General features: G+C 37.8%; 12 protein-coding genes across 17 annotated transcripts in view; 5 read left to right on the forward strand and 7 right to left on the reverse strand.

Moving 5' to 3' along the window:
• Window positions 1-11,797: 11,797 nt before the first annotated feature.
• Window positions 11,798-36,927, forward strand: LOC146163613 (uncharacterized). 3 transcript variants are annotated; one of them, XM_083381652.1, is made up of 21 exons: window positions 11,798-11,963; window positions 21,489-21,719; window positions 22,031-22,348; window positions 22,529-22,627; window positions 22,800-22,911; window positions 23,165-23,366; window positions 23,707-23,774; window positions 23,942-24,016; window positions 24,427-25,610; window positions 27,140-28,450; window positions 28,718-28,886; window positions 28,961-29,129; window positions 29,622-29,780; window positions 30,034-30,135; window positions 30,625-30,858; window positions 31,414-31,506; window positions 31,884-31,982; window positions 32,295-32,391; window positions 32,589-32,722; window positions 33,996-34,141; window positions 35,036-36,926. In XM_083381652.1, exons 2-21 carry the CDS (start codon window positions 21,522-21,524, stop codon window positions 35,116-35,118), a joined length of 5,052 nt encoding a protein of 1,683 aa, XP_083237778.1. In that variant the 5' UTR covers window positions 11,798-11,963; window positions 21,489-21,521; the 3' UTR covers window positions 35,119-36,926. The 3 variants fall into 3 exon arrangements, with proteins under 3 accessions (XP_083237778.1, XP_083237777.1, XP_083237776.1); XM_083381651.1 differs by lacking the exon at window positions 11,798-11,963 and adding an exon at window positions 18,577-20,860 and having other exon boundaries at window positions 28,718-28,890; window positions 28,974-29,129; window positions 35,036-36,927; XM_083381650.1 differs by lacking the exon at window positions 11,798-11,963 and adding an exon at window positions 18,577-20,860.
• Window positions 36,928-38,898: 1,971 nt separating this feature from the next.
• On the forward strand, window positions 38,899-46,016 carry LOC146163614 (sperm microtubule associated protein 2-like). Its single transcript, XM_083382527.1, has 9 exons — window positions 38,899-39,023; window positions 39,307-39,349; window positions 39,855-39,956; window positions 40,375-40,504; window positions 40,992-41,137; window positions 43,034-43,175; window positions 44,298-44,429; window positions 44,898-45,073; window positions 45,784-46,016. The coding sequence occupies exons 1-9, from the start codon at window positions 39,005-39,007 to the stop codon at window positions 45,896-45,898; spliced, it is 1,005 nt and encodes a 334-aa protein (XP_083238653.1). The 5' UTR covers window positions 38,899-39,004; the 3' UTR covers window positions 45,899-46,016.
• Window positions 46,017-46,998: 982 nt separating this feature from the next.
• Window positions 46,999-53,774, reverse strand: LOC146163615 (uncharacterized). Its single transcript, XM_083380551.1, has 8 exons — window positions 53,653-53,774; window positions 53,089-53,232; window positions 52,447-52,605; window positions 51,734-51,936; window positions 51,187-51,294; window positions 50,669-50,788; window positions 50,211-50,333; window positions 46,999-49,414 (listed from the first exon to the last, which is right to left on the reverse strand). Exons 1-8 carry the CDS (start codon window positions 53,681-53,683, stop codon window positions 47,270-47,272), a joined length of 3,033 nt encoding a protein of 1,010 aa, XP_083236677.1. The 5' UTR covers window positions 53,684-53,774; the 3' UTR covers window positions 46,999-47,269.
• A 955-nt stretch (window positions 53,775-54,729) lies between these two features.
• Window positions 54,730-61,613, forward strand: LOC146163616 (carbohydrate sulfotransferase 1-like). Of its 2 annotated transcripts, none has more exons than XM_083382215.1 (9): window positions 54,730-55,216; window positions 55,347-55,506; window positions 55,751-55,924; window positions 56,661-56,787; window positions 57,744-57,900; window positions 58,670-58,834; window positions 60,061-60,203; window positions 60,667-60,740; window positions 61,378-61,613. In XM_083382215.1, the coding sequence occupies exons 1-9, from the start codon at window positions 54,884-54,886 to the stop codon at window positions 61,557-61,559; spliced, it is 1,515 nt and encodes a 504-aa protein (XP_083238341.1). In that variant the 5' UTR covers window positions 54,730-54,883; the 3' UTR covers window positions 61,560-61,613. The 2 variants fall into 2 exon arrangements, with proteins under 2 accessions (XP_083238341.1, XP_083238342.1); XM_083382216.1 differs by having other exon boundaries at window positions 60,061-60,200.
• A 3,536-nt stretch (window positions 61,614-65,149) lies between these two features.
• LOC146163617 (B-cell receptor-associated protein 31-like) lies at window positions 65,150-70,271 on the reverse strand. Its single transcript, XM_083381550.1, has 6 exons — window positions 70,112-70,271; window positions 69,759-69,859; window positions 69,133-69,283; window positions 68,428-68,530; window positions 67,562-67,667; window positions 65,150-66,596 (listed from the first exon to the last, which is right to left on the reverse strand). The coding sequence occupies exons 1-6, from the start codon at window positions 70,201-70,203 to the stop codon at window positions 66,454-66,456; spliced, it is 696 nt and encodes a 231-aa protein (XP_083237676.1). The 5' UTR covers window positions 70,204-70,271; the 3' UTR covers window positions 65,150-66,453.
• A 2,369-nt stretch (window positions 70,272-72,640) lies between these two features.
• Window positions 72,641-78,590, reverse strand: LOC146163618 (uncharacterized). 3 transcript variants are annotated; one of them, XM_083381589.1, is made up of 4 exons: window positions 78,451-78,590; window positions 77,930-78,024; window positions 75,744-76,049; window positions 72,641-74,145 (listed from the first exon to the last, which is right to left on the reverse strand). In XM_083381589.1, exons 1-4 carry the CDS (start codon window positions 78,521-78,523, stop codon window positions 73,516-73,518), a joined length of 1,104 nt encoding a protein of 367 aa, XP_083237715.1. In that variant the 5' UTR covers window positions 78,524-78,590; the 3' UTR covers window positions 72,641-73,515. The 3 variants fall into 3 exon arrangements, with proteins under 3 accessions (XP_083237715.1, XP_083237713.1, XP_083237714.1); XM_083381587.1 differs by having other exon boundaries at window positions 75,060-76,049; XM_083381588.1 differs by lacking the exons at window positions 77,930-78,024; window positions 78,451-78,590 and adding an exon at window positions 76,899-77,083 and having other exon boundaries at window positions 75,060-76,049.
• Window positions 78,591-78,776: 186 nt separating this feature from the next.
• Window positions 78,777-82,568, reverse strand: LOC146163619 (helicase POLQ-like). The gene has a single exon (XM_083381631.1). The coding sequence runs from the start codon at window positions 81,835-81,837 to the stop codon at window positions 78,844-78,846; it is 2,994 nt and encodes a 997-aa protein (XP_083237757.1). The 5' UTR covers window positions 81,838-82,568; the 3' UTR covers window positions 78,777-78,843.
• A 2,192-nt stretch (window positions 82,569-84,760) lies between these two features.
• Window positions 84,761-86,809, forward strand: LOC146163620 (uncharacterized). The gene is made up of 5 exons (XM_083381188.1): window positions 84,761-85,013; window positions 85,290-85,390; window positions 85,528-85,750; window positions 85,889-86,062; window positions 86,253-86,809. Exons 1-5 carry the CDS (start codon window positions 84,893-84,895, stop codon window positions 86,651-86,653), a joined length of 1,020 nt encoding a protein of 339 aa, XP_083237314.1. The 5' UTR covers window positions 84,761-84,892; the 3' UTR covers window positions 86,654-86,809.
• Window positions 86,259-92,679, reverse strand: LOC146163621 (RNA-splicing ligase RTCB). The gene is made up of 11 exons (XM_083381187.1): window positions 92,269-92,679; window positions 92,051-92,194; window positions 91,804-91,912; window positions 91,229-91,376; window positions 90,647-90,803; window positions 89,942-90,101; window positions 89,332-89,507; window positions 88,656-88,844; window positions 87,934-88,044; window positions 87,742-87,861; window positions 86,259-87,400 (listed from the first exon to the last, which is right to left on the reverse strand). The coding sequence occupies exons 1-11, from the start codon at window positions 92,359-92,361 to the stop codon at window positions 87,293-87,295; spliced, it is 1,515 nt and encodes a 504-aa protein (XP_083237313.1). The 5' UTR covers window positions 92,362-92,679; the 3' UTR covers window positions 86,259-87,292.
• Window positions 92,680-96,322: 3,643 nt separating this feature from the next.
• LOC146163622 (aminomethyltransferase, mitochondrial-like) lies at window positions 96,323-101,789 on the reverse strand. Its single transcript, XM_083381851.1, has 8 exons — window positions 101,664-101,789; window positions 100,915-101,091; window positions 99,591-99,797; window positions 99,392-99,470; window positions 99,089-99,234; window positions 98,530-98,710; window positions 98,043-98,159; window positions 96,323-97,271 (listed from the first exon to the last, which is right to left on the reverse strand). Exons 1-8 carry the CDS (start codon window positions 101,739-101,741, stop codon window positions 97,054-97,056), a joined length of 1,203 nt encoding a protein of 400 aa, XP_083237977.1. The 5' UTR covers window positions 101,742-101,789; the 3' UTR covers window positions 96,323-97,053.
• A 1,319-nt stretch (window positions 101,790-103,108) lies between these two features.
• Window positions 103,109-119,873, reverse strand: LOC146163623 (metal transporter CNNM4-like). The gene is made up of 12 exons (XM_083383113.1): window positions 119,750-119,873; window positions 119,125-119,492; window positions 118,336-118,609; window positions 117,604-117,809; window positions 116,152-116,298; window positions 115,714-115,930; window positions 115,215-115,358; window positions 113,859-114,163; window positions 111,204-111,345; window positions 109,088-109,215; window positions 108,193-108,311; window positions 103,109-105,124 (listed from the first exon to the last, which is right to left on the reverse strand). The coding sequence occupies exons 1-12, from the start codon at window positions 119,868-119,870 to the stop codon at window positions 104,716-104,718; spliced, it is 2,580 nt and encodes an 859-aa protein (XP_083239239.1). The 5' UTR covers window positions 119,871-119,873; the 3' UTR covers window positions 103,109-104,715.
• Window positions 119,874-124,581: 4,708 nt separating this feature from the next.
• LOC146163624 (inactive tyrosine-protein kinase transmembrane receptor ROR1-like) overlaps window positions 124,582-141,545 on the forward strand; it is a 25,691-nt gene continuing 8,727 nt past the window's right edge. The window contains 6 exon segments of the mRNA XM_083381218.1: window positions 124,582-124,873; window positions 133,256-133,355; window positions 133,577-133,614; window positions 136,657-136,777; window positions 137,983-138,158; window positions 140,571-140,607. Of these exon segments, the coding sequence (XP_083237344.1) occupies window positions 124,786-124,873; window positions 133,256-133,355; window positions 133,577-133,614; window positions 136,657-136,777; window positions 137,983-138,158; window positions 140,571-140,607 (560 nt within the window). The 5' untranslated portion in view covers window positions 124,582-124,785.

A 141,545-nucleotide genomic window follows, 5' to 3' on the forward strand; every position in this document is an offset into this window, starting at 1 on the left:
TTTATAACTACAGACTCGCTGTTTTCTGATAATCCTCTTATCACGTTGGTGTTACTCATGCAAGATACAAACTAACGTTGACCTAATAGAATCAGTCAATCAGCTAACGAGACAAACCAAACTTACGTTACTACTTTCTAAACACGAGTCCGTTGAGGGCTGACTCCCCTCTCAGCCACTCCCAGCCCTTTTCAGCCAAGCAGTCTACCAGGGTCATGTCGAACTTGGCCAGCTCATGGCAGCCGGCGAACGCGTGCCGGTCCTTGTGGAAGGTGATGGCAGCACCGTTGCCCGTAGAGTCGTATCCCCACAGGCTTACCACGCGCGGAAACTGCTGCGCCACTTCTTCGACTGCTTGCTTCAGTTCTTCTCGCGCGTTCGGCGCACCTTTGGTACAGTCGCTGGCCGCGAATCGCAGCTTTATCGCCTCCCTGTTGCGGAAGCCGGCGTCCAGCGCCGACATTCGGAGGTCGCCTAAGGCCACCTCGTTCGCGCCCATTTGGACGGCCAGGAAAACCTTCATGTGCATGTCGCCCCTTTTACGCCGAGAATTGAATTAGAGGGAAGCCTGTGGTAAACGCGACAGACAGTATTTTTGCAAACTGTTGAAGCGTCCTATATTTATCCAATGAAAACTGTCATAGAATTTGATATTAATCTACCTGTCGAAAATAATAGAATTAACACTCATTAAAGATTGTGCATAACTGGTGCTTATCACTTCTCTCAGTGCTCAGCCTTGTTACTATAGTATTTACAAAACGGGCTCTTTAAAAGCAGAAGTAACAACGTTTCGACTTGCTAAGTCAGCGGTATTTGAGCCAGAGATCATTTTAAACTTTCTATGCTTTTAATATAGGCCAGTGGTTCTCAAACTGTGCGTCGCGACGCCCTGGTGCGTCGTTTCAATTTCCCAAGGGCGTCGCAGAATAGTTCCGTTTCGTGGCTGAACTCAGTTTATTTTATAAAATGAGGTTAAGTGTAGTTTTATAACTGTTTCGAAAATCAGTTGGACTAAAATTGTTCTTTTAGTGCTGTTTAATAGATTTGAATTAACTGTTTAAAAGTTTTAATTCCTTGCATGTTTATTAATGCATTGTTACGCGACAATAGCCTTTTATACAGCAGTAACATTGTGTAATTTCAAGTTAACTTATAACAAAGCAAACCTGTCTGGATGCTCTCAATACTCGTTTAAAAAGAGAAAGTCCAATTTGCTTAAAAAGAAAAGTATGACGCTGCCTTTAAATTTGCAAAGCATATTTGGGCAACATTTGTCCAAGCTCGAGTCGAAATTTTCAAAATACTTCCCCGAAATTTTTTCGAACTACGAATGGATTCGTGACCCTTTTGTCCAACCTACTACCTTCTTTTACTGCACAAGAAAAAGAAGCCTACATTGACGTTTAATACAGGAAATCGGTCAACTTTTGGATTTCAATGAATGCCGATTATCCAGCTTTGGTGCACTATGAATTATTATCCCATTCGCCACGTTGCATTTATGTGAAGACGGATTTTCTGCTTTGGCGGTGATAAAAGCAAATATCAATCACGAATTAACACAGAAAGAGAAATGCGTGTGGCAATTTCAAAAATTCTCCCAAGATTCAATGAACTTTGTAAAAAACAAACAAGCCCACACGTCACATTAAATAATATGCCTTGCCTTTTGTTGTTGTATCAATAAAACAACTTAAATAATAAGTTTTCTCATTAACTTTTATTTTCGGGTGCGTCGCAAGTCCACAAAACTTTTCCAGAGGCGTCGCAACATAAAAAGTTTGAAAACCACTGATATAGGCTATAAAAAATTATAATGCACTACACGCGATTCAATAAACACAGGCTAAACAGTACTTCATAGATTAAACGTAAAAGATAAATTTGGCGTTGTTTAAAAAGTTAAATCCATCTGAGAATTAAAAACACGGACGCGTTGTTGAAGTAATACTAGGTACATAAAAAATGCAATTGGCGTATTTTTTATGGTGTTGTGGCTATACACGAAAATCGTTAAAATCCCAATAAAAGTAATAAGTTCGCGTCGCCTCAAAATTGTCTCGCGTTACTGGGAGTAGGCTTACGCAGTTTTGAGGTCGCCAGATTAAAAAAAAAAGTTTTATAATGTTAAAATAGTCCACATTTTGTTCATTAACTCGGCATAAAAATTCTCAGGATATAGGCTACTCAACTTTTTTTTTCACTTTATTTCCCAATACTTTTGCCATGTTTCTATACAGTTTTATTTGGAATAAATCATTCCATGCCTTAACACAAAAGCCTAAGCAGCTTATATAGACCACTTAAAGATGTGTTTGTTCGGGACTATAACTGTGACACAATACGGCCTATAAGCTATAGACAAAAAGCTATCCTGGTTACATGTAAATATATCGGCTCTTTTCACTCCCTTTTTGTTATACGTCTCCTCTAACTTATTTTTTACACAATAAATTATTGGTTTATCGTTATTCTACTCACATTTGAAAAGTTGATATGTATACTATCAACAACTATTTTACAGGTAGCTTATCATTAAGTGTCCCTCACCGCACATAAAATAGGTCTAAACACAGAAGCAGATGAAAGTCAAAGATCGGTCAGGCGGTTACAGCCTTTACTTACGTTGCGATATAACTGAACGTGCGCCTTGCCACGTAAGTGCCTTGTAATACACCAGAGTGCAATAGTGCACGTTATCAATGCATTAGTTGCAAAATTAATAGCCGGCAAACGTATTGGAGAGGATGTGGGTTATAGCTTCCTGGTTTCTGACAGCCTTGGTTTCGATCGGTGTCAAGCCTAAGCAGCCTATACGTCGTATACACCCACCTAACACATTGGAAGAGTACAAATCACAACGTTATCTTAAAGTAACTAAATGGTAAAATTTACCCTTTATTTAGTTAAATATTAACTACAAATTATTTTGTAAACCGACAAATACTTCTAAACACAATTCTTGCTTAACTTTGTGGGAAAAGTAAAGCGAGTGTGTGCAACGTGCTATTTCGGATTTATATGAAGCAAAAAAGTTGAAAACGTAGAATGCTAGGTTACAAGCGGAGAACCTGCAACTCTCCGTTAAGAATGTTTTTCTTATACATTTAATTTAACATAAATAAGCTAAAGCAATATTGTTTTTCAGAAAAAACGTAGGCTACATGAAAACTAAGCTGTCTGGCTTACCCACAATGCAATTTATTATAACCGTACGCAAAATTGTTTTTACTATCTGTCGTCTATTATTCCAGGATTAAAACCACCACATCCTGTGCACCATAATCATTCTTAACCCTCTCAGTTCCCCAGGTTTGCCACATATGGTTTCCTTCAGTTTAGATTTACAGTTCCCTTTTTTGCATGGTTAAACAGAGTGGGTTAGCTATAACAGTTTATTAGTTTATTACCTGTAAAACTGGATGTGTTTCTATTTTAACAAAGGCATTTAATTAGTATTGATCGTCCACTTCTTCACGTTGTCTTGTAGGTCGCAGCTATCTAAAAATCTTGTAAATCTTTGGGTTAAAAAATACATTGTGGTCTAGCTTGATTCACTTTTAATAAACCAACTTTCTAAACTATGTTGTTTTTTATTCGTAATTGAACAAACACAAGCCCTAAATGACGAATAATGCCTTCTGTTGCTTGAATCTAGAACTGGTGTATTTGTGTCAACTGTTGGCTTTAGCTTAGTTAAGTCTCGGTGAATATAATCTAAAGTGACTAAAATTGAATACAAAAAAACACTTGTAGCCTAAATAACATTTTGTTAATCAAAAAAATATTTCCTAATTTTTCTTTTGCTGTACTTTGAGTTGATAAGCAGATCTTGATTTTTGTTTTATAATGTCTCCGAGGCGGTTAATTCACATCCCAGGCAAGAACGGGTCGGTTCTGCTAGCTTTAGTTTTTTAAATAAATGCCAACAGTGATTGTCCTTCGGCTATTTCCTCATTAAAGACGTTACAAGAACGCAGCAATTAATTATCATGTACCGTCATTACTATAGCCTACGACAGGGGTTCTTAACCTTTTTTGTATGTTTTACCCCTTTAACAACGATGAATATCAGATTTACCCCCCATTATATAAAATAGTTCTCATCTATTAGAAAAAGGAAAGTAACAAATTACATCAGGTATAATCAATGCGACGGGTTCCCTTGCTTTTGGCAACGAGTTGTTGTCAAAACATTCCAGTTTGGTCTATTTTTTTTCATTTCAGACTTAATAGTTTTGACTAAAAAACGCCAGTTTTTGCTCATCATAATTGGATGAGAATTTGCTAGGTGCCTTTTTAAAGGAGCCTGTTTCATGGTACTGTTTAAAAATGTTTCCAAGCACTGGACACACTGAGGAACTTAAAGACCATTCTCAATAAAATATGTAAATCTAAAATTAAAATAATTTTTCTGGTACTTTCTCTTCTTTTCGGACATGCCATTTTTAAGATTACATTTTTTGTTACTTTTACAGACTATAATAATCAGTCAATGAGTTGTTTAAAGCCTTAATCATTGGACTAAAAAGATCAACAATAAACTAACTTGGCCTGTTAAGCCGTACCCAGTGACAAAATTAGGCAATCACATGTATAACCAGCACTGAAATTTCAAAAAGTGTATCGGAACTTTCAAAACTGCCCGCAGACACGTTACCTTAATCCAGTGGTCTCCAATCAATAAATAAGATGTAATCAGAATTTACATTGCGACCCCATTTTGGAGACAATTATAGGCAATGTTAAAACAAGTGCTAGAATGCAGCAGAACGGGCACTCGGGCACCTACTTCGCCGGGGAATGTATTCATAATGACAAGTAAAAACTGTTTTAGCGTTAAGCCTCTTCGCCTGTGGTCGCGACCCACAGGTTGGAGACCACTGCCTTAATCTATGCCGTGACTGCCGAAGAACCTGATTTATTCAAGCAGTAAATGACGTATTAATGAAGTAACTGAGAGATAAGGATATTGCCAAGAAACTAAAAAAATGATCAATTCGCGAAGCATAACGTTATATAAACAAGGCGATAAAAAATCAATAGGGTACTAGGCTAGGTTCAAAAAAGCTTTTCTAGGAAACTACGCTACCAATACCTACAGCTGGCACTATTTTTCTATTTCGTCAGCTAATGTGGATATTTTGATTGATAGCTAATTTACCCCCTAAAGTGATGAAATTGACCCCCAGGGGTAAATTTACCCCAGGTTAAAAAAGGCTGGCCTACGACCAAAGCATAATGCGTCAGCAACTTTTTTTTAATGTCTTACCGAATTACATTTTTTTAAATTATAAACACTTTATTGTACTGCGCAAACTTTGCAAAAAACAAATATTAGCTGAAATGGCCATTTGTTTGAAGGTAAATTCAATTGTGCTTGCTGGCTTTGATTTGGAATTGTGGCAAACACAAGCAATTTTTACGGTTATTATTGACCAAATACTTAAAATTGACGTCCATGTGAGGACGTCGTCTGAATGAACGACAACAGGTTTGTAAAGGATTAAAGACCCAATCGTTATTCCAGCTAATGCACAAAAAAATTGTTTCAAAAATCATCAAAGGTCAGAATCGCACAAAATAGGACCCTTCAACCAAAATGACGAAAGGCTTTGCTCTCGTAAAGGCACCACGTGGCGAAAAAAACGCGATATAACGATAAAAACGTAAAGCTTCTGCATATAAACAAAGTCGCAAAGCAAAGAAGCGAATACAAGCAGCTTTAAATGACCAGTCGTTGCTGTTATATGAAGCCGCGAGTATGTCAAGTCGTCGTTAACTTAAATGTGATGCCGTCCTCGTCAAAGAAGCTCTTTCCCAAGAAGTGTCGCCAGCCGAGGCCGCCCAAGCCTTCCAGTAGAGCGACGTGGAAGCGCGACTTGCCGAGGCCATCCCAGCGGAAGTTCGAGTTGAAGCTAATCCGTCGCTCGCTTGCGCTCTGGTGCGAGTAAGAGTCGAGTGGCGTCACTTTGTCGTCCACGGAGCGACAGGCCGCGTGTAGGCACAGGAACACCTCGTGGGGAATTCCCGCTTTCGTTACGACGGACAGGAAGTGACGTCGCGAGTGCGCCGAGATTTCCACGGCGCCGGTGCTGACGTGCAGGTACGTCATACTTTTTTCCTATGTTTCTGCCTTTGACCCTGCTCAGAAAAACAGAACGCGTATAAGTAAAAACATATATGTCTTTAAAACGAGTCGTAGGATCGTCGCGGTGTAAAGTAATTAAATGTTTGTTGCAACTACCTTTATTTTTCCGAGTAGGCTCGGATGTTTAACGCTTACTCTGTATAAATCAGGGGTTCTTAAACTTTTTTTTACCGCGGACCCCTAATTTTTTTTTTTTGCTTTGCGTGGACCACAGAAGGCAAGAAATTTTAAAAAATTACGTCATGATATGATGTCACAATACAAATAGACTTTAGAAATCTGCTGATTTCGGTCCAAAAATGTAAAAGTGTAATCAAGTCTACATTCAGTGCGAAACCAATTAATTTTTTAGTTATTTAAAAAATTGATTACTTCCTAAATAGCACTACTATTTCAATTAGGCCTTGGACCCCCTAAACTAGTTCACAGACCCCAAAGGGGTCCATGGATCCCAGTTTAAGAACCCCTGGATAAATAGATGCATGTTTATTATGGATTATTTAATAGTTGGTAGTTGGGTGAGTTGAATATTCAAACGCTTCCACGACCTTTATTGGGAAAATAGTTGAACCATCACCTGTCAAATGGTAACCAAGATCTTGCTTTAGCGTGAGCTACATTAAGGTTTCTTAAATTTAACAAATTCTATAAAGACCAACAAAGGCATTACACGTGATAAAACAGTTGTCTCTGTCTCTGTCGCACTGTATACTCAGTCTTTATATATCTCCGTGTGTTCGTTTAAAGTTAAACCAGGGTTGGCTAACCTACGGCCCGCGGACCAACGGAAATTATCCCGCCCGCGACCTATTTTACAAACTGGGTACAAGACCATTCCTTATTTTTTGGATATTTCAGCTACATTAAAGTAAAATTTTGTTGCGCTTTAACCAAATCTTGTTCTTGCATCGAGTGTTTCATGTAGTTAAAGCCTTTTTAATTGCAAAATAACCCAATTTAATCCTTGATTAACAGTCGTTGCGGTTGTCATAGTAAGACGTGTAAAGTCTCTACACAGTTAAAATTTACCGGCACGCAGACACAATCTGAGTTTGGTTTTGGCCCGCGACTAGAAAAAGTTTGCCCACCCCTTGTTTAAACCAAGAGTCACCAAGCGTTTTTTGACAAAGGGACAGATAACTGCAGGGCCTTACGATCGCGAGGCGGATATAATTTTTTTCTTAATTTTTGATAAACGAAGAAAAATATAAAACAATTTAACAAAACCAGTAGTGAGATTTGCAATTTCTCGTTCAGTTTAAGTTTTCGTTAAAATTTAGTGTTGAATTGCAACCGACAACATTTCAACTGTATTTCATCTTAGTGGCGGCAACATGACAAAGGGCCGACAAACTTAACCCGCATTTGTCAGTTTGGTGACCTCGGGTTTAAAATGCAAACAAACCATTTTTTAGCAGAAAAATCACAATGAATCCCGGAAAAAAATCACAACGCCACCAGCACTGCAAAACTGAAAAAAGTAACATGCCAAGTTTTACCTAATACTATTAATTATAAAAACTGATGATTAAGCTGTTTAGCCTGGCGTGCTAAACTATTTACAACCAAACTATACGCCAACATTTAAACTGTACATTTCGATTTTCTGTTACCAAGTGTGCGCTAACGTTGCTCTTACAGCTTGAAAGTAGCCTCTTAGACCATGCATATTGGTCTTCTTATTAGGGATGGCATCAAATGGTGTCATAAGTCAGGCCATTTGTGCTTTATGCGTATAACGATGTTTCATCCAACGAGATATTTTGCATACGTTTTGTCCGCATCCGACCGCAGAGAACGATTATATTAGCCTCGTCGAAATTTTAGATCACGTCGCTTGCATTTGTTGCTTATTGTATATAGAAACTGAAATGTCATTTTTCTTGTAATCTGCCCGACGTTTAACCTTTCTAAAGCGCAATGAGCCGAAACGTAATCCCATCATATCTGGAAGATCTTATCACTACTCAGTGTCTGCGTTGTGGATTTTTGTCGCAGAGGTTTTGTGGGGGCAACTTATGTATAGATGTCTCGGTGATCTCCGTCTTTAGAGTTTTAATCATAGCTAAGCCCCATAATAAACAAACCAAAGTGCCTTGACTAATTGAATTAAAATTAGAAACAAACCCAGGTTAACTATACCCCAAAACAAAATGCAAAACATCATTAGCTGCGTTATATTAAGGTAAAGCGCCCGGCGTGCTATTGTTTATCATTACCGACTAACAATTGTTACACTTAAAACAATTGGGTGTTTGCAATGGCAGGGCGGTAATTGGCCTTTTGACAAACGACCAAACCGTGCCCCTATGTAGTCATATACGTATAAGCCTCACGCTGGCTTACAGCCCCAATCTAAAATCGACGGCCTGCAAAAAGCTTATGGGACCTTTATTTATCCTCGTTTTATAGATTGCTGTAGCAAAAGGTAGCGCTTATTCGATCAATAGAGTGCGATTGTACTGTTTGGCTTTTACACACATTTCGACTTGACCTGAAATTTACAACGGTTACGAAACACCGACGTTATCTAACGCTAAAAAAACAAACAAACAACGGTATAATCGGTATATAAATATATCTATCTCGCGTGGTTTAACTGCTGAGACACCTTCGACTGTCAAACGTAAAATAAAAACGCAATAAATCGCATCCTTTCCGCGTGAATTGGTAAACAATTGTAGCTGCCAATTTTACGGGTGTTTCCACTGAAGGCCTGGTAACTGTCTGTCTATCTGTACTCTGCCATGAACAGAAAACCATATCTGCTTGAGTGGTTTTTCCCTTTCAGAATTACAAAACCGACGTTTAGAAAAATGTTATAGTTAAACGTTTGGTGTGCTTAAACATTGAAACATAAGGGAGTTACAAAAATCATAAAAGTTTTCAAACAACAAAAAATATCGGATAAACATACCTTAGGTACAACCTAAATAAATAATATTTGTATACTAGCGGGCTAAGTTATGTTTGTTCTACGTGTTTAAATCTTAAATCATACACCTCTAGCCTGGTGCTAGCTAAAAAGCAAACTAACATCGTGACAAATTGACAAATTGATTTTCGTGACAAATTGACTTAACACTCGGCGCCCTGCTTATTTACGCTTATTGGCTGCGCGCAAAGAAGACAATAGTAATCGGATATGTAGCTTCTTATTTAAATTGCAGCGTACCGACGCACTGAAGCAGGCATTGTAGTTATTTCCTTTACAGATGACTATTACAAAAACGACCTGATAACTATTGATAACATTTTGAATGAAATCGTTATAACTTTTCTGAATGTTTAACTGTTTACAACTAGTTAAGCGCTTTGGCTAAATGGAACATTTTGATTTTGCTTGAGTCATGTGTGTGTTTTCGGAGTTTCCCCCGACCTAGCAAAAAGCCTGCTGGAGAAAATGCAGAGCCGTCAACCTTGATCGTTCAACCGTTGAAAGAATTTGTTCCTCGGTAGACGGTCGCCTGACGCCATTCATGTGTGTATGCGGCTGTAGTACATTGTGCATACCAGAAAAAAAAGCTATCAGCATACCTCTAAGCAGGAACGGATCTAGTTTTTTTTGTTTATGGGGGATCGTGAAAATTTTTCAGATATACCGTCACAAAGATACTTCATAGCGTTACATCACAAAGTTGCGTCATAACGTGACGTCATAAAGCAGTACGGTAATCTTAAGAACACTACGCAGTTCGTTATTTTTTTTAATTTTACATTTTAGACAAAAATATACATTACAAAGATGTTATCAAATCACACAAAGCGAAAAAACGTGTTTACAATCAATAATGGTCAAAATGGCGTATATTTTTGCCTTAACGCTTTTACCAAACTAAGCCTTTTAACCTAACAAGTAGTATTGGGGCAGTCGGATATACATTTTAAAACCAATACCCTAAAATTTCAAAGAAAGTGACGTGCCGATACCAAACGACGTTATTAATAAACTCACACAAACAAGGTTCATGCAGGGATGAACCAAAACATTTTTTTTCATTTTACAAAATACAGTTTGCGGAAACTAGGACCTGCGTAAAAATATGTTTCCCACAGAAATCACGTAAAACATTAGCGCGAATACGAAAAGCGCATTTATATAAATTGGTGAACAAAACCGTTTTGTTTTATAAATTATTTGACGCACGTTCTCTTTGGATAAAAGGTGACGCACCTCACTTTTTAGCAGATTGTTTTCAAAAAACACTGAAAATTTCGGGGGGCAAACTGTAAATTATACAGGTGGAATAGCTTGGGTGGAATATTTTTCGACCACTTATATTTGTGAATCTCCTATCAGGCTGTAGAGTCGGAAGCGGACTCAGGAATCGACGGATTCGTCAAGTTTGTCCAGGGTCAAACTCGGACTGATTTTAATAAACGTTAAACCAATCAGTTATCCAGTGTACTTCATCCTTGCAACTTGTCGTTTTGCAGACCTTCTGTGCGGATGACGTCATACTCGTCGCCATCAGGGAGCAGTGTGGCTTTTACCTACAAAAACTGTAAAGTAAACTAATATTGGCCTACAGAAAACTAAATTGCGCTCGAGAAAGAAAATCAGAAATTTTTTGCTACGTTTTAAAGTTTGCAAAAAATACTGTTGTGAACTTGGCCCTGTGAAAACATATACATATCATTTTTTCAACAATAGGGTGTATCTTTATAGAATCGAAAACCATCGGCGGCAGGTTTTAGCCAGTCGACCACTGCTCCGCTGACGCGTATATTAACAAGTAAAACTCATAGTTAAAAACATGAGTAAAAACAGGATCAGACGTTTTGTTTAAAGGAAAATATATTTCGCCAAAGTGGCATCATCAGTTCCTGTAAGAGTACAAATAAATAAAATCAGAGCGCAGCCATCAACAAACCAATAAAAGTAAACAATAAAATATTAAAACATTATAATAGACTAAAAACGCAATGAAAAGCACTACAGCCTCGCAGGCAACACGACTGGGATAAATGATTATTCCTTATCCCAGTCGAGAATAAAATCTCTTTGGGCTGATTGATTTGGTATATTACTATATAATGTGTGCCGTTAACGTTGTACGACTTCAGAAGGGCTTTATCATCACTTTTTATACACATTGTGTATATGAATGCTTCTGCAGAATTTAGGCCTATGTGCAATCAAGGTTTTATGCACAATTGAAGAATCTTACCACAACCAAACTTTTGGAAATTTTGGTGGGCAATTATTGAGTGGGCACACCTATAGCTTTAAGAAAATCTCTCCACCGGTTCCACCCATTTCCCTTCCACTAGTAAATGCTTTTTGATCTATTATTTATAAGCGTTCTTTTGCAATACCCCAACTCTAATTGCTACAAGTTTAGTTAAATATCGTTGTTCTATCGCCTAAGAAGTCTACAAACACCCTTGAAACTGATAAGATTCGATTTACAAGTTGTGTATTTGCTTTATAATTCGTCGACGCTCCTGTGCGAGAATCTATTTGAATAAAAAGTGCTAATCAAATGCAAAACTATGTCGTCATGGAAATCAAAACACAACGTGTCGTCGGTCTCGTGCGGTCATGGTCTGTTGCACCCCAGAGATTTTGCAGCAACCACATGCTTATCGAACTTCGTCGAATGTCTGATAATAACAAAGTAATAATAACATATCGTTTGTGATAAAACACTGACACAAAGTTTATTTTTCAGCTTTAGTATCTGTTTGTTTACATTTTGCCGGTCCAAAGAATCTCTCGAAGCGAACGAGTTTTACCTTTTTTGGGCAATTTTTACAACAATTCAGCATTCCTTTGTTGCATATATATTAGCTGATTAGGCGAAAGGTAATTGATTTTGCAACCTTATTTTTCAATTTTACGTTTTTCCATTTTTACATAAGTTATTCGCTTGACAACCTTGTCTTGATTTAATCTTTTTTATTTCAAACAATATGTAAATTTTGAATTGCACAGTCTGTGTTTATATAAAACCTTTTTTTAAATTCTGAAAATAAATTTATATTAATTATTTCAAAAAAACAGTTCTTACATTGTTATGCTACTTAGAAAATAGACTTTATGACTGATTTCAAAGGGATTATTCTGGTTTACAGCCTAAAAATAGTTGTGACGGTGTCACTAAAGTTTAAAAATGCACCCTACTGGTGTAATGTATGAAAAAAATTGGGGTGCAGGTTTGGTCTGTAAAACAAACGTGGGTACTCATACTTTCAACAGTTGCTTAGATATTTTTAAGTAATTTAAGCATTCAATATGTTTGACGGGTAATAATTATTTCTCTTGGTTTAACATTAATCAGTTATATACTTACTTAGTGTTCAAGATGTAAAGTGGAGTCAGTGTTATTGTAAGGTTTTATAAATTAATATAACTGTACATATTGATAATTATGTATCATAATTGCCCCACATATTTTCTTTACCTTTAGGAAATTTGTGTTAATCATAATAAAGATTTCATTGGTGCCAAATGGCAACACTCCATGTTAGATTTTTATGCATTATTGCTGTATATTATTAGTATAAAATAAACTCAATGCAAGTATTTTGTGTCGGTTAATTACAACCTTGTGTTCATATTCAAGCTTGTCAAGGCCATTCCCCATAGTTTTATTAATTGTTACTGTAATCCAACAATCTGATTTTTGTTGCCAGCAATGTTTGAAGCATATATATATATTGAAAAAAACTACTGTATCCTATACATTAAACTTTATTGCTCAAAAGTTTATTGGTGTAAACTTTAGATTACAAGAACTTTTAAATATTTTTCCAATAGCTTATCAGTGCGTTATAGTTCTGTTGTGCTATTGTTGAATATTTTGTATAACAAAAATAAATTGTTGCTTTTTCACATTTACAACTTTTCGTATATCAACAATATGCGTTCATTTAAAACAACAGGACATTTAAAAGAAGAAATCTTGCTATGTTTGGCTGTTTTATGTCCATTCCTTGTGCTAGAAAGATGTTGGTAAAAAATGTTTGCCCGCACAATCCAATGTGAGTCATCATAAATAGCCTGTCATAAGAAAAGCATTTTTTTCTATAAAATTTGTTTTCATCTGAAGTAAGTAGAAAACTAGTGCAGTTCCTTTCGAGAAAGAGGCCCTATGGTCTTCTGTCTGTTGAAAGACACTTATCCAATTCAAGAAGATGGTCTGTTTCACTTTGTTCCATTAGGATTGACTAGCCTTATTGCATGTGATTTTATGGTATTTGCGCCCAACTTGAAACAGGATATTTGCTTTTATAAAATACCACTTATTTCCTTCAAATGTCAAATTAACGCTGTCATGTTTAACACCTTTGAGGTAAAGCTATTTGTCAATGAAAACTAGCCATTAAGGCTTTGCAACAAACTTATGAATGTGCATTAGTATATACTGATTTACCAGTGCATGTTTTAATGTTGCCTATATTGATATACAACAGCCTTGTTTAATACCTCATTGAGTGTGGTTGAAAATAGAGCCGCCTGTAGCTTCCCCATGTTGGATGCAAACACTATGTCAGACTGGCGGTCGGACATAAATGGAAATTGCAGCGAATCGTTCCAAAGGTCGTGCATCCATTCGATCCATTAGTTTAAGCAAGATCGTAACTGTGTTTATAACCCTTCAACGCAGGACATCTGTTACGTAACGTGTATGTTGTTAAAAGGTAGCGCACGTCGCTATACCGTGATCACTTGCATGCGTATAGCATTTTCGGCGGTAGATAACGTCCGTAAATTTATGCTATTTTCACACTCTAATCCGGGTAACGTCTTAGATCGGCTATGAAAGCTACAAGGTTAAAACTCAACGGCCTATGTCATCTAATTGTTCATGTACAGCGGACAAACCTTTACTTTGTTGGCTCCATACTGATTCTATTTTGCATAGGAGCCGATTTTGCACCCCGTGTTATAGATCGCGTTTATTTTTTATATCAGAAGCGTATTAAAATATGAAGCGTCTGACAGTCCTTCTCGGTAGCGATTGAAATCAAAGTAGTTGGTGTTTCGTTCTGGGAAAAGGGTAAACCGGTTCACACCGGTATCGTATTTAAACAAAGCCTGGATCAATTCGACAAGCCATTGGTGTCCGAACGCTTTGTGCCCAGTGACTTACCAGCGTCCTTTTGCTAAACCTAGTCTGCGCCCTGCGACCGTTTGTTGTATTGTGCGCTTATTGTGCCCACGCGATTACCTGCTGTTTGGTAGCCACTGGTGATTTGTTTATTGTCTAGTTATGGTGGATGTTGATTCGACTCGGGCTCAGTTCGATTTCAGTGTTTCGCGTAGTTTTGAGCAAAAGAAAATTTAGCGTTTTGCAGTATCCCACGAATGCGTGACAGTTTCGTAAAGTACATCAGATTTTAAAAGTTAGCTGCGAATTACGCCCACAACTTACATGAATATGCGCTAAACGTAACTGGTGTTGTTCTGTAGGGCTCTAGTGATTGATTCCTCCATGCGAAGCTCATTCGTAAACAACATCAGCCTGACTTTACCGGCGTTATAAAAAGAAAGGCCGAGCATTGAAATCGGCAAAGCGCAAAGCTACGCAACAGCTTTGAAAGTACTCAATTAAAAATACGATGTTAATCTCGCTATATACATACACACGATGCCTTTATTGCTTTTACTGAAAGGTTTAAATCACTTGCGTATAATAATGACTTAAACATGGCAATGACATCTTTAGACAGTAGCCTAAAGCGAATCAGGCTTGACTGCATTTTTCGTTTATTTCTGTATTCTTGTTGTTCTACTAATACTTCGATGGTGGTCAGTTAATGTTAGCTTCAGGAAAGTCGTATATTGAAAACTCATTTGTGAGATTGTAACCTAGACCAGACTGCGGTGTGAAGCAATGTCATTGCCCAAAGAAGAATCGATTGCCTTGTCGTTGTTTGCCAATAACAGCACTGATTCATGCGCAGCTACTTTCACGACATCGTTGTAGAGTTTTCACAGGAGAGCAAATTAGCTCAAGCCCTTATTTCAAATGTCAGTGTTTGATGTTTTGACAGTTTGCTAAACTAGACAACGATTGATTTGAGCAAAAAATACATTGTACAGGTTGTATTAACAACTTTAATGTGAGATGTTAAAGCTTGGCACACGTCTGTATGTATTTATATTGTTATCTTTGGTAACCTTTGTATTTATATTGTTATCTTTGGTAACCTTTGTATTTATATTGTTATCTTTGGTAACCTTTGTATTTATATTGTTATCTTTAGTAATCTACGTGGAATGGACAAAAAATGCAATAAAATTCCTCGTTCAAACCCCTAAGAATTTATCTCTAAACTGCCAACGCCAACCTTGACATTTAAATCATCTTTTTACAAAACGCATGCACATAAATTTAGCTGTAATAAACAGATTTGCCGATTTTATTGATTCGCTGCTTTGTTAAAGGCAACAGGGCCAAATCTATTAGTTTTTGTTATGAAAACGAAAAGAAAGACGATTGCAGCGAAATTTTTGTAGCGTTAAAGAAATTCGTGCTTTTCCTGTCCGTTATACCAGTCGTTCAGATTTTTCCAAAAGATACATTTCCTGTGTTTCTATTTTTTTATTAGTCTAAACACGGCGTACTAGAAAAGGCTGAAACTATACAGCCTTGTTTTTGTTGATAGCATAGGTCCTTGGTTATTGATAAAAAATAATCTATTACCGCAATTGTTTAAACTGGCAAAGGTTACGTGTTGAAACTTGTATACTTCTGGCTCTCTGAGGTTAATAAACAGGAAAACAGCTAAAAATAAAGTCCATGGTCCGTTTTAAATTCCCAAACCAACGTATTGCATCGTAATGGCGATTCACCTGTTGAAAGGCATATTACACATTATAACTGCGAAGTCTCAGCATTCCAGCGTGTTATGTATTATGGAGGACGCAGGCCTGTGTTCAATGCGGCTTGTTGACAACAGCGTTCAGTGGCGATGGATTATCAAGGTTACGGTAGACATGCCTGAAGGTTATCCGGTACGATCAAGGTGAAGGTGTACTAAATGTATCTTCCTTCCATTTGTTTGGCGGAGATTAGTATCCAAATTAGAAATGATTTTTCGTTTTTTCGACGATGATATGCCATAAAGCTGATTCCTCCGTGCCAACGTTGTACTTATTCCACAGTATAGGAAAACGCTTTTTAAGCTGTGCGCCATGAAAGCCTGCCAGGTGCGCCGCAGGCAAATAGAAAAATTTAAATATATATTTTTATTATTTTTTGGTTCTAATTCGAATTGGTTCTTTAATATACAGTCCATTGAAGATAATGTTACTATGAAGCCTATGTAATAAATATCTCGCCAAATTTTGTTTATAAACTTCCCACTCTCATCAAATCACAAACAAATGTATCTCATTTGTCATATTTATTTTGGCAATTTATTTTTTCTTACATTTCGTTTTACGTTATAGTTGCGGCCTGCGGGATTGGTTTGAAATGAAACCAATATATGCATTACGCATGGACCATACGGTATTTTGATAGAAATAGCGATCAAACCGAAAATGAGATTTATCAAGTCACTCCAGCACGCAATATAAATGTCGTCAATCGACGTCGTTTTTTGCCAACTTTCCAAATTTCCGCACCCGGTCAAATCACGATTGCCGTTATTGTTTCCAACATCAGTATTATTCAACTTCGGTCTTAACTTTTAGATTTATGACTAACTTGTTTTCTGGTCATTTTTTCCAGTGGGGCTTTTGTGACCACTCATACAGTTTGAGGGACCGCAATTATTTTTTAACTCTTAGATGTAAGTACTAACTGTTAATTTATGGTGTAGTTGCAGATGTAGCCTATATTTTAAGCGACCGTTTGAGAAATTTAAAGTACCGTTTTGGTTTTGATCCCTTATGACAGGGTTTCTTAATCAGGGGTGCGAGAACTGTTCCTAGGGGGTGCAGGGATGCTAAATTTGACACAGAAATTGTTTAACTGTAATTTATATGTTTGCTCAGTTAAATGTAAAACTAACTTGCATTTTGGTATTGTTTTAGTTTGTTATTAATTAATTAATATCTAAAAACAAAATTACAATTTTTTTGTTATTTAAGAAATTCTTTAAGGAGGTGCGAGAATTGAACGGTGATTTGAAAGGAGTGCAGCAAGGAAAAAGCTTAAGAACCACAGCGGCTTAAGACCCCTAAACACACTGTTCATGTATGCCACAAGTACCCTTGCGTCCCCTTCCCAGTATATCCATTGCCCCTATGTTGTTGCGACAAGTGCATGCGGCCTATTGGCGGAAGTGTGCCGAACGTCAATTCGTCATATGCCGGTGGAAATCTGGCGGCGCTGTGTACTGTTCACGACCGAAAACAACGCCAGTAATATGCGACGGTTTTATCAAATGTGCGAACTGCCGCATTCACCTGCCCCGCTATTCATTGGTTGCGAAACCGGTCACGAGCAACGTGACTCAGCTGATTTTTTACTGTGTACACACTTTCGCTATTCGACACGAAACGGGATGAAGGTTTTATACGTCTTGGCATCTTGTGAAACCTAAAAATAAAATAATAGCAAAAAACGGAGAAAAAAAATCCAAATTCAATTCATCGCATATTATATTAAGTGCGTCCAGGAGTTAGTCAATTCCTGTTGAAACGTTCTAATTAAGGCTTTGGGATATCGCCACTTTCTTCTTGCTACATGTATACGTATAATTTAAAAAAGATTTACTTAACATATTCAAACAGTATTATACTCCTAGTCAGTCGTCGCACTATTATTTTAGCAATTTTATGATTAACACAATGCCTGGCAGCAACTCATTAATTGTTAACCTTTAAACTAGGAAACAACGATGAGTTTTGTTTTAGTCCAACTTTACTAAAAGATAACGAACGTTGTCCTGTAAAAAAGTCAGCTCTGCCAAATACCAGCGTAACATTGTAAAGTAGGTAACTGTCAAAAATGGTTTGACACAACTTTGATGAACCTACAGGATATTTGTTTTAGTCTTAAGACTAGGCAGGTTTAAAAAGAAAGACCATGGTTATTTAGCTAATCTTTGAGGAAAATTGCGATTAACGTGGCAAGCCGAGTGGAAAAATACAGCAAAGAGCGGCTGCGGCGTTTTTTAATCGCTTAGCGACTCGCCACAAAGCCAATAAAGCACCGCTTGACCGAAACCCGCGAGACTCCAGAACTAGCTTGTGTTTGTTTGTTTGACTCACGCGCCAGAGTCAGGCCACTGCTTTCCGCTGGCCGACAAGCTCGAGTTGAACTTTGCATCATTGCGCAACGCTCGCCAACCGACAGCGCGACGTGTCGTCTTTCCCATGCCCTTTCTGACGTCACGGCGCTTATGATGTAACGGGACTCGTGACGTAGGCGACTTGTAAGTCGATACCAACAAGGTTGGACGCCGCCCTGTGGTGTAGTGTGGGCGCGCCAGCCTACATTCCTCTATGCCGGTGAACAAGTCGGGAAGGTAACATGTACAGGTTGTACAAAGGTTGTTGAAGCGCCGTGTCAGCAGTATGGGCGCTGTGATGTTGAATGCAAACCTGTTTCACGGTCGGTAACAAGTTGCACTTGGCCAGAAGGAATTTAATCCTCCTCGTTTTGATTAACCAAGTCGCGACTTCCATTTTGAGGATTGAAGTTTAGATTTAAGTGATTCGGTTGTTTCTGAACTATCGTGCCAGACAAAGTTTGAGGATGAGATATTTATATTACATTGATAGTTTGAACTTTAAATAGTTCTCTTCAAATTAGTTTGTATTTAAGAGGCTGATTCAGTTACAAAATTTATGGAAAATATGGCAAGGTGAACCGATTTTGTTAAAATTTGTATTCTAACCAATATAAAACATGAAATACAGCAGGAAATTGTTTTTTTAGAAATTTCTATTTAGAAAGGTTATGTGAGCTTCACAAAATGATAGTTTGGATTTGCAAAAATGCGAATAGCCTTTTTCCTGGAACAAACATTGTGTGAGTTTTGTGTCTACGATGTTTAATGGCTCAAACTTGCAAATAGGCCTAAAAAAATTTCTTTTTGCTACAACGCACAAGTACGCAAGTATATGCAGGCAAAAACAGACTTCAGCGTACGCATTTTGAAGAAATAAAAAGCCTCGTAGAAATTTTAACATTGACATTCCTGTTTAAATATTTACCCATTTTATTCAAAGGGCTTGTCAATTTATGTGAGTGTTTCCTCGATTTATTGACCTACGTCCATTATTTCAGAATAACTGAATTACTCGTGGCAATCTTTATTCAGAAATAAAGACATCGTCTTACGTTACTTCGTTTGCAGCTGGAAAATCTAGTTGCATGGAGGCATTTTGCTCTTTAAGAATTATGTTATTCTAATAAATTTTGTCGGTCATTTTTGTTAATTCAAGCATTTGTTTACTGTGTTCTACTTTAAAATAAGATAAGGTGTTGTAGTGTGTCGTTATTGCCTTAATCGGTAACCACTGTTTTCTAATCTATAGTTTTCTTTGCGGCGCACCTACAAACTTCTGTTAAATTTTTTGTGATACCGCTATTTATCTTGAATTGCCGACAACGTTTTGTCAAATAGGCCACATAGTTGCAATAATTATTTTTAAAGTACTTTCTGCTTAACAAGATAAACCGTAACAAAAGTAAAATACATTATAAAACAATGTCGGCCCACCTGTTAACCTTTTATGGTGTACCGTTTAGGAAACGCTGGCCTAACCGTTAGGAAAGGCGCTTTGATTTCGCAGGACTGTTAACATATTTTGTAGTTTAAAGTCGCAAGCCATTATCCAAAAACGCTGATTTGGTGATTTTTTGTGAAATCATTGCATAGTTTTGTTGGTTGATTTGTGATGATTTCAGGAATAATGCTGCCCTTTATTACTAGTACCGCGCAACTGAAAAAAACTAAAAACCTATAATTTATTCAAAAAAACATCGTCATGTGTTCCTTTAGCTTAAAAGGCTGGGGAACTTTTTAAAATCTCTTCCAAGTAGCAGCATAACAAAGTTGACCCATTTAGCTCCAGCATAGAAAATCCACTTCAGAAAGGAAGCAATAATCGAGGTCTTCCGTATGATTTTGTAAGCCGAAGGGCCCAGGCAGGTCCCGTAGTAGGCTCCCAGCTGATGAAAGCACAGACGGTTATTCGCGCGCGCACTCTCTCTTTCTCTCTTTATATTTTTCCCTCCTATGTGCTCCGGCGTAGTGCACACGTGGTCGCAACAGCAAACTACAACACGTGAACGCCTGTCACCACGCGTTGCTAGTTCAGTTGAGCACAACCCACGCCGTGAGCTGAAGCTTTTTTACTGAAAATGTTGCAGAAATTTACCGAACTACGCACCGCGGTCAAATAATGCCTCTTAAGTTTGTTTGAGCTTATACGATATCAGTTTGAACCTTGGTCTGTCACTTTAAGATAAGTTAACCACTAGTTTAGCCTGCAAACATGTCTTGAATCGTTTTTTGTTCTTTGGATAACTAACGTCGTAGATGACATGTGGTCGTTTTATGTGTAATTTTATTACAGTGTCATGTGCAGCAATTTTAACACAGCAAAGAGCATTTAGATAAGCAAGCCATATATTTCATTCACTCTTGATTCTTTGTTTACCTGTGTTAGATAAAAAAATCGTATTACAAAGTACAAAATAATTAGGAAAGTTACTGATAGAAACGAAACCTTTTTGAACTATGGACTTCAGTCAACTCTTGCCACCTGAGACTTTGTTTTGTGACTCATGGGTATGTTAGTTTGGTTTTCAAGTGATCTGCTTTTTATAACAAGAATTGTAACAATTCTGAGGGTTTTAAGTTGCTTTTGTTTTCACTGATGTGCTTTGTTTGCTCACAATTATGAATTTTGTTATTTGTAAGTGCTATTGTACACATTGATGTTTTTATCTGCAGACACTATGTCCAAAAGGTTGTTTTTATATTGTTATGTGGTTTTCAGTTTTGTAGCAATTAATAGAATAACTTGTATAGATTAAATTCATTTTGCCTTATTTCAATCCTTTCTGTACACTTTTTACTAAGAGTTTATTGTTTACCAAATCATAACTTCCGGACAATAATTTTACAACTTATTGAAAAACCTAAAAAAAATTGTATTTGTTAAATTGTATTTGTTCATCTAAAAATACCAGTAGTTTCAAGAGATAAAACTTTATATGAGTTGCATTATGATTGGTTGTAAAGCGTTGTAGTGTTTACTACAGCAGGCAATAAAATCAACATCATTTTTAGCTTTCAATTTTTTTAAATATCACTCAAAGCCTTTTAAGTTTGTCTGGATACTCAAAATGCTATGCAAACCTATGTAGTGTGTTTCACAATGTAACAGTGTTATAACCATGAACGTGTGTTTCAGAATCTGGGTGTTGAGTCAAATGCCTTTGACGCCATGAGTGGCCTTGGAGTGGCCCAGGATTATCCAGATCTGGATGAACTGTTGGACATTGGAGATGCTAGTGACATAGTGGCCCAGTGTGGCCCAAACCAGATTGGGTCATTTGGTCATGATGACACCCTGGAAGTACTGGATTGGTACAACCAGTCGGATATCTCACAAAGTCATTATGAATCACAAATTGAATATGAGGTTTGTTATATTATTATAATGTAGTTCTATTTTTTGTAATATTGACATATTTTGCAAGCGATTTTCCACAAAACTTACTGTGTAGAGTGCTAAGTAGTTAATATTTTATTTTATTCTAGCAACACTAATTTTTAGTTTGGTAATGCCGTACTATATTTGCAACGAGTAATTTCTGATGAAAAACATTTCACATAACATATCGACTTGGTTTTTAACTTATTTTTAGTATATTTTTAACATAAAAATTATTTTTTGTTTATCTCACTGCTTTGCTGATATAAAACTTCAAATTATAATTCTCTGTTTTTTAGAAAGAGAAAAAAGAAAATGAGGCAGGGCTCCTTGAAGCTCTACAGAAGTCCATGGATCTTGAATGTGGAAATGTATCGGACCTTGTGTCTCTTTCCTCTTCACTTGTTCAACCTCCCCTCACTTTGTCATCTGGACTCCAGACAGACTCCTCCTTTCCGACAACATCCCTGACATCCACATTTCCACCATTATCCTTCCCACCGGAGACTGGCCTGGCTCAGTCACCCTCTAATGCAGACAGTATGTCCGTTTCATCTGCATTTAGCAGTGGCACTGAAGTTTCATTTGAAGAGCCAGCAGAAAGTGATGAATCCATGGTAAATAATTACAGTCTTTGATTTAACAAATTTCCTTATTTTAGTAATTGACACATAAGGAGTTGGTTGTATCCTGCATAAAAACGTTTGGTTTTTAACATTTTTATACTTAATTCATTTTTATCCAAGTTGGTAGTTTATTATGTGACGCCAGACAAATAGTAAATTTATTTCTTTCAGCTGAAGACGCTACTTTTAAGTCAAACAAATATTCATTATCCACGCGAGGTTGACTCGAACAACAATTTATTTGAGCAAAGTTTAATGTCAACGAGTAAGGTAATGATGGTATGATTTTTTAGTTGCCATTAGGATTATGTAAATTATTTGTAATCCCTCACTTATATCAAAATTGTGTTTTTCTAAAGATGTTTTTATGTTTTTTAAAATATAAGGATTATATTGCCTGTTGTTTTTGTATGTAACAGTTTTAAAACCGTTTTATTTTCAGAGTGCCACTCAGTTGCGAAAGAAGAAAAGAAAAACATTAAAAAAGCAGACTGTGGCTAAAAAGCCATTCACAGAATTGCTAAAGCACTTTGAATCAACTTCATCTACCTCAAGTAAGGAGAAAAACAAGTTTACAAATTCTTAACCGTTAATAAGATGTTAAGAATGCATTGATAATGACAAAACTGGCATCAGGAAATTTAGTCCCACAAAATAATGCCTAAAATGAAGGTAACATTATGAATATATTTTCAATACAATAGTTCAATTAGGTTTAATTGTAAGCCTTATTTTACTATGTTAGTAATTTGGTAAAATTCCTAAAAATATTTATAATATTCAGCTGTTCCTTTTTTTTCTTTGTAGAAGCCTCAAAGAAACCAGATTGTACAAGGGTAGTCAACGCTAGTCGTTACCTGAAACAGTTTGGATCAGCACCAGTAAGTCGGATTCCATCGCCACAAGAAGATGATGCAGTTAATGCTCCTGCACGATCCACAGTTACCGTGGTGACTAGGCCTTCCACCACAGTTGGCAGCAAAGGTCTTGGACGGAAACAGAGCGTAGAGTGAGATCCTGTTGTTGTATTTATAAAGTAAAAATAAACAGTTAATATATATCTATATTTGTAAATAAGGATTAAATCCATGAAAATATTTCAAAAAGCAAAGCTACTAAATGGAAGAAGGAAATCAATGGGATAATTATTTACAAAGTACTCCTTGTTGTTTTAACTGTACAATGATCAATTTTTCACAAGCATTAAAACTATTAAATAAATTGTAGGTTTTATTGTAATAGATGCACTACACAATAGTACAAGAATGTGTGCATTGACATCCATAAAGTTATTTTTTTACTTAAGTTAACTTTTTGTAAATTAACATTATTTTGTTCCTGTTTTGCAGAGTTTTGATGCCCACACGAGCTAACCAAATACCAACATCAAAGAACAGTAAAACCCCACAAAACAAATGTTAGTTGCTGTAACTTTTTTACAAGAAATAAACTGATTTCATACTTGCCAAATAAAAGTATACAATTTTCTTTTTATGTTGTTTAACAAGTTAGTTATGTTCTGTTAATTAAATCCCTGCTTTTATAACGATTAAATTTCTTGACAACCTCATTGTTATACTTTAGTGTTTGTTGCACCTGATGCCAACAGCCTGCTTGATATTTTGGAAAACAGATCATCTGCAGATTGGAAACCACAAAGTAAGCATATCATTTCTACTTCAGCAAAGTTCAGCTTTGTAGTATATTGCACAAGATGCCTTTGCAAAGGCCTACTGATGGGTGTCGTTATTCCAGTATGACTCTAAGGGCTTTATCACAGAATACGCATTGTGTATTATGTACAATTGTACATTTTAGTTCTATTATATTGTTTTTGTTTGCACATCCATAAGTAATTAAAGCGTTGTTTTTTTATGGAGAACTGTTTTATTTGTTTTCCTGGTTCATTTTCAAGTATATTAATCTATATGTTAAGTTGAAACACAGAATTGCAAAAAACGAAAGTTGAAATAAAATAAAAACACTGTTTTATTTTTTTTTACTAGTTGTTTTGCTAACCATTTTCCTTGCAAACTGTTACCCTTAACTGTTCTTTATTCCACAAACAGGTGGTATCGACTGCACTTCGGTCAAGAGTCGAATGTTGATCGACAAACGTCGTTCCACCGTGCTCATAGATCCGTTGCCCAACAAAAGGCAGAGAATAAACCAGGACAGTAAGACAGACAACGCGGAAACTTCCATTGAAGAATTCACTGAATTGCCGTCAGAAGAACATGACTATTGTCACAAGCAAGCCAACAAGGAGTCCGGCCAAAATGGGGACATTCTCAATGCTGCGTTACAAGCAAGTGGATTGTCTGGTCAGGAAGGTCAAAAACAAACGGAAGAGGAGCTTGCAAAGTCTAGCAAGATTCTAAAGTGGCAAGACTACTTGCAGAGGGTCCGGCTTGGAATCAGAAGTGCGCCTAATAGCCCCACCTCATCACCCAAAGTTAGAAGGGGCTCTGCTCGACCAGTTAACAACTTTATGGTCTTAGGTCCACCTGGAGTTGCAAAGTCGGCTGCTAAGCCTGTTGTGCGTTTGGTCGAGCCCATTGTGGCTGCCAAAGCACCAAAACAAAAAACAAATTTAAAATTGCAGGAATTTGAGGAGTATCTCGCCAAAATACAAAACAAACCTGTAGAGTTGGCGACAGGCAGTAATATTACCATGCCACCTGCACATACGGCTACCTATCAGGTAGACTCAAACGCCAAAGCAGATACAACGGAAGAGTGGACAGTTCCATTAAAAATGAAGCGCCCGGCCAAACCTCGATCTCGGCAAGTTTCTGTCCCTGTGGTCTCATCTAAGTCGTTTGTAAAAATAAGCAGTGGCGGGGTTGTGCATACGGCTGCAGTCGCTTCGGCACAGACAGCCAATCGCAACACTGCTCCTCTGGTGATGATTCAAATTCCGAAGCTAGTTACTTCTGGTAGCAGCAAGTCGCAGCCAAGCGAAGCAAAGGACATGCTTCTCGACCCAAGAAAGAATTTAAAGCCGAGAAGCGTTAAACTTTTAAAGCCAATTTCGAAAGTGAAATGGAATCCTGATAAATCAGTAGCAAGTGCCACAACGATACAGACGCCCACGCAGCAATCACAAACGGCCACTTCCACCTCTACAGCCGGTCCAACTTTCAAGCTGGTTACATCAAACAAAGGGGGTGTCGAAACAAAGTCATTAATTTTGAGTGGGGTTTCTGGAAAACTAAAGGAGATACTGACGCTACTGGCTCATCAACAGCAGGTACCTCACAATTGCCATTATTTAAATAATCTTACCAGTATAGGCAGTTGAATCAATTAATGCTTTATTTTTAATTGATCAACCACCATTTTGATATCAGAGCAAATGCAAAAAAACAAAACACAGTTGAGCGTAAACCACTATGATAAATTTATGGCCACTGAGTCAGAAAGCTTTGTTGTCATTATCCCGCTGTTTAGTCTGACGTGAAGAACGTTTTGAATCACCAGGAAATAATGATAGACATCACATGTTTCCCTTTTCCTTTTTCAAATAATTTTAGATAAATGCTTTTTGTACTGCTTGTTTGCTAAAAATCGTACAGCTATGTACAAAGGGTTTGCTTGTTTGCAGAGTAAGTCATGCAGCAGTTTTATTAACCTTTAATGCACAAAATTAAGTTTTTATTATTAGGAGATGTGTATGGTAGCCTATTTTATAAAAAAATCTCCTTAGTGTTTTTTAAAGCACTGCGGGACATGTGGTCTAATATCTTTCATACGGTTGTAAGGTAGAATGTTCGGAGTAGAATACAAAGGTATTCTAGAATAGTGGGTTACCAATTTACCAATTCAAAATATAGAATCTGCTAATGTTTTTATTTACTTTTTGATTACTGTTTTTGAAAGGTTACATAGTTTAGTTGTACTTTGTTATTTAAACAGCAAACTAGGTAACTACTATCTTTCTCTACATTTGCACTTTGTGTTACTGTAAATTGGCCTTAATAAAGGTGTACTGTAGCATAGTTTGTTAGAGGACAGAACCTTCTTAGATGGAATGTTACTTTTGTAACCTAAACGCGTCTTAAAGGAAATTTATTTTGCAATATTATAATATTGTGTAATAATGGCACTAAGTGTAACTGCATGAACACATTTAGATAAAGTACTGCAAAAGTTTTAACAGTGATATGCAATTTTCCTAACTGGCTGCCCACATAATTAGTAAGTGCAAAGAAAGGCAAAAGATGGTTTTAATTATTTGATATAACTTCCTTTCAAGCAAGATTTGTTAGCCTTATCTTGATTACCTCACAATCCTATTTAGACCAACTAAATTAAGGCATAGCCTTTGTCTTAGAAAGGCAGGTAGTGTTGAATTGTACATATATTTTTGGGCATTAAGATTCATGACATCAGTGGTTCAAAGCCTGTGCTAGATTACTTGTTGTACAAAAAGGCTTCAGGTGTTTATCACTTTAAAACTAGAAAGATAAAGCAACTATAATATTGTTCCAGCTTCTTCAGTTTAGTTTTATCTTTGCCAAATTAATTTTTCCTATAATCCAAAATTTTTAGGTGTAGCTTCGCTTTTTTAAACACAAGTAAAAGAGAAAGGTTGTTAACCATATTCCTAAAAAAAAAAAAATTCATTGTTAAAGGACAACAAAATTATAAACTATAATTTGTATTGTATAAGTTTGTCAAATATTTTTTACAATTACCTACCTAATGTGTTTCTATTTCTATTATGTTTGTTTTATCAGCATGTAACAATATTCTGTAAATATTTTTGTTGTTTTGCAGCAACAGGGCGCTACACCAACATCTATTGAAAGTAGCCAGCAGCAGAAAACTTTGCAACAATTGCTCTCAGCAGTTTCCAATTTGAAAACTAGCAAAACCAAACCAACGGTTGTCTCTTCCTCAGACAGTGTTGCACATGCCCCGACACCATCAGTTCAACAATCAAAACCGACAGAGCCCCGAAAGACTGTTGTTCCATCTCCGTTATCGCTGATCCACGAAATCAAGCAGAACTTGAACAAAAATCCAGAACCTGTTCCGAAAGTATCACCAAAGACTGTCAAAGTGGCCCGTCGTCCGCATTATGTTTACACCGTGCCGGCAACTTCTACAGTGACCCTCATTCAAGTGCCAGGCAAGACAAGACTGACCTCTGGTGGTGGTGTACTGACTATGAACGGAAAAGAACATTCCGAGCAGGAATCCCAAGTTCAAGCAACATTACCATCCCATGACCACAACTCAACCACGGTCGGAACAGATGAAAACAGAATTACGGTTTTTGTTGATCGGCCGGACAAAGTACAGAGTGCCAAGTTAGAAACTAAACAGGAAAGCTTAGACTCTGTGTTTTTAGACAGCTGCCAGGATATTGATCCATTTGCCATTGATGGCAACTTTTCTGCCCCATCCAGCAGCCAACCCTTGTTCCAGGACAACCAGCTGTCAGAAATGGATCTTCTTGCTGGAAAAGATCTTCCATTTGTCCCAGTGCCAATGCAGCCTTCATCAGCAGTCGATTTCCCATCGTTAAGCGACACACCTTTAACATTTAAATTTCCAAATGCAGTTGCAAAAACACAACCTGATGCCTCCAAGGAAACCAGCATTAAGAGTGATGCACCAGTCGACAAAACTAAAGAAAACTTATCTGGAGAAAGTATGCTGGACGAATTACTGGCCGAAGTCACCGGTCAATCCTCTCAAATTACTGGTCAAGCCTCTCAAAATACCACAAAGCTGGACATACTAGAATCAGAGTCAAATGTGTGCCCAACCCAAAAAGAGATACAGAATCCTGCAACAGTGATATTGCATAGTGAGCAACAGATTGTCATACCAGACCAATCCAAGAGCAATTTTGAACTGCAAAAAAGTCAGGTAGTGAGTCAACCCAGCACAACAAGCTTGTCAACTGTGGAAGAATGTCAAGAAAAACTACAGCAGCCACTGCTGCAAAATAAGCCCAGCTTATCTGTGCAACTTGAAAGAACTCTAAGTGAAGTAAAGAAGAGCATCCCTCTTTGTAGGAGCATGGCCGCATCCGAAATATTGGAGGAAACTGGAGATAATGAAGTGATGCACCATCAGGTATATGATTTTTGAAAAAAAGTTTGTTTAAATGTGGTGGTATTAAAAAATGTCACAGTAGTTCAAGTGTGTTTGTTAAGCTAATTTAAATGTAAGCAGTAGCTTGATATATAATGGGAACAACCAAATTCTTCTGCATTTGTTTTAGTGAATTGATATGTAGTTTATCTTTTACATGATTATAATGGACAGCTTTTAAATTCCAGCTTTCGTTTTTGTGTTTACTAAATAATAGATGTATTTCCTAACTAAATTATGTTTTTCAAGGTGGTGGTAGACAGCAGTTTTCCTGATATGGATGGTTCTCAGCCAGGCAGTGTTGTTGCAAGCCAAGAAACTGTTGATTGTTTGGACGACCCAGATATAACCAATCCTGATGGCATGCTCTTTAACAAACTCCCAGCCTATCTCTATTCTGGCAAAGTGTTAAAATCTGGTAAGTACAAAATGCCTGTATGACCATGCTCTCTTCCTCTCCAAATATTAATAAAACAATATTGAAATTGGCAGAGTCGACAAGCAGGAGAACTAGTTCAGAACACCTTGACTCGAGTTTTAAGGGCCTGAAGGAACTGAGCAACGACCCGCTTATTGGAACCGAAGAAGCAAACAGTGACCTTGAGCAAGGTCAATACAACAAGCTTCCTCACTACCTCAGAGGCGGAAAAGTGTGCCCAAGGTACAACTACAGAAACGTTATTTCAGCAACCACTTTCCTAAAAGTTTGAACAACTTTATTTTAATTTTGAAAACTGTTTTGCTTGAGTTAGACTGAGTAAGACAACGTAAAACTACACGAGTCCCGAGTTCGATATGCGCATGCGCAGTACTAAATTTTACAACTGATATGGCCGTCAATTGGAAATTGTAAACGTGGAATATTTTCCAAATTTCCAACCATGTATTGTGAGTGAATAAATTGTATGACACCCCTATAAGTGGATTGCTGGATATCTACGTTATTTTAGCTACACATAAGTTGGCGGGATATAGGCTGTAGAGTCAGGGCCGGACTCAACGAAATTGCACATTTTGGGTTATTTTTAACCGACCCCGCAGCCCTGCTTCAAACAAACCATAACTAGGGTCATTTTTTTTAATCGTAGGAGTTTATGGTGATATACTTTGTACAATCGTGAAAGTTTAATGCGATAATAATTTGTCCTTTTAGAATGAGGAAAAGTTCTCTTGCTCATGGTTCAAGTGGCTCGTTGCACTCAGCTGGTGTACATAACAGACTGGAAAGCTATCCAGTGCTTAAACGAACACCAGAGGGAGCTCTAGTCAACACCAAAGAGCTATTTTACTCCAGACTGCCATCATATTTAAGGTTTGATAGCGCTTTCATTTCTTTAAAAATTATGCAAAATCATATAGTAATAGGGTTGAATTTAAATAATAACATATGCAGGATATAAAACCAGAAAAAAATGTAACGAAAAACTAGGTTTTGAATGCAAATCAAATGTGACAGTTATTTTAGTATTTCTTTGCTAAAATTATTTTGGTTAACGACTTCCTCATTTCGTTTTTTGTCAACAAAAATAACAATAGTCAGTTGTAATATGCTTGTTTTAATACAGTGCTGGTCGCTATCATCTGGTGGAAACAGTTACTGAGCCTCCACCCCCAGAAGATGAAACCGTTACCCCTGAAACAATATGGAAACACGACCAGGAAGAAAAGTAAGACTTTTTGGTACTTTTTTTAAAGATATTATTTTTATTTATTGATATGGTGCAATACTTGGAAAAATAGTCTGCAACAAAAAATATTAGGCTACCAGAGTTCGTACACTAAAAAATGGTGTTGTGATATACATAAACATTTGTATGCTTGGTCTGTCATTCCTAAACAGTTTAACTTGAAGCTAACGACCAACTTGTTTATTTCTACAAAACTTATCCTGTTAAATTGAGATTTTTTATAAATAAGTTTTATAAATGCGAAACATGTTAATCTTTTGAAGGCTAATACAGATAACTTTTAAGTACAAATAATCGTTTAACTCTCTTTAAAATAAGTTCAAAACACCAAAGCTGCTGCATCTTTTTTTCCAATGGCTTTGATGCCTATACAAGACCCCACATAACCCTCACTCAGCATTTTCTATCTCTGGTTGTCAGGATATCTCATAAAAACCAACCAGTTTATTACATATTTAATAACTATAGGCGAAAGAAGCGCGAAAAGAAAAAGAAACGCAAGAAGAAGAGAAAGAAGCAGAAAAAGCACAAGGAGAAACAGCTGGAGAAAGATCGGATTCTCTACTCGAAGCTGCCTCATTACTTCCTCGCTGGTAGACGATCCCTGGTTCCGGACCGAAGAGCATCCGAGCAATCCTACTCTTCCTCACTATCAGATACATCCGCCTCCGAGGATCAGGACATGTCTAGTTATCATGACAGGTGAGAGCTAGGGATGTCCTATAATTGACAGCTTATTCTGTTACCCATACCCGATATTTTGAGCAAAACGTATCGCAATCTGACCTTACCATATGTCGTTGTTACTATGCTCATTGCTCAAACAAGCAAAGTAGAATTTAAATCGTTTATTAGAGGTATTTTTTTGCAGATCGTTTGGTCATATTTTGCTATGTCGTTGAGAAGTTTAGTTACCTCCTCTTGTCACGTTAGAATCTCCCGTCGTGATCGTAAACCTTCACTGAAATGCTCAAATAAATTTGGTATTGCATCCCCACAAATACCATCCTGGTTAGATGTACTTTCAGCAAATGTGCCCTTAGTACTCTCTTGAATTATTTGAATAACTGCCAACTGCAAAGTGTGTTGTCTTAACAAGAACTATTTAATTTCTGAAGCATTTCACAGTAAATTTACTATTGTAAAGCAAATGAGGAGATCTGTTTCACTTAACGAAAACCGTATGATTCTACGTTTGGTCTTTTTTGATCAACTTTCGGGCATCTTCATATCTGATCGTTGTGTCTTATCACCCAGGCCGCATTCTTACAGAAGATCCTACTCTCCTGGTCGCGAGCGTTCCGCTTCGTTGAGCAGCTGGAGTTCGGCCTCGCCTTCAAGAAGTCCAAAGTAAGCGGCAAGCTAAACACACAAACTCCTAAGGGGCAAATAGTAGACAAATTTGCCGGAAACAATCGTTTATGACTTTTAGTTGTGATGTGGCTTACTATACCTAGACCAGAAAAAACTGTTAAATTTATGCACTCCATAACCCTTAGCGGAATATTAAAACTACCTTGTGATTGTGATAAGACTTACAACAACATCCACTAGATAAAGCTGTAAAAATTTCGTCATAACCTATCAATAACCCTGAGAACAAACTCAACGTTGTTATACGACTTACACAACAACATATAACAGAAAAGGCTATACATTTTTCGCCATTATTCTGTCTTGTCCAACGCGAAATAACATGTTAATAACCCTGAGCGTATTATTTGCAGTCGCTCGTGGAAGAATCAACGTCGCCGTTCTAGTGTTAGGTCTCCGAGGAGACGCACAGTCAGCTACAGCTCATCCGATCCCGAATACTCGACATCCAGGTAATTATAGATAGAAAAACACTTAACAGTTAAGCTTCCAAAAATAAATAGTAATACATAATAGTAGGTACACTATGCACGGATCTGTTATATAGCTCGATACCTATAGTCAATCGTTGACGATAATTGATGATGATTTACAAGCAGGTATCGAAACGTCTTTATCAAGATGGTGTCGCTTACTCGACCTTTTTGGTTTTGAGATTTCTTTTGCCAATATATTACACATGTAAAAAGAACCATGACTTCTCTGGCCGTTTGATCGAAAGAAACGTTGACCGTTTTCTATCTTCTATTTTTGCACCTTGTTAGATCACGCACACGAAAGAGAAGAAGATCGTACTCCAGTGATTCGGATTACGAGGGAAAACGCAGAAAGAAAGTAGACGACCAAAACCAACAAATCAAGGTAAAAAAAACAAAGTCTTACGTATTTGTACATTTTTGAAAACAAAACAATCTATTTCGATACAAGAACCATTTTTGTTGAAAATTACCCCACAAAAAATGTTGTAAATTTTTAAATTTGGAGTTAGAAACTTTATCTGTTACTGTTTGTTGTTGTCCGATGCATTTTGTGTTAAGTGTCGGATTTTATCTCGACAGAAAAAGGCGATCCAGGAACGACGCGTCATGTACGTGGGCGGCATAGACGATGACGTCACGAAGAGCGACTTGCGTCGAAGGTTCGAGAAGTTCGGGACGATCGAGGAGGTGTGCCTGCACTTTAGGAAGGACAGGTTGGTTGTTTTTTATTTTATTTATTTTTTTTGACTTTTTTTATTTTTATTCACGAAATTGGACCTAACCCATTGTTTCTCGGACCCTTTTTTTGCATCGACCCCAATGTTAAGTGTAACAGTAAAGCTTTTTCGGTGACTCAATTTTTCCGCAGTTTGTAAACGAACAAACTCACGACATTATGATTAATAAGTTCAAATTTAAGAGCCAATCTTAATCAACATACCGTATAAAATAGTCAGCGACCAAATCAAACAGCGACACATCACAAAAAACATTTTTAGATCAAACTGCTTGTAAGCGGTGCTGGGAGCCACAGTAAAACAGCATTGGCTCCGGCTCCAGTTCTGGCATCACCAAACACATATCCAATGACTTAGGCTCTTCTTCCAGCGAAAATGCTTTGCTCTAGTTTCGGCTCCCCAACCCTTCTTTATAAGCAATTTCACCTTAAAATGGATTTTTTAGTAAATGTATGTGATTTGCTCTGTTAAACTAGTGTTTCTCAACTTATGATTTGGTCTTAAAAATAGAGTTAGCTCCACCAGGCAACATATCAATAGATATAAATCGCTCTTCTGGTGTAAACTAAGTATAAACCGACGTTTTGGCAGCAGATACCAGCTGACCTCATCGGGGTTAATAATTAAAACGAGAGTGCGTTAGCCATCTTATATACTGAGAAGTGAAAAATTGAAAAAACGTAGATTTTTTTAATCTTAATTTCAATCTACGTTTTTTCATTTTTTCACTTCTCAGTATATAAGATGGCTAACGCACTCTCGTTTTAATTATTAACCCTTATAAGGTCAGCTGGTATCTGCTGCCAAAACGTCGGTTTATACTTCGTTTACACCAGAAGAGTTATTTCTATCTATTATTATGATTTAGTCGCTGACTATTTTATACTGGTAGGTAATGTAGCTTGATTAAGATGGGTTCCGAGCAAATTTCTGTATTACTTGAGAAAATGGCAAAAGCAACATGAAGATGACGTACGATAATAATTGAATTTTAACTTATTTAAGATGCTGTCTCTGTTTTGTTCGTTTACAAACAGTTCAGTGAGAAAAATTGGGTCACCGAAGACTGTTATACACTTAGTATTTGGGTCGATGAGAAAAAAGGTTGAGAAACACTGAGTAAGGCTCACGTGGACAAATTATTATAATATCCCATTTTGAGTTTTCCAACTAGCTTTTACTAAAAATAGTACCGATTTTTGTTGAAAGAAACAAGTTATATTTAATAGAAACAAACTTTCTTTTTTAGGGACAGCTACGCGTTCGTGACGTTCCGCTACACTTGCGACACTTTCAGCGCTATAGAGCAGGGAAACAATGACGTCACACAAACCAAGTACACCCTCTGCTTTGGTGGGCGAAGAGAGTTTTGCCAAGTCGAGTACGCCGATCTCGGTAAGTGGGCAAGGCTAACTAAACTATTTTATAAAGATAGATATTTTTAGGTACCCGGCTTACCAAAAACGACCGTTGTGGTTGTGGCGTTTGTCTGTGCGATCTAGTTGTGATATTTTTTATTTATATAAAGTGCAACGCCCCTGAGCAGTAGAGCGTATCGTAAAAAATAACTTTCGCAAGACACGCATTACACCACTTAAACAACGTAACCAAAACGTTGAAAAAAAAAATATTTTTTTTAAATATGATGAAATAGTCCATTTGCGGCATTTCCATGTGCTCAATCACATTGAAGACGAACAGTTGAGCCTGGGCTGAGTTTGACTTAAAGTTCAAAGCCCTTCAAAAATGGACAGAAACCCGCTCGACGCTCATCCATGTTTAATGTTTATAAGAGGGAGTTTCCACCATTAAATCGGAAAACTACAATCGTCTAAAAATTTATATTTTTCTCTGCGTTGTGCCCGGTGTATTTTTATCAATACAATCCGAGGTAAAAGAACTAGGGATGTCCGATAGGATCGGATCGGAACCGTTACCCGATATCAAGTGGTAGTATCGGTTCTCGTCCGATACTAGGGCGGTACCGGTGCCGATTTTTTATCACTTTAATTTGCGCATAACAGCCTTATTTTGCGACCCAACGTAGCTTTCTACCATTAAAGGCAAATTCCCAAGGAAACATTACATTAAAAATAGAACATATATAGCGCAAAAAGAAATTTAGCAGACTACCTTAAAAATCGTTACCATCACACTTTTCGAAAAAAATATCGGGTATCGGAATCGCAATGAAATATTAAGAATATTATATCAGGAAATATAAAAGGGTTACTTAGATAATGTTCCTCTACTTAAGCAGCCCTAAACACAACTGTTATTTTTATTTAGACGAGGCCGAGGGCGGAAGGCAGAAAAAGCAAGCAGCCGACGACGATTTTGACACTTTGCTTAAACAGGCGATGAAAAGATGATGCGACTTCTTGCATTAGTGCCATCCATGCCTTTCAAGCACGTACTGCTTAGCGTTTCATTTTCTTTACGACGGTGCTATACGTAATACGTAGAGCGCAAAACATATATTGCATAACGCAAGTGGCAAATGTATTGTATTAAACCGAACTTAACGCTAACCCCCTTGGTGAATAGAAGTATTCAAGTTTCCTAAGCTTTGTATTGTATCTACAAAAAAAAGTCTTGATTTAATTTAACTGGACTAATAAATGTTCTTTTTTTTGGAAAAACAAAGCAAACAATGTGACCCTTTATATTTGGACACATTTACGCCTTGCAATGCGCGCAAATTTTATGTCCCAAATGTATTGCTTGTTAAATATGTGATTGGCTGTCTGCTGGTGAACGCAGATATCTGTTACAACGATATAGTACTTTTGTTCAGATTTTTTTTTTCATACATACGGCGTGATTTTTGTAACACTGGCAATTGGTTGCGGTGTTTTCAAATGTACTATTTGTTGTCGTCAGTTTTTGGTTTTGCGGATTTGAAATCTCGTCTTTTAAGTTCCATGTGATGCATGACAATACTTTGTTTTAATTGCATTCTGTTTTGCGTCTTGGACGCACACGTTTTGTCTTAATATGTTAGACACGGTTTATTCTTTCAGAAACAAAACAGATCTTTATAAAAACGAGTTAGATTTCATGTAAATTCAAGTTATACAGTTTGGGTTAAAAACAATTCGTTGTGTGTTTTTTCTCGTGACAAAATTCGGTGTCACTCAATCCTTTACACCCCATATAATTATAACTTTACAAACGTTGCATTTTTGTCGGCATTTTAGCTACTCCAAACAAACCATTAGAACGTCGTTCGCCTATTTCTTTCGCTAAAGTATAACAATCTCATATGTTCCATGCGAACACTTTATCCACTGCCGGTGTGTTTTCTCTTGTGCCAGCTACTAAACTTTTATCGTATATGTATATTGCGTGCATTTCTCTGCAACAAAAACATACGTTTGTTTGTTTGTTTTTTGTTTAAACTCGTTCCGCAGCAGCAGCAACGGCCTATCTGGCGGCACATTATGTGCCTCGCGGTACGTTTAATTTCGTATCATACACACTTCGTAATTGCACACGACCATATAAACTCGCACCTGTGTACATTTGGTAACTGGAATCAGTCATTTCACAGCGCTCGGCCCACACTCTCGGCTTCAGTTCGAGAGCAAATATTCTAGCTTCTTTGACTTAAGGAATTGATTTCTAGCAAGGTTATTTTCACCGCATCCCCACTAAACAGCGGTATGGTTTTTTTAGCCCTTTAAAAGTAGTGAAAACCTTTTAGTATGGGATTTGATTACAGTCTAATCGAAAAGTAGCCAAAATGTGTTGGCCTGCAAGGTTTGCTTTACAAGTTAGACTGGTTTTGGTCAGTTTTAACGAAGCTTTGCGGTGTGCCCTACTTGTACATATAAAACTTGTACGCACATTTTGTCATACGTATAGCTATATGTTTCGAGTGTCGATATTTTACTCTCAAAACTTAACCTTAACCTTGCGAAAATCCAACAAAAAATCGAGACTAGAATAGTGCGTAAAATCTTTAGATCAGACGTAAAGTTAACGTACCGTCGCCAAACCTTCGTTGCTCGCGGAACGCGTTTTTCTTTCTTTTTTTTTTGCTTGTGCACTTCATCATCGTTCGTTTCGTTCGAGTTTTACTTTTAACTTTTTTTTCTTTTCGGGGTACCTTCTCTCGACTTGCGATTTTCGTGCCTCTTTTCGCGCGTTTTCGTGTCGCGAGCAAACCCGAACAATAAAACGTTTTAACGCGCCGTTCGTGTGTGATTTCATTGCTTTTTATGGTTTTTGGAAGAAGAGCGGTCCAGCAGTTTAGTTCAAATTGCGACGACGACAACAAGCATGTTAGCTAAAATCAATTTTGTTTTTTTAAATCAATTTGTATTTTTTTAAGTTATTAAATCCTGATGGGTAATTGTCATTAACGTTGTTTTGTCGCAATCTTATAATGTGGAATCAAGTTCTTCCTGCCAATATTGTTTGTTAAATCCCAGTTGGGTAAACCTTAAAATGTAAATACGTCTACTACTACTATGGCTGCCACCACCAATCCCTGTTGGCATTATGCAGTTGCAAGGGTGTGTAGCGAGTATTTTTCGGATTTTTAGGTGGGCCTTAAGTTAGGAGGGCGCGCATCAAAATTTTAGCGTAACACAAATAATACTACGTCAAACAAGCTACGTTTGTTGTATACAAAACACTTGTTTGCCAATGCTAGTATAAAGTGTACAGTTCAAACTTGAATACGGGGGTAGCCAACCAAAATTTCAATTTAAACTAAATTAGTTGCGAAAACCTAATTTCATATCAAAAAGACGAAAATAAAACTCGCCTGAAGAAAAAAAATGCCTTTGCAGAGTCGGTCAAATGTAAGGTGTGATGAGGTGAGGCGCCCGGTGATATCGGTTGTATTTCGAAAATATTTCACCGTCTTCGTCGGAGGTATATTATCGGGAAGTTGGTGCGATGAACGCCAAAGTTTTGCACGCCACAGATCGAGCGTTGGTACATGCATGGTCCACGCGCAAGCGAGAAATATTATCTCTCTCTGTAAATTGAAATAGTTGTATTTCGGGAATATTTCACCATCTTCGTAGATAGTATATTACCGGAAAGTTGGTGACGAAGAACGCCAAAGTTTTGCACGCCACAGATCGAGCGTTAGTACATGCGTGATCTCCGCCTACCTTTGCGCAAGCGAGAAATATTATCTCTCTCTAATCTGGTTACATCCAATACGGGAGTACAGTTGGCTGTACCGCTTGGAGCAAGCGCCTTTGTTTTAGGCCTGGCAGGAACGACTGGTTACCAAGCAAGTATCCGGTTGCCGGGCGTGTTTTGATAGCCCCAGCTTGCGGGATTTAATCAGCTTGGCTTCACCTTGTTTCACAAGTTTATCAAACAGTCGCAGGTTTGGACTCGACATTCCCATTCCGTCGAGGTTTTTAGCTTTACTAAACAACAAGGTGCAGAAATTGGAATGGGTGCAAAGTTGCGTGTAGCCTGCAGAACTTGGGAAACCAAATACAGTACTATTTTGTTAATCCTTTGTCAATTTGTAGTTACTGAATACAATTTACAAAAGGTAGTATAATTATTACAAACATTTAAATCATAGCGACTTTTGATCGTTTTAAGGGGGCTTTCTGTGTTTTTAAATTTAAAGACTACAGTGACACGAAGAATGTTTATAAACCAAAGTTTATTTTTTGTTTTATTAGATCAGGATTTATTGCTTTAGTTAACACCTTAAAATTATCAAGCTTTATTTCCATAACTTTGTTTTATGACGTGTCACTAAATTGGTGTAATTAGCCTAATTGATCCGCCCCTGGTAACGGTTTACAGTTTTAGTAAACCACAGATGTAAAACAGTTCGTTTCTAGGTTTCAATAAAGTTAACTTTAGGTTGCAGTTGTCATAAGCCTTTAGGGTTTCGTTTTAAAACTTTGTTCAGGATAGAAAACATTAAGCGTCAACCATCGCAAAGTTTTTCCTATTGGTTCTCCATGAATAACTTAGTTTAACAAGTAAAGAGAAATCGTTTGCGGCAAGTTGCGCAAACCACAAATTCCAATAAGGACTTGTCGCAAATGCCGTCGAGGGGGCCACTTAAAAATAAAGCTTACATGAAATTCGTCTGCCAACAGAAATTGGATTGCCTTATGTGCAACGTTTTAGTGTTATGCCTTAAATGTCCCTTTTTGTACAGGAGTCAGTGGCTTATAATTAGTGACGTAGGACTCTTATCTGACGACGTTTAAGGATTAATTATTCACGCCATATTGTGCAATAAATAAACAACAAAAGCAAATAATGGTCAGCATTCAGGGAGGTAAGTTCAGAAATCATCTGTTTTAATTATTTTACGTAACGGAATGTTGCGTCACAGTTGCCTATTGTATGTCGAAAAATCGGTTTAGGCATAGCATGGCATTACGTCTTGCATCAGCAAAAAGTTTTCTGCGAATTATCGTTTATTAATGTGTAATCGTTAGTGAACCGTAAAAGCATGGCAGTAGGTGAAAGACGTCCTACAGGTAAATCTTCTCGATTTTGCTGTCTTTTTTACCTGTCTTTTTGATTTTAATGTTTTTAATCCCTTTTTATCATTATAGGTCCTGTCCAATATCAAACAAATATTTTGCCAACTAACTCAAGGTAAGTAAAACTGATTATAAAGATAGTTAATGAAAAGCATATTTAATAACCAGCTTGCTGTAACCTTTTTTTAATAGGCTACATTTTGAAAATTTATTCTCTAAAATCTAAATATTGTAATTTAATCATTACATTGCCCTTAAACAGTGCTTCTAAATCGAAATTGTTTTGATACTAACAAACGTTGCTGCAGTGCATAACCTTTTGCAGATCTTTTTCTTTATATTATTTACTATTTAGTTCGTTATGGGCAACTTGTGGTTATGTATTTTTATAATGCTTCGTCAACCTTCAAACAGGTAAAATTCATCAGACATTGGTAGGTCTAGAGGTCTGGTTTAATAAGAGTTTACAAAGTTTTACAAAACTTATAAAACTGGATATATTTTTTAGCTGGTTTGTTTGGTTATGTGTAATGTTACGTTAGAAGATCTATCATAGATTCTATGATATGTGCAATGTACACAATACCAGAGTCAGGTTGCAAAATGACATGTGTTTTTAGTGGTAGAATCGAACGGCCACTGTCTCGCGGTTATTCAAAGCAACGAATTCTCACACTTTCAAGGCCAAAAGAAACAAAGCAAATATGGATGACCAGTTTTGGGTGAGTTCTGCTAAGAAGTTTTAAATAATTACTTCAATATATCTTTCAATGTAATTTTAAATAGTATTTTCGTAAGTCAAATATTTCGTAACAAAGCTGAGAAAGATTGCAGAAAATTCCGATCCTGTTTTGCGAAAATAAATAGGCTACTTCTTCAAAACCTTGCGCACTGTTTCGTTCAATTCAACTTTATTAGAAAAACATATAAATTGGACAATGGCGTTGCTCAATTAAAAAGCTTCTTGTAAACTAATTTTGCTTGTAAAACAGAAGTAACATTTTGACCTTAAATGTAACTTTACCGAGTCATTTATCAAAGGATTTAGTAATTTACACCCCTGATATGACAATAATAAAGTTGGAAAACGTTAAAGCGGTTTTATTTTTAAATGGGCAAAAATGTTAAACCTGCTTGCAGTCCCAAGCTGTACTGGGGCGACCAGGACATGATGTGGCCCGTGACAGAAGAAACAATGCGAGCAAGGCCAACAAAACGACTGGTACAACTGGCTGCTGCAAAAAAGAACTTTCAGCTTGGCACTAAGCAGGTGTGGAAAGATCATGACTATTCCTTACTTGCTAGAGCGTATAATCAACATTTGGGAAATTACAGCAGTTGGGGAAATCAAATCAGTAAGCTGAACTACTTAGCCACTTTTCACTATAAACTGTTGTTCATTTCGTGCTGCGCGAGGCAAATCATTTTAAGAGTTGTTTGTTGATTTAATAAGGCTTTTGTAAAGATTAACCTGTTGCGCAAATTCATTGTTAGCTCGTTACCTTAGTTTTATTTGCTTTGTTTTTGTTTGCCCAATTCATTTCGCCTTATACCGTCCTTATGCCTCTCCACTATGGCGTTTTCACATCTAATCACTAATTGTTTCTTTTGTTTTAGACAAAAAAAATACTTCGGTCGCTATTAAGATATTAGCGTCGGCATTAACGCCTTATGTTTTTTGTTTGTTTAATATATGTAAGCATGTTATTTGCGACACTGGGCCAGCGACAGGCTTTTTAAATATGTATTTCGCGCAGGTGAATCGACCCGAGTTCGTGTACAGCTGCGGGCGCAACTCGCAGATCTGGAAGGTGGGCGGTGGCGCCATGAAGGCCGAAGCGAGCGAACACCTCAACAAGTTGGCTCAGCCCAAGCAACCGCCGCCCGAGTACCAAGACCACAGGTAGAGGTCTAGTCTCCTTTCAAGAGGGCTTGTTAGGCGGCGGTGTGTGTTTATAGTTATCTTAAAAACAATGTCCCGAGTCCATGTGCAACTTTTGTTTCAATCTAGAACATGTAAAGCGTTAAAGGTATAAATACGCCTGAATGCCTGTAAATTATTTTCTGCCATGCCCGAAAAATTTTCTTAGATTGTAAAATGTAATTTAAATGTAGCGCGTTATTGTCGTTATAGCAGTTTTTGTCCTGACAGACATCCGTATAGATACCACCACGAAACATGAAATGTCATATGTTTGTGTGCGGTCAATCGGTCATGTTTGTTTATGTATATACTGGCTGTATTTAAGAACGCCGATGTTGACCAATTAACGTACACATTTTCTTTTTACTTTCTCAAAAAAACATCACCACTGAGACCGAAGAGTTTTAAAAAAGTCCCCACAAATCAGTTGATCAAAATAATTGACTTTTAACTTGGTTTGTACGAAAATGGAAACAAATGAAGGGAGATTCGCAACTTTTTAAGATGCTATCCTGTTTACATGGAGCTTATTTATAGTAGCATCTTCAGTTAATCGAGTGTCTAATGACACTAATCACGATCTAAATCCGGAGCATCAGAAGCACTCGACATGGCGTCGAGTGACCTCTTCAATAGACAGCTGACTGAAAAGTTCAAACTCAACTGCGCCTGCTCAAACTATTAGGCCGTTTTGAAAAAACAAAGTATAAAGAGTCACGTTTTTCAAATCGCTGTTTAACAACACATGATAAACGATACCATTTTTTAACCTTGGTCTCTCGGTGTTTGAGTTAAACATTTTAAAGTTGGTCTTGGCTAAATATTTATCCCATTGAGATGACACTTTTTTGTGAATTTTAGGAGCTTTTTGTTATGTAATATCATTTGGTAACAGTGATTAAATTATCCTTATGTAAGAAAACTGCGTCTCTCACATGAACGTTACACAACTCGATTTTTTCCTTCCGCATGGGATATATATTATTTATTTATAAATATTCACGTAAAAAAAATTTTCGCAAGGTTGATTTGGCCTTGGCGTTTCTTCCTTAATTTTGTCCAATTCTGCCCTACATTTTAGCATACATAACTGATAAACAATCAACAGCGCTAGCGTGTATACTGTATATGTCTTTCAACACGAGAGCTTAAATGTCAGTTATCCTTCTGCTGAATGGCATAACGAGTGTGACCCAGCTATCCGATTTCTTGTCCGCTCGCGTTCCAAACTGACAATAAGCACCGGGTCGGGTCAAATGTCAGTGATTCCTGAACAATCCTAAACGCTAGCCAACTTCTGGACCCCCTAAGCACAGTTGATGGTCGCTTGCATAGAGACACCGTAAGCGATTGTGTGTATGTAGGGCGGGGTGAAAGTACACAACCCCTCTTTGTCCTGTATCGAGTCTTACACATTTCGCCGGAGTGACACAGTTGTCTTAAGAAACGAAACTTTGTCGCTGTCAACTGCTGGTCCACCATGGATACCACCGTGGACATGATTTTTTTTGCGTCATGTACCCAGCCTATGTGCCCATACTTGGTTGAGATTTATAAATGATAGTGTCGGTATTATGCGCGCAGTGTATTGGGATTCCTGATTTGACGTTTAAAGCTTAATACAAAATATTAATACAATAAATATGACCTTTAAGCTGATTTTGGAATAGGAAATGTGTGTCGAATACTTTGCAAAACAAATATAAATATTAATTGATATAATTTAAGTATATTTAAAACAAGCGTTTAGAAACAAGCATTTAGAAAATAAAGAACTATATATACGTCAAGATTTGTGATTAGTTCTTTTATAAATTTCAGGTATACAAAGTCATGCTCTCTTAATTCCAGTTAAAAATTTTTTTTTTGTCACAGACACAACCACCAGTACAGCTGCGGTCGCGTCTCGCCCATTTGGGAGGTCTCGCCGGGCGCCCTCAAATGTTCCAGTCGGCCCCGCACCGCCGAACTTGCTATAGCGAAACGGCCGCACCCGGATTACGTGCCAAACAGCGAAGTACGTGAAGGCGAGATTTCAATCGCCATATTAAAAGACTTTTCTTGATAATCAGTTTTATTACCTTAGGACAGGGACTCTTAAACTGGGGTCCATGGACCCCTTGGGGGTACGTGAACTGTTTTAGGGGGTCCATGAAGGCCAGATTAAAGTATTAGTGTATATTTAAGAAGTAAACATTTTTTCAAAAAAAAGAGTTTAATTACTAATAAAACGATTTACCACTGAATGTATTTATACTCCGTTTTACTTAAATCATCAGCTTATTTCTGAAAGTATATTTGTATTATGATAAAAATTTATGAAATATCAGCATATTTCTGAAGTCTATTTGATTGTGACGTCAATTCATGACGTCATTTTTGAAAATTCATTGCCTACCGGGGTCCACGCGAAGCAAAACAAATTTTAGGGGTCCGCGGTAAAAATAGTTTAAGAACCCCTGCCTTAGGACATAAGGAGGCCTATATTTTAACTACTTACAAGCAAACATTATTCGTGTTTCGCGCGAATCTGAATTACGTTTTCTTACTCATTTTAATAAACCGGTTATAGCCCAAAATGCGTCGTGCATTCCGTCGCATGCTCGAAAATGAGAGTTTGGGCAACTTGCACAATATAAAGGCGATTTTTGCTCGGCGCGAATCGAAAAGAGCTTTGTAATGTAGCTTTTACAATAAAAGTAACACCAACGTACTTACGAACTGTGTGGTGTTCTTAGGATTACTTTTTATGTCGCGTTAATATGGAAATTTGTAATGTCACGTTATGACGTAACTTAGTAACGTCATCTCTAAAAAAGCCATCCCCAAAACAAAAATTATATATCCGCGTCTGGTTCAAGTTTAATTAAACCTAAATATTTCAAAGGATTAGGTTTGTACTTCGAAAACCGTGAGTTACTTGCAAACAATGTATGTGCCTGCAGTGTTTTGTAAATCTAACAATACATGTTTAATATAAAATGAATCGCAAAACGATAAAAAACAGTGAATAATATGTATTCTGTTATGTTACTTTCAAAGATTCTTTTTTTTAGTGGTAATTATTCAGCAGCAACGAAGCTCGTAAACCAAACCACTTGTCAGTACAAACTAAAGCTTACTCGAACACTTTTTTCAGGTCGAGACCATCGTACAACCGATCATGCTGAACGCTGCCTGCTCGAATCGCGTGGATGAGCTCTCGCGCCCGAAGACGCGGGGTCCCGGGCCCTTCATCGATTCGCGGTTTCCCGAGGATTCGATTTGGAGGGTGAGTTGTCAACCTTCTGAAAATCTTTACTTCTAATTATTTATATGCGTTTGTATTTTAAATTACCCCCATGTATTTTTAAATTATCCCCATATAGTATTGGCGATCGAATGCATGCTCGATAAATAGGGTTTGTAAGTGCTGCCCAATTTTTATTTTATTTTATAATATTTGTTTAGTTTTGCAATTTGCCGCAAAATCATTCTCAGGTATTGTTAGCTTTATTTATCTTACCCAAAATCTATTCCACCCAAGGCAATAACTATTTTCTCAGATAACAGTGAATTGCTATTGTCAGTTAACGCCGCTTCTTAACGCAAAAGAAAATTTCAACCGAAATTGCCTATTTTATAACATTAACGGCGTTGTTTGGTATCGGATTGAACGGAGGTACTTTTATTAAAACAGTTCTTGTGTCGCTATCGGAATAATGCAAGTAACCGACATACATCCCTGTTTCTAACCAAGGTGAGCAAAGGTGCCCGGGCCGCCACAGCCTCGCCGCGCATGATGGAGCTCTCCAAGTTCAAGAACTGCGCCGAGGGGTACGTGTCCAACCGCTCAGTCCAGTGGCCCGTGTCCAGGGGAGCCAGGCGCGCCATTTCGACGCCGAGGACATCCGAGCTTGCGGCGCCCATAATAAGGTAGTGTTTAACTAACCAGTAAAAGCAAGCCTGCCTTTATGCTAATGCATTCGGTAGGTCTTTTTGAAATACTCGCCGGCCTTTGTTGTTTTTGTTCTCAGTTATTTTATGGTAACCATTCATGACATGATAGTTTCCATTGTCCGTTGTTTTTGGTGGATATTGAACGCCAAATGCAGTTCCATTTGACTATCAATGGCATTCTTGCAAAAAAATGAATCATATCGATTCTCCAGTTAAGTCGTTTGATGTAATAAAAAGCGTATTCATGACTGAACGGCAGTTACGTGACAGTCTTTTTTACAGACAAATTGCAAAAGTGTTTAACGAATGATTTTTACCAAGATCCCCTTATTGCCAACAGTAGGTAACATAAGGCACATTTAAATATTGTTTTTTTTACGATATACACATCTCGATGTTTACCTATAAGCAAGGTTAAGGAACAGCAAATATATCATTTATTTGGTCCATACTTAAATTTTAACCAGTAATACCTTTAAATATAAGGGGCGGATTCAAAAGGTAATCTTCGTAAGTATAGTCAAAAATTACCATCCAACCTTGCACGGACACTATAGATTTTAGTGCGACAAATATTACGAGTTTTTTCCAAGTTTTAGCCAACAGTGCCGCTCCTATATTGTAAAACACAGGTTATAAACCAAAATTTCAGCTTTTTCCCTTGCCTATCGTTTTTTTGTTCTCAGGGCGTCGATGGACCACGTCCAGTTTAACCCGAACGCCTTCCTGGTGAGCCCTCTAGCGATGAAGGCGAGGTGCACTCCCAGGCTCGAGGAACTGGCCCGTCCCACACAGCGATGATGGTCGGCGGCGTTTGTTATAGCCTATACTTTCATGCGGTTTAACCTCGTCTTCGCTTCCTTACTTCAACGCGCAAATTTGTGCCGCCGCGTAGAACAAGAACATCGCTGCCTCGCCTGCTGTACGCCTTTTGTTGACTGATTTTTTTTATTCGGTTTTAGTGAGAAGAAGCCTCTTAAAAAACTAGGCATCTGGTGAACTAGGGCAGTTGTGGTAAATAAGTTTTCTTCTAATTGACACACGCCCCAGCCGAGTCATTTGCGAAACAACTTAAGTCAAGTGTTTTTTAACGAATAGGAAGTACCAAGTCATTAGTTACCCAAGTCAACTCTCAGTCCAAGTATAGTCACGTAATTGGTATAAACATCAATTAAACTTACAAAATATTTTATCATTTAATATATTTGACGTAAGTAACCCGATTTTACTAAAATGAATTGATTTAAAGCACTTCAAGTCAAGTCAAGACAAGTCAATTTGCCCTAAACACTTAAGTCAAACAAAGTCATTTCAAGTGACTCCAAATTGGACTTTAAGCCACTAAAACACTGAAATATGTGCAGTAGCCTGCAATAAATTTTTCCTAAGCCACTCAAGTTTGCTATAATGACAAACAAAAAATATTAGTACACCGAAAGCTATTGCAGACTTACCGAATCTTTCGATGGATAATGATGCAAGCAGGGCAGGCTAGAAAAAAATTATCCTGCAGTAAGGATCGAAATCACGACCTCCGTTCATGCCGGGACCGTCGCTTTTTCAACTGAGCTATACAGACTCAAATAAGAGGGGGTCGAGAAACAACCATACACCAATGCTTGCTCAATCTCTTAGTACAAGCAACTTCATATTGAAAAGATATATTTTGACACAATTCAGCACCGAATGCTTGAGACACAGTGAAATGTCAACTAATTTCGAAAAGGGAAGGCAAGCATAAATCAGTTAATAACGAAATTGCATGGTGCGATAATAATAAAAGTAAAACAATCAAAATACGCTTAACCGCATTGAACTTCACAAAAGTGCATTGGAACCACTGTTTATTATGATCAAATTATAAGTGTGAGTTTTAACTTCCTGTAAGCTATGATATGGGATTTTAACCTTTTTGGAAACAATGTCAAAATATAGTATTGTTTTCATAATAAAAAGTGGCTGATGTTAAATTTCAAACTTTGCATTTCGTTATTTAAATTTTTAACGATTCGCCATGGAAAATGCAACACAGAGCATATATATCAAAGCAACGCAATTCTTTGTGAGTTTGTATTCCCGATTCTGCGTTCCAGCCTTTTGCACCTTGCATCTATGATACAGTAACCAACAAAATAAATAGCATAAAAAGCACCACGCAAGCGAGGACTGATTCTAGTAGCAGCCACGCATGCTCAACCAATCAGAAGGCTGGCCCAAGCTGTGTCTCCCCCGCCACCGTGGGTCGCTATTGAGCTCAGCTGCTTTCCTGGCAAGAAACTCGAAAAAGGCGTCCATTCCCTCCGGGGTGCTGGTCGAGCTACAGGTGCTGGTCAACTGTCGCATACGGGCCAGCGAGAACGCAGCCACGTCGAAAGTGACGCCATCGTACGTGACGTAATAGCTGTCGTCGGTGACGTCACTGGACGAGGACGAACGGCGACGTCGTGGAGGCGGGTGGGGCGGCGACTGGTAAGACGAAGCGTAGCCGTCGTCGTGAGAGAAATGGCTGCTGTTTCCGTGATCGTGATCCTTTCCCGAAGCGCTCACGGGAGCTTCATGAAGCCGCTCGTACTCGGCTTGCTGCATCGGGACTCCGAGACGCGGAGACGATGTTGGAACGGATACTGGGACAAAAACGCTGTCCTCCGAATCGCTGGCCGCAAGCTGGTGGGATGTCGTCGCTTGTTGCGAGGTGAATTGTGTATTTCTGCTCAGCTTCTGTCTGTGCCTTTTGTTTGGGTGCCTAGCTTTTGACCGTATTTTGCGCGCATTGGAGCTAGAAGTGCTGCTGGTTTGTCGATTCAAGTCGCTTTCAACGACAGCTATGCGACCGCTCGGGGATGATGAAGCGGCTGAGTCTTGCCGCTGAACGAGTTTTACATCACTGTCGGGGGTCGCGCTTTCTCTTGTCGAAGCTTTCGAGGTCGAGCTTTTCTCTTCCGCCTCGTGTATGGTGCTAAGCGTGCTCGGGGCATCTCCACGTTCGAAACGTCCCTCGTGGTCGTCGGCGATCTCACTTCTACTCTCCAAATCCTGCTCGAGCCGGTTTAAACCGGTTTCAAGCTGAGTACGGAGGCTGAGGTTTTGCCGTTGCAAGGCGGCGATGCGTTGGTTCTGGTCCCTGCAGATCCAATCAAGGCGAGCGCAATCCTCTCTCGCGCTACGCAAGGCGTGGTCGTATGACGTCAAAGCTCTCCTATCTTCTTCAGTCACCTGCATTAGCTCGTGGTTTGACTCGCGAGCTTCGCCTAGCTCCCGTTGACATTCAGCGAGCTGCTGTTGGTGCGAAGACTCCAGGCCTGTTTTTTCTCTCTCCAACTCATCGTAGGCTCGCCGCGCCTCACCTAGCTCTTTTTCCAAGGCGGTGGAGCGGCCATTGCTCTCCCTAAGGTCGGCCTTTAGAGTTTCAATTTTTTGTCGCAACTTCTCGGCAGTCAGGTCGCCATCATTGCGCGCACAATCCAGTTCTTGCGCTTGGCGGTCGACCAGCGTTCGCAGCCCGGCGTTCTCCCTTTCCAGGTTGGCGGCCATGCGGTCCAGGCTCTTCATTTCCTTGGCGCGCAACTGCAGTAAGTGCTGGTAGTTGAGCTTGATGGCGGCGGCGTCGCGGTCCCGTTCCAGCACAGTCGCCCCCAGCCTTTTCACAGCTTCAGCGCTTTGCCGGATTTCAGCCTCATTTAGTTTTGCGCGCTCGGTTAAGCGCGTAACAGATTCGAGTGCGTTTTCCAACTCGCCAGCTTTGTGCGCGTTTTCTTCCCGTAGTTTTTCGACATGGATCTGCAGCTGCGCCGCCCCGGCCCTGTAATTTTGAGCCTGCTCTTCGAGAAGTTCGCCCCTTGTCAGTGCGTCGCGCAAATCTACTCGCACAGCTTCCGTCTCCGCCTTATGAAGACAGGAATTAAGCACGCGCTCGATTGCGAGGTCGGCTTCCCTCTGCTCAACGCGCGAATTTGCCTCGCTCACGACATTTTCCAGTTCTTGGAGGCGGCGAGCCTGGGAAGCGACTCTTTCATCCCTTTCGCCCAGCTCGCGTTTGAGCTTGTCTTCCGCCTTTAACGCAAGTCCAAGTTCCTTTTGGGCCGCAGCCAATTTAACCTTCTCCTGTTCGAGCTGCCCTCCCAGGTCGCGCGACTGGTTGAGCGCGGTTTCCAGGGCGACGCGTGACGTGCGCATCTGCCCGGTCTGCGCGCGCATCGACTCGAGTGACGTCATCAGGCGACGTCGCAGCTGGTCGCATCGCGCGTTGGCGCTGTCCAGGGCGACGCGGAGCGAGGAGACGAGACTCTCTTCTGCATCGGATGATTCCATCAAGTCGCACTGCAAGTAAACACGGATACTTACCTGACGAGGGTATTTAACTGGATCCCTTAAGGGTAGTATCCTCTAAAATTATTAATTACATTTTCACTAATATTAACACTAACACCATAACCAAAAAGGTAAAAATGTTGACCTTCTGCCGATGCGCAGTTCAACTCTAGCCCTACCTCAAAGTGGCGGCACCGCCTCCTTATGGGAGATCAGTTGTCCTAAGGACTATGGGTCCGAACAATAACTGGCATTTCCGGCATTTCCAGCCCCGTTTTGACCAAAAGGAAGAAGAAAGCTACTACACGTTCATCACTTACATTACATTACTTTCTTTTAGTTAAAAAAAATAGATTTGGGTTTGATTCTGAACTGCGTATCACGTGTTGTGTTATCGTGTTGTGTTATCCAGAGCATACGTCACACGGTTAGGTGCCCGGGATACATCAAAGTTGCCATGACAGCAAAAATACATACCGCATAAAATGTGAGCGAAACAAAATATCAGAAAAACTGTTTGTGCTAATGAATCGTTTATCTAATATATGGACATGTTTATATTTTAGGTTCGGTCCTTCTAAATCCGTAAGCTATCTGATGCAATACTTGTACACATGGTACGCCAAGGAGAGATGAACTAAAATAATTGGACAATTTAAGTATTTTATTACAGTAAGTTTAGACTAGTAAAAACTATCTATATAATATATACAATTAGAATCAAAAAGCGCAAAACAACATTGAAGTACAGGCCTCCTAATATTTAAAGACTTACCAAACATTAGGTAACGGGCAATAGATTTACCTGCACTCCACACTCGGTCGCGGGAGGTATGGTTTCAGGTGCGATTTGAACAGGCTCCTTGACAATCCGGTTCGCTTCGGTTTGAGTTTCTATTTCCTTCGATTCACGTTTGTCGTTAACCGTCTTAAAAAAATGAACAAATTGTGCACCAGTCATTGATTGAACAAGTTACTAATTTTTATATTGATAATGGAAGCAATTTAAAGCGAACAATCCATACTTCGTTTGCTGCTGAGTCCAATACTTGCATTAATAAGGTATATCAATTACGATTTATTAAGGTTTACACACGATAAGGATACTGCGGTATTTTTTGTACAACTGAGAAGATACTGGACGATTAAACCAAGTAGATGGTTTGAATTATTTTCTTAAAGTAAATGGTAAGTTTTTTGTTCTGTCAACACCAAACAATTTCGCATAGACACCAAAACAAATTATCACAACTTAATTTTTACCTCACTCTCAAGCTCTTTAACGACATCTTGTGTGGATTGAAGCACATCGCGCAGGTCCAAGTTTTCACGCTTGGTTTCTTCCAGCTCTGTTCTCATCCGGTCAACTTCGGATTGAGACATCTATGAAAATCAGATTCACTAAATTTATAGGTAAAAGTCGCCTATAGTACTTTTCCATTCCAGAGAACTTAATGTATAATGCTTCAAAATCGGAACCTGCTAAAAAAATTTGTATTTCACAAAAAACTATTTTTACTCTTTATTAATGCCAAAAAAATGTCAGTAAGATAACAATTTACGCAGTTTAATACATAGACTCGTTTTTGGTTTTCTAAAAATAAAATAAAACACTAAACGTTTTAAGCAGTATATTTGAAACCAATACCTCCCCAATATGTCAATAAAACCCTTTGTCGTTTGCACAAGATGAAAACCAAAAAATTTGCACAAGATAGAATCCAAAAAATTGCAGATTAGTCAAATCCAATGAAGATAAAAAAATCAAGTGAAGGCTGTACCTCGAGTTTACATTCCAGGTCCATTTTTGCGGCCTCGTATCGCTCTGTTGTCTCGTTAAACTGACGATCAAGATTTTGCTGCATGGTTTCATAGTAGCTCGCCCATTCCTGGGAAGGAAAAATAATGTCAATTATAAGGGACTTGCGAGAAGCGTGCAAAAGTATACATCTTTGGCCCTCGACGCAATGATTACCGGTAAATCGTCAACATTAACAATTGAAAGGAAAAGTGTGTCGACTACAAATTCGCAATTTAGGCAGCTCGCAAAACATGTATTTTTCTTTAATCTGGTTAATAGGGCGACTCAACTATAATCGATTACTGGCCAAGTTCCTGTATGAATATCATTGCGCTATTATTTTGCGTGATGTTTAATACGATTTAAAATAAATGTGTGAGTGACAAACTATACGGAATTAAGTTGGACTCTAGTTGAAGAGCTTTCGGAGAGTCATTATCGAGCGCTGTAATAAGTAGATATTTTACAGAAAGCTCTGACAAAGTGCCATAACTCTCAGAAAAGAATAATCAGGTCCCCCCGCAAACCTTTGCATTTAGAAGCTCAGTTGTAAGACTTTCGTTGCGCATTTGCCACTTCTCGAGTTCTTCTCTGGACTTTTGCAGCTCGTCCGCGTCGCCGCTACCTCTGCCACTGACGTCAGTAACGTTATGGACTACTTTGGCTGCCTTGCTCACCACCATCATGCCCAGTTGGTAGGCTAGCGACGAACCACCGTTCGTCAATGTTTCTAAAACATTAAAATAACAATTTGTATACTTAGATTTCGACGTGGTTTACAGGGTAAAACGTGAATTTGAGTTGGCAATTCAGGTATATTTTTCACAATCCACGTTTGAAAGTAATACGTTGAAATTAATACTGTACACATTGTTTACTTTTTTGTGGGTAAATAATTGGGAGGAACGTGACATGGTATTACGCATATCTATTGTAAAAACTAGGGGTTGTGTGTTAAAGTAATACGTCACGTAGACCTATGATAAACATTTACATCCATGCGAAAATAAATTAGCTTTAATAGTAATGCGGCAGCGGTTGTACAAACGTATTTTATAGTAATCTTTACAATATATCCCATTCAAACTTTTAGCGAAACTCCAATGACCAATTGAAACGACCGTATATGACCTTGAGTTTATTCGAGTTAAACACGTTGTTAGGTGATCATTCCAGTTCTTGCTAGTCTAGCTATATAGTTTAAACTTTGACCATAAAATCCAATGAAGTAAACACTAACCTGTTGTTGCAATTTGCATTTCTTGCGAATCGTCTTGCCTTTCGATTGAATGACTTGCATGCAGTTCGTTAATTTCCGTACGTTCTTCGTCGGTATCCAGTGAAATCTCGCACCAGGCCGGCCGGACAGGTTCACTAGGCATCCCGAACCGGCTGACACCTAACAAAAGATTCTTGAAGTTAACTAAACCTGTCGCAATAAACAACCGTGGTTAGATCTCCCACTATTTTGACGTCAGAAATATAGACTCGCGGATATTGGACACAACAAACCCACATTTCTAGTGGGTTGTGGTTGTTTGTGCGTTTACGTATATTTTTGTTTCAGTTTCAACCATAATGATGAGCCTTGAGGGGCTAATTTATTTATAACACACAAAAGATAAGCCTTCCGTTAAAGAGTTTTAATATGCGAACCAGACTTTTAATTGACGAGCCAAACACGGCATATCCTGGCATTTTGCTGCATAACTATCCGTAATACCGTTATCGCGGCAAGTTGATTCGCTGCACATTTCCTGCCGTTAAAAAGACTTGTCACTTTTCTAAATCGAAACGGGCGTGTATAAGCATATGGTGAGTATACGTATGCATAACACAAGCGTTTGCCTTTATGTCAGTAAGAATAAATGTGTCGGCTTACCGGCGTCTTCAGTCTTGTTCTTTTTTGGTGATTCAACCTTCATTTCTAAAGTGCTGTTGTCAGTCCGTACCGTTATTTCAGTGTGTTGATTTTCAGGCCGTGATTCGCCTTCAGCTCTATCTCTTTCGATATCCCAGTTCCATTCTAAGTGACAGAAATCAACAGCAAAAAGCTGCACATATTTTAACATGTACAAACTCACAGTCTACCATATGTACATGGCTTTTATATAGCTTTCGAAATGGACTTCACTAATCCTATGGATTGTAACGGTTTTATTGAACCTGCAGTGTAGCTTAGTTTTACGTGATATAAAGTCCATAGGTCATGTAGGGGAAGTCAACAACAGCTGCTGTATATACACATTACCCGTACGCTACAAAGCGTAGCTGAATTTACATTTGTCTACAAAGCTTAGTATTTTATTTGGAAAGTTCTGTTGTACACAATTTGGTAAATTTAAACGCTTACACCTAATACTAGATTACACTTTATACGAACAACGCACTGTTTGCAAATAAACAACAGCTTACAATAGTTTAAACTTAAGTTAGGCAAATTTACCTGATTCTGACCAAAGTTGTTCTTCATCCATTTGATGTTACAGGTTGCATAGCAGCTACCAATCAGCTGTTATGCATCATTATGACGTACAACAACATTAACCTGTCGCGGCTCAATATGCATTATGCACTGATACGGTAATTTATATTGATAACCAAACGACCGAACACACATTCAAAACATTGCGCTGAGCTATTAGTTAAAACAGTAACAGGAGGTACAGCTGTCGGGATCGTATTTGCCAGGTCCAACAAATTCCAACGTATCTCTCCGCCCTATTGTTTGCTCTTGTTGCTACGTATTCTCTTTCTGACTAAGTCTGGATAGCACTCGCGCACAATGCATTTGGAAAGGCGAGTCACAACTCGTAAAACATCCTAATTGCTTTTAAAATTCATCGCACTTATTTTTTTAAATCTCCTTGCAAGCAAATTAGTTACGCTAGCTTATTTTAATTTACGGTACCGGTATGTGTAGAATTTCCTAGATCTAAAACAGCAGAAAAAGCCTTATATTAATTCTATGAAATTGTTATGAACCATTGACCCATGACTTAGTTAGTAGTAAAAATAAACCCGGTGAGTGACTGAATGTATTAGTTGAACAATGAAAACAACACGCTGCTTTGGGATAAAGGCGTACATAGTTTTGTTGTCATTCGCTAACTGTTTTGTTTACTACGGTTTTACAATTTTCGGTTTGTTTGGTTAAAAGTTACTAGATTTGTTTGGCTTATTTGGTAACTCTATAGAATTTGATCAGCGATTGTTCTAACTTTTTTTTCAATGATTCTACTAATTTAGTACATTATATTTTGGTTAGTGTTGGGTTAATATTTAGTCTAGCATTTGCTATGTAAAACAGGGCTGGGCGCTGGTCTAGAATCCTACCACATTTTCATCCGGGGGTTTTCTAACATTATTTGGGTTAGGGTGAGAGTTAGCGTTTGGGTTTGGTGGGTCAAGTGTAATTATTATATATATTCTTACGAATTTATGCCTTCCTTATGCAATTTTAACTTTGACAACTTGTTTCGTTAAGTTTTTTTTTTAATTAAATGTGGTAGGATTCTAGACCAGCGCACAGGGCTGAAATGAAAGAATTTAATAAATATAACATTTACCACCAAACAAAGAGTTTGTAGTTTACTAAGAAAGCATGTTATTAACTTTGTTTTAGGTTTACAAACATGACCCGTGATGCTTAAACATTTTAATTCACATGATTGGAAATGTATATACGGAAGCGCCAGCTCTGTACAAAACGAAAACTCTTGTTTTTCGCCGCCACTTTAAGTGTGTTGAGTATTACCTTCAGTATATGTTTTGACTTCTCGCTGAGTGGCTTTCTGGTCAGGATTTTTTCTGGGTATGCTGCATTGCAGTCCAGCTACGCAAGTCATATCACAGTGAAAAGCAAAGATATTGGGGTCAAACAAACAATCTTCATTGATGTTAGTATTCATGAAAATACAGAAGTTTCTAAGCCTCAGCCAAAGGTTCCAGTGCATAACAGGATCCCACCAGGATATTTCATTAAAGAGATTGAAAATGTTACCAACCAGGTACAGATTTGTATAGGCTCAGCATAATGATCTTTTAAAATCAAGTATCTTGTGTGTCAAAAGAAAGTTAAAATGATTTTTGTGCTCTCTTGCTGCTATCTGTAATTTTTGCTTTGATTGCCTTCTTTAGAATGGTGAGCAAGAAACCAGGAAAGTAATTGTTCCTAAAATATACCAACACGAAAATGCTGCACAAGCTTTAAAAAATTATGTCTCCTACCTCCAATTAACTGAGAAGCTGTTACCCACCCAGTCCAAAGCTGTGATAATTGTAACAAATTACAGATCAGGTTTGTTAATTTTTGTTTGCAAGTTATAAATAGCAATAACTAATATTTTTGATCAGCAAAGTTTAATCAATGATGCTTTCTATAATTCCTTAAATTTTATTGCAAAGAAATGATTTGCATGATTGCAGTCTCATATTGTTTCTATATTTCAGTTCAAAATGATTGTAAGTTTAAAAAAAGCTTCACAATGGAACTAATTAAATGTATGTTTTGATAATTTTTTTTAATGTTTATATTTTGTCAGGTTCATCCTTTTTTGGTGAACTGTTAAATCAGCATCCTGACATCTTCTACATGTTCGAACCACTAATTTCTGTGGCTAAAATGGAAAAGTGCAATGAAAATGATGAAATTAAAAAGATGGTTTTAAGTGATTTGTTTCAGTGCAAGATGCCAGACTGGTTGAAAATTTACCTAGGTTTTAGACTGTTTTTTTAATATTTTTTTCTGTACTTTATCATGATAACCCATTCATAAATTTCGATTTAAATTTGTTTTAAAACTGAAAACCTGTTTGTGTAAAATTCTTAACAGTCATTCATATGTTGACATTCTAAAATCAAAAATATTTTTGTTAATATTCATTGAAAGGAAAATTACCCTAGTTAAACAACTTGCTGAACCGCATATATATATGTATATTTGATTTTAACTGTATAAGATTCAAGAGAATTAAATATAAAAACAACTTATGAATTCTTTTTTTTATGTATTTTATCTGTTGTCTTAATAGGTACACCGAAAGCCATTGCAGCGACAGTCCCGGCTTGACCGAAAGTCGCTTGACCAAACGTGAGTTCGAACCTCACTGCAGGCTAGTTATTGCTTGTACTAACAGATTGAGCAAGCATTGGCGGTTGGTTGTTTTCGACTCGCTCCTCTTTGAGCCTGCATAGCTCAGTTGGTAGAGCAGTGGTCCCGGCTTGACCGGAGGTCGTGAGTTCGAACCTCACTGCAGGCTAGTTGTTTTTCTAGTTCGCCCTGCTTGCATCATAGATCAACAGATTCAGTGAGTCTGCAATGGCTTTCGGTGTACTAATTATATGTAAGCCGTAATCGTTGGTCAAAAAGCAACTTCAGAAGGGCTAGATCTCAGTTGCTAACACACATATGTGTGCATTGTCTTAACAGGTTAATATTTTTGTTATTCCTAGGCATTCCCTCTTCTGAAAGACCAAAAATGTCAAGTAACATTTTTAACTGTATCCGGAAAAGGTTTTGTTTTTTTCCCTTTACAAAGGAACTTGTCACTCCTAAACACTGTCTAAGAACCAATCTTACGTGAGTTGTCTCGGAATTTAGATACCAAAAGCAAAAAATAATTGTTTACATACTAAACAACAAAGTATACAAAAATGTATTAAAACCTTAATAAATATCTTTGTTGTTAAAAAATTATGATAACATATTTTTTAAAACCATTAAATAATTATTTCCAGTTATGGCAATGAACATTTGTTTGATGGCAAGCATTTCACACTCCTGTAGTATTCATCAATTGGTATGAATAATTTAAAGCCCGTGTCTTGGTATATACACTGGCATTCCTTCTTACCACATTTCATAAAGATGGTTGACCATAAAACCCTCCTACATGTGCACCCGCAGATAATATAATTAAATATATAGAGTAATTTCGCAAAACCTGACCATATATTTATATGAAGTTCACTGCAGTACGTCATTGTACTTTGTGGAAATTTATGCAAAAATTTTATGTGGAATTTTCTTTTTACCCAATCTGTTAAGTTTGTTCGTTAATTTTATTGGGGTATGACAAAGTGCAGAACCATATTTTTTACTTGATATAAAATCAAAAAGAGATTAAATTGTTGCTGAAAAATACTAATTTAACTATATTATATATTTTTACTAATAAGCAGAACCAACATGTATCACAGAAAGTAAAAATGAAGAAAAAAATAAGAAGTTATCCAGACAAATTGAGAATCACGAGTTTAAGGCTATAATTGCCAAACTAATTGAATGCTTTCAAATGCTTTACTAATCATAAAACTTTTCAGAAGTGAATACCGGCTGTGCTATGCAGCAGCCAATATGAAATAGTAATGATGCAACAAAACACTTACAACAATAATTTTTAATAACAACAGTTTTTTTTTCAACCCTCTAGACTTTTTCTCTACCTACTTTAAAACACACTAAAAAGACCCAGAGGTACTCATAAAAACAAACGTTTTTACTGCTACAGACTCAAACAAGTTACCCCGTTTCAGAGCTCACCACGACCCTTGGGACCATTGCGGCGCCGTCAACCTAAACCTGGCGAGCAACGAATGTCGCAAAAAGAAGATGGTGGCCATCAAGGTGATCAGACTGTGCGACATCGCCATTTTAGAGGATGTTCTCAATAAGATCAGAACCGACGTTAAGGTAATTAAAGCGCCAGTCTGACGACAACGCCTTAGGTAACCAGGAAGCTATGTGTAGGATTGTTTTTGAATGTAAGTGCCTTTTTTACCGCCAGTTTGTAGGCATTGTTCTACGGGCGTTCGACGTCTAGTATACTTGAATAAGTTGCCCAAACGTTTGATAGCAGCTGAAAATTTACCCATTTTTGATTACTAAGTTCATGTCTTGTTAATGTCGGTAATGTGTATCCCAAAATAACTGCAATCCCCACTGCACGACAGAGAACTGTTAGAAATTATTCTATGGCTAAGCGTTTCACTCTTTAATGTAGAAATACGGCTGCTCGACTTCCCAACAAAAGATTTCGAGAAAGTACTAAATCAATAGTTGGCCGAAAATGATCGAAAGGTTAAACTAAAACGCTCACCATTAATGTATACATTATATACACTAGTTGGTTGACGACCACAATAGCCGATTTTCTACGGCCAATAATATGCAGTTTCACTCTTAACTTCACCACCATTCTATAAATTCGTTTGAGTATCAGATAGTGCAGTCCAGTCTTGCAGCATTGTTCTTTTTAAAAAATCACTTTATCACAACCCGGGACACCCTACTTTATTAGTGAGGTCTACCTAAAAACAAATTGTGTACTATGATTATCATTTAGCCCGAAATGAATTAAAACCTCGATAATAGTATTGCGTTTTCGACAGCTAAGCTAGGCCACTGATTGAGATGCCATTTTTAATATGAAGTCACTAAACTTTGCTTTCTCTTTCACCAGGTTGTTCACCTGGTTCGCGACCCCCGTGGTATCGCCAGTTCACGTCACAGCCTTCACCGGAAGCTGAAACTGCGCGAGGCTTTGCGTTTTACCTGTAAGCGACAGTCGGACAACTCTGACCTGGGCCTCTACGTAAAGCCAAAGTGGCTCGAGAATCGATATAAGGTAAAAAGACGCTTTTTTGTAGGAAGAATTTTATCTCCACTTGTTTTAAGTCTAGTTTGATAGCTGCTTGGTTTTTAGCACTGTCGTGGTGGTCCCTTGGTGAATTTCTCTGCTGAGCAAATGTGTTTTACTTAAACCTGAGTATGTTTTGGCTGAGTGTGAAAGATTGGTTGTGCGTACGAAGCAAAATTACTGCGTCAATAATCTGGTATAACTGGTGGTACTGCCATCCAATATGGGCGATAGAAATTTCAGCCAATGGTTTCAATGAGTAACGGTTCTATGGAGAAAACCTTACTGAGGGTTTATAACCATTGACAAATTTATGTACTCTTTTTCGAAACGACGCCCTTTCATATACAACTGTATATTTTCATGAAATATTTCAGCTTAAAAAAGCAAAAATCATTTTTTTTGTTAAAAAGCTTGATTTATTAAAAAGTTATCAACGTTTTTGTCTATTAAAATTTTGTTATTTCATTTTGTGATAAACTATTTTTCCTTTCAATTTTTTCCCGATTGATAATATTGCAATATAGCGTATTTTTCTGCTTGACGTTGCCCTTGTGATTTTGTGGTGACATGCTTAGGCTTTTAAGGCTCGCAAGTGGTGCTCAAATAACTTGACTTTTTACTTCAACTTTCCCATCTTAACTGTGCGAAAGCGGATGCCGACGTTCGTACGATTTTAGTTGGTTGGCAAAACCCCATTGTTATGTTGCCATTGTTATGTTTGGCTTTTCGCTTATTGTTCCATGGAGTTTTTTCATCAAAACTGTTCAGATTTTAAATAAACATTTCCGCAAAATTGAAAAAAAAAGGCAGAAAATCGTATGTGTAACTGCTATAACACAGTTTAACGAATAAAATAGTACTTAGTTGCCATTAAGAAAATTTAATATATTTTCCAAATTAATTATAATTTATTATTCTGACCGATATCTGGCCCCACAACATTCAATCAAGAACCATACAGCAACGAGTATGCGAGAATATAACTAAAACCCATAGACGCCCGCAGAAAATTTTCCAGGGGGGATATGAATATATACACATAATTTAACTTCAGTACCTATGATATTAATATGTAAACAATAATAAGAATCGCATTATGAAATTCCAGAGGGAGCAAGTGCCCCCTTAGCTCCCCGTTGGGGCGCCTATGCTAAAACCTATACCCGGACATGCTTAATAAGGCCGATATAACTCACCTTTTAACGCCGCAGTTGTTCCGCTACGAGGACGCAGCCCTGCGACCGTACGAAGTCGCCCAGCAGCTGTACGACTACTTGGGGCTGGACTTCCCACTTACGGTGAAGCGCTGGATCCGCGACAACACCCAGCAAGCACCTCCAGAGCACATGAGGTGGTTAGTGGTTGTTCGATGCAACTCATCTCAACTCAGCACCGTGATATAGGCACTTTAATTTAATTCTTTGTACCTGAAACGCGAGCTACAGGTGTTTTGGGTTGTTTCGTTTTCCTAACTTTTTTTTCTTAGCTTAAAACGGGTATACGCTGGAAAACGACCACGTAACACCGACATTTCAGAATTTTGTTTGGCCAAGCTTCCGTACCACTATTATTTGGAATTAAATAAAACTTTGTTTTGCACATACACTGTGCCGCAACTGGTAGTTTTAAAGCTGTTCAAGTTTATAGGATTTAAAAACATGTTAAGCGGCAATATTTTTGCAATTTAATTGTTTATTAACTTAGGTTTATTTGTGTGACTTTATGGAACGCGCGACTCCTTTGATGATAACTATATATTAGTATATTTAATAAATATTAATAATAAAATAATTTCTATATTCCTGTATTTTTTCTAGGTCATTAACCCCGGATGACACTGGTTTGACCGAATTTTACCCTCATCAACGTGTCCTAAATAGGAGTCCTTGGGGTAAGGTTTCACAATTATTTAAAGTAAATAACGAACAAAGCAATAAGCATCTGTAAATTATACTAAACAAACTGTTGGGTAAAATAGGGAAGTCGAAATATATTTCCACGAATAATGTTGATCGTAAACATTTTGCTTTTTACGGTTTGTTTCCTGAAAATGAATTAGGATATCCATCGAATTTGTTTAAAGTTTTTTAAACCTGAGCCGGTTTTGAAATTACTTAGTTTTTACCGAGTGTCATTAGCAATATTTGGAAAATGGTGTGCTATTTTTTAAATTGTGTCATTTAAATATGCCATACCTTGCCCAATGCAGCATTAACCGCGTTTCGATTCTTACTGAAAAATTGTTAGTTTGTATTATAATTCTCTCAAATAAATGTTAGAAGATTGCCGCCCGTTTAAAGAATAAAGAAACAAATAAGTTGAAAAACTGATATTATTTGTATGGTGTCTGTTAAACGGTTGACTCGACAGTTTATCAATTCTTAACTGCTTGCGGAATGTGTTTGTTCGTCATTGTTCAATACCTAATTTGTTGTGCATTGCCTTACTTAGTTTTGATGACAAGAGTAAAATCACATCACTCAAAAGCCTGTAAAACAATATTGTTATCTCGTTTTCTCCTTGCGCAGGTCACAGCCGCAACTCAAGCCACGTGGTGCAAAAATGGCGCGCACGACTGCCCTTCCTGCAGGTCAAGGTCATCGAGTCGGTGTGTGGCGACATCATGCGGAAAGCGGGCTACATTCCGGTAAAGAGCAGCAAACACTACGCCAACCTTTCAGCGCTGCTCTTTACTGATCGACTGCCTTAGTCACCTCTTTAATGTGTAGGTGTAAAGGCGCAATAGGAAAGGATTTAGATTAGAAGGAAGTCAACTTACGCTTGGCTGTGTTTTTTTAACAACTATATCTAGTCTTTTTGATTGTTTTTCTGTTTTACCTTTATCATGTAACTTTTTCATTCCTTTCTTTATGGCTCCGTTTTTTATATACGCCCTAGAAAAAAAAGAGTGGACTGTTTTTAAAATGTCTTTACAAATCTGTTGATGTCCGATTCAGCCTCACATTTCAAGTTTGACTTATTCCATTTCGGTCGAGAATATCGAGAATAACTATACACCATAATTGCGTGCTTCTTTCTTCTACGCAGTTTGACAAAAATGCTACATCAATCCAAATCACGTGTTAGTTGAAGGCTGATTTTGAGGAGACGCCGAACTAATCAGCATCAGCACTGTTGTGTCGAGCCCAATATAGCACTCATTTACGCTTGCATCGTTTGCTGTTCTTTTTTGCGCTGTTTCTTTGACCAAACCCGAAATAACACTGTCATTTAAGTGTGCTATTTCAAAATCATTCCTTTATATTTCATTACAGCCAATTTCGCAACCGCATTCGGAAAACCGTCACCAACGATGCGGTTTAAGTGCGCAATACAAGCGCAGTCCGACAGTCGATTCGGCTGTAATACGCCTCAACATGCAGTTCATATAATACCAGCTGTTTCAAGCACTCAATCCTTGTTTCCTGGTACATTTGTTAAATTATTCTCTAATTCTAAACGAAAATAGTTCATACTTACACTGCCTCTTTTTTGTTGAGCTATTAACCCGAGTGTATTTATTTTCCACGCCTCAGTATTGTTACACAAAAGCGAACATTTTTGCGCCGGTTAAAATCAAACCACTGCCACTTTGTTATCATTATTGAGCTGCAAACAAATTGTATTTACAGAAGTCGTTGCAGTATTTTTTATAATTGCAGTGCCATGTTTACATTGCCCAAACAACTTGATTGTTGGATTTTTTTTCTGTTGAAAATATAATAGTTGCGTAATGTAACATGTAACTCAGTAAATCCTTCTTGTTTAAATAATAGAATGCTGTGTCAGCAATATTTATAGATACCTTTCAAAACACCTATTTGTCTATTGTAATACAAGGCTGAGCAATTTCTGTTGTTTTTGTAACATTCCAACAAAACAATTCATTTCATTTAAATCGTTCGACTGTAGCCTTTATTTCGAACAAGTTTTTCTCTCGCTTTGCCGAATCTTGTTCTTAATAAATCGGTAGTTTGCCGAATTGTTTCTTTAACATTCTATTTTCTATGAAATGAAGTGTTACATCGCTGCATACAGTTATTGTTTGCAACCCCAGAATTTCCGTGTTTATATTTATAAAACCAATATTTTGATAGGAATTCTGCCGCATGTGTTAATTAGTCGCACCGTTATTCTTGAATACACAGTATATTAATATACTCAACCAACACAAGTGTTTCGATAACTGTGAACTTCCGTATTGTGCGAATCAGCGTGTTATCTTTATTTGTCTTGCAAAACTCGATGCTGAGTTGCCATATCTTCCCCTTCTTTTAACAAAGTATTTTCCCTGTTTTAAGGGAGCTGCGTAACATACAGTGTCTGAGCCTAAATATGTGTCTCTCTGCTCGTGCTGCGTATACGTTGTTTGGACGTATCATTTGTGTTTTTATCAAATTTTATTTCGCCTTCGACTTGTTCGCCTGCGAACTTTTTACAAGATATTCCAGGTATGTCTGAATGTTCACATTTTATTCCGATACCGATGACCGATATTTTTGACAAAAAGTATCGCGATCCGATTTGAAATTATGTGACGTCATTACTATGCTTACACAAGCGAAATCATTTATTTAAACGTTCAAAGGTAGTTTTTGTTTGATAATTAGGCCAAGATTTGCTTTAGTGTGAAAAAGTTTAGCTACCGCCACTTGTTAACATAATGTTTTTTGACAAAATTACCTTTTATCGTAAAAATCGTAGCGTGGTATCGAAATAATGCTTAAATTACCATATTGATTACGACTACCACTTAATATCGGGTATCGACTCCGATCCGGTTTTATCGGACATCCCGAGATTTGTCACAACAGTTTGTTAATATTAATATCAGTAAGATGCTTATTAGAGAACTACACCCTGCTTTGAAAGTGAACTAGAAAATTTATTCTCGAGGTTATTCCGTGTGAAACGAAACGTAATGAATTGCATTGTGTTTCAACAACAACTTGTGTTTTTTTTTTACAATTATGCGTTTGCACTGTTATGCGCAACTTATGTTATTTCTGTAAATTAATCTAAACCGTTGTAGCCTAATACGTTTTCATTGATACACCATTTTTTTATTTTACACCCTTTTTTGGGTGCGAAATGTTTTAAACGTTGCAACATTTATGGTTGGCGCTATTGTACAGTTTATGTTTAAAATTGCTATTTTATGTGCAAATCATTTATCTTCAAGCAGCTATTAAACGGTTATGAAAAACACTTTATGGCTTTTATTGTCTTTGGGAGTTATCACTATTGTAAGCAAGTCAGTTTGGAATGAAAAGTCCCACTCATATGTGAAGCCAAATTCAAGTATTTTGAAGAAATAGCAAGTCAAGTCCTGTCCAAGTAATCAGTTGCCCAAATCAAGTTCCAGTCAATGCATAATTAAAACAAACCAAACCAACCGTAAGTCAAGTCCTTGTTATAATAATAGAACGTTGAACTATTAAAAGTGGTCGGAATATAAGCAATTAATCAAATAAAAAATAACAAAAACGCAACATACATCAAGCAGTTTGTTTTATGTGCAAAAATTAGGATAAGTGTTATAAAAAATTGCTTAATAACAACACTTGATTTCAACCAAAATCGTTTGTCCAAATGACTTAAGTCAAGTTATTATTATTGCCCTAGTGACGTAAAAATATAGTCTTCAATTTAAACTTTTTTTAAAACTATTTGTGTTTTAGAGACACATTCATTCACACAATTATAAAATATTTAACCGAATTGACCTGACCTGGCTACGCTAAAATGTTAGGCAGTTTGAAGGACAACTGGCTCATAATAAAAATAAAATTAAACCAAATCTCCTTAACTTTTACTGGTTAAAATTATTTCAAAGTTTAACTATGACGGCCAACTTGATTATAAATAACCAAAAAAATCCTTAAGTTTTTTTAAAGCTGAAAAATTAGTCACTTTATGGGCCGAAAATTTATTTTTGGGAAATATCTGCTTTTGACCCAAGCTCTCTGGAATTCGTATGCAAATATCAAGTTTTTTCAGCAATACGTTTAGAAAATGTTTTTATATAATATATTAATATGTGGCACTTCATATCTTGTATATTTTATACCAAGAACAATTAAACTATTTTTTTTGTCAACTACAGTACTAATTTAAAAAAAAATTATTAAATGTGTATCAGGTTTCTCCTTTTTATGGTAAAAATATATCAGCCAATTAGTGATAACAAATTGGTTTCAACCAATAGGTTGTTTTCAAAACCGTTAGTTTGCCAAAACTTGTTTATCCCCTGTGCAAGCTTTTTATAAAACAGAACACAGTCCGAGGACAATAGTTTTGGAACAACGATTTATTAAACCACTGCGCCAACTTTAAGCTGTATAAAGCAACTACGTTTTCACGCGCTATACTGGCCAACGGATATACAACAAATCACATATCGTACAATATTAAAGATACAAAAATCTTTTTTAGCGCAAACAAGAGCTTTAAACTGTAATAAAGACATTTCCAGCAAAACAGTAATTACTGTAACAGTAGTAGAATAATTGCAAGCTCACACACCAACGTTGCTTACGTTGGCTTTACGTAACATTCTGCTTCCAGCACTTTCCAGGGTAAAAGAACACAAGAGATCGCGACAAAAATACACGATATAACATCCCACCAATAAACCAATCAATCCACAGTAATGACGCAACACCAAGCAAATTGAATCGACCGACCGAAAGCAAGCAACTGTTACTTTTAATTCGCGCCCTTGTCCTAAACGATTGAAAGTTTACCGCTGTAGAGAATGTCAATAGGCGTTTCCCAAATTAAGCTTGGCGCGAGGTGAAAATCTTCTTCGTTCACGGTTTATAAACCAATGTAGCACACCCAAAAGACAAATAAAAGCAAGTGAAATGAAAAATGCAAGAAAGGCTTCAACAAAACTTTAAAATGCTATGCTACTGGTAAGCCGATAGCACAACGTTTAGGCAACAGAAAACCTTGACACGAAGCTCGACTTTTAAAATTTAAACCTAAATTTGTATATTAAACAACTAGGCAGTTTTTAATTACACTGTGCAGTTGAATGTACTAACACATAGTTAGACTTCAAGAACAGACACATGTTTAGAGTTAAAGTCTATACGAAGAATCCACCTATGTCAGAAAGTATTTCTCGGTCAACAATCACATGTGTTATATTTCTACATTTCGGTGGAATATACAAATATGATCTTAACAGAAAAAACAAATAATCCACAAGGCTATGTTGCAAGGGAGAGATCACCCGAGAGTGTCAGGTTTGTTACAGAAGAAACTAATTAATTGGTCCAGCACAAAACGGGGGAAAGGTTGCATTTTTGTAACTTGGGAACACAGGAAATGTCAATTTGGGACAAGAGTCACAAATTGGGTTTAGATATATTTATATATTATAATAAAAGGGCGTATCTTTATGGAATCCCAAACCATGCGATGTATATGTATTTTTACATAAACTGACGATGCCAGTATAGGCAAAATATATATTCCTTTAACAAAATGTCTGATCCTGGTTTTACTCAGGTTTTAAACTTTGTGTTTATTTGTTTAGATATATTTATTCGGAGTCCTATAAAGTCCAGAATATCTTGCTTCAGCTTTTTGTGATCTCACAGATCTTTCTTATCAGAATCGCCGCTCTCCAACTGTTTCTGAAGGGCGGCATGTTCCTCCATCAGTCGGTCGTATTCCTTGTTGGTGGACTCGGCCTGGGATTTCATTGTCTCCATGTCAGCCAGTGCGGACTTCGCCTCTGTTAATATAAAGAAAACTATTGCGGCAAAGGATTTAAAGATACTGAATGTGTTTTTTCCTATCGCTTGACCTAATTCTGCCTGAAATCGCAGCATTTCTAATGATTCTTGGTGTTGCATATTTTTGGCCAGAACGAAATGAGATGCCCGAGAGTAAGTATATAAACACGCATTGTAACACGCTAACACTGCATTTGAAATGCATCAAAGACCAGGAATTTTTTTTGAATTATATGTGCCAAAAAGTTTATTTAGAGCAGTGGTTTTTAACCTTTGGTAACCTGTCGAACCCCCATTTTATTCTGCAAGCGTTTATCGAACCCCAAATTTTCGCTCAGTATTAGTTTCTTCCTCCTAGCAGCTGAAGCCAGGCATAATAAAATTATAACTTGCGTTTATATATGTTAAATTGGCCGAACTTTCAACTTGTAACTTTACATCACACCTTGGCACATAAGAGATTGGAATTTAGCTTGAAATAACAGCATTTATGTTTCAAAGGACGTTTTCGCCGAACCCTTGAAACAGCTGCGGCAAACCCCAAGGATTCGATCGAACCCTGGTTCACAACCACTGATTTAGAGAGTCAGTTATGTTTTAAAATTAAAACACAAGGATGTTGTGTTAAAATGTAAAAATGAGTGTATGCATACCGAAGATATCTGGACAAATTATGAATGAGCAGTTTACAAGGGTATCTGGCCGGCTAAGAAAGTAGTTTAAATGCATTGTTGAAATAAATTACGGAAGTAAAGAAAAAACTGTGGAAACTAAATTTAATAACACCACAACCTGAAACAAATGCTAACCCCAAAATAAATACAATACTAACCGGTGTATATATACCCGGACGAGCCAAGTAAATAGCTACTCCAAATACTAAAAACCCAGATTGTGTAATGATTTTCAGTACAAAGTACAAAGGCATTTTTAGAACTAAGATGCAAGATGTTGGTCAAGTTACCTTGTCTGGCCTCGTGTAGCTTGGTTTTCATTTCGTCTACTTCAGTTTGCATTGCTTTAACCTTTTCGGAATCATCCTTTTCTTCGCTGTCTCTGTCCAATAGTCCCTACAAGCGCAAATAAAAAAAGAAAAAGTTGATTGGTACCAAATACATAAACAAGGTGAACACTGTTATGGTTAAAGAAAGTTTTTTTTATTATTACTCGGCACTTAGCACTGATATTTTTATTGCAGTTTTAACATATAATATTTATAATTATATAAAAAAGGCAGAAAGTAATAAAACCTGAACAAATTTAATGTGTTTTGGTTTTCAAAATAAACAATTATAAACTGGAAAATATAGTGCTCATAAAATAACTAATTTTAGTATTTATTCTATAGATAGGTGGGCCAAGCAATATAAAAAATCAATCTATGTGTTGGTTCAGCATGACAGATGCAATATTATATATATATAGGTTTGGGACTTAACCAAAGGTTGGTGGCTTAAATCAAAGGTTCTAAAACTTTTTTTGTGATGCCTAAAATGTTATTCGGGACTTGCAATACACCCATCACCCATTGATTCAAACTTTACAATGTTTTACAACAAGTCTAGTATATTTAGTATATAGTATATTTGTTTATTTCAGTAAATCTTGTGACAAGTTCGTATGCAGATGTTGGTGGTTAAAATAATCTTCAGATCTCACATTTACGCAATTGAGCTAAGATCGGAAAAACAATTAGTGTGGGATACCCTTTCAAAATTCAAGCGATGCACCAGGGTGTCGCGACACACAGTTTAAGAACCTGTGACCAACACTGAAAGACAGGTTAATGACCATTTGTTTTTAATAACAAGAAATTTAAATGCTTGGTACCTGGGCAGTTCTTGTAGCACTTTCAGCTTGTTTAAGTGATGCCTCAGCCTGGGCCTCCAACTGGGCAGCTGAAGAAACCAGTAGCACAAGACGACGAAGTACCCTTAAAATGCAAGGTATATCAGCTTAGAATAATTATACATAGTATGATAGGCTTACATTTGACAGCTAGGTTGTAGGACTGCAACATAATCTTTATTTATTTAAACTTCATATCTTTTGTTTGTTTTACATTGCTTTGGACAAGTTAAGATTCTGGCTAAAGAACATACACAATACAAAATATTGAACAATGCAGTTGGCCACTATATAAATCTAGCCAAAGTTCAATTTTAACCAATTGAATAAATTTACAATAACAGATAATCATTGTAAGAGATCAAACACCTAATCGACTATGTCTTGTATAAAACACCTAACTTAAAGCACATCAGTCAAACTGGATAAATCCAAAATGATCATATATGATCAATTACACAACATATAATTCATGTTGGTGTGAAAAATGCAACAATTGTTAACCGAAAACCAGCTTCTCTAGTACATATATTTTCAATAATTTAGCAACCTACTCAGGTCACCTTCTTCAGTGTGAATGATGTCTAATGCTCATAGTACAATTGTCAAACTGAACGTTGAAGAAGAAATATAATTACCAGAGGAGGGGCTGTTTTTCGATTATACAAAAAAATTATAACAACTTACAGGAATAAGAAAAGCGCAAATCCAGAAACATACAAGTTTCTTTGGGCCCTGAACAAAAGCATGAGAATATGGTCCTGGGCGTTCGGGTTGTTTGACAAATTGACTTGCTGCGGGTCGGGAAGTGAATATTTGCGAACTTCTCTTACGGCGTCTGCACAACATAAAATAAACACCATTCTGGTCAAGTGGTTTTATTCCTTAGAATGTCTTTTCTGCAAACTATGCGAATTTGAAGTCTAGAATTATTATATCAGGTCATGATTTAACAAAGTGTTCTTATCTTTTTGGTAAATATATGAACAATTTAGACATCTGTGTCCCATATATAGTGTAAGTGTATGAAGTTATTTAATTTAAAGCCATATTCAGAGATGTATTACTAATTTAGCACACAGACCTGCATAGTTTTTAGCTTAAAAATATACACTTGGTTAAAACTTAAAAAAAACTTTGAATATTGTTCCCTAGTCCAGATAAAAAATGTTGTAAACAAAGTAATGATTGGCTATGCATGTCACCTAAATATATTAATACAGCTGGTGGGTCATCATGTTTTCCTTCATAACTGACAACTAATTGATCCGAAAACAACAAGATATTACTAAGTGAAATGAACATGTGCATACCTGCAAATAACAGAACCAGAATGGACATGGTCACCATAAAAGCTAAGTTACCATATGAAACAAATTGGGCAAACAATCTGGAAGAAAGCATGTAGTGCCATCTGAAATATATAAAAAGAAAGGTTAAAATTATATACATATATGGCTGAGTATAATCAATGTGTCTGTTCTGTAACAACTATAAAATACTAGTTTTATATAACTTAGATAAATACAACAAATAGATGCATATAATATGATGGCCTTAATGCTCAGTAAATAAGATAAGTATTTTAATTTTGTAACACCAAAACAAAGTTTCAAATATATTCTCCATTAATGCTGATCAAACAAAAGCAACAAACTGGACTTACCGTTTACAACTTATGAAGGGAAGGCAGAGAAGTAAACACCCAATAATCTCTGCATACAAGAACCCGGCAACAAAAGTCCATTGTAAACTCATGTTTTTCAATTATATGTTTATTTTTTAATTAGAAGTAATATATATTTATAAACCTACTCAATTGTACTACAACTCTAAAAAAATGTTAAAAAAATGTTCGCATGTCTGAACTATACATTACTCTTCATTTTAAACCCAATAGTATGTTTATGTTGCTCTTGAAAAGTCCTGATAGCACACATTTCAATTGATATTAGTTGGTCTATCTCTCTCTGTTGTAGTCCATTGAATCATGCTGTTGTTCAGTCGGTGTGTAGTGACCCAGTGAGTGTGGCTATGTAGTTTATATGGCATGTTTACAATGTTATAAATAGTGAAAATTAACTTTACCACGCTTTGGTCTATTTAGCCGCTTCTTTTAAAAAAACTAGGAAACATATCAACCAAATTTTTATTAGAATGAAACATAAAATGAGTGTTATACAAAAGTCTTCCAAAACTAATAAATTTTATTTCATGATCAAATTCTAGGTTCGGACATATTCTATGTCAGGTACTATCTTAAAAGTCAAGTAACTGATTTCAATTTAAAAGTTATAGTGCTTATTATTTTTAATTCCAAGTAATTTCCACCACAATAGTAAGTCATGAATTCAAAACAATTTTCAAACATTACTGTTTTGGATTCATAGAATTATTAAAACACAGCTTATATTTGGGTTAGGGTTAAAATTAGTTAAAGTTACAAGTTAAATTTTATGCATTCGGAGAGACAATAAAAACTAGCGGACCTGAAATAATAAAGAATTATGTACAATGGTTACCTGTTTAAATCTATTTGAATTGTAAAATATCAAAACAAACAATGGTATCGTACAGAGCTATTAAGCCAAAACAGGCTTACTTCCAAAAAGGGACGACTTATTAGAAGGATATATTAGAAAAAAACACTGAGCTTTAAATTTTATTGGCAAAACTTGCTGTATATTTACAAAAATGCTATTTTTCATAGTAGCATGGCAATATTTAATGCCAAATACTGGCATGGTTTTGAGTAAGAATTTCATACCAAAGATCTTTGCAGGGAAGCACCGAAATGCAATCAGGTTTAGAACAAGTTAATGCAATCCATTTTGTATTCCAGACAAATCCACAGTTGCACCACTGGCCTTAACATTGCACTAGATACTTTTTAATTATCATTAGTTGCTTCATATGTAGTATGATGTCCTTTGATTAACCTAATACCCAAAAATGCAATACTTTTAAAAAACTCAAAATGCAAGATACAGTAGGAATATTTAATTATTTTATTTAAACCAAACACACCAAAAAGGGTTTAGGGGATTGTTTGAACGTACTGTGTGACGGGATGCTGGGCATCTTAACCAAAACTGACTAAAGTTTTAGATTTTTCCCAATACATAAAACATTGTCGAGTACAATTAAATTATTCATCTGAAAGAGTCCAATTAATGGCGGTTACCTAAGCACACTTCAACCATGTCAATAACTTTAGGTCCCTACGACACTAAAAATGTCACAGCGTTGGACTTGAAAACTAAAAGGCTACGGGTAAAACATTTTAACCAGTAGACTTACTCTTTTCGCTTATAACTATAGTGCAATAACCTGTTTCCACAATGAAGGTTGTCTTGAATTCAGCGATCGTTTTATTTGTTTGGTCTAATGTCCGACGTGGCCTTATTGTCCGCCGCACATTTAACAAACAGGCGAAAGAACTTCGCCCAGCATTTAGCTGACCTCGTGATAGGGGAACACCCTGTTGGCTGACGTAACTGATTGCCAGCTCTTGTTAACAAATAGCGAAAGTTGCTCGTCGTAACAACGCCTGTATATAGATAGGCGTTGGTCGTAACGTGATGGTTTATAAGATATTTCGAACTAATTGCGTAATCTACAAGTGATAATTAAAAAAACTCAAACCAAAACTATTTCTTTGCAAAGCAAACCAACTATTCCTCTAGGCTTGATTAGTCTGTGGCACCTTTTTCAATAATAAAAATTTGGTAATTTATGCGCCGCTGACGGTTTTTATAGTAGATCCATATCATCGATAGTATAATGGCCCTGTCAAAAAGCTTTGCCAAATTAAAAATGATACATGTTGTCCAGCTTCCCACGCTATATTTTATTAATTTGTATGCGATAAGTCGCTATGAGCACACTAAACTTCCCAAAATAAAAGTAGGCCTTCTGCTAAAGGCGAATCTAAACTAGTTGAATGCATTCATTCCACATCAGCACAAACCTTTTTTCGAAGGCCATACGACAGCGAAATACATCTAACATTAAAAGTTCTGAAACCTAACAAAATATCCTCGCGTTATGCGCGAATCCTTTACGGTCTTCGGTACAGACAACACATTATGCTCATTCTGCCATTCATTCATGTCCGACTGGGCATATCATTTATTTGGTGGTTGTTTTATTACGTTCCCGCTGCCTTAACATCAAACGTTTTTTTTATCGACTGTATATTTGGTTTATACTTTGAAGTAGGAAACACCTTACAACTTTCAGGACATAATAACAGTGGAAAAAACATTAAGACTTTGCCAAAACGAAGTCGCGTTACTATTATAATTTACTACATTGAAGCACATTCAATTCGTACGCCGAACGTTAGGTCGCTAAAGTGGCCCAAGATAAATAAAAAACGATATTCTGTCACACTTGTGACATGCACTAATACTGAGTCATTTGTCCGAACTACTCAAGTCAAGCCATTTTGTCCAAAATACTTAAGTCAAGTCATTTGAAAACAGTGACTTAAGTCATTGATACAGTATGCCTGGTTTAAGAGCACTGTTCTAAAAGCCAAATTTAAAGTGATAACTGATAACAGCAATAATATTTATAAACAAACAAAAATCTAATTCAACGGTGTATAACAAGTGTATTAGCGAGCCAACAAATTCAAATATATATGTTAAAGTCTACATGAAACCTCAGATTTTATTTGAATTTTTCAAGTTTCGCAAAGAATGGAACTGTTGAAGAACACCAAAAGAACTATTTTAAAAGAACTTAATAATCGGGTGCAATTTCGCGTTGTTAGATGACAGCATTGCAATACACACGCATCGCCGTCTGTCTTGATAAGTTTAGGCGGTAAATCGTCGCCTACTAGAACGGAAATCAAGTCAATCACAAGCTGTCGTTGTCATTAAGCTGACTTCATACGCAAGTCCATAGCGAATTACAAACTTACAGCGGAAAGCAGTGACGACAGCTACATACGTGATGCTAACATAGACACACACAGGTGACAATTGCTCTTGTGCCGATACCCTGAACAGCTTAAGCTAATGGCCTAGTTACAGAAATCGCTTTAACATCTGACGCTGGTCAAAGCGCACTGTTCGAATTTATCGTATCGCTGTTCGCATCGCTGCTGGAAGCACCGGGATTATTGTCGTCGCCCGAGCCCATCACCTTTAATTCGAGGATGTCGAGGGTTTGCTGGATTCTCTTGACAGCCGCTCTTCTTCTACTTCGAACGTCGTCTTCTCCTGGAGCGCCAATTGCGCTGACCTCGTCCAACTGGAGAAGCTTCTTGGTCAATCGCTCCTCAAGCAGAAGAAAGGCCTTGTCTCTTTTGTCGCCGTTACCCTTGTAATTATCCACGTCTTTCTCAATGTCTATTAACCCTTCCAAGACCGACAGGATCTTGGATTTCGCTTGAACAACCCGGTGATCTTCCTCGGCCTTGGGGGGCTCTTTGGGGGGTTCCTTAGGGCGACCGGCTGACGGTGCCGGAACCCTGGGGGCGGCGGGCTGCTGGGGCCGTGCTGTGGTCGCTGGAGTTGGAGCAGGGGCTCGACTGGGGTTAGGGGTTTGCCTTGCTGATTGATATTGAGGCTGCTGCGTTTGCCTTGCCTGGATGTTGCTACTAGATGGCAGGTCGTCTAAGTCTGACTCTGGGGCCCCGTGCAGTACTTTGATGGGTACCACTCGTTCCTGGGGCGGTTGCGCCGTCTGTAAATAGAATGTTTATGTTAGTCTATATCGCAAAGTCACGCGTTTGGAACATAATTGGGGCTGGGCGTCGGAAAACGGAAAACGGAAAAAAAGGCTTTCTTGAATCCATTGTAAAAAGTAGAATTTTTACAATTTTTACACAACAAGATAAACATTTAAAAAACAACTTTAGTAAGTTTGAGATAATTAAGTCCACTATTAAAAGGCCGAAAATCCGTTATTGATTAGAATAAAATTAGATAATTCATCCTGGGAAACCAAGTCGACACCGAAAATTGGCGGCCGGTCTTTCTATTGGAGCGGATACGCCAGTGAAAACCGCAAACGGCTCGCTCTCGCAACCGAGGCTTAGCGGCGGCAGGCAGCTGTTGCATTCGTACAATAAGGTCGCACGTCAAGGCACACGTGAAAGCGATATGTCGTCTCCCGTCGCTTATCCCCGGGGGTGCGACATCGCGTTAGTGTGACCAGCCGGGCGTGACGATGACGTGGCGACTGCACAAGGTGAGAGGCGAACATGCGATGAGCGAATGTGGAACAAACAGAGCGAGTGACCTCATGATAATAATCATTGTTGACAGCCGAGTGCTGTCCATTGCGTAATTAGAAAACTTTCGTTTGTGGAATATAATGCTGGATTTACTATTTAATCGTTCTGCAGGGATTTTAGAATGGATAATTTGAAAATCAACACCGTATAACTCAATATTAAAATAAATGGTAAACATTTGTGGCCTACGCCGTATTCTAGCACTGGTGGACAACCAAGCGTGATTTTCTTAAAAACTATATAAGCAAAATATTGCATTCAACCTCTGCAATATATTCGTTTTAGCTATTGAGTTTAAGAAATCATGCTGGTGAATTTCACAAAAACGCCGGAGTCGGCCAATCGTCAAGGCTGTATAAACCTCTCCGGGCGGTCCACGGGGAACAGGTTCGGCCGTCTTCACTACAGGAATTTCTGGATCACTTTCAGCCACGACCGGTTCATCCACGGCAACAGAACTTTCGGCAACGCTAATATCGTCCGCTGGACTTATGTGGCCTGGGGATGCCGGGGAAATGGAACCTACTTGGTCAACCACGTCTTTGGGTGCGCTTTTAGACGATGGACTTGGGCTAAGAGTAGTCGATGCGGGTGTGGGTGACAAAGGTACAGCTGGTCTAGGCAGCGCTTCACTATACGGCAACGGTATTGGACTGGAAGACAAATGGGCAGAACTGGGCATTTGGGGAGTATCAGGCTGAAAATTGCCGGGGCTCACCGACGCATCAGATGCAAAAGAAACGGGACTTGCGGGCATTTTTAAAGGGCTCAAGTGTAAGGGGCTGCTAGGCGCGGGGCTAAACGGTGGTGGCGACATGGGTCCAGAGGGCATTAGGTTTGGGCTGGTCGGTATCGGACTAGGGGTCAATGACACGCGTGTGACTGGGGCTGGGGAGACTGGGGTGTTGCCGCGTTCAAAGTCGCCACCACGGCTGGGTAAATTGCGACTTGGCTGGATAAAGTTGACCAACTGCTCTCTGCTCGGTCCGGGCCCATCTACGTGATGCACAGGAATCGAAATACAAGCCGGGCTGGCGGCACCTACTTGCTGGGGATGCTGGGGCCGTTGGGGCTGTTGGGCGGTAGACGCCTGGGGCTGTCTCGGGTAACCCTGTGGGTAGCTGTTGGCGTACTGGTTGTGGTTGTTGCTCTGCTGTGGGTGTGGGTAGAAGGACTGCTGTGGTTGCGGTTGGGGCATTCTGGCGCCCTGGTAGTGGTTAGGCTGGGGCATTTGCCGGGGGTCGTGGTGCTGCCAGTGCTGCGCTTGGGTACGTTGCGGCTGCTGATGATGCTGTGGCGCTTGCTCGTGTTGTACCGGGATTACGCGCGGCTGCTTGGCTGTTGCGTTGCTCTGTGAGGGAAATACAAGTTATATAGGTGTGATATTTTTCCAATAAATTGGTAAAACTTCCAAATAAATTGGTAAAATTTTCCGAAAATGTCAAAAACAAGTTTTGCGTTGGCTCTACTGCGTTTTGAAATAACGAGTTCTGCATAGCGCGGATAAACGGCATTTTACTTTGATGTTAACATACTCGAAACCATTCTGAAAATTATGTTAAAAACGTCTTCATTGAGTTTATGGGAAGAACAAAACTTTTATAGAGCTACTTAATAAATGTTTGACACAGTATACACAGTTTGTCTTCTCTTGCTTCGTAGGTATTAAAGTCAATAGTTTTCCAGCAAATATTTACTTTGAACATAGGTAAAAGTGTTTATATGGACGACCGCATATGCAGATGTGACACGAAATTTAAAACTTAGGCAAACCAAAAATGCATATATCGGTTTAGAAAATAATACTAATGCGTTTTCTTGGTATTGTTTTGCTAAAGGAGTACCGTATAGCGAATAAAAACGCCGATCCAGTCTAATTCTCACAGATTCTTTAAAATTTTAAATATCAGGCTAGGATTCGGACTTTATTAGGCTCAGGATTCCTTTTAAACTTGTAACACGATAATTGTATTTACAGATCTTTCTACGCAGCATACGTATGAGTAACGTAAAACTGCGCCGCAAATCGCTACTTTATATTGTCAATAATTGTTTTTCTAATTGGAAACAGTTAACAAACAAACTATATACGCAAAACTAACAATGCCTCAATAATAAAATAATATTGTCCTATTGGAAAATCAACAGCTCTTGTTAGCTGAAGTTAGTAGTCAAAAGTTATTATTAAGAGACTGCTTACCATGTCCAAATTATCTGCTAAACTGTTCAGGCCGTCGAATATTGGAATAGATTGTCTTTTCATAACATCACCGAACATTATTCGCACAGAAAACAAATATTCCGCTAGTATTTCCTTTCTTAAAATAAATTCTCTCCGTACCACTTAAATCCGTATTCCGTATAATCAGTAACCGTCTGCTACGCTTTGCGAGAACTGGTGTGAATGGCGAAAGCCAGCACGCTCGCTTATTTATATAAGCACTGCCTGTGTGACGTCATACGAGCAGACGCCACTCGATAGTTCGAGAAGAGATTGGCGAATGCTGGTAATTACGCTTCAAGTCGGACTTGTAAGTGAAAATCGTTCTTTGTTTTAAGACCGAACTTGGTCTATTTACAAGAGAACTTAAAAATAAAGCGCGTAAAAAATGTCGGTATTTAACTTTTCAGCAGTCACGTGACGTTTAAAAACGCACAAAATGGTTTCTAACGAAATTAGGTTTTGCGCCTTTCCAATTGTTTTTGTAAATTGGTTAAATAATCCGTTTTGCAGTCCCTAAAAAAATACCGACGCCACGTAACGAACCAAATAACGCTGGACTCCACTTTTTTAAGTCCACATTTTATACCTATAATAAACCTGACTTCTCTTAGAATAAAATTCATGTATGACAGTTTTTTATGTTTACTAACAACAATTAATTGTGATTATTAAACAACAAACATAAGAAAATCAGCAAAACAAGTCACATAAGTTTGCCCATCTAAGTTGATTTTAACCAGGTTTACATGAAATTGCTGAAACATTCTAATGAGGTTGTTTTTAACCATAGACTGACAAGAATTATTGTAATGCTAAAAGTTACTTATAGGATGCTGTAGCAATATATAAATTAAGTAAAATCTGTTAAAACAGAATTCAAACAAAATTTAAAACTTTTCTAAAAAAAAGTGGTCACAAGGTATACTAAAATATTTAACTTAAAAGTGATTTTACTGGTTCTACTGTTGTTAATTAAAAGCAAATTGTGTCAACCAACAGCAACCTACCCTTGGGGGCCTTGGATCAGTCCAAGTTGTGGTCTGGGATTTGTGGTCAATAAAAAATGGCCAACCTGTTACATCATCGATTCTCATTTCCCATCCTATTCAAGAAAACAAAAATACTTAGGTATTTTTTTAAGAAAAATTAGTGACTTTTGTTTTAAGGCAGGTAATAAATACAGCTTTTTACTAAATTTGTTGCCACTTTAAAAATGATTTGTGTTGCGATACATTTAACAAAACATATAAAACAGATTGTCCTTTGATTAAATTATAAGCTAAAAAACTCTGTCATCATGATCTAGCTATAAAGTACGAAATTAAAATACTAACAATTTAATTTGTTTTAGTGTTATCAACAAAACATATATTTACTAATTGCAGTAAAATTGCCAAGTAACTGCACAGTGCACAATTAAAAAGCAACCAGTTTGTAAATATTCCATTAATAATAAAACTTAATACATATTTACCAAGGTTATTGTTAGTTTAATTTAAAAGCTTTCAAATAAATTAAGAGTAATTACCTGCGGGAAGAGGTTCATCCAACCTTAGATCAGGAGGCTTTGGCATGTTACCATTTCTATTAAATTGCGACATTTTCCAGGTGTTAACAATCACACACTGATTACACAGAAAAGTAAAAAAACAATTTTTCTAAGTTTGCATCTTAAAATAGAAAATAAAACATGTTTCTAAATAGGAAAATGTGAGCAAGAAAGAAGAAATAGTTTGCAGAATAATTTGGTAATAAAACGCCAAACTATCTGAGTGAAAAAACACAAGGCTTTATATTTGTTAACCGTCTGTAAAAATGTTTCAAAAAACACAAGGTAGTGCAAATTAGAAAATAACTAAAGGAAAAAAATCAGTTTGCAAAAATATATATAGGACCCATATATATAAAAAGCATTTAAATTTTAAACCTGAAGTTGGTAAATCTCTTCTTCTAAAGTGTTTATCTTTTCGTTTCTTAAAACTGTTGCTGCCGCAATAATTTGCTCGGCTTGCTTCAGAGACAAGTGCTCCATGTCGTTGCTGAGCACATTCGGAGAGGCATTTGCAAGCTGGTGCAAGTTCTGGAAGCCCAGCTTTTGAAGCTGTTTGGCTCTGGCCAGCTTCACACCAGGAACCTCCATAAGAGTGGCAAGCTCAGGTGAAGTGCTAAACTGCAATGCCTTCATCAGCCATTCAAGCAGGGCAACATAAGGCCAGAAGTTTGACACTTCTCTAGCAAAGTGTAGGGTGCTGGAAGCAAAGGCTATTGTGCTGGACATTAAGCTTTGAAGAAAACCTCTTGGCTGTTGGAAGTCAGAAGCAACCTGCCATATGGACTGGCCCTTGAACAACTTGTACAACATGATTGTGACATAAAAGCGCTTCACCACAGCCTCATTCACTTTATTTTTTTTCATGTTTCTTCCGGATGCTCTAAGGGCAATGTAATGTTCAGTTACACCAATGGTTGTGGCAGCTTTCATATCTGTGGCAGTGAAATTGTTGATTTCATTGAGGTAGATAAACCAATCGGGCTGAATGCCACTGGCAGCATCATAAGGTGTAACAAGGTACAAAAGATGGAGGTAGTTTTTAAGCACCAAACCCTGAAGGCCAGCCTCCAAGTCAGAGTGTAACTGATTACTTATATAAATGTCAACTGCACCTTTATGTACAGCAGCTCCTAGAGGTGTAATGCACAAGCCCTGGTCTGTCTTGTTTACTGTAGAATCCAGCTGCACCAACTTTATTTCCACCAATTCTGCGACTGATTCATCAACAATTTTTTCTACTATATTTTTTTCAGGTTTGTTATCATCTGATTCAGATGAAGAAGCAAAATCTGGAAATCTTTTCAAGAAAGTGTCAGTCTGTTGTGAGAACAAAGTCCGGTTAAAGTAGCTGTGAACTTCAGACTGCTTTGTCACAATCTTTAAACCAATCAGATTGAGAAGAAGAGCCTTGAAGCCTTTAGCATTTCCATACATCAGACTGCTTATACAAACTTCAACCCTCCCTCTTAACAGATCCATCACCTTTTCTTTGTCTCGAGCATCAGAAACAATCAAATAACTTTCACCCTTAGTGTCAATACCAGCTCGTCCAGCCCGACCAATCATCTGTTTGTACTGAGCACAGCTCAAAAATTGTCTACCAACGTAAGGTGACCTAACAATTACCCTCCGAGCAGGCAAATTAACCCCAGCTGCAAGTGTTGAGGTACAGGCAATGACATTAATTATACCTTTTCTGTATGCACTTTCAATGAGTTGCCGTTCGGAGGAAGTAAGGCCGCTGTGGTGATAGGCTACACCAAAAGGTAACGTTTTTTGCAATATCGGGCAAAGCACACCTTCCGACTCTAAAAGCATTTCGTTCAGCAAAGTTTGCTTCTCAGTAGACTTTTGTTCAAGAAAGGATTTTGGAAGCAATTTGGAAATCAGCAAGGACACATTCTCACAGTTTTTCTTTGTTGGACAAAACACCAAGCAGGAGTGCTTTGGTATAACTTCCCTTACAAGGGCCACTAAGTGATCACTGTCTTGCTTTTCCTTTTCCTTACTTTGATGCTGAATAAACCTTTCACGGACTAACATTTCTTCATCAACAAACTTTGTTGAATCAACTCTGAATATAGATGTTTCTGCCTTCACATACTCAGATAATTCCACAGGCCTAAATGTGTCAGTAAAGGTTTCTGCATTTAAAAATTGGGCAAGTTCTTTAATGTTTCCAATGGTGGCAGACATCCCTATGATTTGAGAAGATTTTGCCTTGACCAAAACTTTAGTCAACATTGATTCAAGCGTAGCCCCTCGTTTTTCACCCTCGCCCAACATATGCAGCTCATCCACAACAAAGAGTCCCACTTCGCTGAGCCTGTTTTCCTCAATTAAGGAATTAACCAACGAGTTTGCTTTCTCCATAGTGCAGATATACAGGACATTTTTGGATCTTCTCTTCATTGGAGGGAATCTTCCTTTTGAGCCTGCATACTCTTCCACTATAAAATCAAAGTTACATGCGAACAATGCAATGCTTTGTACCTTCTCTTGTGCTATGGCAACAAAGGGGACAACCAGGACTGCATTTCTCTTCTGACACATTAGCATTTTCATGATAAGGATTTCAGCCACCAACGTTTTTCCACCACTTGTTGGCAAGGAATATATAAGGTTCTTTCCTGGATGTTCACTTTCTAGGTTTAAACATTTATCTTGCCAAGCATACAAACTCTCAATTTTTCTGTCTGAGGCAAGTAGTTCTTTCACCTTGATTGGAAGACCGTAGAAAAGAGGACTTCCACTGCTTAAAGGCGAGATAATTTTAACTTTTCGCTCTTTTATCATGGGAGACACTTGAGCATTGTTTTTTAATCTCTCTTGAATTTTTGCAGCAAAGTTTTGGGGAGGCCTTGTGATTTCAGGTGACTTTATATGCGGAGGATTATTAACAACTCCAATAGTTAAATGTTCTTGTTTACCCTTTGACTTGTTGCTTTCAGAATTTTCCATCGCATTTTTCTCCAACATAGAGAGATCCACTGCACCGAATGTGTCATCTTTAAACAGAAAATCTGTACTGTTGTTATTAAGCCCACTGAGATCTTTGTTATCTTCTACATTTGAAGTGTCAAAAAAATCATTATCACTGGTATCGTTTTTAAAAAAGTCAGGAGGTGACTCAATGCTTTTAAAACCATCTTTTGATGATCTTCCCTGTCTAATTGGAGTGCTGGATTTTTGTTTGGTGCAGTTGTCGAGTGAACTTTTACATGATTTTATGCTGTTAGGTGCAACTATTGTGGACAAACCAGCCACAGTGGCTTTTTCAATTTCAATGGTTGAAAGCTGAGAAAAGCTGCTTTTACGCCGTTTTTTAACTTCATGCTTCTTCAATTGTTGTTTAACTTTCATTGAAAGTAGCTTGCAAATGTTTATATTGCATTACATACCTAACAATATACTATTCTTGATATCTGTGTTTATCTATTTTAAAAAGTGGCAACCAGACATATTAATGAATAAATGACAGTGTTGTACTTCTTAAGTTTAAGTAAAGTATTTTAACAAAAAAACAAATAAATAAATTTTTAGAGCACATCAGCTACTAGGCAAGTCATTGACACACAAAAAAAGTTTTTAACTATTAATCTTGCTAATGCCATGAGATTGCAAAATATTGCTTTATAAGCAAAAATTTGAATAAATAACATAACTTCATAAAAAAGTGTTTGAAGGAAGTACGTGATCTTAACTAAAGTTTTTTGACTAAGTTATTTAAGTTAAAGTCAAGTCATTTGTCCAAAAGACTTTACATAGTTGTAGGTTAAAAGAGTCAAGCTATTTAAAAACGGTCATTACAACACTAATAAATGGCAAACCATCAGCTGGTAGTTAAGTTGTACACATCAATCGCCACAAATACATACTGGCTAATGGGCATTAGTCAAAGAAAATAAACTACTTTACAGTTATTGAAACGTTTGAACAAACATCAAGTTACGAGATCAAGAAAAAAAGGAAAGCTCCACACGAATGACACCTTGCTATTAAAGAACGCAACTAAACAGATAACTACAAATTTCATGCCAAGTTATATATGGAATCAAAAACACTTATTTTGCAAATGCCTACATGAAAGTGAGGGCGCCGGGAGTGTAGCAGGAAAAATGGCGCTAGTCTAGAATCCTACCACATTATTAAAACAACGCACAATATTTGAGTTAGGGTGTCGGTTAGTGTTTGGGTGAGGGTGGGTCAAGTATTAATATATTCATTCTTTAATAGTAATACTTGACCCACCCTAACCCAAACGCTAACCCCGCACCCTAACCCAAATAATTTGCATTGTGGTAGGATTCTAGACCAGCGCCGGAAAAATTATTTCACAAAGCAGAACTAAAAAGCAATGAAGTACCGAATGAATCAATGAATGTCTTCGTATTTGCGGAAAGGTAAACCAATTATTTTGCGTAAAAATTAAAACACATTTTATCTCTAAAGCTGAATTTCTAGCAACGATAATAAAAAAGTTGAGGAAAATTCTGTCAAAAACTAACTGGATCAGCTGAAATATGTATAAACCGATTGTACTTGTACATGTAGTTAATCGTAAAATAACCGCCATTTTATGTCTATAGATCACCACAAACGTTGTGTACAACTGAATCGTTGCTTTATTTTTAAATCTTTCTAACTAAAATTAGCGTTCATTCCGGCAAATAAATTGGGAACTAAATTTCTGGGACGAGTTTTCTCCAGATCATCGCCCAAAGGGAATCCTTTCTCGTTTACAACTTTTCCTTTCGGTTGAGAAATGTCACCAAGTTCCAAATAGGGAACGCTTGTGGTTGGATTTTGCTTGTACTTATGGCCACATTCACCACTGAGTATCTCATGTCGCCTTGGACTGACTTTCGAGTGGATGTTCAACTCTAATAAGTCACACATTTCAAATATAAATTGTGCGAAACAAGTCTGAATATTGTCTTCTAACGAGTTCCTTGTTAATAACATAACATACAGTAGATCGATGCATAAAATAAATAAATTACCAAACGTATATAAGTAACAATCTGCCCCTTTAGTACCGGTACTTTACTCGTATTACGTATATGGGGAAGGGTTGATCAAATTATTTTTTTATACAACTTTTAAGAGGTTAATAGAGATCAGATAACTATAGGCCTATACGTGATAAGGTCACGGAAATAAACGATTGGTTATCGAAAAGGCTGACCAAGCCGTGTTTATAACGCTGGTATAAAATTAATCAAACAAACGGTAAAAATATACGCTCTTCTATTTTAACCAAGCTTACTCTGATTATCACATGTTGCATTGATGGAGCATCTTTGAAGAGCCTCCTCTCTCTGTAACGCATCAAATTTATCTCTTAAACCCTTCATTAGCATACTATGAAGTACATGTTTATTTCTGTAAGGTTCCACGTAAAATAGTTCTGTTGGACAGTAATGCGGCAGGTTTTGATACATGGGTCCACGACCCAACGACGGTTCACGGAGTTTCGACTTTTTTAATCCAAATACACTCTGGTAGGTATTTGGTTTGATATTCTTTGCCATTGCAGCTCAGTTGATATTTTGTCGCAAAGAAGAGAATTCACACATTTGCTGCATCATTTCCACTATGTTTGACGAATATCATTCAAACCTGTAACAAATTTCCTGATGTTGTCGTAATTATGGGAACTTCGGTCCAATTAAAGGCAAATATGTGTACCCATTGACAAACATAGTCATTTTGATAAGAACTATGACGACATAAAGGGACTGTCAACCTTTTAATGTATGATTTTGAAAAATATATGACAGAATTTCGGTACCAATATAATCACAAAAAACTATCACAAATCTACCTATATTTCTTTATTTTAATATCTCACGTCACGTTTACACTGTCCCGTTTCAAACGGTAAAAAAACATTTAAAAGCGACGATGCACATCTCTTTAAGGTACGGTACAGCATATTTTAAGCATTGCCAAGAAAAAAACTGCAGTATTTTAAACGTTCCGATATCCATATATCATATAAGTCTAATAGTTTTAATTTATAATATTCGGGCGCTATTTCGCCTTTCCGGTTATTTTTTGGTGAAAACGACTGAACTTTACTTAACTCCCAAAACTTGTTTACAACACTGCTAAAAGATTTAAGGTACACATAACCAAGTATTTATTTCCTAACTTAATTACATTTTACCTCATAGGTTCGGTGACTTAGCAAAACTGTTTTCTATTTATTTTGATGACGCATTATAATTCCTTGTCTTTCTATTCTTGATGAACTTTGACCCCAATTAAGGAATATCTTGATTCTTACTTACAGCGTTGATATTTCCGTGTTTGGCGGTTAAATACGTTTTCTCAATTAAAAATGCCTCAGGAAAAAAGTTTGCTTTAAGTTCAAGTACATTGAACACCTTCGGAACGGCAGAATTATTTAAATATGGCCCTTATCCCAGTAATGCCAACAAGCAGGCTGCGAAACGGACTTGAAATATGTAAAATTGTAAATGGAATGTGGCAAGTGTCTGGCGCACACGGAGATATAGACCCCAGTCGTGCCGGTAAGTTTTCTGCTGCAATCTGTATGCACCACCAGACATGTTTTATTAGAAAAACCAAACAAAACAAACACTAATATTGCTATCTCTCTTTTAAGGTTTGGATGTTATCTACGTAAATTGCTTGCAAATAGAAATAGTTTAAAAATTTGTGCACAACTTAATTACCAATTGATGGTTTGCCATTTATCAGTGTTGAGTTAAAATTTGTATTTTAAAACCATTCAAAATAACTTTGTGTATATATTCTGTATACTGGAATGCCTTATTTTTGTGCAGTCTTGTCGATGAATGAATATGCCGAAATGGGTTTCACCACGTTTGACATGGCAAATATTTATGGGCCAGCAGAAGATATCTTTGGAAGTTTTTTAAAGCTGGTAACACAACATATATATATATATATATATATATATATATGTTTAAACATTGAATTGATGCCTGAATAGTACCAAAGCTCCAATTTCAGCCAGCACTAAGTTAAATATATTTCTAATTTTGGGACCATTGCTTTCAGAGGCCAGATGCCGCTTCAGACCCAGTTCAAGGCTTGACTAAAATGGTACCCAGGCCAGGTTCATTGTCCAAGGAAAGTGTTGTTGCATTGGTAGGCAAGTCAATGGAAAGGATGGGAGTATCAAAACTAGATTGCTTGCAGTTTCACTGGTGGGACCTTGGCGACAAGCGTTATCTGGATGTGCTTGCAACGCTGACAGAGCTACAACATGCTGGGAAAATTAGTAGGTTTGATGTTCAAATCACAGCAAACATTCTTTAACACAAATTTAGGAGCAGATAACCCCATTAAAATCACAACCAAAAGGTTGACCTAATAATTTTGCTTTACAAATTTTAAAGTGTTTCCTATGTATTTGCAGCTGAGCTTTCATTGACAAACTTCGATACGAAGGCAACAAAGGAAATAGTGGAATCCGGTTACCTGATTTCCACAAACCAAGTCCAGTATTCCGTCATCGACACCAGACCTCAAAAAGAAATGACCAAGTTTTGCCTCAAAAACTCAATAAAGCTACTTACCTATGGCACATTGTGTAAGCAACATCTAAAGTTAGGCAAACAATCCAGTTTAATAAAAAAAACTTCAGATTTATATACTTCATTTTACTCTCATTGCCAAAATTAAAATAAAACTGTTGGTAACAATTTGAAGTCTAATTTATTATGTAAATCTTGACAGTAGAAATATTCAAAGGTTTAGATTAAAATGTATTGTTTCTGTAGGTGGAGGGATGCTCACTGAAAAATACCTTGGTTTAAGTGAACCAAAGCCTGCCGAACTCTCAACTGCTTCTCTTGGAAAGTACAAGCATGTGATTGACCAGTGGGGAGGCTGGGTGCTTTTTCAGGAAATGCTGCAAGTGTTACACCAAATATCGGAGCAGCATAATGTTTCTATAGCGAATGTTGCCACAAGATATATCCTCGATGACCCTGTAGTGGCCGGGGTCATAGTTGGCTGCAGATTCGGCATGAAAAATTGCGACCACAGCAAAGACAACTTCCGGAGTATCAGTTCCTCTTGGCATTTAACAGAGGAAAATTTGGCAGCCATTAAAACGGTTCAAAGCAAATCGAAAGACTTGTTCAAAATTATAGGTGATTGTGGCGGAGAATACAGATAGTTAATCATGTTTGTATTTGTGTTTTTCTAATCACTCAAGACAGAATCATATATTGGTATTATATTACTCCTGTGCACTAAAGTTAATTTCACTGATTTTCATGCGTACATTATAACTGTGTAAAAGTACTATCAAATATATTTGCAATATATACTGTGTTGAGAGCGTTATTTATTTTATGAGTGGAAAAACTAAAACGTGATATGATCAAACCAAATAGAAGAGGAACATATAGGTAATTGAAACATCTTGACTTTAAAAGTGCTTATTAAACATAATGTACAAACAATATATACATAACATATTTGGGCAAAACAAAACATCCAATATTTAATGGAAATCAGTGCTGGAAACAATGTATTTAATCAGTTTTGTTCTAGAGTGTCAATATTTTTACATAAAAAATCTTGCTGTGACGTAGTGATATGGTGGGAGTTACCTACATTTTTTTCAAACAAAATGCTATTATTAATCAACACCAAGCTTAATCACCTCCTAAATCCACCTAATGTCAACTGATTGGTTTTGGAAATTCAACTTAAAGCAGTCGTCTTGCACATCCGAACTCTGATTGCACAGTTTCATCAGATGTGATTATTTCTTGGCGTCATCACAGTGCAGTGGCTTGAACATATCTTCTCATCCTTTGATAACAGCAATTGGTCGAAGCTTGATAGCTTTTTTACTGATGTTGGCAGCATGGCACGTGTTCACCACTTCAGTGACATCTTTGTAGGATTCAGGGGCCTAAATCACAACAAAATATTGCCTTTAATTCACTTACCAATTTTAGCATCTGGTAATGACTTTCCTTAATATTTTGATTAGGAAAATTTTAGTTGTTAAATTAGAAAGTTTACCTTTCCCTTGGTCCATAATAACCAAAATAACTCATCAACTGTAGTTAAGACCACAGAGATAAAGAAAGTTTTTATTATAGCAGGCCTTTTACTATCAGTTTAAATGCATTTAACAATATTTTTAACTATTTTATATATACATCCATTAAGAAAAGACAATCAAAATATCCCAAATAAAGCAGGTATGAAAGCACGATTGTAGAAAAGTTTAAATCAGGTTAGCCATACCTCTTCCATAACCAGCTTTGGGGATGCAACTCTGATCGAAATTCCCAAATCAGCCAGTCTGTCTAAAACCTCTTGAAAATCCAAATTCCTGCGAGATTTTGCTCTTGACATGGCTCGACCCTAGAAGAAAACAATGAGGATCAGAACAGGAACTACCAGAATCAGAATGGTTTTGTGATTGTTTATACTTACAGCTCCGTGGCATGTGGTTCCAAATGTTGCATCCATTCCGTGTTGTGTTCCAGTCAGCACATAACTACATGTTCCCATGGTTCCACCAATCAACACCGGCTGCCCTGTTAACTGAAAAAGTCGGAAGATTATTTTTTGACTTAGCAAAATCGTTTACTAAATTGCCAATACTGCAGTAGACTTTTTTTGTGTTTTTGCTTCAGATAGTTGTGTATATCTGATAAGAAATGTATTGAGCAGTATTAGCTGTGTATTTTTTCCGTGGTGATTTGAAAATATGCCATTTTCTATTTCAGTATTAGGTCTTTTGTTAAATCTTTTGACCTGTTTACTCAACAATTTTCTGAAATAATCAGCGTCTTGTTTTTTGGGGGGCATTTTTCTAACTATTTGTCTTTTTGATATGCCAAGAATAACATAGCATTTTCAAGAGTTTTGCATAAACCCAAATTAACAACTGATAATGCTGTTCTCCATACAGTAATTCGATGTTTAAAACAATGTATTCCAATTAAGTTAAAATATTGTCAAAAGAACTATTTTTAGGTCAAATAATAATCGCCCAAGTCAAATTTCAATTGCAATGAGAAAACTAAGAAACGCTCCCCTTAAACCAGATTGCATGGCTACTGGCGTTTTTGCAGTACTTTAAAGAACAATGGACCAAAGGTAACTTTTCAACAAGTAAGACACAGTGAATTTACTTATAAAGATACACAAACCTGAAAGTCAACGGGTATAAGTGGGTGATGTGGGGGGAATGCTCTTGTTGCCCCCTTTCTGTGAACCAGCAAGGTCTTCTGCTTGCCGTCCACCATGTGCTCTTCAACTTTTGCGATGTTGTGTGACACGTCATAAATCAGTTGCATATCAAGGTCATCAGCTGAGCAGTTGAACACTTTGCCGAAGGCCTGTAGTTCAAGGGTAGAATTAGGAACAACATTGTAAATCTGTTTGTTAAGCATATTAGTTTTGAACCATTACAAAACACCAAGGCTAAATAAATAATGACAAATAAAATATCAAAGCCAAAAGCAGTCATTCATTGTGTGTGTAATGTTATACTGCATAAGTTATGGATATCATAAAGAAACACTTTGGACATTACAAGAACTAGTGTAAAAAAGTAAGTTAAAGAGTAATAAACTGCAAGTCATGCATTACCAAATTAATAACCACCAAGGTTTTATTTTTAAACTATAGAAAGTTTGCTGTTTGTGATACAAATTGTATATGGTTTATAACTTTTTGTTTTGACAAAGGATCAGCATGAACTATGAAAATACAGTCAGCTATAATATGTGGAAACTTATCAAATATACAAAACAAAGAATATAAGTTTGGCATTGTAGCAAATTACCCCTAAAATAAGTCCACAAATCAGTTGATCTTAATCACCTGTCTAGTAAGAAAGGTCATAGAGCTTCTGTTAACCCAGGCGTAATTTCCTGCAGCGAACATTCCCTTCAAGTAATCCTGGCCCTCCTGTGACTTGATCTTGGCACAAGCCAACTGACGATCGTTCACCACAATGTTGTCACGGGTCATTGCCTTTTCCATGCTCACAAGAGCATCTAATAGATTACGAAACATGTTTTACCAAATTCTGATTAATGACTTGTTTGTTAACGGTTTACTGAAACGATTATCCTTGTATAAATAGATCATATCATACTAGCCCATTTATTATACATGACTTTTGTAAAATAGTTACAATTGTGTTGGTAGATCAATGATTGTCAAAATGTAGATTTACCACTAGTGGTAGGGAGCACCTTTCAGGCTTTACGGAGAATTTAACAAAAATATCTTTTAAAGTATGCTATAGATTCTATTTTTTCTTTACCATAATTATGGAAAATATGTTTAATCTAATATATGTGGCTGTTTTCTAAAATCATGTGGTCTGCAGCGAAGGTACACAGCTTCTAGGGGCTACATGGTCGGGAAATGTCAGAACCACTGTTTTAAACCGAGAAACAAACTTGAGGAGATAAAAGTAACATACCTGTTGCAACCTGATGTCCGAGACCTCTGCTCCCACAGTGCACCATGACACAGACTTGTCCCTTGTGGTCGATTCCCATTTTGCTTGCAGCATTCTTGTCGAAGATTTCGTCCACCACCTGTATCTCTGCATAGTGGTTACCGGCTCCCAGTGTTCCAAGCTAGATGCAGAAATAAATCAGCGAGTGCTTTGCCTAACTTATATCAGTAGAAATTTACAAAAAAAAAACAAATTAATGAGTATGACACGGCAACTACTAGTGAATTTTAGTGAACTGTTAGGACTTACTTTATATTTTTACTTAAAAGTTTTTATCCTTTACAGAGGCTATTACAAGGCAATATGTTTTATGATGATAGAGAAGAAATAAATTAGCACAGGAATGCTTTGACAACTTATATCGGTGGAAAATTTGACAAAACTTGGCCTTGTTTAAATAATTAGTATGATACCAAAACTATTTGTGAATTTCAGTAAACTGATAAGACTTTATATTTTACCAAAGTTTTTTTAAAAAGGCTTTTACAGGGGATATATATACTTTAAGATGTTGAAAAAGCCATTTGCAATAGTTTTTATTCATACGCCACATTTTAATACCTTTTCACTTAAATGCGTTAAAAGGCCTAAAGTTTTTTAACCATTAAAGCTTTAATCCAAAAAAACATAGTTTGACACACTGAAAGTAGTAACAACAAAAGTTACCTGAGGGAGACCTCTTTTTTTAGCCCTGGCTGATACTTTGGAGGGGTCGGCCTGCAGCATTCTACCGTATTCTTCACAATGTTCCTTGTCTTCTGCCCAGGCGTAACCTTCCCGCAAGGACCAGTCAACCCCCATCTCTAGTGCCTCATTTAAATCTCTAAAAAAAGGTAAAGTAAAAAATATTTTTTGTTTGAGGGTGGATAAGCTGTTTAAGGATATCAGCAGGCAACAATGCATTGAATTTGCAGAAACACTTCTAAACACAAAATAATAGTTCACTTCTAAGTGCAAATTCTTCAGATAATTTTGTTTTTGCTCACAGAAATGATCACAAACTAATTTACAAATTATTGCGCATTGGTCTAGAATCCTACCACAACCCACATTATTTGGGTTAGGGTGCGGGTTAGCGTTTGGGTTGGGGTGGGTCAAATATTATTATTAAATAAAGAATATAATAATACTTGACCCACCCACACCAAAACGCTAACTCGCAACCTAACCCAAATATTGTGGGTTGATTTCATAACTGTGGTAGGATTCTAGGCCAGCGCCAACTGTTGTGACAGTAAGATTACTTACTTTGCTCCCATAGGAATAACCCCCTTCGATCCCACTCCCACTGGGATATGATCAAAAAGTGACTGGCAAAGCTGTTCCTTGACTGGGTTTACATCCATCTCATCCAAGTTGGTACGAATCAAGCGAACACCGCAGTTGATGTCAAAACCTGATCAATAAAATTCTTGTAATGGAAATTATCAATCTGACATGTGTGGGCGATGTGGATCATATATAAAATACTCAAAAGTTGCTAAAGATACTTGCCTATGTCAAGTGAGAAAACTTTTAAATTGCCATAATAATTTGGATGAAAATTGCTTGATGATAAACGTACACAAAATTGCAACTGATAATCAGTAAATATATTGGTAAGAGAAATAGTAAAAAGATATGATAAGTGGCATAATATTCATAAAATAAAAGCTACTAAGTCCATTGTGTTAAACCAGTGATTTTCTGTCGATGTTTTATTGAACATTTGTAAAAAACAATAAATTTTGATCTTTCATGGAATACTAGTGTTCTGCAGAACACTGGTTGAAAGTCATTGGTCCAAAGAAGTTTTTTTACATTTTAAATTATCTATGTCTCACCTACACCTCCAGGGGAGACAATAGCATCAGGGTCATCCATATCAAATGCAGCCATATTTCCAATTGCAAAGCCATAACCCGAATGCAGATCAGGCAGTCCGATTGAAGACTTAATACACAGCATTATGGAATTAAGATTAAAATACAATTTGATTATTCCCAAACTTTTTTGTTACTGTTTTAATATTTGTTTTGACATGTTTTTCAAATATTTACAACTTTATTTTTATTTAAACTATTTACATACTTTGACAATGCCTGGCAATGCAGCAACATTAGCGATTTGTTTGACACCAGGCAGAAAACCACCAATGCCACCTCTACAAGAATTTTGAAGCTCCTCTAACATTAACTTTTCCAATTTATCATTTACATAGAAAGTCCCATCAACCTGTGAGACAATGAAAAAAAAATGTTTGCCTTTCTTCAATAAAAAAAAATATTTTGAGTTTAGCGTTTACTTACGTTCATATTGGGAACAAATCCCTTTTTGATCTTCCATGAGAACGGTGAAGTCTTTTCCAAAAAAGCCCTTTCCTCTTCATAAGAACGTGGCATTTTTAAATTTCAATTACAACTTTGTAGTAGAAATACTTGTGTATGAAATCTGCTAAATGAGGCAAACTTTGATTTGGGCCTTACTGACCGACCTATTACACATCCCAGATTTTTCTAAATTCTTCAACTCGTCATATATTTTATATTTAAGCATGAAATCTTTTAGCTTTATGGGAATATTTAAGAGTAATTGAAATAAAACTTTTGGGTGTATTAATTAAGCTATCTGGCAATTGCAGGTATACAACCCCAGCTAGATTCAAATTTCCAGTTTAAATTATAGGCAACAGATAAACATGCTACAATTGATATTTTCTACGATGCTAGAACAGCTCCCTAATTTACACGAAATAACTTGGTGAGAACGTTTCGAGTTATTATATGCGTTGTTTATAAACCATGGCCGCTTGGCAACATACAAACGTCGTCAAATACTTCACCAATTTGTGAAATGGGGATTCTTGAGCCTATTATTACGCAAGAAAATGTAATACCCCCATATTTCGACGAGACATGCCTTAGTTACGCTTGGTTGATGCTGTTTGTAAATATAAGTAAATTTTGTATGGACCAAAGCAAAGAGATTATAACCTTATAATCTTTTTGGACCAAAGGGACTGCGATTGTTTATTTTAAAATTTTCAAGAAGTTGGCTTAAACTTATTTTAATAGCGGCTGTCGTTAGTTATATACAGTGGTGGGATTCAAATTTTTTGTCAGCCGGTTCTATCACAAAAGTCATATATTTCAGCCGGTTTTGTTACAAAAAGTCATATTTTCCGGGAAATAATTGAAGTAGTTACAAGAACAGGATGCAGCCCGCCAAACCAAGGTTCCAGCGAATGTTGCGCAGTGCGAACCGGCTGAATTCCATCACTGCCTACAGCAACTCTAAAAAGCAGCAGTCGTCTCGTGACTTGTACTTGACGCAACAATTAAATTTACAGACAAACAATCACAAAAGGAAAATTACTTCAATTATAAAAAATTACACAATGTATGACTGTTATGTGCAACCTTAACCATTGCACATTTTCAAAAAAACACGTGAGCTACTACTTTGATCTGAAACAACAGCGGTAATTTAAGATGTTTTATTGAGTATTTCAGACGTTTATTTGAGTTGTGTTCTTTTCAAAATGTATAATCAAAAATGTTGCTACTTTCTCACGCCTTTACAAAACACTTCCTGTCACGCTGCGAACAAAGCTTCAGTTGGTTGACATATGATTGATGTATATTATGACTTATTATTTCCGCGTCGCCTGTGAAATGTCTCTCGGCACGTTTCACAATGAGTAATCGCCAGGTAAAAACATCCGCACCTTTTTGAGAAGTAAGCTGCTGTAAAATGTCGCAATTTTTCATGCAAATTTTCACCTTGTTATAAGCAGCGCGTTATATCAATATATATCCAGTCTTGTCCAGTTAATAAACAGAATAGTTGCTGCTGCAAGGTCGAGTGCTCGTTTAATGAGCTAAGGCTTAATACGAAGCAGAAGGATGAACAATTCAATTTGAATAAGACTTTACCTCGAACAAGTGAAGTTAATTCATGAGGCAAAGACACTAATGAGACTTATATTAGCTCTGACGCAGGCGGGGCTAATTCAAGTCTCATTAGTGTCTTTAGTCTCAATGATTCACTTCACTTGTTCGTGGTAAAGTCTTATTCAAATTGAATTGTTCATCTTCTGCTTCATACTTCTAATATGCTTCGTATTAAACCTTAGCTCAGAAAACAATCACTCGACCTTGCAGCAGCAACCATTCTGTTTATTAACTGGACAAGACTGGTTTATATTGATATAAGCTTTCGCATATATAAGTTGAAGGTTTGCATGAAAGAGAAAAGGCGACAACAAAAAGCGGAAATGATTTATAACCGGGAGCCTTTTTTGGCAGCCGGGAACTTTAACAATAACGCGTTCACACAGGTGAAATACTTTTATCTATAACGGAAATATGTGTCACGATATAACATTATTCATGTGTGAAACAGCCGAATGCTTTGTTCTCAGTGTAACAGCGAGTATTTGGTAAAAGGCGTGAAAAAGTGACAAATCATAAATCGTAACATATTTGATAAATACACAAAACAATAAATTCCAAATTATCCACTAATTATTACTTATGACGCTACAGACACTCCAGCACAAAAGGAATTGCCGTCGTGAATGTAACACGGCGGCTGCTTTTCGCAATATTCCCGAAAGGTTGCTATTTTTTAACACAATTGACTTTTGTTAGAAAGTGCTTCATACGATTTGAGCGAAATGAACATGAACAAGGTAATGAGTCACACGAGTTGTAGCTTTTAGCAACACGTTCAACAACAATATGTTATTCTTCTGTCGATAAGCCAACGAACGACAAGTGTTTTGTTGTTGTCTCTTTGTCTAGCTCACGTCCTATCGTCATACATGGTGAAACGTGAAACTGTGAAGACAAAAGAAAGGAGGGGCAGTTATTTGTTCGGAATTGAATTCTATTGATTTTTAACATTGAGCAACATCACCTTATAAATTTGCATTTTTTTTTAGTTTGCACAACTCGTTCAATGTAAGTTTTAAAATAACGACGCATCACAAGAAAATACGCTTTGAAGTTGCTGCTTTTTCACTATTGCTTTCAACAAAAGGCAGGAAATGGGGTGTTCCTAAAGTTGTGATTTGAAAGCTAATGTTTCGCGTGCGGATAAATCATTATGCTTGATACGAGATGTTTAAACTCGTGTGTAAACGCGACTGCGTGATGAGAGAAAAACAGACAAAAACCCAAAACGTACCAGCAGCAACCATTCTGTTTATTAACTGGACAAGACTGGTTTATATTGATATAAGCTTTCGCATATATAAGTTGAAGGTTTGCATGAAAGAGAAATAGCGACAACAAAAAGCGGAAATGATTTATAACCCGGAGCCTTTTTTGGCAGCCGGGAACTTTAACAATAACGCGTTCACACAGGTGAAATACTTTTATCTATAACGGAAATATGTGTCACGATATAACATTTATTATGTGTGAAACAGCCGGATGCTTTGTTCTTAGTGTGACAGCGAGTGTTTGGTAAAAAGCGTGAAAAAGTGACAAATCATAAATCGTAACATATTTGATAAATACACAATACTATAAATTCCAAATTACTAATTATTACTTATGACGCTACAGCTCCACCTGCGTCAGATCTCAAAAATCAATGTATGAAATAAGATGTAAAAATCTATTGACAGCAACCAGTAAAGCTAACCGGTTCGCTGATCTTATAAAATTTCGCGAGACGGTTCTATCGAACCGGTGCGAACCTGCTGAATCCCACCACTGGTTACATACCCCGTTAAACTAGGTGGTACGTAGCGACAGTAAAAGGCCAGTTGGTTCTACGCGGCCAGAAAAGAACCTTTTGCGAGTTGATACCACGCGGCTTGAGAAACACTGCATTAAGTTCAGATTGATGCTGTTTTTTTGGCAGACCAGGGCCTATTGTACAACGACAAGTAAAGTATTTTTGAATAAGAACAAGTCCAGTCCCATTCCAAGTCATCAGTTGCCCAAATTAAATCCCAGTCAGGTTCCGCTCTTGAATGCCCCAATTGTCGTAGACCTTTTTGCTTAAAAATGCACTAATCTCTAACGGATCGGGTGGTCAGGTCATAACTAGGGCAAATTAACTTGTCTTAAAGTCATGTCCTTATTGTCATAAAAATAAAATGTTAAACTATTAAAACTGGTAAACTCTTCTGCATAAACTCAATTAAGAAATAACAAAAACGCACCATATAGCAAGCAAATTGTTGAAAAATGAGATAAATAAGATAATATTATGAAAAATTGCTCCATGAAAGCATTTCATTTCCTACCTAGTGATTTGTCCAAAAGACTAAAGTCAAGTGAAGTAATTTAGCCCAAAATACTTAAGTCAATTTATTGTCAAGTCATTTAAAAAGAGTGACTTAGTCATTACAACACTGTAGCAATTACATAAAAAGGAGCAGCCAACGCAACATAGCAGGGTCTTTGGGTCTATGATTGGATTACCATTCCAGAAAAGGCAAAATCCCACAAATACATAACAGGTTACTATGGTTAGATATTTTACTGTAGCGAATATATTGTTATATAGATACATTTAGCTTCCATTTTTTTATATAGATAAATTTACCATAAATTTTTCCCCACGGACGAATAATGCAAAACGGAAAATTCAAAAAATTCTGTGCGTGTGACAACTCTACTACCTACGTATGATGCTACGTTTTCGTCAACAACTTCTTAAGTGTCAACACTACAAACATAAATTATTGTAAATAACATCCATTTTCAATGTTAAATGTTGAGACTTATATTAAATTACAAAGTTTCTGAATATTCTGTTTATTTAATAAATGTGTACTTAATACAGAGCGAATAAGTTAAAATGTAGGCTTACACGAACGACTAGACGAATATTATAAAAGAATAGGTAACCGAAATGGTCAATGACGAAAATGTTTTGGGGTTTGTGGTTTTTTTAAATAACTAAAGTACCCACAACATGCAACAACCAAAAATTATAGAATTGAACGCAACAAGCAAATACTTGAAATAGTGCCGGCACAAAATCCTTAACATAGCAACAATTTTTGCACGTAATTTTTGGATGAGGTCAAATCACATGTGATGAAAACACAAACACAACTCCTTTATTTTCTGTTACTTGACAAAATAATAGTTTGCGGGAACGAACGGCATTTTCGTGACCGACGCTTCAATCTTCTTGTTCCGTATGTTAACAACGACTTTGCTCCCTACTTTTGCGTGCTTAGTGGCAACGTAGGCCATCGCTATGTTCTTGGAAATGCTGGGCGAAGGGCAGCCACTGGTGACAAGCCCTATTTGCGACCCTTTATCGTCTTCCACCGTGCAACCATCTGGGCAAACAGTTTTGTAAAAAATTAATGGAGAAGCTGTAAAGGAAGTTTTGTAAATGTTAATGCTGAAAACCATAAAAAAGTGAAATCCGAACTAGACTTACAGCTAATAAGTTTATATCCATTATAACCCAAGTTCGAATTGGGATAAATCGGAATTAAATCGAACGAGCTATTAACATAAACTGCATCTAGAGACAATTAACCAGGTTAACAGACAGTACTGTTTAGTTACAAAACGGTGGAGAGCATTATTTTCTCACGAGTTCTGCTGTAGGGCATATCTGGCAAAATTTGGTATTAGGTAATAGGTAAAAACTAAAAGTTCAAACAAGATTTAGGAAAAAAACACCATAGTCACAACCTTGGAAGTCATCTCAAAATAGTGTGCACACTGCACATATTTGTAAATGTGTTTCAAAAACAGACAGCAATGTAAACATGAAATAATTTTTAGCTATACGACGGCCTAACAGGATTTTTTTTATAATATTCGTCAGTTTACATGGAGCGTATTCTTGTAAATGTGTATCAAAAACAGACGGCAATGTAAACAGTAAATATTCGTTGAGTATACGACGGCCTAACAAGAAATTATTTATAATACTCGTCTGTTTACATGGTGACTATTTCAAACATTTTTTGTAGGAATTTAATTCGCAGTAAAAACGTTGATTTGCAACAACTGTTAATGCTATTAAAGTCTATAAGAAATACTTTATAACACAACTGTAAAGTTTGAGAAAACAATTAATCTGTATTGTTTCTTACGTCTGGCAATCGGTCCAGCTATCGTGAGTCCCACTCTCCGTCGCTCTGGTTTTTCTTTAATTTGTTTCACAATCTTCACGGCACCAGGGAAATTAGCTTCTTTGCGTCTGCGTTTGCCTGTAAATTGAAATATTGACATAAATAAAATTACGCTATCTCTTTATGTAATTGTATGGACTTAACAAGTTTAATTGAAAAAAACAGAGATTAATAGGTACTTCCGATTATCCACAGTTGGCAATCATTACACCATTACCAATTGCATTATTTAGGTTCCCTAAATTAAAAAAATGCTGTATAACAACAAAATACATTGGCATTCTGCAAACAAACATAAACCACATAAAGCTTGGTAAGAAATGTCTGCATACTATTACATTTTTAAATTACCACTAGCCATAACTAAAAAACTTGTGTGTGCAAACATAATCCCTTCACAGCCTTGCCAACACAAATATTCAGAGCATCCCCCTGGGACAATAATTACCAATGCACCAAGTCAGCGAAGCTTCAACCGGAGTTGTTTCTTCATCAATGTCGTTACCATAGAGACACAATCCAGCCTCCAGCCTGAGGCTGTCTCTAGCACCCAAGCCTGCAAGTTCGACGCTCGAACGGGCAAGAAGAGTTTCGGCAAGCTCCACTGTTCGGTTGTTGGGAACTGAAATCTAACATATTGGTACAGATTAGGGATGTCCGATAATATCTGATTGGGGCCTATACCCGATGCCAATTGATAGGAGCAGAACTCAACCAATTGATAGTATCACAACTCAGTCAAATGCGGCAATTTGTGCCTTGAAATTTAAATGCACCAAAAAATGGTAGGTTAACAACTTGACCTCACTAAACTTCTAAACGCTAAAGCAAACTTAGGCTTCATAACGTAAAAAATCTTGCCTTTAAAGGTTTCAAAATCATCCATATGACATTTTTGAGAATAGGTGTCTCTACTTTTAAGTAGAGCTTTGTTTTCGATTTGATTTTTTATGCACCAATGAAGTAGACAATATATTTGTACCAAACAAGAGCAGTCTATAAATTACCTCAACACCATCTTCTCCTGTGTAGCCACATCTTGTAACTCGGCAGTTCTCAATACCAAACAGAGAACACTCAACATTTTTCATGAACGGCAATTTTGCGAGGTCATCTTTCATACCTGGCTGCAAGGATTCAACCATCGATGGACCTTACACATAAAAATGTAACCCATAGTAAGCAAAGGAATATGGCTCAATACAAAAGCTTTTCTTAGCAGTATAAAGTGAATGATGGTGCCTTTAACAGCATATTTCCTTTACATAAAATGTGACATCTGGTAATGGGTAGGATGAACATATTCTTACCTTGTAATGCAAGCAGTCCATTGTCTAAATGTTCCAATTCTACTTGGCCACCTTTGCCTTTAAAATCACCTAATTTGTTCTGCAAAAAACATATTTAATATTAAAAAGACTTAAGATTGTACCTTTTTTCTAAAAAATAAAATATATATTAGATATTCAAGTCAAGTTAAATCCAAAATATGTACCACATATGTTTAACCTTTAAATGTTTTTTGATTTTATCCGAACAGCCAGCATTGGATACAACATAAAGGTAACCCTGTTCTGTTTTGTTCACAATAAGGTCATCCATGATTCCTCCATTGTCGTTTGTAAAAAGACTTAGGGTACCTCCGTTACTTGGCATGGCCTTAATATCACCAACAACCAGACTTTCAATGAAAGCTTCCTTGTCTTTTCCATACAGCTGATAAGTATAAAATTGCCTTAAAACAGGAATTTTAGTTTTGGTCTCAACAAAATATGTAAATGCAATGTTGAAATAGACAAAAACTTTGTATGATTTGTTTACACAATGCTGCCTACATTTGTTTACACAATGCTGCCTACAGTTATATCCCTAGCGCAAATTTTACGTTTCTATACCTGAAGCGTGCTTTATTGTTTTCTTCTATTTCTGTTGCGTTATTCATATCAATCGTTCACGCGGTCAAAATTACTGAAATACATGAAGCGAGACAGCGCTAAGCTGTGCCTATCTTTAGATTACAAAAGTTCCATACACTGCATTATCGTGCCTTTTTCTTTCGAAAATTCTCTTGCAAAACATGATGAACAATTTAGCTATGATTTGAGGCATGCCTTAATTGTGACGTCCAAGCTATGAAACCTTTCTTTGTCCAGCTTGAATGCCCACATAGTGCATGTACATTGACTTCTTGTAGTCTAAACTGTAAAGCTCTAAGTTGAAGTCATAAATAAAGGCAGACCTGTTGCAAATTTAAAAGTTTTCTATCAGACGACTGGACATAAAAAATAACACGCAACTTTACAGGAGATTGGTAAACTTTACAAGAGATTGGTGACTGTGTGGCTGTAATAGGCATAGCCAGGCGGGTATGGGCCCCCCAAAATTTAAAAATATTGTACTCTTAATAATAATTTGTTTTGTAGCATTTATGAGCAGTAGCCTCACCTTCAATTGTCATGTACTGTTATGTCATAAACAATGTAATAATTATTGCGTTTGCTATATTAATATAGTTTTACTACTTTTTAGTCATTTTTATTTTCACTTAGTCAGTTGCTGCTCGAAACGGTTTGCTAGCATATTTATTTGTGTTCGATACACAGTTCATACAATGACAAAAGCTAAACCAAAAAGTTCCAACTTTTTTTTGATTTTCATTAGTTTGATTCAGTTTTTGTGGTTGTTAAGGAAAAACGTAACTCAAAAAAAATTGTGCCTTACCATCTAGGAACCTCACCGCATGTCACTGTACTACACACTATACAAGACTAAAATCATATTAATAAAGTACTTGTTTTGGTAGTACACAAAATACTAAACTCAAAAATCATACTTTTGTTTGGAGCATATGTGAAACATCAAACAATGAGGCTTTGTTCCTTGTGTGATGATGTGATGCCACAATTCCTAGCGATTTGTATTGTACTGGCATCAACCACCCGGCAAAGTCAACCATCTTGCCATCGTGGTGCTTGTGAAAGTCACACAAAACAGTTTTCTTTGATGATTCCTGTTGTTATGAAAACACAATCTATGTCTAAAATACACTACATTGATCATACTATATTTTACAATAGTATAACTTTGCTCAATGATATGCTGAAAGATAAAAGCCTTCTGTCGGCTGACCAAGGAAATTATAATCCTATGTTGGCAGTATTTACCAAAAAGAAAACCACTATTTTTTTTCTTTTTATGCAAACGTAATATAGGATATCATCCAATAGTGTGATTTATTAAATAATCCTAGAACTGCTGGTGACACTTTATAAAATATGCTAAAAGTAAAAATTGTACACAGTCACAAACTTTAATTTTTGATTTAAACAATGTTGAATATAGTGTACCAGTTAAAGCTAAATTGCTATAAGGTAAGATTTCGCAATGTAGAAATATAAAAATAAATTTACATCAAATTGTATCTTTTAAACAGAATTTATATCTGTTATCACTGAATTTTGCAACTTTACTCAACAATGTCAATAAATAAACCAAAGTTTTACTTTTTGAGTACCAGTATTTAATAATTTACAAAAAATAAATCAACGTTAAGGTAACACCCTACATTCAAACACATGTTACCTTAAAAAATGTGCTTCCCGAAGAAAAACTACGAAAAATTCCAACAGGCCAAATGCGAGAAGCTTTAAAAATCATCATTTGACAAATTTGTGTGCAGAAAGCTGTTAAACTTCTTTCCTAGAATCTAAATAAGACATTAACGTAAAAGGTTGCAAAACAGGGTATAACCCCATTCAGTCCTACGAATTTGGAGCAGGGAGTTGAACCGGAACCGAACCGAAACTTTATGAACCGGTTTTAGGTCAATTTTTTTCCGAACCATAACCGAACCCCGAAACCGGTTTTTGTAAGATTTTAAAGAGCCGAACCGGAAATGAACCGAATATTTGAAAGTAGCTGAACCTTAACCGAACCCGAACCTGTAAACAAAAGCGGTTCGCTCCAGCATAACGTAATTTCTATTTTACAGAGTCAAGTTACGCCATATTCGAAATTTTATAAAAAGTATATGAATATTAAATAAATAGAACGTTAATTTTTTTATTTTTCAGATATTTCTATAATGATTTGCTGTTTTTTAATCGTATCCGAAACGAAACTTTATGAACCGGGTTTTGAATTAACGATTGTCGAACCGGAGCTGAACCGGAACTTTTAATTTGTTCCGAACCTAAACCGGAACTGAACCGGATTTCGAAAAAATCCTTGCACCCGAACCGAACCTGAACCGGAAAAGTCAGACGGTTCGACTCCCTGGTTTGAAGAAAATCCGATTGGTCCAAAGTGGATACCGGTTCGCAAAATATCTTATTTTGGACTTAAACATAGTCTAACAGTCGTACTTACAGTACTTTACTGCAAGAAAAAAAAACCCACGAAAGTTAATGACATAACATTACATTGTCAAACCGTCATAAAAACCTTTTGTTTTAGTCCAGTTACTGCCTTCAGTAGTTTGTTTATTTTATTTTTTTGGTGCAACTTGAGAACATTACAAAAAACAAGAATGCAAAAATAGCACATGCTACCTTACGGTTAACGAGTCAAGCTGCTCATTCATCAGTCGCTGCTCCTATCGGCCTATTCAAGTAACGGTACCGTAATTTGTAGCACAGAAGCCCAAAATATCAAAATACGACCCTACGTTGTGGTTGTTAATTTTATAAAAAAAAGTATATTTACGCTTTCACTTGTTAAAATCTAGCGCATCTTAATATTAGACATACGGGGTCGTTATAATTTATTTAAGCGACTGGGATAACCCACCACAACCCTTGACTTACTTCTAACCATATAATCCGAGCGATTGGTTTAAAAAAGGTATAAGCAAATTGCCCTCAAAAATGCTTTCATAAAGCGCATTTGGTGTAGGTTGGCCGAAGATCTTAACGACTAACATACGTTTGGGAAATTTTCTTATATTTCGTGAAAACAACTACGGCCATTTCGAAAATCCTGCTCACAAGATAATACCTTCTGGCGTAACCAGTGGTTGGATGCTATTGTTTATTGACACAAAAAGTAAACAATGGGTTGATAAGAACATTGCGAATCGAAAGTTGAAATTATAACATAGAAAAAAACGAAATGTAACGGCAAACTGAGTAAAAATTCTTGCAAAATCATCCGTGGGTTCCTGAGAATGGGATGCATTGAAACTTATAAATTGCTGCGGTTGACAATTAACTGGTAGAAAAATTTTGTAGTTTAAATATGAAATCATGCGTGGAATCGGGCCATCTGTATTAAGTCAGTGTCGCGCTTTCGCACAAAAACGACACAAGGACAGCGCAAGGTAAGACAAAAATAGAATTTTAGCCTATACAAATCAACGCACAAAAAAACAATGTGTTGAAGAATCAAACGCCAATTAAACGCGATAAAATACACGAAAGCTCAAAATGAAAACATTTGCTACGTCGGTGTTACAATAGTGTCTCAAAGCATATCTTCACGCTAAGGGGCCTTCTCAGGCAAAATAGACAATTTGCAACGCTTAAATTTCACGCGGGATGGACATAATGCTGTAAGCAACAAGCGGGCGTTTTGCCGTTAAGCAATGCACGAGGAACGTCGGATAACCACCACGGAGAAATTAATCCATAACAGTATACGCGCAAAACGGTGAAAAATTAAAAATTCTTAAAAATTTGCGGAGGACTTCGAAAGTCGGTAACAGAGCTCGTCTAGTTTAGTAGTCAAGTGCTCGCGTCTTTAGAGCAGCAATAACTGCTGAAAGGGTAACGACAAGGTTTTACAGACAGAATCACTAACGCGCCTATTCACATACACCTTGAGAATTACTAAACTAAATATGCAAGCACACAGTGGAGCAGAAACACGCAGCGAACAAGACTCCGTGCGACTTTACCAAGCGTGTGGACACTTCTTAATACTTGAGAAATTGTTCAGTGTTTCTCATAGTGAAAACTTAAGCTTAGACCTCATAATACGGGCGACAGCTTGTCTTATTTCATTTGTTCTCAAATGAAATTTTTCTCAGTGTTACTTGTTAACAATATACACATTCTAAACGGACATGATGAGAGTGTGAAACTACTGCCGTCATGTATAGCGGATAACTCGTCGGCGAAAGGACAACAAGAACGTTTGTACAAAGACGTTGTTGTTGCAGTTATAGCTCCGGATGGTAATTTGTATCCTATTTTTGCTAACACAAAAAATTCGGAAATAGTCCAGGGACGTTACACGTGGATATAAATATGGAAATCATGCATAAGTGAATTAAGTGCACTGGAGTCGTTTCTTACTTGCAGTCACTTTTAGTGAAAAACAAAACGCCACTTCAAACGAACTTTGCTTAAAAACGGCTACACACACACGCGCGCGCACACCGAGTGGATGATAAGTGTAAATCTTATGGTAACTGAAGCAGGTAGCTGAAGCAAAGCACGGTGCGTAACAGGTGCATACAAACGACGACCTGCCGGCTATTTGCGACTGGTTGTTTCAGTCGCGGGCCGAGAGCGCCGGAATGCGCGATTCCGATGCCAAGGTCGAGGTCATCCCGCGGTCGATTTCGCACAAGCGAAAAACAAAACGAGAGCACGTAGCAACAACAAAAACAACAACATAAGCAGCAGCCATCCCGCTACATGTTGTTTAGAAGTGTAGTCCTGTCGTGGTTCTGGTCCGAGTCGGGGTCGCTGACCCTGACTTGCAGGGGCGCGGTGAGGTCGTCGAGCTCAATGTCACCGCTGCGATTCGAGCGGAGGCTCTTGCTCTTGTTCAGCTCGCCGCCGGCGTCCGGATGGCCCCGAATCAGGCTGCCGTGATGCACACGGTCCCCTGCCACGGTGGCGTACTTGGCCGCGATGGCCATCAGTTGTCCAGACGACATGCTCTTGTTATGGGCGGCCAGGAAGGGCGCGCGCTTACGTGGCGGCGCCAGGTCCGGGTGGCTTTGGCTCGTGGCTTTCTCGTCCAGATCTTGGCGGGTGTCGATGAGCGGGCTGGCCGAGCGCTCGTACTGGTCCTCAACAATCTTGCGCGTCTCTTTGCTGTGTAAGATAAAAAAAAGTCGTATACGTCGGGCCAAAAGGGTATATTTAAATTAAAGTTGGTGTGAGGTGGCCGAATTCTGGATATTTATTTTTTTATTTTTTTAAGTGATAATTTGTCTCGCAACTTGTTAACCTATCATCCCATCTAACCTTCCATCCCAACACAGTGGTATTCAATCTTACGCCTGTAAAGGATTTTAAGGGTAAGCGGACGCTTCGGTAACTTCGGTCCCGTTAAATATGCATGTAAATATCTGGTGTAAAATCGTTCAGAATGCTGTGTTATTAATGCGGAGTACGCTAGTAACATTCAACTTTGTTTTTTGGGGGGTAAAATAAATGAATCGTTTTACAATTTTTCTTTAATAAAAATTAGATCTCGGGATTATGCATAGCACTGTTGTTTATATACGTAGATTTGTAATATGTATTTCAGACCAAAACACGTCTTACATCACTGGCACACATTTTTTCACATAGCAATCATGTCAAATTATAAATTCGCACAAGTACAGAGCACACAACAGCAAAAACACGCCAATAATGTTAAAACAAATAAAACACAAGCACAGACACAGACACCAATCCAGTAACACCATCGTCATTAATTTGCTTTGTTGTCTCCATAGTTAAAGCGACGGTTTCGGTCGAATTTAACAGTGATGGTGACGTATTTACATAAAAACGACATGAACGACATTCTAAGAACTGACGTGGGATGACCGGGTGCGTCAATTTTTCTTACCAGATACAAATCAGTCAAATGGCGGTCGAAAGCGTCATGACGTCATCCACGTAGCTGATTCGAGATGCAGTTACATTAATGGTTAATATGTTAAAAATATGCAACAAAATTACAATTTTTCTTGGAATTTATTGGCGTGCATTTTGTAAAAAATGGCTTAAAAAAGTTGGATGTTGGATTGGACACATATGACTACTTATATCGCACAACTTTTTTTCATAGAGTTTGCTTTTATTCATTAAGATTGGATTGCCGAAAAAGATTTAGAAAAAAATCTAAAAGCAAGTTCGAACTACGAATTTTCCCGATTGGCGCCTAAAAATTGAAATAATATTTAAAAAATAAACCGACATGTTAAAGGTATATCAAACTCGAAAAGAAAGCCAAAAGTGTTGTCCCAACAATTATTTTAAGCAAAACAGACCACCAAAAAATACTGCTCGAAATTTTTCAAGATGTAACGTATTTAACAATTTCAACACACAACCTGTTGTCTGCACGAACACGATTTTTTTTATATTATATAGTAACTCCAAATCCTAAATAGTATGGGACAGGCGCTTAAAAATATTTAAAACAAAATTTCGCTGGCAGACGAGATAAAAAAGTTGTATAAGCAGTTCAGTAATTTTTGCTAGATTGACTCACATAGAACGTTGAATATAAAATCGAGTTATTTTAGGTCAACATTGTGTCGTGTCCTTCGCAGCTTGTGTAACAAACATCTCACAAAGCTGATAAAACGACAACAACAAGCTTTAACCCCACTTCCTGATCTCGACTGCCTTGTAATAAATAAATGTAAAAAAGCTGCTGCTGCCCATAGTGAAAACAGGGTGTGGGTGGCTACAGCAGATTTCAACAATATTCACGTAAATCCTTTCTCTGAAGAGTGTGTTAAAAGCCGAAAAGTGTTTGACACAATGATTTAAAAATTAAAAAAAATAAAGTTTTTTTTAATTTAAATGCGTCCTTTTGGAACCATTTGTTTAACTAAATAGGACAGAGGAGGTTCTTTACTTACTAGTGCATTTTCTATTTAGACTAAGTGGGGCTAAACCGCGGCTCTTACGTTATGGTTATATTTGCGGTTTTAGGTTGTCCAGTGTTAATTTTCGTGTCGTTTTTAAATAGTTAGTCCAAAAATGTTTTTGCGGTTAGTGTGAAACACCGTTTATGCTTTAAGAAATCTTGTAAAAATAAAAACGCCGTGCATGTTATGAGTCTTTGCTTACTTCGAAGGGGCGAAGGCCTTTGTCGCACAATCCTTTAATATACTTTTGATGCATTTCTGTTGGATATTTGCGAACAAGATTTATTTTATGGCATCATGATTTTACCACATGCACCCCGCCCTTCAAACAGAAACACCGGGTCGGTCCATCCCTACTCGACTCCCAATCCTTTTTGTAGAATCAAGTCAACAGACTTTAGTTCTCCCCAATCTAGACTATTATTAAGTAACAATATGAAGCGCTAAACTGTCGGGTCTAGTGCTGCTGCCAGTTGTACGCTGTGCGCAAAAGCCACAAAAATCAAAATCTCGCTGATACTCCTCTAAGAAAAACTGGCCTCAAGAGCCGGTAAGTCGGCTGTTAAAAGGTCACAAACTGAACCTGACTGGCGCTTAGATACTGTTGCTCTTCTCGTCGGGAACGTGGAAGAAGTGCTCGTAGAGATGCGCCCTTAGCCTGTCGTTAAAGGTAGCGTCCTCATCGTCCCCTAGCTGCCTCCTGTAACCTGCTCTTGCTGAGGAAGCACGGCGACCGACTTCGCTCCACTCGCTTTCGTCTGTTTCCTGGCCGAATCTGAGTCAACACTTGGCTGTTTGTTGGCCGTGTGCGCTTTGTTTCTGATTCTGTATTATACGCTTTGAAACCCGATGAAGAATTTAAGCGTGGGTTGTTTGACTTACTCTTACAGGTAGCTGTGAATGACAACCGGGACGAGTTATGCGAAAACGCCTAAAACGTATCTTACTTTCACCGCACACATGAATAAACATGGCCGAGGAATGTAAACTGGCAAATTTCACTTTTTTTGAAAATTTATCATTTGAAAAAATGACTAGAATAGGACTAAAATCATTAAAACAATTAACCTTACATTTTGGGAAAAATAGGTAATGGACCATTTAATGCTATTTCAGGTTTTAACTAGGCCTTAACTTGCTATAGCTTTCAAAACAACTTTACTAGCACTAACTTACAAACACATACACTCTAATCGAGTACCGTCTACCACAACACGTCGCTACAAAAACTTCCTACAAAAGGCTACTCACAAATGACAAAAAACGTAGCGCGAAATAGAGACTTACCCAGGCAGCGTAACGTCGGCGGCTCGCTGCTGCGTTGGGCTGATCGCCTCCTGCGAGGTCGTGCCGTCCTCTGCCATCCGAACCGCTCGCACCGCGTTCAAGTACTGCTTTCTTCCCACCTATGCACGTGGAACAGCAAATGTTGGCCCAGAGTGAATGTACGTGGGACGGACTGGCGCTTTTTAATTTGGCAATGAATGTGAGCAATGCAGAGGTTTGCCAAAAGACTAAGTGTGTACACTGTTATAAAGGGTTGCCACACAGTTTTGTACAGAAAATAAGAGGCTTTTTCAATTAAAATTTATAGCATTTTGAAGATCTAAAATTGGATTACTCAATGTTTTTTTTTAATTAATTTGAAATCAAAACAGTAATTACATGGTCAACAGAATAAAAAATAGGTGAAAGTTTCTAAACGCACGTAATACATCATTTGAAGCCGCACATAAAATTAATTTAAAGACTAATCCAAGATTTTTGGAAAAACATAGGATTTTTAAATACCTTCTCTTATACAAATCAATTCAAAAACATTCAAAGACTTAGTGGCAACCCTGAGTGTAAGAATATTGCAAAATATGCCCCAGCTGTGGGGAGATCAAAGGGAAATCGAAAAGTCAGTTTTGCCTAAAAATTCACCCTGGCACATTAGAAAAAAAATTAAAGCTAAAAAAATGGAAAAACAAAATTAAATGGATCCAAAAGTAGTGAGTATTATGAAGAAATCAACGACGCCTATTTAAACTAGTTTGATGGACTATTATACCCAACAGAAAGTTTTACTTTGAATCATATTATTATAGAAAAAATCTCACTATTGTATAATAGTTTAACAAAGTTGGGGGGGGGGGAAGAAAACAGCATTGTTGTTTGCAACCTAATCCATTCCACTTACCTTGACGTATTTGACATCCGTCAGCGCAATGAGGGTGTAATCGGGGTGAAATATTTGGGGGTTGGTGGGGATTTCCGGGGCGCTAGTTTGGGATGTCGATTCAAGTTCGTGGCTGCTTTTCGTTCCACCTGAAATGATCATTAAATTGCTTGTTTTATGTAGCTTAATAATAAATTGCAAAGACAAAAAGGTCGAGTAGATCGACAGCATCTTGATTAAGACGTTTCGATACGAGCTTGTATCATCTTCAGTTGATGTTCACTGACACATTAACTGAAGATTATACAAGCTCGTATGGAAACGTCCTAATCAAGATGCTGTCGATCTACTCGACCTTTTTGGCTTTGCAATTTATTATCAAATTGTGTTTTGTGTTTGGAGAAGGTCGATAATAATTTTACCAGTATACTTTCTAATCCACCGACCACATTTTTAAAAATTGAAAATCTCCTTTGAAAAAACAAAACGTTGGAAAAAAATATCAAACATAACAATTGGCCGAGTAAATAATTCGAAGTTATCGAGTAATTCCTAAAGGCATATTCAACGTATTTATTCAGCTGAATAGTGGCAAACCGTACAAAATATTGATTAGTTTTTTTTATAACAAGTTGCATATTTTTATTAACATCGACAGCGCGTTCGGTTCACATTTAACTTAACAAAAAATACTCAAGGTAATCGTCAGTCCAGATAAGACGAACACTCGAAAATCAGTTCGCCTCCTTTTTCCACCTGCAGCGGTGCCCTTGAAGCATGTCAAACTGGCCTAATTAAAGGCGGTCAATGGGAACATCGCTGCTTGTCGAGATCGATTAGTTTCTATTGCGCTAAACCACGGTGGGATTGGTTAAAAGGTCACGATGACGTTGGCCGCCGATAAGGCGGTTGAGTTAGACGAAAGGCAGGTTTCGATGACATGGCGATCGACAATAAATAGGGCGAACAACGTTGGCCACAGTTCAAGTTGTCGAATGATTTTGAATAGAATTCGATTACGCTGAATGCGTTGATCTTGGAAAGTTCGGCGGAAATGTAAAACGACAGAGCGAATGAGAAAGGCTGGTAAACGCGAAAAAGGTGTGGTCGCAGGATATAAACGGTCCATGTACTGAGCCACACCAAAAAAAAATATGAACCAAAAAAATCTAGAAATAAACGAGCCATTGCGATCTCAAGTTTTTGCAATTGGTAAACAGCTCGAAATTAAACTTTAAATTGAAAGCAAAAAAGGTACGGTGGCAGCATACACGGTCTTTGCTTTGATTAAACGGTGCTTTCGCTGATGTCACACTAAATTAAGTCAAGGTCACCAATTGCGAAAACTTGAGATAACAATAGGGCGTTTATTGGGCTTGATTTTTTTGGCTGCTTAAAGATGTCATAGGGCAGAGGTGACCAACCATTTAGGAAGAGTCTTGTTTTATTAAGTAGCACATCCTATATTTTCAGAAATAAATATCACCCTGTTTCTTAATCAGACACACACACACCTTGGCTCAGCTAGATTTATTGTAGATGCTGCACACTAACAATACCAGGCTATAAATAACTCCTACTTTTGTTCACTAGGATATTTATAAAAATGCATTCAATCAGTCGAAGCCTCTATAAACCATCGATTTCATTAGACGAAAACGTGATAGAATCCAGGTTACAATGGACAATAGCTTTAAGACTGTCTGGGTCGCTACTCGCTACCCAAGATTTGGTCACCGTCTGATTTGGTAGTTTACATGATTATATATATTTGGATTGTACCTGGACAAGATATCTTCAATATGTTAAAAAACTGGGGAAAAAGACAACATGACGCATATTAATCAAGTTCGACTTTTTTTATGCAATTTGTGTTATATGGTGTTCGATTATAAAAAAAATATTTTAGAGAATTCCGTGGCCAAAGCTTCACCCATATACTTACGTTCTAAAAAATTGGGTCGCGAATTAAAATCGAGAGAACACTGCCTTACGCAAACAATGGCATGGAAGTAAGCGCAGCATAATACCAGGTGAAGGGTCACTGGTCGGCCATCCCTGCCACTTCTTAAGAATATCCGGATCACCCACAAATCGAAAAACATAAGTAGATGTTACGATGTCGATCGCTTACCACTGGGAGCCTTGTGTGCGTTCTTGTGGACGGACTGGGTGGAGGGGGGTGCAGAGGGGGGCAGAAGGGCGTTGATCCCGTAGTAGGAGAAGGGGCCGCTCTGGAACTCCAGGTTCTCCTTGCCCATCACGATCTTAACCTGGCCCTGGACAACAACGATGTTCGATATTTATATAACGAACATTTTCTGTTTCCTTTTTTTGGCCGTTTTACCTAATTTAATACATTTCTATATTTGGTGTATATATAGAGATGTTTAAATTACAACAATTTGAATGAAGGCAAAACTTTGAATAATCCGACTAGTGTTTGATTATATTCATATTGTTTTAGATATTTGAATCATAACAAAAATTAAAATGAAGAGTTATACAACTGGTAAAACTGCAAACATTTTTTTACCTCCTATTCATTGGGTGTCATTTTTGCCAGTATATGTTATACAACAGGGGTAGGTAATCTTTTCCTAGACGCGGGCCTGAACCAAACTCTTTTCATATTTATACAGGGTGTTCATAAAGTCCTGTTACAATTTTTAAATTTGTTTTAAGTCAGTTGTCCATATATTTTAAGCATCTTTGGGTTTTTAATTACTGTTTATCAAAGTTTTTTATTCCAACTAAAATTTTCTGTTTCACAAAAAAATAAGTTTACCTAATTTAATACATTTCTATATGGGTGTATACATATATTTTTAAGATGTTTAAATCACAACAAAATTGGAATGACGGCAAAACTTTGAATGATCAGACGAGGTACAGTGTCAAGAACTGGTTTGAATATGTCGAATTATAAATTAGTTCTACGACAACATGCTTAACGCCATATAGCCCCGAGAAACTTGCTCCCAACCTTTTAGTTACGAAAACAGTTATATATACGTAGTTAAAATAGACAAAAAATATGCGAAAGGCTTCTTGCAAAGTTTGCAAACGAGGTGCCATGCCGGATAATTTACATTGGCGGGCCGTTGGTTGCCGACCCCTGGTATTCACCAACAAAAACCCCGTACACATAAAAACCCAACGTGCTTTTTAGGACCAAGTAAAATAGGTTAAACCCTTGTTGTTAACCCACAGGAAACGGTTAGAGTCAAGTCACTTGGTGGAATATTCTTAGTCGTTAAAGCATTGTAAAATAGACTGCTTGTTTATTACAGGTGCGATTCAACGAAATTCCGTTATTTCAGTTATTTTATATACCTCGCTACAGTTTTTTTTTAAGGTTTGGTTTGGGTGACCGCTAAGTAGTTTTAAGAGACCGCAAGTGTTTAATTTAAATACCAAAAAGTTGCAAGTCCAAAATTTGGGAAACCTCTGGAGAAATTTGAAAAAAAAAACACCTTAAAAAAAACACTGCGCTAAATGTCGGATATTTCAGAATGACGAAGTATATCCTGGGGCCACGTTTGACACTCCTAAATTCATGTATAATGCTTTAAAAGGCGAGATGGCAGAAATTTAAAGAATGAAGTTCAAATAGATTTAGCTGAACGTGACTTATTAACTGTTTAATCCTTTAAATAAAAAATAAAAAATTGGACCCGGAAAAGTTTACCAATTTGAATAAAGCAGTGGCAAATGTTTTCGATTAAAAGCATTATAGGTAAAGCAAAGCATATTTTCTACTTTGTTAATAGTAGCCATACAACAAGTTAGTAAGCTTAGTGAAGTAAAGTTACCAATTGTTTCGTCATAGGCGCCGTACCAACGCATAGCATTTCGCTGACGAGCGCGACGTTCTCATGGATGCGTTTACGCAAGGGTGACAATCAATACGAACGTTAAACCGAGTGCGACCGGGCATTTGTTTTAAACAAAGAATAAAATAAAATAAACAAAATATTAACTTACAACGCTATTTTACCGTGATTTACATTTTTAACTATGGAACAAAATAAATTTTTAATATCGTTGGTCGCGGAGGCTCACCCAAGATATGTTGTTTATGATCACTTTCAACGTTATTGTTTTAGACAGAACGTTTCTTTGCCAGTTTTTTAAGCGCATTTTACTTGCTTAATAACAGTGGTAGTGAGAAAAACGTAAATCGATTTTTGTTAACCCATCACAATTGGGTGCGTTACACCTAAAAGAAATAATCGTTTAAAAAGTTTTTTGACAAATAATTCTAAAAAAAGAGAGTGATTCATTGCCAAGGCGCACTATTTCGAAGTATGACATCATGAAATATGCTTTACGCAATGGCAACTTATATAGCGGCTGAGTCGGCTCAAAATATGTGGATGGAATGTATATAGAGAGCTACATTGAAATGTGTGACCAGCAATTTCTCTACTACTATAGGCGGTTTTATCTAAGTCACCATTTTACTATAGTTTGACCCATCACTCTTTAATTTTTTTTTGGCTGAATATCCTACACTTACCCGTCCATAACCACTCGAACTAAATTTCCTATAAGAATGAAGAGTTCAAGTGGTGTTACACAGGATGTGTTTCTGAGACTTTTACACTGCAGTTTACAAATTATACTGTAGTTTACAAACCGTTTCGGTAATGAGGAAGGACAGCAATCGAGTAAAGAACTTCTACCTTTTTCGGCGAGCGCTTTCTACGATTTCGGTGTGAAACTTATATATACTGGGGATAATGTACCAGATAACTCAAAAAACACTTTAGACAAAACTCGTACCCACCTCCAGTATGAGAACGAAGTAGTCGGAGGGCCTGTTCCGGTGGTAGATGCACAACTTGTCGGGTTTATGTTCGTTCGGGCCGAACACCAGCTCAACAATGACGTCCTGCCTAAGAAGCCGAAGCAGCACCTTGTCGGTGAGGGCCTTAAAGGGCTCAACCTCGGACAGGAGAAAGCGGTGGGCGGCCAGCATCAGTTGCGGTGAGATCTTGGGCTTTTTACCACCCTCAGGTTGCTCGGCGAACAGCGAGAGATCGACTGGCATTTTTTGACGCATCGTGTTCAGCCGCTTGGTCTTGTTGTCCGCTGTAAAGTTTAAGCAGCGTTGGCAAACTGGGTGTTAGGGATGTTTGATACTAATTTTGTGTTTTAGTCCGACATCAGTTCCCGATAATAATTGAGGCAAAACAAACAGGGGTGTGATCCTATGACGAAAGGCGCATTAACATTGTCGAATAGGCAAAAAATCAAAAAAGATCATTTGCTTTTTCCACGACCTTTTTTGAAAAAAAATAGTTGAAAGGTTTCTAGCTTAAATTTAGTGATTTTACGTTTGACAATAAATCATGAAAAATATGCCTATACTAAGTTGATATCGGGTCAGCAATGATCCACCTTGATTTTGGATCAGTATTGAACTGCCATTCGGTATCAATTATCCATTTCAAAATTATTAGAAATGCCTACTGGGTACCATTAACTGCGTTCCAAGGCAGTCAAAGGTTAAGGGTTTGAATGGGTTTGAATCTATCAGGATTGTAGTTTTTCTTAAATTAAAGTCCCTGAAATCCTAATTGATTTTGATAAGTCTTCCGTAAGGCACTTGTGGTGTTATTGATTCCTGCTCGTTGGGCGATCACATCACAGGTATGCACATTTGTATAAATGATTTAGTTTGTTCAATATCATGTGGCTATAGTTTGTTTTGCAAGCCAAGTTTTTAACATTTCAAAAAATATTAATTTTAAATAAAAAGTTAAAAATGGATCTTGCACTGCGCATTTAAAAAGCTACAAATTTAGAGAAAATGCGATGACTTTTATTGTTAAAGCGAGGGAAATATCTAACACCTTTATTGCATATTATGAGCATTAAGACAGTGAGACACTATCACAAAATTAAGAACCTTAATAATATCTGTAAACGCCACACATTTTTAATAGTTTTAAGTGAAAGTTAAACAAGCAATAATTCTATAAACTATTTTTTTAAAACACATAACAATACAAAAACAGAAGGCAATTAAAATGTTAGAAGTCAGATAAAATATTCACAGCAAATTAGTTTTGGTGGCAATAACCTTTCTAGTCTGAATTAGTTGGTCCACTGGTTTATGAATATTTAATAGACTACTTACTATACACATCGGTTTCGTCCACAATTTCTGCTTTTATTATTTCTTCGATAACGTCCTCCATTGTTATGATGCCGATAACCTCGTAAAAAGGGTCACCTGGCCCGTCGTTGTTAACCTTGTGTACTATTGCCATGTGAAATGTGCCTAGGTAAAGGGTTTAAACAAGTTTAATATTAAAAAAAACTAATTCATCAGAATTGCATTAAAATACTTTTCTATTCTAAATTACATAAGTGGTAAACTAAAATGGACGCTTTTGGAGAAATTCCTATGCTAAACCATAAAAAAGGATTCAAACAGACTTTACTGGGTTAATACAAATAAAGAGTGAAAGGGATTCCTATTTTAATGTGTAGTACAACTGCTTTCTTTTTTACCAGGCGAAACCATGTCTACTTTAAGCCTAAATGATCTAATAAAAGACTAAATGCTCTGCATTCAGTTAAATTCCTCTATTTAAATAAAATAGCAAACAGTTCTAAAAAACACATTAACCCACCAGTCTTAAATTGATCCAGTAGTTTGTTTAATGTAATGTCGTTGAACACAAAGTTTAAAGGGTGCTGGTAGAATTTGCACACAGTGCTTAGTGACATACAATCGTCGGGATCTACAAAGGCAAGATCTTTCACAAACAGAATTGAAACTATGTTTGATCTCTCCCTGTCAAATACAGGGATGCGAGTGTAGCCAGTCTGCATGATTCCACTGATGGTCTACAAAATAAGAAAATTTGTATAAATGATTGCATGGAGTGAAGAAAACTCTGACTTGAGTTAAATGTAAAATTTTAATTAATATGTGCAATGTAATCAATATTTATCAAATTAAACATTACCAAAATCATATTTTTAAGTTCACCCTAACTATTTCTTTACATGAATATCTAATTTTTATTGTATGTTTGACTACTAATAAATAGGTACAATTAACTTACTTCAAAATCGAGTTCAGAGCAAATATCCACCATAAAGCAGTCATCAATGGGTGTCATGACTTCTTCCACTGTTTTAGTGCGAAGTTCAAGGGCACCTTGGATAATGTTGACCTCATCTTTTGCAAGGTCATTATATGGGTCGGTAATCTGTTAACAAAAAAGTAGAATAGTGGTGAATCTATGGATTATAGTGAGCTTAGCATTCAGAATAGGATCACATACAATAATTTAAGGGCATACACATACACATACAAACACTAAACACAGGTAGTAAAGCACAACAAATTAGTATTATAAAATATATTTTGATATTTACTTAAACCAATTGTAAATCTAATTAAAGCTGAAAATGAATAAATTTAAGTTACAATTTTAGCACAATGAAAAGATAAGTAGTGAGTGTGAAAGTAACTATTTACACAAAGAATATATAAAGCACACTAAATGTACCCCCCTATGACCAAACATACTAAATGAAAGTTTGTGCTTTAAGTGAAAGTAATTATATACATGTAGCAATCCTTTGGGGTTTATGGTCCAACAGAAAACTAATTTGTTTGTATGGACCACCAATCACCTATCATTTTGTCCTCTAGTGCAAGCTGACCAGCATGAAATCATGAAAACAAATTATTGAAATTGCAGTGAAATTTGTTATCTTGACATAAATAAACTTTGAAACAAACTTTCAAAAAAGGTGTAACTATTTCCGCATGTAGTTTGAGCCAAAAAAAAAAAAAAAAAGTAATTAATTTAGCAATCAAATAAGAACAGCTATAATGCTTGACCACTGTTATGCCAAACTGATTCTTGGTTGTAAAAGGCCTAAATCATATTTTTAGTAGCCTAAATGTGCAAACAAAATTGAACAATCCAATTTAAGTCTAAACATCTTGAGGCTTTACTGGTGAACAATATATCCAGAAATGCAGCTGCATTTTTGCAACAATTATATTCAACACACATACAAGTGTGTTTCAGGACCAAGCCAACACAACATGTGAAATACAGGAAATCGAAATTAAACAATTAGCACATAAGGACTGTGTGGTTGGCAGCAGCTGTGAACTCCATGTGACATCCCATCTTGCCATTTTTAGGATTTTTAAGTAATGCAGCCATCACTAATTATAACACTGATGTAATGAAACTGGTTCAAGGTAATTTTAGAAGATCTAGTATAGCCAATACACTCACAAGCTAATTGAGAATCAAATAAAAAAACATCAAAAAAGTTTAGGGTAATTTACTTTCGCCATATATTACAGAATTTAGATTAGAATTTTGTTATATACATTGTATTAAAAAACACTAAGTTTATCATGTTTATCCAATATGCATTTCAAAAGGTAAACTTTAGTTTCGCTATTTAAATTGTTAAAATAAAGTGTATGTAAAAAATATGTTTTTAAGAAATACAAACTATCTTCTATGCACAGATTGTCCTAATACCTTCAGCATCTCCAAAAGCTTTTTACGGTTGTATATTGTGCCGATTTCTTTTCCCAGAATCAAGTCCAATATGAGGCTGATAGGATAGGAAATAACAAAAGTCAGTACCATGAACATTTTGGTGAGCCATATTGTGTACGCCCCAACGTGCAGGCCATAACGTGAACAAATTGCCTGTGGAACAATCTCTCCAAAAATAACGATACCTAAAATAAAAATAAAAAATAAATATGTACAGTTATTTTTATTGCAGTTTTTAAATCTTATAATACTTTAAAGGATATGACCTGACTATTACAGTTGCTATGTTTGTATAACAAAAAGCTGGTGTAGCAAAAACTGAACAAACAAGCATTACCTGAAGGTGACCTATAAAGACTGTGCCACCAAAAAGATATAAATAATAACTTTACATTGGGACCATTAAAAGTGCGTTGTAACAACCAAAAGTACAAAGATAGCACCAAATATTTTGGGAATTTATTATACGTTTAAGCTGTTGACTTTTGATGGCTGTGTTTACAGCTTTGCAACACAAACTTTAATAAAATAAGGTGTGTACTAGGTAATCATACACAAAAACTGTTAGTCAAAGTCAAACAATATAGGTAAAATGCAACACAATTATTTTACGCCTTGCAAAAAAAAATATTATTAACATATGTGAGATTGGTATCAGATTTTGTTGAACTATTATTATTTTTTTGAAATATTTGCAGTAAATGATCTTACCTGCTGTAGAGCCAACCACCGCCCAAATGCCAGAAGTTAGATCTTCCAACAAAATAGTCAGGGTGTTGTTGACCAGGACGTTGCCTAACAGTAGCGTACACAGTAGGAAGTTGCCCTTTTTTCGGATGGGGTAAATCTTCGAGGCAAATTTCTGTTCCGATTTTGAGCCGGATTTCATGACAATTTGCAAATCCATCGGGTCAAGCGACATCAGGCCCAAGTTGAGTCCAGAGAAAAGTCCGGACAAAATTAGCAAGATCGAGATCAAAGCAATCTACAGTACAAAAGTGATCTTAGACCATAGGCATGAAGGGACTAATAAGTTTATAATAAACCACTTTTATTAGTAAATCACATAAACTATTGGTAGAACAAACAAGAACAAGGTCAATTATGATGAAGCTAATAATAAAATCATTATCTGGTCAAAAATAAGTGTTTGACAAAAATATGTCAACAAGGTATGATAACCAGTAAAAACGCAATGGTATCAGTATTGTAGGTAGGCTTCAATTACAAAATAAAATTGCAACAGTATTTATATTTTTAACTAGCTGAATCAAATTTTTTTACTGGTGCAGGCGACAAGGTATACAGTTGCACTTGCATAACAGCATAAATTATTAATGTGAAACAAGCAACCAGGTCAAAAGAGCTAACATGTACCATAGATATTCAATTAGCAGCTAACACAACCTTGCCAATTTATCAGGGCATGTAATTGAAAATGGGCACAAATTTTATTCGGCCTATTTTTTAGTTTTTGGCAAAAGACCTGCATGCACTTACTTGCAAGGAAAGTGGCAACAATGTAGTGGGCACTGGTGGTGGTTTCGGTTGCACAATCACAGACAACCACGGTTTCATGCCCTGATGAAGAAAGTGTAGGTCGGCATCCGATTTGATACAAAAGTAGTAAGTCCGAGTGGATGACACATCCACATTGATGGTGACTGTTGCTGTGTTGTTGTCAACCGGCTGCAACATGAATGGATCTGTGTCCTTCCATTCATCGCATGACTCTCCTCTGGTGAAGTTTTCCTCGGCTAGCACAATGCGCGCACCTTTGGCGTTCAGGTCATTTCCAAAAAGACGTAGGGTGTAATTGGTCTTGGAATAGAGTTTTGAGGGCCCAGCTGATTGTGCAACATTGGTCTCTAAAAATAATGCAATATGGTAAACATGTTTCCTGTCAGTACGGAAACAACAACATCAGACAAAAATCCTCTTATTAAATTTGTAGAAAAATATTCAATGAATCCAGATACAAAATTACATAAAATTAACAATTTTTAAAATAAAGTGATTTTAAATTGCCATACATAAAATCATTTAAATACCATGTAACTGCAAAGTTTTATTTAATACCTTAAAATGTAACTGATAAATCTTTAAAAATCAAACTTAAACATACCATATTTTAGTCCATAGAGTTGGATGGAGCAACCGGATTGTGCCACAAGCAACACACATATGCAGATGCGCAGAATAAATGCATGAATGTTAAAATTATAACCAATAACACTTTTACCCATTTCCAAACTATAAATGTAAAAACACATTATAATTTAGGATTACTATCTATTTATCGTCACAACAAAAGACCCGGTTCACCAACATCTTTTTTAAGCTCTTGTCAACGCCAGCTGCGATTTCGGGTGTAATTGGGTTAAGCTCTTGAGCTGATAATACACAAATTTAAATGGAAATATTGATACGATCTCTTGGAACCTACATGTAAATTGGTTTCAAATCTTAAGGTGGATCCGCTGACACAGAACTTTGCATTGGACAATGTTTTTCATACAAATTATCAATTAGTAAATTAAAAAACCTAATTTTATGAATATGTTATTGTTATAGGCAACAGGGAATGCTAATGTGACAGCATGATATAACAGGATTTTATTTAAATTGAACAAAAAAAAATGTCATCTATAGATGACTTTTTATTCTGCATTTCTATAAATTTTAAAATACCACACAATTGATCAGTTCTGCTGTGAAAATTAGAGCAAGTTTACTTGTGGACTTGCACCCCAAAAAGTCAAAAATGCAAACCAATTTTCAGCGCTGGTCTACAATCCTACCAATTTTTTTGGTAATGAAACGAGTTGTCAAAAATGAAATTGCAAGGGAAAAATAAATATTAGAGAATAAAAATAATAATACTTGACCAGCCCGATCCCAAGTGCTAAATCACACCAAACCCAAATAATTTTCGCAATATAAACCATTGAACGAAAATGTGGCTCAAAAAATGTGGACTCACCGTTCAATTTTTTCAATGTGTTAAACAGACAGGGTGCACTTTTAACAATTGATGCACCACGACCAGTGGTGGGATTCAAATTTTTTGTCAGCTGGTTCCATCACCAAAAGTAATATATTTCAGCCGTTTCTTTTAAAAAAGCGACGACGGTTCTATAGAACCGGTGCGATCCGGCTGAATCCCACCACTGACCACGACCATGTCACCCCAAATTTTTGACCATGGATGCAACGAGGAGATTGCGTTTACATCTGCCATAATTTCCAGACGGGCCTAACAAATAATTGGATTTGAGTCCTAAAAGGAATGCATTATTTTAAAGCAATTTGAGTGCACAACTAAATTGATACTTTCCATACTGTAGTTAAAAAAATAATATTATCCAGTTTGAATCAGATTTCAAAGGACTCCAAATCACAGGGGTGATTATTCCTCTACACCTAAAAAGTTAACTGATGCACACACTGAAACACTATACAGATCTCTGGCGAAAAGAGACATGAAATAATGCAAACTGGCAAACTGAGTTGGGGAAACTTACTTCTTACTTGAAGTGCAATTTACAATGCTTACATTCATTTATCAAAATTAAGAGGGTCCGTCAAACTATGTGTCTAAAGTAAGGTTTACGCAATATTAAAATAAAACATATATTTTCGCATATCTTTAAAGTTTTAATTAAAATTATATTAAAGCAAACATCGTTTAGTTGAAATTAATATCTTCAATAATACTTACTGAATTACAACTTTTTGATCTCTAACTCTACGTAAACAGTAAACAAACAAACGGACAATGTTTCACATAAAAACTTTTGAAAGTCGTTACGTTAATTCCAACTTCCAAGTTGTAAAAGCTTTCGAGTAAACGTGAAGCTGCAAAGCTTTTCGCTCATGTTCTCTCAAGTGTGACGCTTATCAATAAGGCGTAACATTTATTTCTCAAGGGTTTATATTTATTATAATATCTGTATTTGGCACTAATCTCTGTGAATAGAAATCAGTGGTATCTGGATTGCATATTAACAATATACTACCCAGCTGCTATGTTTGTGGACTTTGTTATTTTAACTCTCAGGATATCAATGTCATAATCATAGTAAAACAATCACTCTCATGTTTTTAAACAGACTGAGAGGGTGAGAGGGATAATTTGTTGACACTGGGTGGCGCTAAAGACCAAGTCCAAACTAAATTCATATTAAAAGTATTTAGAGAAGAATAGGCAATTTAGATTTAGCAAAAAAAACATCTTAAACAGAGGAAATACATTTGTTAAATGACTCAAACCCAAGAGAAGGCTTTTGCGAAATAATCCAAGCAAAGTTATCGTCGAAATTAAAACGATATCTTCTGTAATATAATGTATGACAAGTCCAAGCGCGGTCTAAGGTTTTCCAGGTAAAGTCAAGGATTTTGTCTAAGAAAGTCAATTCAGGTTGTTTGAAGTTCTACCCCCCACCGAATAAGTTGTACTACACAACGAGCGGTTCACTTGAGCCTGATTAAAACGTAATCGCCATCCTTGCGGCATACAGACATTTGAAGAAGTCGGTTGGGCGACGGAAGTGGGCCGGTGGTGATTGGCTGTTGAGTGCACGTGCACGCCCATAGTGCCGAAACTGACACTTCTTGGGCTGCGCAGCTTCCACAAGTGGCACCTTTGCGGGGCCGCCCGTCGGCTGTACGGCGACTTTCTGCGGCCAGATAAGAGCTGAGCGCCCGCACGTCTTGCCTTCTTCCTTTTTTGGCGTGCGATAAGCGCCAAGGCGGCCGTTCTCGCTTCTCTGTTTCACCGCTATTTTTCTCGGCTAGAGCTTGCGAGTTTTGGCAGCGGAGCAGAGTCGATTTGCGTATGGGTTTAAGTTCGCACTCTTGGCGATACGCGAAGCTATAATGCCCAGCGCTAGGATTAGGCGCGTTCTCTAAATCCGTTCAAGCAGTATGGCGTTAATTATAAGACAGTATAAAGCAAAGTTAAGACCATTGTCCTTCTTGTTTTCTGGTGAGCTTTAATGTGAACACTATCGCGACTTTGTGAAAGCTGAGAGACTGCAGGCATTTCGTGGAAAGGGCGCTGATAGACAAAACGAAGAAGGAATCGTGGAAAGAGAGCAGTTGGCGTCTAAGCTTATTTTAGATGGAAAGGAAAACTTGTAGAAATCTCGTAGCGTTAGTTAGATACGTTCTACTGTCTACTATAAGTGATGGAAAAAAAGGAATGTAATTGTAAAATGACTTACGGAAATTTAGGTATTGCTTAGAAAGATGCTGGTTAAAAGTTTCAAATTCCAGGGATTGTTTCCAAGTGCTTTGGTATTTCGACATGTTATGTTATCATTGTTTAAAATCAAGGCGCGGAGTGTTGTTTCAAGGTATCGAAAGGCGATATGGCGTCTGGTCGGCCGATGTGAGTTAAAAACATGCCCACTTTCCCAGTTGTGAAAAGATAGACGTGGGATTACAGTCACGACATTAAATATGTGTGTCTGAGTTAAATGGCTCCACCCATCAACCGTACGTTTATGCGCGACGAAAAGGAAACGGGGCCGCTTTTTCGTCACTATTACAAAACTCCTTTTATTTGCCTTGCGCGTTCGCACGGCAAGAGAGCAAATACGCCAAGACGGCGAAGTGATGTGGATTTAATGGCGGGCCCGGGGCTTTGAATCGCACCGAGAATATCGGCAATAGCTTTGATTTACGGCTCCCAGGACAAACGCACCGCCTTTGCCTTGTAAGGTGGGCAGCGCTGTCGGGAAAACAATCGCGTGCTGCCGTTTGCTTCGCAGTTTGTGAATGAGCGGATTGATAAATGCCGTTTTAATACCATTGCCCGTAAAAAAGCGACGGTTGATGGTCGATTCGAGAGTAAGGCGCGTCTGGCAGTTTTGAACCAGCCGTGCTTATCGCCTGATAACACTACATCTAACGCTTTTACCGTCCCCGTTAACAGTAGGGCATTTGCTAACGTTCGATTAGTGTTAGGGCGCCATGTGCTTGATATGATAAATTGGTGGGGAGTCATTGTGCATATACGATTTCGAACGCTTAGTAAAGTAAAAAATTATTGTAGAAATAAAAAAATGTTCGCCTTAAATTACCCCCAGTTACTAGGAAATCAGAAATATTTTTCCGACCTTAAAATTGTTTCCAGAAAAAGGCCTCATCACGTCGAGGAAAAAATATCAACGCACTATTGCGTACGACACAGCTTTGCTATCCTATTTTCCGCCCGTTTTTCGAAATGGTAAATAACCGACTCGTAAGCAATCTGGCCGCGGCCAGTTCTAAGTTCCAAACGCGCGATCTGATGTTGCATGATGCGTCCCGATCGTCGTCGTCGTGGGAAATGAGACGTCGCACTTGAATCGGTGACGTCATCCCCTTGTGGCACCGAGAGTTACTGACGTTCCTGGTGTCCGCTCGACTTGCGTTTGATAGCCGTGAATATCGCGCCTGCTGGCTTGGCTTTCCATTCACGTTTGTTGTGTCCGCACGCATGAGTCAGTTGTTATGCTCTCGGTAATTAGCTTGAGATAGTGTTTTTTATCCCCCTGAACTGCTGGAACAGTATTGGGATGTCAAAACAATTGTTTTAAGGTTGCAGTTAAGAGAGTGTTAAGGAAGTTTTAAGGTTGTAATAAAGAGTGTGCCCTTCTTGCTGAGTTTGTGTTTGTATTCATTGGAATGTATTGGATTAATGTTTATCAGCACAGCCACACATGCTAGACCAAAGTTTAATACGTCGAAATATAACGTTTTTAAGGATAAAGATCTCATTAGCATATTTGTTAAGTTGCGTTTGTTCGAATTTGTTAAAACTAAGTTTGTATTTGAATATTTGTAAATCACGTGTTTATTTTCGTGCACGCTGTCAGCTGTCAGCCAATCAGTCGACTGACGGCTTAGAAATATTTCCAAAATTGAGGCTAATCCCGTTGTTGTTTATTTATCTTCGCGACCCAGGTCGGCGCACACAGTTTCTAGGAGTTGCATAAAAGCTGTCAAGAAAGTTGCCAATTGCCGAGGAGACGCCCTTCCCACCAAGAACAGCAGCCGACCCAAATTGGATTTACGCGCGCGATTTCCACGCGATAATTGATCTTCTCGCCAAAGACAAAAGACCGCGCCGCGACCGCCATTGTTTCCGACCTGCTGCCGCGGAGCAACGCCGCGATGCGACCAACTAGTGAGCGCCAACGGCGCCGGAATAATGCCCTGGCGCTGCTGCTCATTGTTTGCTGTATCAGCGCCGCGCCGAAAGGTGAATATGTGCTGTTTGTTTGTGTGCGTGTGCTGCCTCCATCCTTTGTGCGGTAATTGTCTATCGCGCGCCGCTCCATTACCTCGAGACTGGAATTAGAAAGTGTCGAAGCTGGATGGCTGGCGAGCCCGCGGTTGATTGTCGGGTGACAATAATGTTGCCAGCAGGAGTAAACTGCGAGTCTGGCAATTAGAAACGGCAATGGCGCGTAAACTGTTTATAGCAATTTGGGAAATTTAAGGAGAGTGTTTTTTAGGAATGGTGTAGTTATGGGACCTATTCACCAAGATTGGCGCTCCGCGGCGATTTATAAAACGCTTAGCGTTTGTAGTTGGGTCTCCAGCATTGACTTTTGAACATGAAACGATATGACTCACATTGGAAAAGCCTTGTGATTTACACATTCAGTTTTTTACGACTACATATTTTAAAATTACGATTATATTTACCATAATGTTAACTTTGTGACTTGGCGATGATCAATTTACTTGGTGATGCAGCAAATAGTTTGAAAACCTTCGTCCGGACCACTCCGGTACGTTAATCAACGAATTTTATCGTTTGGAATAAAAAACACGAGAAAAACCTCATGCCGGTGTGCTTCTAATCTATAAAAAGCACATTAGTTTATGGCAATTTGGGGAATGTTTGGGGGAAAAGGAAAACAAAGGAGAGCTTTTTTTAGTAATGTCGTAATCACCGGACCTATTCACTAAGTTTGCGAAAATTTCTTAAACGCTAGTTAGTAGTCGCGTTTTCAACACTGGCTTTTAAACATAAAAGGCAATAGCTGACAATACCAAAAAGCCTTTCCATTTATACATTACTTATTTCAGATTACAATTGTACTTGCCATAATATTAACTTTGCGACTTTGCGCTGCTCATTTGTCTTCACGTTGATGATACAGCGTAACTTATAGTTTGGAAAGCGCTGTCCGTACCACTCCGGTACGTTAATCAACGGATTTTATCGTTTGGTTTAAAAAACAACAGCAAACCCCAACGACCTGCTGTATTGCCACATGCCCCAGCAACCAGCATCCATTTTCCCGTTCAATCAAGATCACCCCTGTCGAATTTCGTGGTACCACGGTCGACCAAGTGGGTGTCGTGTTGCGCAAGTGCGGCCTGCAGCTCGTTAGCAGCGTTTTGAAGTTTGACCTTTTCTCAGTGCACCTTGCTACCTGAAGTGGCTTGCATATGTCTTTCCACCGATCGCTTTTGCCAGCGCCAAACAGCTGGTTCTGAGTTTGTGTGTAGCGTGGGTGTGGTGTGTGAGTTGTCCCGGGAAGAAGTGGTTTTCAACTGATGGGTCGCGACCTAAAATTTAGCCTCTGTTTGATTTGGTTGGGTCAACGCGAACGACTGTAGTTGTTCGCATATAGTTAAGCTTTCTGCAAAATTTTAGAAAATTGTGGAAATTCGAAGCATGGCTCATATGAAACAATTGTGAACCTATCGATGCAAATATCTTTTTTGTGTTTTGTGTACTTAAGCTAAGAAAAATTTAAAACAAAAAGAGGAAGTTGGATCGCCAAAGCTTTGTTAAAATACTTAGGCTCGGGTAGTCGCAAAAAAAGGGTTGAGAAACATTGCCCTAAACTAGAAAAGGTTTTACATTCGTGTGATGATTGAATTGTAACCAAAACATTTATATCGCTTAAACATAGTTTAGTTTATCTTCGCCAGACCTTAATCTTGAGCTTGCAGTTGGTTTTATTGCCAAAAATGCCGCAAAAAACTCGTTTTTTCGCGCAACTTAACCTGTCACATAATAATTCCATTCTACTCTCCGTCCACTGCTATAAATAGTTTGCAGTTTGCCAGGGTCAACGCTCCTCCGCGACCCATGGCCCACTACTTCGGACCCGACCCTAAACAACCTTCCCCGGGTGACACTGATCGTGCGTTAAGCGAGTTTTCCACCCCCGGGGATGTTTTCGCCACGCGTGTGAAGAAAGGGTCGAATCGGGATTATCTCCCAGCTCCTCAACCCCCCAGTCCCTGAGCCGCGTTGATGTGGGTTAAGCCGATCGCCGCGACAGCACGTATGGGGCGACTCGCTTGAACCCCCCTTAGATTTTCGGCCCCTAATTAGGCGAACGCAAAATCGCCTTTCCAGGCCCTATATGCGGATAAACGCGGCGAGATTTACGCCCGCGTTCATAAAATTGAGGAATCGCTTGTTTTGCGACTTGGATTAAAGTTTAATGCTGGTTTTATCATGCATGGATAACTAGGTGTCGCGTACAATTTCCTTACAGATATTCAGTGTTTTCTTGTAGTTTGCTGTGCCCTTTTTGTAACACATGCCTAACAAGCACGCACTATACTATTCCCATGACCGTTGTTAACAAACAAGAATAGCTTGTATATATCGCGACGTCAAGACTTCTGTTTTAGAAACACACCGCCGCTTATTCAAAACCAAGCGTTCCTGACCTGTTTTCGCAAGTGTGCGAGGCGCGGATGTTTACCTGTTTTTAATGCAACGTCGGAATGAGGGGGTGGTAGGAGGGGTGGCTCTAAAATGATGACCGCGTCTCGTTTTTTCGCTTGGCTTGCCGCACAGAATTCGGCGGCGTCGCGATGTCGCTTAATACAAGACGCGCGGGCAGCTTGCCTCGGATGCCTGATACGCGCATCGTCGGATTGGATTACCGCCCTATCGCCCCTCGATCGTAGCCGAGGACATTAAGTGGGGTCGTGAAACCGCGAGGGACCTTTTCTTTTCTTGTATAGGTGCTGGTCTAAGGCGGGGGAGAGGGGATTTTAAACCGTGGGTATGTGTTGGTGGGTATAGGGGCGAAGTGAATGCTGCTGGCCGATGCTTTAGGCGCCAATTGATTTTGCTGAAAAGTTACGTGTCTAGGATGGACTCGCCTATGTCGTAGGCTACTGTTACCATCATCGGTTCAACGGCTGTGGTGATGTTTTTAAACTATATTAATGACACAAAATAATAGAACTCTTTTTAGCTTGTGCGTTTTTTGCGTAAACGATCAGAAACTTGCCTGAATTCGGAAAACCAGGCTCGCCTCTGCTCGCGCATTTCTCAATACGTTTTAAGCAAATTGACAGGTTATTTTTAATTTTTTCGAATTACCAGCGCCGCAAAATCCGCGTTTGTTTTCTTTGCAAAGTGACGACCGGCGCCCTTCTCGCCGAATCCTTGTTTTGCTCGCGATTTTCACTCGGCTGCGGCGAACGGCACAAACCTGCTTTCGGGCGCAGGTGAACCGTTGCAACCGCGAACGGCGCGACCCGTGCATCTGCTGCTAGAGCTTCACACGACAGGTGCTAGCTTATATCGAATCGTTTGACCCGTTTTTTTGGCGGGGGGTTGCTGTGACACCGCGGAAAACATAGAGGAGTGTTTTGCGATCGCCATGGAAGCAGGACCGCCGCTACAAGAATGCGGAGTTAATTACCCGCAGACACAACACTATTCGGATTAGTTCCGCAATGTATGTGAACGGATTAAGTGTCATAACTTGTGATGGTTGCCGCGCTCAGTTGCCAATATTCGTTAACGTTCAATAAGATTGTGTCAGCAATATACCGTTGAAATAAGAAATTAGAAATGATGTTCGCCGCTCTGCTGTCACCCGTTTTAAACATGCTAGCGATGTCTGATGATTTATTATGCCCTGGAAAAAATCCCCTTTTTGTAGTCAATGTTTAGTTTCTTTGTTTTATTGGTATAATATCCAAAACTCGTTAACCATCATCTCGTCTAGTTTGACATTCGTGAAAGTTATACGACTAAATGTCCAGAGTGAAGTTGTTTTATTGGATTAAGCCCGAACGGTATTGTGCGTCAGGTTTGAGCGTTCTCAGCTCTTATTGGGATAAAGCGACTTATAGGATTTGCCAGATATACAAACAACTTTTATTGCGCTGTCTGCTTCGACCAAGTAAGTTGTATTTGCACTTGGTGCCAGCAACTGCACTGGAGCTTAATCGCTCCGAGTGGCAAAAACCTCGAAACAGCATCAAAACCACAGCGATTCAAGTGATAGCAGTGGAAAACATACTCGAACTGCCCGGGGCTCTTTAGTCTGCCTTGTCTGTCGCAGCAACCTGTAATATCAAAGTGCTGGGCTCGACTAAGCCTGTTGTTAAGCCTTTACCGGCCTTGCCTCAAGTCGGGCGAGCGAGCAATTTGATAATTTCCAGCTTGGCTGCGTCGACTAATTGTATTTGCGCTTGACTTAGCTAAGCGCATTTAAGGTGCTTGGTGCAAGAATTCGTAACATCCATGACTATCTAAAAGGCTGTATCCTCTCTCTGCCTAAATGTTAATTTAAACCGCTGAAAAAATGTACCCAATGTTAATGCGTTTAACGGATTGGTCCAGCGAAACAATTTGTAACACTTTTTTAAATATGCGCCAAAAAAGAAGTTTTTTCCCGAGATTCTTAAGCTGACCATAAGTAAAAGGACCCACTGTTTTTTTTAAAGGTTGGGTATACGACAGTATAACTTTTGGTGGCCTAATTCCGGTTACCAACTTTGCACTTCGTTTAACACTGGACTTCGTGATCCCCAAAAGTCTGATAAAGAGTGTAATACATTATTCATAATACGCCATTAAAATGTTGTAAAGTGTGATCGTGCGCCAGCTATAAAACTTCAATTTATTCCGGATGACCACAGGCACATCTGTTGTCGAGTCCAATGCAGCATTCGTTAGGAGTCGATGTAAATTGAGCAACAGAGGACAATTATGCCTTCTGTCTAGTCTGATGCGGCAACTTATTATTGACCGCCGAAATATACACGCATATGGGACAACAACGTTACATTTCCACCACGCATACCTGGCAACTTATAGTAGTTTCAACATTGGATTTGATTGACCAATGCTGAGAAAGACGTCACCAAACTATATTTTAGAGTTTAGAACTTAACAATTTTTCTCCTGTTAAAAAGGAATTAACAGTTTAATAGACGCGAAAAACAGTTCACCAAACTCAGAAACTGTTTCAATTTACAGAAAGAAATCTTTCAACAGTTCACCCAATTATTGCCCTGGATTTAAAGGAGGATCCCACTTAAACAATCTAATTCGTGGCAATTAAATCGTAAATGTGACAGTTTATTGACAAGTCAACCTTCTGGCGTTTTATCACTTCTGTAGGAAGTAAATTGGCAACCGCAACTCCCAAAATTTCATCACATAAAAGTGATTTACACATCTGGTCCCGATCTAGGCTAACACATACAGTCTGTCAGTCGGATTTTCGTCCAAGGGAGTTGTTCTGTCGGTTTGGAGCATAACTTGTGTAAAAAACCTCCGTGTGTGGTTTTTAGGCAGACTGGGAGGGTCCGCCCGTTGTTTATAGATGTCAATCCGGTCGGGCTTTATTGCAGTGTTGTGTTTTGAGAGAGTGCTTTTTCTGCGCTGATTGTCATTTTCTTGCGGGCGCTGCGTGTACTCTTTCACGACATAAATGGCAGTAACGTTTTCTGTCCTGCCTAGCTCCTCTCAATGCTAATAGACGCTCTATATATGGTCGGTGAAGATAAACAGTTTTTTTTTTCAGCACGAAAATCAACTGAAATTGCTTCTGTTGTGCCCAATACAGGCTAATATTATATTACGTCAGTCAATTATGTAAACGATCAATATAGTTTCAGTTTCATTTTTGTTAATGGCACGCTCCTCAAATTAGTTTTTTGTGCACTTTTATGAAGAAAACGCCTTATTTGTATTATATTTTTAAACGGTAATAGGTTATAATTGTGTAACTTTTTCACTGGGTGTATTTTACGCATTTCCCTTTACGGTGTCGCAATGTTGCCACCACGACTGGTGTTTAGGGAGGCCAAACAGAGCCAAACCCGGTCGGTGTTGATACTGAGGCGATGTTAATGGGTCAAGGCGGAAACTAGCGGGTGGCCCCTCCACCGCAACTCTGATTCCAATACAAACCGGCGAGCCGGCGCGATTGTACATTCGTACAATGACGAACGTCAGTGTACTTGAGAGTTCGCTGTTCCAAGCCCGTTTCTGTTTGCATACAAGGGCGACATTATTGTCAATGTTAAATGTACGGCGGAAAAAAAAGCGTAGCTTTAAAAGTGGAACACTCTTCTAGTATGAAAATTCCCCTTTGTGTCCAAAGCAGCACATTCGTTTAAAGAACGCTGTAAGTCGTTATGTTCGTTTACGGTTTTGTACAAACATCTTTAAAAAATGTAGTCACAAAGTTTTTAAAATTTAGCCGAAAACAAATAATTTTTTAAACTTTTTTCCTGCGGCAAACTGCCTTTGATAGACTCCTATAAATCATCGATATGCCAACGCGTTAAAAAAGCCCGAGCAATCATCTTAATAGCGCGTTTCTGGCGTTTTGCTGGAATTCATCCATCACCTATTGTCGAGCGGCCGGTTCCATGAGTGAAATACGAGCTTACCCCCTCTTTGGACCCGCTTATGTGTCTGTGTTTCTTCCAGCGGCTCCGCCGGTGTTAGGGGGGCGGGGTGTGGTGATGACGCGCGTATTGCCCAGTGGAGAAAGGGTCTTCGACGCAAACGCTATTTTCTGCGACCGCAGCTCAACGAAGGCGCTTGCTCCACACAAACATTTTCGTTTCGCGAACAAAGACGGCCAAACACGGGCGTCATTCACTCGCGATTTCGGCGCGTATTTGCTGCAGCCTTCCATATACGCCGGCCGTGTTTGGCCTCGCTTTGTGCTGGAGGGAGCGTTACCGCAGCCTTTGCGCCAACTGCATCGCGGTGTTTGCCAAGCAGCCGATTCCCCGGACGCGTCATCGGGGTCCCGAGCTTAGGTTGTCCGCTCGAATGGAAGGAAACCGTAATCTAATCACGGCCGATCGAGTCGAAACCGAATAAGACGCGAGATTTTATTCGCGGCCGCTGGATCGAAATCGATGCCGCCCCCGTACTCCTTAACCTTTTGCTACTGCTTTTGTTTCGCAACTCCGGCCCACGAATAATGTATTTCACTTTTTTGCATTTAAAAGTAGTTTTTTTGTAACTTGCGCGTTTGTTGCTTCTAAGAAAAGTAAAACTAGGGGGTTCTGGATGTGAAACGTTCTGTACGTACTATTTTGAGTATCATAAGTTGTTCTTCTTAGTTACAAGGTCGAATATTATTATAATTGCGTTACGATATGTTATGCCAGTTTTTGCACCAAGACCTAATTTTCATGGCCACTGCATGCGCGGCAGACTTAACGGCCGTGGGAATTCATTTTGCGTGAGAGTGTCTGCTTTGTTTGCTGTTGTTTTGCAACGTTGAGCCCTTGACCCTCGAATTGACTAAACATTCGAGGCCGTATTTCGGGCTTCGATTCCGAGCCGAACGGCTTAAGCCTCGATAAATTCGAGTAGCCGTTGTTGATACTTCGTTTAATAGGTTCTCAAATGTCGAAGCGAAGACGAAAAGTGCTCGTTAAATTAAATTGGCGAAAACTTGGCTAAAGCAATATAAGTGGAAAAACTTGACTGGCAATAGACAATCGTTACGTTTCATGTGGTAATAAATTGATGGTCCACTTAAAACGTTTTTTAAGCTAATGAAGAATTTTTTCAATGAGCATTTTCAGCTTACATTTTAAACCAAATCCACATGCCACAAGGCACAAACCAAAAATATGGATAAACGGCTGTTTTGAGCTACCTCGTCACACGTAGTCCGTTATAGAGCGATTCGTCATTGCGACATGTTCTCATAGGATTATAAACGACAACCACATTCCATCGCACGTTTTCTTTTTCTTTAGAGTGACCTAAATTAACTGCTTTCACTATATTAATTGTTACAGTATTAATTGGTTTGAATTTGTAAGCTTATAGGACCGTGGTTCTCAATATTTCACGTTTGGCGACCCCTCTACATTGGCTCTCAACAACTTTCTGCCCCATGCTACCGCGTCACAAAACGTCCGTTATTCCAATTCGTCATTGCGACATGTTCTCATGCGATTATAAACTCGAACCACATTCCACCGCACGTTCTTTGAGACTTCTCCCACCTTAATCCTTCGCCAAACATCCTAATCCGGAGCAACGGGCTTCGGGCACGTATCGATCAGCGCAGTTAACGAGAGTCACCTGGCGTAGAGGATAAATCGCTAGATCGTAACGACGCTATACGTGCATTTCAATAGAGATTTCTCAAATGTGAACAAAGTGTGTGGTTTATTTAACACGTACGGTTACACAGCCACTTGTTTGTCAAGTTAATCTTCGTTTCCGCAACTCTCCCGTTCACACGTTTGTTTTTGTGCAAAAATAAACCACATTGACTAAAGAGATTTTTTTTGGTTAACATGTGGATATTTTACAAGATTTTTAGTCAGCTTTTTACCTCATTGGATATACAATTTTTTTTTCAATTTACAGGAATCTGCGATAACACAATAAACAACAACATCCGTGACGTCAGACAGATCCGAGACCTTACGTCACAAAGCAACCCGTCAGGAGGCGACGATTTCGAAGGGTAAATACATTCTACTGGGTGTTTACACACATACACGCTCTTTTCGTTAGGGTTTCGCATATGGATCTATATTACTTTTAAATATTAATACTAGCAAAAATGTAAAAACACAAATTCTCGGTAAAAATAAAAAGTCATAAAAAAATTTATATATTTAGCGGGTTTAAAAACCTTTAAATCTATGAAATTTAAAAGGATACATTGTTTTGTTTCCTCTGTAGATTGGACGACATCCTTACAGCGGCGCTAACAGAATCAGGTAAGTTTACTCTTGTGTTCGTTGGTTTATTTTTGTTTTTTAATTGGCGCACAATGTGCAGCCAAGAAAGACAGTCCATTTGCTCGTAGAGGCTAATCCACACCAGAGCGCGGTTCGTTTCTAGTCTCGGGCTCTCGGCTCTAGAACAGTCGAACCAATTTCGTGCATATTAAAATACAGCTCGCTGAAAGCGATTAATCGATTAAAGTACATTAGAATCAGATTACAAAGGAGCTGAGCGTTGTCCCACAGGCCATTATGGAACCTGCGTTTACTAACACCACATCGATTACAACCATATGGTTGCAATACAGGCAATCGGGCACTGTTGAATAAACTTAGGGGCGGACAACGCCAATTTGAGGATTATATAACTGAAAGAAACGGAAACTTATTGAAGCCTAACCCAAAGTGGCGGTACTGTCAGTGGATAGTAATCCAAGCCACGCCTTATTTTTTTGTGACGTCAATAATTCTGTGCTCTTGAAGTGCAATTTCCTCGCAACAACCTAATTATCCTGCGTTCTTTTTTTCTGCCAACCACAGCGAAAAAAATCATCGGTCCGACCTATTTAAACCGTCGTCTTCTAATCGCGAAAACGGGCCAAAAGTGACCGCGACGCGTATGGACAATCGAATCGCCATCTGTCGCCTGCTGACCCTCGCAGTCCGACGCCCGTTCCGTGTCGGCGAGCGATTTTTAAGTTGCCACTCTCTCAAAGCGTTGAACCGCCGCCGACCTCGCCTGCCAAAGTAAAGTAATCGAGTTCCCGCCGGCCGACTAAGGGCTAACAGAGTTCAGCGCAAAGGTCACGCGACTTTGGGATTTCCGCGTTAATTCCGGGCGCTTTTTTATTGTGTATTGCACTAGTCGAGCCGGGAATGTACAATGTACGCATCCGGGTTTTATTGCCTGCTTGAAGAGATATTGATCACTGAGGATTAGCGCAAGTTTATTGCCGCTATGCTCCCACAGGCTCGTTGCGATATTACAAGGTTAAGGTAATCGCATTAGACCAGTTTATCTTAAACACTGAGTGGATTACACTATAAAGCACAACAAAGCGTTACAAGTTGACGATGAAATCAACATTTAAGCTTTAGTCTGCGTACAAACATTGATTGATTTATTTGCCTGCTTTAATTTATTCAATATGGTTGCATGTATTTTGGGTATAGAACGTTGGGATTTATAGCTATATTTTGCAAAACTTTTCTATAAATGCTACATTTTGCGATTTTTTTCTATAAATACACTTCGACATCATTTTTTGGTCCACTGCTGCACCTCATTATATATTTGCTCTCACGCGCGTTACGGAATCGCTACTGGCCTAATTGTGTTGACCTTGGCTAATTACCAGGCCCGAGTTAAACATGGATCGTTATTTCGGTTCCACCTTTCCCAATTAGGTGTTGGTGTCGTAATTAACTGTGCCGTGAATAGCAACGCCATCTCCAAATCATTTCGGAAACACTTAGAAATGAAAACACTACTCTTAAGGAGCTTTATTCCGCTTCCTAACTGCTGAGTAACTGTTTTTCACGCCCCAGTAGCGCAAACTATGGGTCATGCAATACTGCTAAGATGCCCGGCTTCCGCTTCAAAATGTATAAAATGGAGATCTGAACGAACATATTAACATTTGCATTATTTTTGGTTGTATTTTATCCGACTGAGAATGAATTGATACTAATGGGTTTAATTTTTTGAAAACAAAATTGATGCTTTTTTGTGTTAATTTGGAATTTTTGTTTGGCTTTTAAAAGAAAATTGATCTTTTGTTCACTAAACAGTCGTGAAGCGGCCAACATTTTTATTAAATTACTACAACCGTTTCCCTGTGGATTGCCGAGTGTGTCTTGCAACGGACACCCTCTTAAGATAAGAAGGGTTTAGTAAGATCTACTTCGCTTGCAGAGAGCTGCATTAAGCTGTTGACGTAGCTCGAAAGACCACACGTTTGACAGTGATCGGTTGGGTCCTGCCTCGTTCTTGGCCGCCTTGCATAAATTTTCGTCAACTTGCGTTTTAAGCGATTTGCACGTCGAACGCTAACAATTACCCCCCTGGAGCTCAAGTGGGCGTTTAGTGTGGGCTGATTCGAGATTACGCCGCCTTGACTCTCAAGAGGGATGCATCAATCTCGCAACGCAAAACGCTTTGCATTTTCCACGCCGGGTGAAATATTCTATACTAGCTCTTAAAAAGATAACTAACCAACACCTGCTTAAGTTTTGCGTATCTTGATTTTAGAGCGTATGCAATCGACTTCTGTGCCCCTATATGAGCAAAACTAAAATCCTGGACATATATGCATATATTATGACCAAGACCATTGATCAAAAAAGAAGATTACATTTGCCTTTCCTTGAGGGTCTCTGAATTTAGGCGATAAAAGCTGCCGTCTTTTTCACATGTCACTCGATGTCTCTCGTTTATCCTATAGCTATTAGCTTACAATCCAAGCACACAAGAAAAATCCTTTTTCCGAACTCCCACAGGCCAAGAGCGCTTTTTCTGCTGTGATAGTGACACGCCTCTTGGCAACAGTTTAGGATCGCTTGAAACCCGATAGTTTACCCACGTTGCGTGCATGAGGGCATGAACGAGTCTGTCGCACAGTTCGGCCACCAACGCAAGTCCACACAGGACACGGTTTTCCGAAAACTGAGGCTGTTTTCGAAATAAATCTCGCCGTATAAAACTTCGCAAACGTGCGCGTTTAAAGTTCCCGCAAATCGCCAAGTCTTTTGAGCTTTAATCGCAGCGGGGAACGCGGGGAATCGCTGAACGGGATCCGATAACCCTAATCCTAAAATTTGAAACCACACACAAACATACGGCTGGATTTGGGCAGAGTAAACACTCAGGCGAACACCCTTTGCTCAGGCGAACACCCTTTATCCAATGCCTTGTTTTTAAACTGTATAAAAGTGACAAATGACGCAAGAAGTGGTGTGCAACGTTTTAAGCGGTCAGCAAATGAACTTAGATAGATATGTTGCCATGTATTACGACTTGTGTTAACTTCCTTTTAGACGACGAAAACGTGAATCTCAAGGCCGAGCCGATGGAGAATCAAACGTTGACTTCGGGAGATCGCGCAACTCTTCGATGCAGAGTGAAGGGAATCGGCTCCAGTAACATGGTCTACACATGGTAAGACTCCCTTCTTACCTGGATGCTTACTTGGTTTAATCAATCGACAAAGCGTCGACTTTTTGTTGCAACATATTCTGCCGATTGATATTTCTTGTGTTCTGTTGTATGGATGTGTTACGACTCTACCCAAGCGTAGCCCATAACTCCGGTGCTTAACCTGCCTAAAACAACAAGCAAATCCGCGAATAATGCCTCTTTCTCGTTAGTGCTGTTTTGGTGATTCGGGAAGGATTTTAGGAACCGCCCCGTCGTGCCAACTGAGGTTTAAATTGACGAATTACCAGAAGATATATTAGCTGATCCGCTATTGACGTACGCAAGTACAGCTCTGTAGAAAAATCAGCTTCTTATTGACTTACGCTTATTGTCATTTCTGAGAAATATAGGATCAGTTGTTGAACCTACATATTGCGTCGTTAATTGTTATATGTCGAGATATTCTATTATAAAAAAAAAACAGGTCGAAAATGTTTGCCAATTTGTATTACTTTTGGGTACGTCTGATTCTTTGTATTGCATTCCAAAGATGTGCTAAAACGAGCAAAACTGATGCAAACGTACGTTTTCCTAGTTGGTAGGAAAAAAGTTGATGTAGCACTGAAAACTTAGTTACTTTTTTAGTTTACATCAGGGGTCGGCAACCTTTTTGGCCCTGCGGACCGGTTTGAAACTAAAATTTTTCCGCAGACCGGCCTTAAAAAACAACTTATGTTCAGTAAAGGTAATGTATTAAAACATTTTTTTCAATGAACCAATTAAAATGCATACGTTTGTTTCAAAAACTTTCCTGCCTTAACATCAAAATAATGAATGATTTTGCAATGCAACTCATAGGGCCACAGAACACTGGTTTGTTTTGAACCTCACGAGTGCTTAATACTAATAGAGATTTTTTATCATACCAATCAATGGAGTATGTTTAAACAAAAGTTAATGTGTTCTGAATAGAAGACTACATTTAATTATTTTTGACTTATTTCTGTTTTTTTCCGCATTTTACGTACGGTTTGGGTTTAAATAAAAATTTTAATCTGGCAACCCTGCTACGGACCGGTAATGAACTCCTCGCGGACCGGCGGTTGCCGACCATTGGTTTACATGATACTAAACAAAATGTTTGTAAGGTTTAAAATGCTGAGTTAGATTGCAAACCATAGCTGAAGTTCCTAAATTAAAATTCTAATTCATTTATTTGTTTGCAGGTACAAGAACAGAGTAGCGCTACGGGACGACGAACGTATCAAGATGCGCAACCGCACCTGGGGTTCTAGACTCGTCATCAGTGACGTGTACACCTCGGATTCGGGACTTTACCAGTGCGAGGCCTCCAACGGTTTGCGTCGCGTCAAAACGGAGGCCTTCCTGCTCGTCACCTTCCGTAAGTTATACCCGAGGGATGGGGTAACTTATTGTGGTTGAAGATTATCGACCGGAGTTTTGGGCTAATTAAAAATTAAGCAATTCACAAAAGCGACAACGTCCTAATAGGCAATTTTTAAATGCCCGCTTAATTCTTCGTGTAACTGGCAAGGTGAATGCTGTGCTTTTAATCAATAACTCGTATTAGTGGAAAGATTGCGCAAAGTTTAGTGTAGCCTAATCAGAAACTCCTGTCCTGTAAAGGGGACTGAAGTTTTTTTTTATTTAGTAGCTGCCTTTACAACGTATGGAAACAATTATGATCCATAGGATAGGTACAACAGAAGTAAACAGGTTGATCATTTAGCAATTTCAAATAAAGTTTGACATTAATTTTGCTGAACTAAAACGTACATATGCCCAATTAAAATTTTCAAGGCGAATATTTTGCTATTCTCCTTTAGATAGACTTTCGCTATTCACTTTTTTTTAGTTAAGCCTAAATTATTTCTTGAGCCTTCAATAACAAATCGGTAGCCCTGGAAGGGCAGATTCCCGCAATTTTTTTGGCGCAGTTTACCCGGAAGTGTTTGTTGCGACTTTGTTGGCGTTTTTGCCTACATTGACCTTAAGCCTTAAAACAACATGTCAACAGAAAGGCCCATGGAAAATTGCTACCAAAGTCAACACCAGTGCGCCCTTCAAGCGCTTTTAAATACAGTCAGGGCCTGCGTACCCCAACGCAATTTTTAAAATAACCAGTTCCTACCCGCGTAAGCGATATACCGTGCCCTGGCAGTAGGCATATAACCTTCTATGGCTTGTGTGACAAATTCAATGGAGTTCACAAACGCTTGCAAAAACAGCGATGTTATCAGTCCTATTTATTCCTCCAGTGGAGTATCACCTTTACTTTAACCCGAGGTTCAGAAAAAATCGCCATGAAAATCAATTTCGTCTTCTCGGGCGATTAGGCAGCGACTGTATTCAGAGACTCTATTTCCTGCAGACAAATTACAAATGCGGACGCAACGTTACACTTGAACGGACAGGGTCCCATTCCCTGTTTATTTGCTTACATGATAAATTCCCCGCTCCGCCTTTCCACGAATTTGGAGCTTTAGAAGCGATTATTATCCGCCCTGACATAGACAGTGTTTTGCTAAAACCCTCTTTTTTTGCATTGCTGATATTTCACTTACAATATAAACGCAGTTTATGGTTTGAAACAAAGATATGTAGATTGATAATGCTTCTAGTCTTTATAATAATGTAACCAATGTAATCAAATTCGCCTGAACGAAAGATTAAGGTTCGAATAATTTTCGCTTATGTCGATGTTTCTGAAAGGCGTTTCCTAATTGGTCGGGTCGTCGCTTTGGACTGAAGTCGACTAAATGCTTACGTTTAAGCACGATCGATCAAATGCGTGATTGGGCGTCGATAACTGCTTTCGCAACAGTAGAGGATTAGTTTTGACGGATAGAGTTTTATCGTCGACACGTTGTTTTTTTCGTGACGACCCTGTGCCCTTTTGACTGGGGCTATTTCATTGCCTTGCGGTTAAATTACGTTAGGTTATATATTTTGATTACTAAGCAATTCAATATTCCTGCAATCTACAGTTGTTTGGTCGTAATTTTGCGCCTCATAACGCCTGACTGGTCCTTTTTCACTAAAACAACTTTTTGGTTTGAGTATTTTTTTCGGATACAATAGCTAATCGCTTGTGGTTTGCTATAGTTTTTCGTGTATAGGTTTCGTTACGCATCTCTTGAAAGCGTATGTCATCGCCCGTAGTCTTAAAATCCCCCGAAATAGAGGCATCAGTGCAGGTTCTATGACCATTCCAAACGCCGAGTCGGGTTCTGTCTATTATTTTTAGCCGTGCGGTATAAAACAGAGTAAAAAAATTCTTAAACGTTTAAGCAAAATACCCGAGGAATTGAAGGAAGGCCAAAGGTGTCTGATGCTTTTAAAAAAAATCTAGTAAACTGGCCCTTCGCCTTAAATATTAGCGCTTGGTATTAGATTACCGACAACCCGAGCTTCTTACAGGTGACCCGCTTTGTTCTGTCGTGTGCTCAACTTAACCTTGGCGCTCGGCTGTCTGTCGGGTGACGACGGATCGCCACTTATCGTGGTGCCAAATCTCGCTGCCCAGAGGCATCAGGTTCGCTGCGTTTTGTATCGTTTTCTCTGGCTGGGCTACCGAATCCTTCCGGTCAAATAGATTACCAGCGAGATATATCTCGGCCTGTGTTTGTTTTTTAGCTTTATCGTTTGCTGATCTGCTATTCGGCTGTGTCCTTTGTTAAACACGAAATTAGTTCAAGGCAAATTATCCGCACAATCGTGATTTAGTCTAGTAAATTTAATGGTTGGTTTGTGTTTTAAGATAACTGACACATGCTGTTCTTTTTTTTTTCAGACAAACTTCCAGAAGGACAAGGCCCGAAAATTATTCAGTAAGTGTGTTTTGATTTTATGCGTATCTCTCTTATGATCACGATTTCCTACACAGCCATTTTTATGATTCAAACGCATTAGGGCACTTTGAGCAATCTTCTTCAACCCTAAAGGCAGCCGATATGTAACTGTATATCCACCTGTCGGGAAATGTGCACAGGTAAACGACCTTAGGGTTTCGTTAGAGGCGCGAAGGAATTACCCAAGTTTTATCTGCGCGAATTTGCGTCCGTCCAGCGCTGCTTATCTGATGTCCGTTGTTATGGTAACGTTAATTCTGACTGATCGCAGATGCCTATCGCCCTCTTTGACGCCCTGAGCTCCGAACCCGGCCTGCCTTATTGCGAATTTAATGAGAGTATTGCGTTCGGCGATGTTTGCCAAACTAGCAGTGATGGGGTACTGTGGCGAAAACTCATTCGAAAAGTTTGTTGTCGGCTAAACCGACCCAGTGTAAACCGTTTGTCGAAAAGTTTGATGGAAGAGACGTACGAGGTAAATTTCACCGGACACAAAAGTACACGTTGAGTTTAAATGTAAATTCCCTCTCTGTACAAACGTTCGTCCTTACAAACAATGTACAACTTGTTTATATTCATTAGGGTTTATCAACTTTCAGGGGTCAAATAGTTTTTTAGGCTGGGTGATGTGGTTCCAACATGAAACAACATATATTTTGGCTACCTTAAGTGCACTTAAGACAATGTATTGATTTGACTTGACTTAAGTACTATAGAAAAATGACTTGGGTTGGCATTTTTTCGTAAAATTTGGGTATTTATCCTAATTTTTACACATAGAACCATTTGTTTGCCGTATATTGCGTTTTTGATATTTTTCGTTTTTTGGTATTTATTTACACACACGTTTTGCTCATAATCAGACAAGTTTACCGAATTTTAATAGCTTATTGTGTATTTTTTGTGACAAGGACTTG

This window comes from Ascidiella aspersa, chromosome 2 (genome assembly GCF_963924565.1).
Source record: "Ascidiella aspersa chromosome 2, kaAscAspe10.2, whole genome shotgun sequence".
Taxonomy (NCBI): domain Eukaryota; kingdom Metazoa; phylum Chordata; class Ascidiacea; order Phlebobranchia; family Ascidiidae; genus Ascidiella; species Ascidiella aspersa.

What these genes read in the sequence shown, in the direction of transcription:
- LOC146163613 (XM_083381650.1), top strand. Translation starts at nt 20,810, where the DNA reads ATGGACTTCAGTCAACTCTTGCCACCTGAGACTTTGTTTTGTGACTCA. An exon ending in AGACTGCCATCATATTTAAG is followed by an intron (nt 29,781 to 30,033) that starts GTTTGATAGCGC and finishes GTTTTAATACAG; the next exon opens with TGCTGGTCGCTATCATCTGG. An exon ending in ACCAAAACCAACAAATCAAG is followed by an intron (nt 32,392 to 32,588) that starts GTAAAAAAAACA and finishes TTATCTCGACAG; the next exon opens with AAAAAGGCGATCCAGGAACG.
- LOC146163614 (XM_083382527.1), top strand. An exon ending in ATTTTGCCAACTAACTCAAG is followed by an intron (nt 39,350 to 39,854) that starts GTAAGTAAAACT and finishes ATGTGTTTTTAG; the next exon opens with TGGTAGAATCGAACGGCCAC. An exon ending in CCGAGGATTCGATTTGGAGG is followed by an intron (nt 44,430 to 44,897) that starts GTGAGTTGTCAA and finishes TTTCTAACCAAG; the next exon opens with GTGAGCAAAGGTGCCCGGGC.
- LOC146163615 (XM_083380551.1), bottom strand. Translation starts at nt 53,683, where the DNA reads ATGGATGAAGAACAACTTTGGTCAGAATCAG. An exon ending in GAACAAGACTGAAGACGCCG is followed by an intron (nt 52,606 to 53,088) that starts GTAAGCCGACAC and finishes ATCTTTTGTTAG; the next exon opens with GTGTCAGCCGGTTCGGGATG. An exon ending in CGACCGAGTGTGGAGTGCAG is followed by an intron (nt 49,415 to 50,210) that starts GTAAATCTATTG and finishes GTTTACTTGCAG; the next exon opens with TGCGACTTGATGGAATCATC.
- LOC146163616 (XM_083382215.1), top strand. Translation starts at nt 54,884, where the DNA reads ATGTATATACGGAAGCGCCAGCTCTGTACAAAACGAAAACTCTTGTTT. An exon ending in TGTCTAAGAACCAATCTTAC is followed by an intron (nt 56,788 to 57,743) that starts GTGAGTTGTCTC and finishes ACCCCGTTTCAG; the next exon opens with AGCTCACCACGACCCTTGGG. An exon ending in CCTAAATAGGAGTCCTTGGG is followed by an intron (nt 60,741 to 61,377) that starts GTAAGGTTTCAC and finishes CTCCTTGCGCAG; the next exon opens with GTCACAGCCGCAACTCAAGC.
- LOC146163617 (XM_083381550.1), bottom strand. Translation starts at nt 70,203, where the DNA reads ATGAGTTTACAATGGACTTTTGTTGCCGGGTTCTTGTATGCAGAGATT. An exon ending in CCCTTCATAAGTTGTAAACG is followed by an intron (nt 69,860 to 70,111) that starts GTAAGTCCAGTT and finishes TATATATTTCAG; the next exon opens with ATGGCACTACATGCTTTCTT. An exon ending in GCTACACGAGGCCAGACAAG is followed by an intron (nt 66,597 to 67,561) that starts GTAACTTGACCA and finishes TTATATTAACAG; the next exon opens with AGGCGAAGTCCGCACTGGCT.
- LOC146163618 (XM_083381587.1), bottom strand. Translation starts at nt 78,523, where the DNA reads ATGTCGCAATTTAATAGAAATGGTAACATGCCAAAGCCTCCTGATCTA. An exon ending in GGATGAACCTCTTCCCGCAG is followed by an intron (nt 78,025 to 78,450) that starts GTAATTACTCTT and finishes TTTCTTGAATAG; the next exon opens with GATGGGAAATGAGAATCGAT. An exon ending in CTGATCCAAGGCCCCCAAGG is followed by an intron (nt 76,050 to 77,929) that starts GTAGGTTGCTGT and finishes TTTCCCTCACAG; the next exon opens with AGCAACGCAACAGCCAAGCA.
- LOC146163619 (XM_083381631.1), bottom strand. Translation starts at nt 81,837, where the DNA reads ATGAAAGTTAAACAACAATTGAAGAAGCATGAAGTTAAAAAACGGCGT.
- LOC146163620 (XM_083381188.1), top strand. Translation starts at nt 84,893, where the DNA reads ATGGCCCTTATCCCAGTAATGCCAACAAGCAGGCTGCGAAACGGACTT. An exon ending in ACAACATGCTGGGAAAATTA is followed by an intron (nt 85,751 to 85,888) that starts GTAGGTTTGATG and finishes ATGTATTTGCAG; the next exon opens with CTGAGCTTTCATTGACAAAC. An exon ending in ACTTACCTATGGCACATTGT is followed by an intron (nt 86,063 to 86,252) that starts GTAAGCAACATC and finishes TTGTTTCTGTAG; the next exon opens with GTGGAGGGATGCTCACTGAA.
- LOC146163621 (XM_083381187.1), bottom strand. Translation starts at nt 92,361, where the DNA reads ATGCCACGTTCTTATGAAGAGGAAAGGGCTTTTTTGGAAAAGACTTCA. An exon ending in CATTGCCAGGCATTGTCAAA is followed by an intron (nt 91,913 to 92,050) that starts GTATGTAAATAG and finishes CTGTGTATTAAG; the next exon opens with TCTTCAATCGGACTGCCTGA. An exon ending in GTTATTCCTATGGGAGCAAA is followed by an intron (nt 90,804 to 91,228) that starts GTAAGTAATCTT and finishes ACCTTTTTTTAG; the next exon opens with AGATTTAAATGAGGCACTAG.
- LOC146163622 (XM_083381851.1), bottom strand. Translation starts at nt 101,741, where the DNA reads ATGATGATTTTTAAAGCTTCTCGCATTTGGCCTGTTGGAATTTTTCGT. An exon ending in CAGGAGAAGATGGTGTTGAG is followed by an intron (nt 98,711 to 99,088) that starts GTAATTTATAGA and finishes CCAATATGTTAG; the next exon opens with ATTTCAGTTCCCAACAACCG. An exon ending in AGCTGGACCGATTGCCAGAC is followed by an intron (nt 97,272 to 98,042) that starts GTAAGAAACAAT and finishes CTGTTTGCCCAG; the next exon opens with ATGGTTGCACGGTGGAAGAC.
- LOC146163623 (XM_083383113.1), bottom strand. Translation starts at nt 119,870, where the DNA reads ATGGGTAAAAGTGTTATTGGTTATAATTTTAACATTCATGCATTTATT. An exon ending in TGTTGCCACTTTCCTTGCAA is followed by an intron (nt 118,610 to 119,124) that starts GTAAGTGCATGC and finishes TTTGTACTGTAG; the next exon opens with ATTGCTTTGATCTCGATCTT. An exon ending in ACTGGATCAATTTAAGACTG is followed by an intron (nt 115,359 to 115,713) that starts GTGGGTTAATGT and finishes CCCTTTACCTAG; the next exon opens with GCACATTTCACATGGCAATA.